The 144179-nt window shown below is 42.2% G+C and overlaps 8 protein-coding genes and 1 long non-coding RNA gene across 10 annotated transcripts; 5 read left to right on the forward strand and 4 right to left on the reverse strand.

Moving 5' to 3' along the window:
* Window positions 1-8619: 8619 nt before the first annotated feature.
* On the reverse strand, window positions 8620-16912 carry gpr135 (G protein-coupled receptor 135; the record flags this gene model as incomplete). The annotated part of the gene is made up of 2 exons (XM_083998219.1): window positions 8620-9961; window positions 16797-16912. 2 exons carry the CDS (start codon window positions 16910-16912, stop codon window positions 8620-8622), a joined length of 1458 nt encoding a protein of 485 aa, XP_083854345.1.
* A 3681-nt stretch (window positions 16913-20593) lies between these two features.
* Window positions 20594-28755, forward strand: jkamp (jnk1/mapk8 associated membrane protein). Its single transcript, XM_083998220.1, has 7 exons — window positions 20594-20709; window positions 21744-21823; window positions 23615-23769; window positions 25931-26137; window positions 27630-27811; window positions 27901-27977; window positions 28089-28755. The coding sequence occupies exons 1-7, from the start codon at window positions 20706-20708 to the stop codon at window positions 28305-28307; spliced, it is 924 nt and encodes a 307-aa protein (XP_083854346.1). The 5' UTR covers window positions 20594-20705; the 3' UTR covers window positions 28308-28755.
* Window positions 28756-29027: 272 nt separating this feature from the next.
* On the reverse strand, window positions 29028-36204 carry fam241a (family with sequence similarity 241 member A). The gene is made up of 2 exons (XM_083998221.1): window positions 35930-36204; window positions 29028-34389 (listed from the first exon to the last, which is right to left on the reverse strand). Exons 1-2 carry the CDS (start codon window positions 36086-36088, stop codon window positions 34096-34098), a joined length of 453 nt encoding a protein of 150 aa, XP_083854347.1. The 5' UTR covers window positions 36089-36204; the 3' UTR covers window positions 29028-34095.
* Window positions 36095-45864, forward strand: lrit3b (leucine-rich repeat, immunoglobulin-like and transmembrane domains 3b; the record flags this gene model as incomplete). Its single annotated transcript, XM_083997648.1, has 6 exons — window positions 36095-36294; window positions 39694-40068; window positions 43601-43686; window positions 44273-44566; window positions 44662-44721; window positions 45377-45864. Coding segments are annotated over 6 exons (1503 nt in total), but the record flags the coding sequence as incomplete, so codon positions are not given.
* A 5540-nt stretch (window positions 45865-51404) lies between these two features.
* enpep (glutamyl aminopeptidase) lies at window positions 51405-70883 on the forward strand. The gene is made up of 20 exons (XM_083998039.1): window positions 51405-52031; window positions 56440-56581; window positions 56667-56801; window positions 56905-57025; window positions 57725-57879; window positions 60152-60265; window positions 60345-60479; window positions 60574-60639; window positions 60730-60795; window positions 62121-62281; window positions 62831-62913; window positions 63028-63164; window positions 66691-66746; window positions 66827-66977; window positions 67563-67636; window positions 67772-67876; window positions 68171-68344; window positions 69376-69516; window positions 69840-69921; window positions 70533-70883. Exons 1-20 carry the CDS (start codon window positions 51406-51408, stop codon window positions 70677-70679), a joined length of 2871 nt encoding a protein of 956 aa, XP_083854165.1. The 5' UTR covers window position 51405; the 3' UTR covers window positions 70680-70883.
* Window positions 70884-71370: 487 nt separating this feature from the next.
* rrh (retinal pigment epithelium-derived rhodopsin homolog) lies at window positions 71371-84996 on the reverse strand (the record flags this gene model as incomplete). Its single annotated transcript, XM_083997880.1, has 7 exons — window positions 71371-71509; window positions 71609-71787; window positions 72326-72494; window positions 75437-75590; window positions 77181-77280; window positions 83152-83342; window positions 84888-84996. 7 exons carry the CDS (start codon window positions 84994-84996, stop codon window positions 71404-71406), a joined length of 1008 nt encoding a protein of 335 aa, XP_083854006.1. The 3' UTR covers window positions 71371-71403.
* A 1267-nt stretch (window positions 84997-86263) lies between these two features.
* On the forward strand, window positions 86264-88072 carry cox8a (cytochrome c oxidase subunit 8A). The gene is made up of 2 exons (XM_083997855.1): window positions 86264-86441; window positions 87740-88072. Exons 1-2 carry the CDS (start codon window positions 86325-86327, stop codon window positions 87833-87835), a joined length of 213 nt encoding a protein of 70 aa, XP_083853981.1. The 5' UTR covers window positions 86264-86324; the 3' UTR covers window positions 87836-88072.
* A 2546-nt stretch (window positions 88073-90618) lies between these two features.
* Window positions 90619-101816, forward strand: LOC311005605 (glucosamine-6-phosphate deaminase 2). Of its 2 annotated transcripts, none has more exons than XM_083998064.1 (7): window positions 90619-90791; window positions 96130-96265; window positions 96405-96506; window positions 97569-97751; window positions 97862-98046; window positions 100029-100203; window positions 100704-101816. In XM_083998064.1, exons 2-7 carry the CDS (start codon window positions 96142-96144, stop codon window positions 100760-100762), a joined length of 828 nt encoding a protein of 275 aa, XP_083854190.1. In that variant the 5' UTR covers window positions 90619-90791; window positions 96130-96141; the 3' UTR covers window positions 100763-101816. The 2 variants fall into 2 exon arrangements, with proteins under 2 accessions (XP_083854190.1, XP_083854189.1); XM_083998063.1 differs by having other exon boundaries at window positions 90620-90791; window positions 96111-96265.
* On the reverse strand, window positions 92334-95118 carry LOC311005356. Its single transcript, XR_014596341.1, has 3 exons — window positions 94069-95118; window positions 93510-93541; window positions 92334-92523 (listed from the first exon to the last, which is right to left on the reverse strand). It is a non-coding gene; the product is annotated as an uncharacterized lncRNA (long non-coding RNA).
* Window positions 101817-144179: the final 42363 nt, after the last annotated feature.

The following is a 144179-nucleotide window of genomic DNA, read 5'->3' on the forward strand; positions in this document are numbered from 1 at the left end:
GGTTATTGACTGATGCAGCACTACAGAGCACTGGCAACAACCATCTGACTTTTTAAATCCTCTTGTTGCATACAAAATTTGTAAACTGATAGTTTTTTTTATTTTATTTATCAATTACTTATTAATTTATACATATATCATGTTTAGATTTCCTACCTGGGATTCATCGGGGGTTTCAACTTGAAGGACACAGTCTGGAGAGTCATGAAGGCAACAATTTCAACACAAGTTGCAAGGCAGATGAACTGGAGGGGTGTCAATGATAAAATACCTCTACAGCGGCTGGTCTTGAAGGCCGTCATCATTGGTAAGAAAAATTTATTTATTTTATATTTCTGTCTGTATACTGTATTTCTTCTTGTTCTCATGCTGTATGTATGTGTTGTGGCTACTCTTGTGTTCAAAAAATGATGGTCAAAAACATCAGAGCAGTTGGTAAGGAGGAGGTCTACGACTCACTAAATAAAAAGCACTCACGGAGAGATAGTTTCAACAAAAAGGATTGAGATTTATTTACATAAACAAAAACGATCTCCGGGTTGACGTTGAGCAAATAAAATAAAATGTAATTTAGAGGTCAAAAAACTGTTTCACTCCTCACTCCTTCCACAGACAAAAGGAACACTCAAAGAACCAGCTGTCTTCCCTCCCTAATAACAGGAGGAGGATCACCTGACAAGGAGGAGGGCCCTGACTGTGGCTATAGAAAAACAATTATAAATAAGTGTATAGGACAGACTATATATAATTATTCTACCATAATCAATACAAAAGAATAATAGGGTCTAAATAGGCTCCAACAGTATGTGTGAGTTCATTATCTCCTTTTTTATGCCTTTCTTTTCCATCTATTCTCCTTGTCTCGCCTGTCTTCTCCCCCTCCATGCATGCAAGTGATTGACTGATTAAATTGAAAGTCATACATACAATTTATGAAATAATTTGCAGTGCATTACATAATATCAAAAGCTACAATAACACTAACACTCTTTCTAATGTTTTGCGTTCTGAAGGTGCTGTTCGACGAAACCCAGTGACTGCCTCAGTCTCAGATAAAGACATCGAAGTCATGATGGTTAAATGGCTTCATTTGGCTGGTGACAGAGATGGTGGAAGAAAACAGCGACAAAAAAATGCTGATGAAAAGAAAAGAGCTGAAGCTGACAGTTAAGCCAAATTAATGTCTTCTTCATGTCTTACAGTTATATGACATACTGTTCATGTATTTTTGTACTGTTCACATATCTTTACACCAAGTATAAACTGAACTGCATTTGATCAGCTGCATATTTTTGTAATGTTCTTGATGTTCGCGCAGCTGGCAGCGGTGATGTCGCCGCGTGAAGTTGCCACATTGTAATTTGAGCCGAGGCGAGTGAGCAAGGTGCTTTTTTTAAATTACCGTTACAGCGCCACCTGTCCATGTGCCTGTGTTTATGTGTGTGTGCGCTGATATGTTCTGTTTTTACCGTGGATCAGACATGCATGCTCTCTCTCTCTCTCTCTCTCTCTCTCTCTCTCTCTCTCTGTCTGTCTTGATGGGGGGGGAAAAAGCCAATCAAGCCAGTCAATTTGTGACTTGAACTTGATTCTGTAGAAAATGTTATTGTGACAACACTAGTTCTTATATTTTTACTGAGTAGCCTATAAACTGCACATGATGAATTGCACTTGATTGACAGCATATTTTTTTTACTGTTCTTAAATTTTTACACATTGAACTGCATTCGATCGGCTGCATATTTTTGTACTGTTCTTTTTTTTTTTTTACTGGGTAGCCTATAAACTGCAGATGCTGAACTGCATTTGATTGACAGCATATTTGCACTGTTCTTAATTTTTTACACACTGAACTGCACTTGATTGACAGCATATTTTGATACTGTTCATTTTTACACTGAAGTATGACTGCACTCACTACACTGCATTTGTTTGACAGCATATTTGTGTGCTGTTCTTATATTTTTACACCCTGAGCTGAATTTGATTGACAGCTAATTTTTGTATTGTTTTTATGAACCGCATTTGATTGACAGCATATTTTTCTGCTGTTCTTATATTTTTACACCCTCAGCTGCATTTGATTGACAGCATATTTTTATACTGAACTGCATTTGATTGTGAAATATAACTTTGAAGGAAAACTTGTGTGTTTCTTTTTCATTATGGATGGTTAAAGTGATCCATACAGGGCAACTTAGTATATTGCACTAGAATTATTATTATTATTTGGTGCCAGATTTGACCTCTGATAACCATTCATGTAGCCACACATGTATTCCATACCTGGCCCAGCTATAAGCCATATAATTATTTAGTTTACTCCCAGTAGAAATCTGGTATTGTTATGGTTTATTTAAGGCTAATATATCCTAGGGCCAGATGTGGCCCATCATTCACTTCCGAAAGTGGACCAGATGAAAGGTTTGGTGTATATTAGTTTAGGTTCTGGGTAAAATCTGGATTTTGGTCTGTCAGCCATATGTGGGCCACATAAGAGCCAGTAGGCTTTACCTGAACACAGCCATACAGGCAGGCCCTATGAGGCCCAGCTATAAGCCGTATGTAGTTGGTACAGTTCTGGTAGAGGTCTGGTTATGTTATGGTTAAGCATAGCTTTCATATAGGCTACTTGGGCCAGATATGGGCCGTCATTCACTTCCGTAAGTGGGCCAGATCTTTGCTGTTTATTTGGGCCACATCCAAGCCAAAGGATGCTATTGGGGTTTGGTGTCATTACAAGTCGTTCCGGCAAAATTAGATCCAGCCGTGAGCCGTGTATATCCGAATAATGCGAGAACACGGGGCACGAATGCAGCCTCTTAACACATTATCCGCCGCGAAACTCGTTCATTTCACCAATATTTTGTTATGATACACTAGTGCTATTACCCTCCCTGCCCGTGGTGGCATGTTAACAACCGTGGTCTCTAGGTTGACCTACTAACCTCTGAGCTGGATGATGTCATCTCCGACCGCTGCCCGGCGCGGCTTGTTGCTACCGCTAATGCTACGGTTTCTGCATGTTTCTGACTTGTCAGAACAAAATAAGCAGCTGGATGAAGTTCAGCTTCCACAGGCTTCCTCTCCGCAGCCTGGACTCACTGAAGCCCTGGCTAGTTGCGCTAAAAATGGAGCCAAATGCCGAAGCAGAATGGTCTAGGCCAATGCGCTCACCCCCCCCACCGGCTGAAAACCGCACTTGCAAGATCAGTCCTCCGTCTCGGTGTCCCAAATCTCATCAATGGATAGAACTATCGTGAGAAACTGCCTTACGGCAGTACGAGATAAGAACGCAGATGACGTCATGCATGTCATGAATCGTGATTGGTTTGAGTTTGGAAAATCGGTGGAAACCATGGAAACATGAAATGTTTAGAAGTCCGGCTTGTGGCTTACACGGAGCTAATGCTAACACGGACACACACACACCATGGATCTTTTATAAGATAATGTAATACATCATGACACACACACGCCTTCGCGTTTTGGAACCTTTATTCATGTGTGTGCATGTCTGTGTCTTTGTGTCTTTGTCTGTGTGTGGCCGTATTAGCGTTAGCGCTGTGTTAGCATTAGCTCCGTATTAGCGTTAGCGCCGTGTTAGCATTAGCTCCGTGTTAGCATTAGCTCCGTGTTAGCAGGGCTTAGCAAACACTGCTCTCTACCTTCAGCAGTAAACACAAGCACGTGTAGGGGGTGGAGGAGGTGGTGGCGCCGAGTTTTTTTTTTACGACAGTGACATGTGCCTCCCAGAACTGTGGGGGAGCTCCGGAGAGGGAAAAAAAGAGAAACCAACGAAGGAGCGAGCTATTTCCGGCCGACTTGCATAGTTCTGCTTTAAGGGTGCTTTCACACCGCTAGTTTGATTATTTGGTCCGCACCAGACAGTAAAATTGTTACAATGTAGCTACAGACTGCGGAGTGGTCTGCGTTCACACATGCAAACGGGAGCGTGCCTATGTTCCCACAGCCCTATGTTCCCACAGCCCTATGTTCCCACGGCCCTATGTTCCCACAGTTCTAAGGTTTTCCTCAAAATTAGGCCCTATGTTCCCTCTGGACTCTCTCTACCTATCTGGACTCTATCTATCTGGCCTGTCTAGCCTCTACCGGGTCTTTTTACTAAACTTAACCAACTCTTTTCTTCATTGCCTAAACCCAACCAATGGTGGGACCAAAGGGCTGTGGGAACATAGGGCCTAATTTTCAGTGACAACAAAAGTTAGAAATGTGGGAACATAGGGCTGTGGGAACATAGGGCTGTGGGAACATAGGAATGACCCCCATGCAAACGAACCAAAACTGGTCTGAACGACGTTTCGTCATCTTCCGGTAGAAATAAGCGCCAATTTGGACTTTCACAATGGAGAACACTGTAGAATACTGTACAAATAGCGCGATACAGCTCATAGATGTAGCCTACTGTTTATTAGCGGCCAAGCGCGACCTATCCATGCGCCTTGCTCTCGCTCTCTCTCTCTCCCTCCCTCCCTCCCTGTGTGGTTGTGTGTGTGAGTGTGTGTCTGTGTGCGCGGTGCGACCGCACGAGAGAGAGACGGCAGGTGGAGGGGCAGACTGGCAGAGATGATAGATGGTGAAACGCTGTTTCTTTTTTCCCGTGAGAGACTGTGGCGTGCCCAAACACACCACACCTTTCAATGAAAATACACTGGTAGACCTGAGTTGGTCCAGGTTTGCGTTCACACCAGAGGCTGGCATTTGGTGCGGAATGAAGCGGACCGAGACCACCCCTTTTTGGAGGTCTCGGTCCGCTTGATTTAGTGCGCACCCGAGTGCGATTGATGCTTTCACACCGACGAAAACGAACCGAACTAAGAGCTTTTGGTTCGAATGGACTGCTGTTGGTGTGAAAGCGCCCTAAGTCACAGACACTTGTGTGAGTATATGACCATGCAGTATATGACCATGCATGCAAATTATGCCCACTTTAATCTTCAAAACAGTTCTTAGGGAAATATTTGGCATCATCATCAGGCATTTGACATCATGGAGGATACCAGAATTTTACTTTACAGACCTCTCAAACATAGTGTGACAGCCAAGGGGGGAGTTGTGGGTTCTACAAGTGAAGACCACTTCCCTGTTCAAAAAGCTGCAGTTCTCTGGCTGCCTCTGGGGGCTGGGACCAGAAGTGAGCAATTCTCCATTGACCTCCATGTTAAAATAGCCGACTTTACAGCTTAAAAAAACACATTTACAGCCTGGTAGCCTACATTTTTTGTTTTTGGTCTCTACCAATAGTTTCCACCTCCGTGAACACTGTGGGGTGTTTTAGTATTGTTTAGGCTTCAAATTCTTATATAAATGGGGGCCTGGTTACGTTGAGTGACAGGTTCACAGAGAATTTACCGGCCGTTAATTGGTTGCTTCGAGTTCAGTGGGCGGGTTCTCGGCCAGCTAACCGTCGCACCTCTCCAAATATGGAAAGTACACTCCTACTAAAATCCAAGATGGCACAGTTCAAATGTCCATAGTAGGAGCACAAAACAGACTCCCCCAAACCAATGGGTGACGTCACGGGTGCTACGTCCATGCTTTTTATAGTCTATGGTGACACACTTAAATTCACAGTTCTAAGATTTAGAGAAGGATGGCTCGCACGGATGATTTCATTGGGAAAATACAAAAAATGACAGAGGTCCAAATATTGTTGTGTAACAGTTTGGATTTTTCACTGACTTAATACATACTAATAGTGTAAAAGAGACATACATGTAGTACAGACACAAGTATCTGATCTCGGTTGAGACTGCTCCACTGAACATAGAAATGCTGGAGACACATGTGATCAAATGGCTAGCCCAAAGCCAGGATACACGTTTGGTGAATGTGGTGTTGAAGGTGTAGAGACGGATGAGAGGACATAGACAGTGGCAGTAGCACAGTCCACATGCACTGCTACTGTATGAGAGACAGAGGAGGAGAAAAGCTTGGATGTCCTTATGTTATTGTACCAGACAGAGTAAAAATCTGAGCACAACAGACTTTTTCCTTCCAAACCAACAACCTTCATTGTTTCCTCATCTCCTCATTCAACTACAGCTCACTGATACATTAACATCTCTGCATTCAGCCTCCCAGTAACAGTGGCCAGTCAGAGCAGCTGTACACAGCAGCTGAGGCCACTCACTGTCTGAATGATCTAACATGCACCTTGCTGTTATTGTTATATTTCTGTTCACAGTAATCTGATGGAGAGATACTTTCAGGTAGACGAATATTGCAATCCGCAATAAAAAATAAATTTTATAATTAATCAAACCAAAATGCCCCAATAGGCAGCAACAGACAGTTAATGATCTTATATCTGATCATTTATACACACTTTTAAGATGAGTGAAAGTGTTGTGTTGTTGTTTCAATGCTGCCATGACATTACAGCATGTCACATACACTTCCTGAGAAGGGCTAGAGCACTGGAAAAGAGAGTAAGGACAGCATTGGTCCAATGGAAGCGCCTCCTGGTGGAGGAATATGGGTTTTGCAAAAGTGCCCAAGAAATGACAACTCTGCATTGTTGGTGAATGAGCAAGTGTGTTTTCAATAATTTAAGGACATTTATAGATCACCCACGTTAATAGCATCATTGAGGATCCTTTACAGATAAACATTAACACATAGGCCAGTAAAAAAAAAATATATATATATATATATAGTTGTCTACATTAATGTTTCAATCTACATTTTGTAATAAATAAATTATAAGTATAATTTGATATGACCAAGACATCTAAAAACAAAAACACGGCAGTTTTCATCAATTTACAAGCAAGTGGGCAACACACATATATTGGAGTGAATGGGTTTTCTGGGCGCTTTTGCAATACCCATATCCTGCCACTAGGGGCGCAAAACCCTTACCACGGGAGTCAATGGTGGTGTCGTTACTCTCTTTTCCAGTGCTCTAAGAAGGGCGGAGGCAAACACAGCTCATTTGCATTTAAAGGCACAGACACAGAAGCAGCCAGTTCTGAGCAGGATATAAAATGTAGCAACTTTTTTATTGTTGGCAAAAAAAACAACAACCCAACTGTCAGTGATAGGGAAATGCAATTACACAAACAGGTCACATTGAGGACAACTTCCCTTTTCTCCTGTTTTACACCTGAATTCTCATCCCAGGTCAAAAACAATGATGGCCATTTACTGTAGGAATAAATGGTAAATACTATAGTAGGTCCTGTTGGATAACTGTAGACCGATTTTCTGATCAGTTTTTTCCTGGCTTTGTAGCCACGCGCCTGCTCATATGTATGATGGGATAGAAACATGACCAGACCTGATTATTTAAAAAAAAATCTATTTATTAGAGTATGCCACTGATATGTCTCACTGTGCTCGTCATCATCATACTCACTAGTACATGGAGGTGACTGGATAATTAGCCAGTGTCTTTGAGAGTGTAACTCAAAACCTGAGATAAATTCAAGCTGATGAACAATCATAACTGCAATAAGAAAGAATTTTTATAATAAATAAACAAAAGAAAGCCCCAATAGGCAGCAACAGACAGACATGATGAAAATCTTCAAAGATAAACAATACACATTGTGAACATTATGACTTCACAGTTTCTCATTTTAAAGCTATGACAATCAATTCAACAAACCATTTCTACCTAGAGCCCTGCATTGTGCGCGCATCTCCAGCTCTGTACACAGAGTTGGCAGGTACTCAACAGTTGGATTTCTTTACATTATAAAGTAATTTCTGATTTACTTTTGACAGAAAACATCACTAAAACATCACCATCTCCACATTTAGCTGCTGAAATGGGTAAAAAAAAGAAAAAGAAAAATCATATTCTTTCTTGTCTGTCACATTTTCAGATTCCTCTAAGGCAGAGACCCCTATTGTGGAGTGTGTCAGTTTTATGAAATGTTGCTGGTATGATGTTACTATGACATCAAGGTCTTGTCTATGTCACACAAGGAAATTAGGCAGGACACTGACACTCCAGATCACATGATGCAAGAGCATACCAACTCTCAGTGGTTAACAATGGGCAGAAGTGTGTTAAAACCTTGGTAGCTACAATGGGGGGAATTCTCTTAGCTTTGGTGTGACAAAGCTATCAGAGGTTCTGAAGTTTCACTGGGAGACTCTAACTTAAGGTTGTTTTAGGCATTTCAACATATGCTTGAAAAATAATTTCTCCAGTGTGTTGCAGTCTTAATGTTATTCCATGTATCAACATGGAAAATTCATGAAGACCTCTGCAGTATCATAACACTCAATGTTCCTTCCAGAGGTCCTCCAGTTGGTCCTGTGGAACCTGGTGGTGTCTTCTAAATTCATGAGGGGATATTTTTTTTTAATGCTTGTTATACTAAAGCTGCTTAAACGCAAAGGAGTTTCATCATCATGACTTTTGTTTTTGCCAACTGTTCTGACATTCATTAGGATTATAAAAAAAAAACTCATCTAGTCTTCCTGAAACAAAATCTGGCTTTGTTCTGGCATAATAGTTGTTTTGGAGATGCTGTGATACTGAAACACTAATTATCTGGTGACAGCTGCCTGCAGGTGCTGAACTGTAAAACCAGAGCAGATGAAAACCATCCTAAATTGGTTGGGACTTGGTCCAGCAGCAGGTCACAGGCTGGTGTCAGCTGTCTTCATCTTCTGAGTGCTGATGGAGTTGGGTAGTGTTGCGGTGTCAGACTGGGCGTCCCTGCAGAAAAGCACAGCAGGGTTTTTGCAGGCCCACATCGCCACCTCTCCGCCTTTTCCAGGGCTGGAACTGGACAGTCGGCTGTTATTGTTCACCCCGACCCGGCTCACGTAGCGGTCCCGTATCCTGTCAGCTTGGCTGAGCCGGATCTCACGGTTCTGGGTTTGGCTGGAGAGGTACGAAGCAATATTTCTGGTACGATACCCCTCCTCTCTATTCCGCCCCAGTAACATGGATATGTTGGGGTTCCTTAGGGCATAGATCAGAGGGTTGATGGCCCCGTTGGCCCAGGCCAGCCAAATGGCTACTGTGTCCATTGCAGGGTTGAACGTGTAGTCTCCCATTGCTGTGACCAACCCCATTAAACAATATGGTCCCCAACAAAAGATGATGAAAACAATCATGATAAGAACTGTGGTTGCTGTTCTCATTTCACTGTAGAAACGCAGTAAATATGCGTAAGTGGTTACCGGCCGGACCCGGATCTCTGAGAGCCGCACCGTCTTACAGATGTTGTAGTGACAAAAACACATGAGGGAGAAGGGAAGTAAATAACACACCACAATGAGGCAGATGCTGTAAGCTGTCCCCATGCGTGATGTCCCAGAGTGGAACACATACATACAGTGGTAGAAACCTTGCTTATGGATTTCTGTGGGTGTTGGGACTAACAGGTACCAGGGTAAGGAAAAGATGACAGCAGTTAACCACACAGCTACCAACAACTGAGTTGCTTTCTGACGGCCAATTTTTGCCTGCGGCTGCCTGACTATGGCGTAGTACCTGTCAAAGGAGATCAGAGTCATGGTCAGGGTGGAGATGATGCCAAAGCAAGTATTGAAGAAGCCGTTGGCCACACAGAAGCGATCCCCGAACATCCAGATCCCGTCCTTACTGAAGAGCATGACGAAGGAGAAGGGCAGACACAGGACGGCTGTGAGGAAGTCAGACAGCGACAGGGACATGATGAAGGCGTTGGTCACAGTTCGAAGCTGCCGGTGTTTGATGATGACAATGACGACCGCCGAATTACCGAGGCTGGAGAGGAGGAAGATGGAGAGGAGCAGCAGGGCCTGAGCTGCCACCGTCAGGCCCTGGAGGACAGACTCACTCTCAGCAGCACTCAGCACCGACGGGGTCGAGGCCTGATGACTCTCGCTCAACTCGCTCCTTCTTTGGTCTGTCAACACCGATACGTTTCCTGTGGTGCCCAGTGTGGCCTCTGTGGTGGCGGTCACTAGACTGGTTACTATGGAAACAATCCTACAGACACAAAAAGAAAGCCACTGTAACTTCTGCTGTGCAGCTGGTGTCATAGTATGAAAGTTTGATTAATCACATTAACAAACATTTAGTCAAACACTTTCAAAGCAAGTGCCAATATAATTTTCCACTGACACAAACTTATTCAAAGGTCAACTGATCAAGGATTTGATGTCACTGATTCTGTCCCAAACTCTGTTGTTTTTACCTTTAAAATGAAAATGTAATCATATTTAAAACACACACACACAGGGGTTTGTTTCTCTCAAATGATGTTCATGATCATCTGTTGACCTGGCACATCACAACATTGATTACACAGCACAATTAACAGTTCAACAAGTGTGACCTGCAGATCTTCTTAAAGGGATATTTCAACATTTCGGCAAATTTGGCAATTGCCAAAATCCCTAGCAGGCATCATCAAATGGCGGACCTCGGTCCAGACCCGGACTGAGTGATGGTTCGATCCGGACCTGAGACCAATCTCTCATAAATTAAAGGGACAACAAGGAGTTTTGGAATACTACATTTACTGTACCATGAGCCTCCGCGCGCAATGTGAATATTCTTGGACCGGCGCAAGACAGACGTCTTGCCAAGAATGTTTTCATTCATCAAGAATTAAAGTCAGAGGTTGGTAGACGATCAGATACCGTCGTAGTTCCGGCCATAAACGGCGATTCGGTGGTGTTATTCTCATGACCCGCCGGGCAGCGTCCGCAAAACCGAAAGTAAGGAAACGCTGGTCGGCTCGCCCAGCATTTCCACCACCACTAATAATAACAAAATAACGATAGAGACAAAATATATTTATCTAAAATGGAGCCATTAACAAGTGTGGGTAACGTAGATTCATCCACATTAATTTGAGACTTTTTTTTATCGTCGCAGAATTTTTCGTTCTGCCGATGGAGAAACTCCTCGTTGTCCCTTTAACAAAATTTTCCTGGAGCATTTTTTTCAGACAGGACAGCGGGCTCAGCTATATGTTAATCCTGTCAATACGACAGCTTCACTCAATTAACCCCATCAGAGGGATTGTTTACCCTGCGCGGCCAGTGTGTCCGAGAGAGAAAGAGAAAAGAGACAGAGTGATGACAGAATGTCTTGCTCCAAAATAAGAAAAGTTGATGCTGATAACCAAACTTTTAAAGGTTTATGGCACTGACTCCAAGCCAAGATTCAAACTACTGGCAGGGCAGTCACGTGCCTGTTTCTCTCACTGAGGGTGTTTTCAGGGTTTTCTCTGACTAGTTAAGTCATTAAGGTGAGCCACTGGGCAGATTGTGGCTGCTGCCTTGGTTAAAGCATGTGTGTGTGCGTGGGGGCCGTTCAGATGTAGCGTCTCTTGCATGCACAAACCCATTACTTTCATGTGCGCTCACAACTGAAAGCAACGTGGCAGCGGTGCGTATTCGGTGCGACGTGCTTGTTTCCTGCTTCTCCTGCCAGTGTTGTTTCAGACACCGGTTCTCCCTCGGTCTGTATCTCTCCTACTGTTTCCCACGGAGCTCTGCCCCGTTTGAGAGGAGAAGAGAAACACACATTCCAGACTACTGACTTGTATCAACAGAACAGACATGTCCTGTGATTTTTAGCCTCCTTCCATATTTAGTAGAGGTGGCCAATGCCTGACAGTGCAGCTATCAAGATGCCTTTGACACCTTGGCCTCAAAAAAAAAAAAAAAAAAAAGTGCAAAAATAAACAGTGAAAACCTCTTATTTATTCTGACTTGTTCTCTTTAATTGAAATACAGGCCCTAAATTCATTTGCCTGGGGGCTACTTTTATTCATGGTAAAATAGCTAGTTGTTTACTATACAAGTGCACTATTTTAAATGTTGCCTGCGTTGAAAATTGACAATAGATATGAAAATGTACTTCGTTGATTTTGTTTAATTGACATAGGGGTAGGCTATAACAAGACACCATTTGGACTTTATAAGGTTCACACCTTTTACTTGGATGAAAGTTTAGTAACTGGACCAATGAATTTTAATTGAATATCCCTGCCCTAAAGTCTTAGGGGTAGGTTTGTTACTTTTAATTGTGGGTGCAAGTTGTTGGGAGATCTGCCGGGCAGAGCTGCGAGCTGTTCAGCTAACACTATGGGGGCATATGGTATGTCCTGCTTTCCCTCATCAAACTCATCAAATACACAATCCAACAACTCCAAAACACTCTCGTTGACAAGTTTGGACCTGAACATTCACCATGCTATGAAATAACAATGGAACGTTATGAGACGGAGTTGTTTTAGAGGTCAATACAAAGCCAGTGTTGTGGCGGAAAGAGACTCCTTGCCGAAAAATGACTGCACCTGACGGGAACGCACGTAACGTTCACTGATTGAAAAACAGCTTGCACCTACAATTAAAGGCAATGAACCTACTCCTAAGACTATCCCTGAAATATCCCTTTACGGTCTTAATATTCTTGTTCAGACAAACACACACTAACTGCATCACTTTGTTAACCTGCTGTAGCAGTCACCATGTGGTAGCAGATATACTCAATTGTCAAATGCATTGTCGAGTGAGGACCCTCTACAACTGTAGACAACACTACACATGTTCAGCCATACGATAGGCAGACATCTGTCTGTATCAGAGTACGGGAAGAAAGTGTCATAGGAATGACTGTCACTAAACTGCTGTGTGTCGTCTGTCATCCTGTGTCATCAAACCTGAAATTGGGGGAGTATTTGGATATTTGGGCCCTAATGAAGCATTCTGATGTTACAGAGCGACTGGAATATGTCAGAATTGAAAATGTTAATTGTTACCACTGATACCTGATCAGTCTGCTATATGAAATACCGTAGATGACCATTTAGTAGCCCGGGCGTTTAATATGCTAAATCGACTTGGACCCCATAAGAACCAGGCGCGTATTTGCAACAGGCTACAATTTATTTTTGCAATGAGCAGCACCAGACCATCATGCAAAGAACAAGGAGGTCACCATAGGACCACTGGAACAAAACGACTTTTTTCCCGACACATCTTTATTGACATCAGACAATAAATACAAAGACAGTTTGTCTGTGTTGCCGCAACACAGGGAGCTGATCAGAGCAGCCAATCAGATCAGTGTTATGAACGATGGGGGGGAGGGGGGGGTCGATCGCGGTAATTTCAACACTGTACATTAGCGCATTTATCTATTCGTCTTTGTCTAGCAGTCCAGCGCGACCTGTCCCGCTAGCGCACCTGTGTTTCTGTTTGTGTGTAGCAAGACTATGATAAACACTTAATCGCCCTGGGGCCCGTTGTTCGAAAGTAGAATAAAGATATCCAGGATAAGTGGAAAAGCCAGGTTGGACAAAGTCTCATAAGTCCATCCTGGCTTAATTGGTTGTTGGAACGCCGAGCCAGGCTGAGGAGGGGTGGCTTTGTCAAGCCAGGTGTAACTAATTCTCTCGTCAGTAGACCACAGAGATTGATCACAGATTCACTGATGTGAGGACAGGTGTGGCCACTTTCCTCCAATCAACAGCGGATCTTGACGTAAGGTGACACACCTCTTAGAGAGAGAAAAAAAAAAGCACTGCTGCTGTTGTAAAGCTCAGAGAGAGTGCAGCGGACAACTGCGGACTGATTGAATGTGGAAGTAGCCTAATCCAAAATTATAATCACAATTTAAGTTCCTTTCACAAATTAACAGCTGTGCACTTTGCCTTAATGATGAGCAGTGGAAGTTGATACATTGCACTCATCTTTTATCATCTAAAGTAAAGTTCTTACAGCACAAATAGAAGTGGCCAAAAGTGCAACAGGTGAAAATTTATTAAATATAAGAACATTATGCAGTCTGATGCTTCAATAAATTGCCGATAACAATGTTCAAATGAGGTGTATAAATTATTTGGAAGGTGCCTGCTCAAACAATTGTATTCTTGTTTTCTTCCCTCAACCAATATTTGGCCAATATACTGTATTTTGTAACATATTTTATAATAATAAAAATAAATCTATTGCTAATTTTGCTTTTTTTTTTTTTTTTACTAGTGGTCATAGAAAATATCATAGATGGGTCACAGATATCGAAAATAGTTTGTATTGTCTCAAGAACAGTGTGCACAATTCTGTGCTACAGATTTCACAAACCGTCAGACATCTTTATGCCCTGCATTTGAAGAAGCAGGCAGCGCTGGCAGATGCAATGATTCAGTGTGAGAAGCAAATGAATAGCCCTAATTATGAAAAAAAGAAAAGAAAAAAAACCTAATAAATATTGTAAATGTTTCATGTTATTTGATTATTGTAAATGTATTTAGTTTGTTTAGAAATCAGGCCAATATGTAGGGTACATAAGAACATGGAATAACTGTATAAAACATTGATTTCTGATCAGAGTGGCTGCTGACTTCACAGATAAAGACAACAGAATCAACTTAGCCTGGCTGTTAGCCTGGTCTGGAGCAGGCTAGCTGCAGAGAATAAATCACCATAGTAACTTGACCAGGATAAAGGTATCCAGCTTTCGAACAACCGAGTTGAGGCTAAATTCAGCCAGGATAACCAACATATCCCGGCTTAATCCCTTATCTAGGTTTCGAACAACAGGCCCCTGGCCTTTAATTGAACCGGTGTTTATTATGCCAAATGAGCTCGGACCCCGGCCGCTATTAGAGCATAGGCGCGTATCTGCACGCGGGCGATTATTTGGTCATCTACGGTATCAATTCTTCTGGCTCTCCAGGATGTGCACGGTTACCCGAGTACCCGGGTACCCGAGTAGACAATCTGCTATCCGGTTATGAATTTATTATCCGGTTAACCTAGGATTAAAAAAACGTCACGTTAGAGCGCAGTCTAGTGTCGGATCAAACTACATCATCATGCCATGGTTCGGCTTTTTGTCGTGTTGAACAGTTTCGGATCGTGATTTTCTGCTGTGTAAAAGCGTTTTGGATCGAGCCTCGGACTTTCAAACCTTTTACAATAATCTGTGGTGGTTCCCTTGGCGACCGCCGTCGGCAGGGAGACGACAGGTGTCATCAAGTCTGTTAGAAAATCTGCTTTCAGTTTACAAACATTCTGAAACCTTCCTAGTTATTTCCTGGAACGATGCGAGGCAGAGAGGACCGAAGGCCCCAACATGTAGTGTGGCCTAATAAATAAGCACCGCTAGTGAATTAAAAAGAAAAAAAAAGTTTTCTCCTCCGAGGCAGCTGCGGCATAAATGCGCTGCGCTCAGAGCGCATGCAGCGCATTTATTCCCCGGCATAAAGATGCACATCTGCCCCATATGTGCATCTTAATCTCCATCTCTACTCTTATTATCCACCTGATATTTAGTCTGACGTCGCTGTGTGTCAGTACTGCGGACTGTCTGACGGACAGAGAGCATTTATGCACCGGCTGCGCTCTGTCCATCAGACATGACGTCATTTTATTTTTTATTACAGTAATCGGTTACCCGGGTAACACCAGGTTAGGTTACTCGGTTAGAAAATGATTCGAAATGCCCATCCCTACTCTCCACATCGTTCCAGAGATGAGCTGGTTTTTGTACAGGCCACTGGAGCTAATGGGTATGTGGATGGTGCAGGGGTCATTGTGTAGGTGGGTCATTCTTCAACTACGGGCAAATTTGATCTTGAAATTTTTAGAAAATCAAACAGCCTATATTTTGAGAAATGCTTTACTTTATAATTATGTATAGAAACACATTCTGATAGCTGTTGTGATAAAATCATTTAGATAATATATGATTTTTGACATTTAAGTCTAACATTAAGTGGAAAGCATCATTTCCATCACACCACAAAAAAGTTGTTTTTCCAAACAAAATTATGAAAATAACCCATTTTTCAGAGCTTTTATTGAAATTTCAGCTGCATAATTTCCAAAACTACAAATTATTATTAGTGTGACTGTATATTTTTATGAATTTTATGTGAAAATGTGTGTTGTGATGGAAATGACAATGTGTGGTGGAAATGACTGCACGTGTTGGAAATTACATTTGACATACAAATTGCTGAGTCACCTCCAAAAAAAGTGATGGAAATGACTGTTGTGGAAATGACAATCTGTCACTTTTTTTTTTTTAAACCTCATGATATATTGGCATGATGGTCTCAGCTTTAAAGCTAGCAATAAATGTACACAAAATACACAATATTATTATTATTTATTTGTTTTTACATTATTTGTACATTCAAAGGAAATATGAGCTGTGTGGAAACGACGACCAATAAACATACTCTTTGTTTTGAAAACATTAAACCTTGATTTTCTCTACTTTCAGTTCCTTCCAGGGAGCCAACTCTGCTCTCCAGCCATGTGCTCTCCTAACAAAGCCTGTTAGAGTAATACAAGTATACTTAACCTTTAAAAAACATCCCTAAATTTACATTTTGTGGCGTGTGATGGAAATGACTGAGACCCCAAGGGACAGGTGTTATTTTTATCAAAAAGACATAAAACACTAATATATCTTACAACACATGATACATTTCATTAAAATAGGGATTTATGTACCACTTGTCTATAAAGTTACTATTAGATCACAATTTAATTCAACATTAAGAGGGATTTATATATATATATATATATTTATTTATATAGTAAAAACAATACATATAAAACTATGATTTATATAGTAAAATTAATAAGTGATCTATAATTTATTTTTTCAAAGTTCCTCTTGAGGTCATGTAAGGGTGCCAAAAATAAAAAACAAGAAATGTGTTTCAGTTTTTGTTATATCTGCCAGGGACACAAATTCTACGATAGTTGAAGAATGACCCAGGTACAGTAACTTAACCAGCTGCTGGTGCTACAGAGAAGACGTGTGAATGAATCAGGAGAGTGTGAATTACCTCGGCACAACAGGTGTGGCGGTGGCCAGCTGGTCGGTGAAGCTCGGCCCAGAGCTGTCACCTGTGGAGTTGCTGCCTGCACCGGCCCACAGAGCCGTTCTAACAGGTGACGCCATTGATGATGCACAAAAACAACACAACGGAACTCATCCCTTATCTCACAAGCATCCAGTGGGATTACAGCCGGTCAGTGTTCCTGGATGCAGACATGTCAGATGATAGATAACTCCTCCTCATCCATCTGAAGTTCTCTGTTTACACCATCTCCATATGCATCAACAGAGAGAATAAGAAGACAGAGTCAATGATGAACTGATTATGACGTATCATAAAACATTCATGTATTTTCACATGATGGATACCAGTGTCTTCTATCACTTTTGAAGACTGTCAGTAGAAAATGTAACATGTCCAGAAAAAAGCCTATGATATCCAATATTATCACAATTCTTTCTTTTAAATGATAAAATTGTGTTGTCTTTAATAATAATGTCATTGTTGGGAAACTGCTGACCTGCCAGTAATGAGTGATGAGTGATGAGTGACTGAGTGATGCCATCACTGGTACAGGTGCCCCTCAATTTGTCCAGACTGTGTGTGTACTACTGTCCTGTTATGTGTGTGTAGGCCTATTCACATTCACAAACACAGTGAGATGATCTAGTCTGTAGTCACTTGTTACTTTCATTTTTAATTTATTAATGAAAATATACATTTGTTGACATTTCGTATTGAGGCCTTCAGCCCTCCGAGTTATTATGACCTACCTTGGAGTTTTGTGTTATCGGTTGATCGTCTAATTTCCCACATCTAGGACAGGTAGGCTACCTATGCTCAGTGTTGTGGCCGCTCTCCGTCAGTGGACACAGACTTTTTTCACATTCACCTCAACACAAACGAGCTGTTTGGCCCCATCAGTCGTTTTCCTGACGCGGGTTTGCTCAGCCGAGCTCAGCTGGTCGATCGGGCTCCATTCACAGCAAATCTACGATTGACAACTCAGAGCTGCGCGTGCGTTGCTGGTTCGGGTTCTGGCCTTTCAGATCCTCAATATGGAGAAGAACAAAGTCAGTCCATGTCCTCCTCTGGATCAGTGCTGCTGGACTCATCAGACAGCGGTCCGCGCCCTGCTGCTCTCTGTCAGGAGAAAACACACTGGGCTCGTTCCTGCTTCTCTCTGTCTCCATTAATAAAGGCTCGCGCGCTGCTCCACAAATCCCAGGTGGAAGGCAGATTCTGCACGAGCTCCTCATTCCCTCGACATGCTTACAATGAAGACCCCCCACCCCCCAGCTATCCCTCTCTCTCCGAGACCACGCCTTTCATAAACGTGCGCACTGTGTCATCTGACGTTAAATACAGTTGCCATGGTAACAGGTGATGGTTCTTTTTTTTTCTTTTTTTTGCATCTGTAGAATGGTCTCATAAGGTGTCAGCAAATTTTAGCCTACTGTTAAAATTTGATAGGCAAGGCAATTTTATTTGTATAGCCCATTTTTACAGTTTGTCTCAAAGGGCTTTACATGGCATCATAACAACATCCTCTCCTTAGACCTTCACATCGACTGAGGAAAAACTCCATAGAAAACCCTTTTAACAGGGAAAAATTGGAGAAACCTCAGGGTGAGCAACAGAGGAGGGATCCCTCACCCAGGACGGACAGACGTGACATAGATGTTGTTACATAGGCTACATTAGCGTGACTGGACATAAGCACGAGTGCCATTTTTGTCAAAATTTGATAAAGAAGTAACAAAACTATCCTTAAATGATACATATTAGAACGCCATATTTATTTTCCAACTATTTTTATTCCCATCTGCAACGTCACGACAAGCCAGAAGAAACCATATTTACAGGAGAGAGATAAATACATTGGGACCACGGATGGAAACTAGCTTTCTAGCTAAATCTGGCATATTTACATCAAATAATTGTTTTTGTATGTTCATGAATATGTGGAGTCCCATTTCAAATAAACTAATAAATGAAAATGAATTTTAATAATGGACTCAGTGACATGTTAGCAGGAAAATCACTGTGCCTTCCACAATAGTCCTCAACTGAATACATCTCTTCTGACAGCTGGGATATGTCTGTGATAACTGTGATCCATCATGCTTTAACTAATGTGATGAATAACACAAGTATGGTTTTTCTACAGCCTGGAAAAAAGACGAGCGTGCACATAACGTATAAAACTGATTCATATTTGTTTTATTTGATTCCGTTAAAACACAAAGAAAAAGAAACCACATTAAGTTCATTAGCTATATCCATGGTCCATACAGCAGTTTACCTTGTAGTTTAACATAAATAGTGAATTTGTTTAAACTATGTTTTTCTCTTCAGTGACGCTGGTGGTTCAGAGACTTTTAGCTTTGTGATATTCTGCCTTGTCCTTTATCAGCAGCTGAGTAAAAGACAACATGGTATTTTATCCTGTAATAATGGACATTTCCATCTTTGTGAAAACTGAAAATGCATTAATATTTCAGTATACCCACTACAACAAAACTATTTAACTCTAATAAAGGTATGAACAGAGTAACCACCTAAAAAGCAGTATACCTACTACAACAAATTAGACCACACCACTGTGACAGAGTAACATCCATTGTCCTCTGGGGTCAAAATGACCCCAACTGGTTTGATTGCTAAAAAGCACAAAACAACATTATCACACAAATGTATGTTTCATCTTTTTATTCAACTTCAGACCAACCTACTAATTTCACACTTTTTTTTGTAATTCATACCTCATTTCTATGAAATAATACCTATTTTTTGAAATTTTTGAAATGTTTCTGAAAACAGAAAATCTGAATAATTTCAAATATAGTAAAAATCAAAGGAGAACTAATTGATGGATTAACAGACACTGGCATATGACAAACTTCCATCAGGATTTTTAACCCTTTCATTCTTTTTAATGGCTGCATATACTGTAGTAGCCTAACATCCATTGTCCTCTGGGGTCAAAATGACCACAACCAGGGGTGCAGGATTAGGGGGGGGGGGGGGGGGGGGGGGGGGGGGGGGCACAAAAGAGATTTTTTTTTTTTGCCCATATGCAACTCATACCATACCGCCATAAATCACAACTCTGCAGAGGCTCGGCATATCATTCAAAAAGGCTACTGCACAAGGAATCATTTATTATGCTTACCTTTCTTGTTTATTTGTCCTAAACAGCCAACAGCGTGTATCACTGCTGTTATATTAGTAAATTATAATTTAAAGGGTCTCGGACATGTAATGTCTACTCACGTTCTTATCTTTCGCCTCCCACCGACCCTCCCAGATCCCCAATTCTTCTCACCATCTTCCTTTTCTCCCAGTGTATGGAACTTTATGCATGATTAATTGATATGGATGAATATCAAAATATGAAGCCCTAAGATTGAGGGGGTCGTTTTTTTTAAAAGTCTGCTGATGTCATTAGCATCTGTGTAAGAAACTACCCATTCATTTGCATCATAGTGGAGGAGACCAGAGATGGGATGTGGAGTCAGAAATATTTTTGTCAAACATTAGGCTATTTGTTCCACCAATTCAATAATTTATTTTTAGATGTTAAGAACGTGAAGTCTGAAAATACATGTTAAATTTTGAATAGTTTGGGGTATTTTTATTATTATTTATTGGGGGGGGGGGGGGGGGGGGGCAATTCATGTTTTTCAGAACGCCTCCAGCCTGCTGTAGGGAAAACAACAAATCCCTGTCTGTACTGTAGGTGGCAGTGTTGCGATCTACGGTATTCACTCCGCCGGAAGTCCATCAGTAAAAGAGGCAGACTTCTGGTGTGTGTTACCTTATTTTCGGCCGAGATATCTTTGGTTTAGCTACTAAATGAAAAAACGGTAGCACAGAGGCGAGGAGGCTGTTTTTAATCACCCCGGCTGTGAAATGGGTAAGACCACCGTGGCTTCCACCTGGTGACATTTTGTTTTTCTGTGTCCGGCTTTACACTGTTTTGAAGACGTCACTCTGTTTCATAAACCGACCGCGACAGCCACTGTGAACTAACGTTAGCTGCTTCAGCACAACACCATAGATATGAGCACAACACCATAGATATGAGCACAACACCATAGATATGAGCACAACACTAGCTCTTCAGCGGCTCCTCAACATGTATTTTTCGACATGACATTCTATCAGACTGTTTGTTGCGCAGCTGGAAAGAAGCGACGACTACACGCTGTATCTCCACATTACTCCGCCCAGCGACACTTGACTGTAAAGTTAAAGTCAGCAGTGTTGGGCACGTTACATACGTTTTTATTTATTTTCTTCATTGTCATTCTATTATTATTGTTGTTTCTTGTATGTGCCATGTTCCGTATGTAAGCCACAACCCTAACCTCCTGTTTATCTGGAACTAACCAACTCACTCAGTATTCCTCCGTCGTGGAGCCTGCCTGTGCGGAGGAATACTGAATGAGTTGGTTAGTTCCAGATAACGTAAACGGATTTTTCCCGACTAACGTCAATTGATGGACTGAAAAAAACGTAGGCTACACTTTAACGGGTGTATTATTTTTGTGACGGGACTTCTTGAGTCAAGTAACAGCGCATTTTACTGTCAGTAGCCTAAAGGTAACGGCAACGGCGTTATAACGGGGGAAGGTAACTTTTTTGATTACTCGTTACTAAGAGTAACGCCGTTATTGCATCACTGTGAGTCCTAACTTACACTGAAGACGTCCATCATGTCTACAGTGATTCAATCATTTCCTTTTAGCTGTATCCATCTAAACAGGCAAATAAAACCTAAACTTGTCTGTGATCGACGAAAAAGGAAAAAACAAACAAGCAATTGAGTTGTTGTTGCTACCTGGAGCCTCCATAGTGTAGAAAGTGTGTGTGTGTGTGTGTGTGTTGTCACTCTGCTGTGTTCCACATGGGCCTTCTGCAGTCTAATTCATTTGTATGTCGTTACAGCCGTGGCCATGAGCTCAACATGCCCAGGCTTGTACTGTGGCAGGATGCTGGTCAACGGATCAGTGGAGGGAGAATGTGGTGTGAGTAGATGAGATGGGATGGTTGTTGTTGTTGTGTATCCAGCTGTATGTCCTGCACCAGACTGTGCAGTGGGTGTAGTGTCCTAACCCACTACCACTCCACAATGCTGTATCAGCTTCACTGACTGTGCTGTGATCATAAGCACCCTGACCACTTCCACACATCCCCTCTCAGGAAGTCAAACTAAATGTCAACGTGGTAAAGCTACATACTTAGGGTTGCCACCTTGAATTTGTGAAAAAAAGGGACATTCGACCAATTTTTTGTAGCTATACGCAAAATCCAATAATTAATTCAAAAGTAGTGTAAAGTGCCATAACATTTGTTGTTAAAATAAAATAATAATGAAATAAAACAAAACTAGTCAGTCCAGTCACTTTGCCACCTTTTGATTCAGGACATGTCATTAATTATCTGCATGGCCGTTGTATATGGGAGAAAGGTGATGATAATTCTAGGGGCCCAGCGCCCAGTAGGGCCCACAAAAAACCCCAGTAGTCTAATCTTTGTATGACTGAATTATTAATAAGACCCTGAGTAATACTCATAGTAATTCTGCATTAGCATCAATGTAGTCTAAGAAAAAAAGTGGAAAAGTCAGGGGCCCACTTTAGTATTCTTTCAGGGGCCCCAGAATTCCTAGCAACGGCCCTGATTATCTGACTAACTTGCATATTTCACTCAGAGGACCGGCGGATCAGCTGGTGTGCAGTGCAGCTGTATAGCCTACTGTATGATCCCTCTTCTCTCTCTCTCTCTCCATCGCGCTGTACGTCTTCACAAGACACAGGTCGACGTGTGTGGGGTGAGATGGAAATAAGAGCAGAGCGCCTTCTCTCTCATGTTGAGTTCCATAGACAGGTGCGTCAGTGCCAGTAGATCGCGCGTCAGACATTTGGTTTTCCTAATGGGAATGACTGGTTTAACGTGACTTTATCATTAAAAGTGAGAAAAAAAAGAGAGAGAGAGCTGTCAACCACTCCTAGACGCGTCAGGTCAGTCATAGCGCAGGGGGGAGGAGGGATATTATTCTGTGGTGAAAAATAGGTCTCATTCATGAATGCATGTTTACCGGGGTTTACCCGGTAAAAAGTGTCCGGCGACTCTGACCCCTACACCGCAGCAGCCAGAAAAAAAAACTGATGCGTCCGTGCAATAGCGTAGAACAGCAATGGATAGAATGTGTTCATAGGCGATACTGATCTCTCTGCTTTGGAGGAGTTTCATGGTGACATGCTATAAACCAAATGACATTTTTTATATTTTCCCCCAAAAACGGGACAAACTGTGTCCCGGGAGAGATTTCTTTTTCCCCGGGACAGCTGATGAAAAAAGAGAACAATTCTGGGAAAATCGTGACGGGTGGCAACACTATGTATACTGACATGTTAATCTATCTGGCCTGCCTTAAAGAGGGTTAGAACAGGACTCTCTGTCCCCTTTTACACTTAAAGTTACTTGGACCGGCAGCTTCTCATGTCTGATATAACTTGACATGAACTCACACATCATGTCAAGATGCTCAAACTCATCTCCAAACCAAATCTGCTGAATGAAAACGTTGAACAAGCCAGTGACGCTGGTAAATCAGATACATGGCAACATATTTCCTGTTTGTTTGTTTGTAAAGTATAGTTTATATCTGTATAGAAATGACAGTGGTTTGAAATTGTAGATCATTTGTGACACAATACAAACATCAAAATAATGCAGATTGAATTCTGGTCTCAGTCAGGAGAAGAGAATGTGAATGTTTTGCTGTGCTTGGTTGTGTGTGTGTGTCCTGCCAGGTGTGTCCTCGCGGAGAGCGGGCCAACCTGCAGAAGGTGTGTGAACGCTGCACCGAGTCCCCAGAGCTCTACGACTGGCTCTACCTGGGATTCATGGCCATGTTGCCGCTGGTGCTGCACTGGTTCTTCATCGAGTGGTATTCTGGAAAGAAGAGGTACGATGAGACACACACACACACACACACACACACACACACACACACACACACACACACACACACACACACACACACACACACACACAGTTTCTCTGCTCTCACTTCTCTCACTCTCACATGGTAACAGCCCAGTCATTTACATCAAGCTCATTTGAAAAGACAAATATTGCATAGTCATCTGCATGTGCACAGTGTTTTACCTGTCTGAAGGTAAAGATGTCAGAGTGTCTATTGGTAAAGTAGACACTAGTCTAGTGAATCTAACTATAAATATTTGAACTCGGGACAGCATTGCCGTTTGCCGTTGCCGGCGATGGTATTTTTTGCCGGCCTCCCCCAAGTTTTACCGTCGCTCTCTCGTCCACTAACATGGAGTCCGGCATGCCGTCTGCCGTTTACTGGACTCCATGTGAACGCAGCATTATCCGTGGCTTCAGGGGGTCTCGGTGTAGCAGTGCATGTCCATATAACGGTTGCAAATGGATACCAACTGTCTTCGTAACAAAAAGACACACCAAAAAACATCCAAATACCTCCATGCTGCTCGTATGTAATGTCTGTCTTGTATTGAAGCCCCGAAATGCAAAATTGTCCCGAAAAAAATTAAATAAGTCTATATTTCAAGCTTGTTTTGTAGCGGAAGCTTCTCTTCCTGGTCCGTCAAATTTGGACGAACTGGGAAGAGGAGCTTCGAGAAGCTTCCGCTGCAAACAAGCTTGAAAAATAGACTTATTTAATTTTTTCCGCATTTCGGAGCTTCAATACAAGACGGACATTACATACGAGCAGCATGGAGGTATCTGGATGTTTTTTGGTGTGTCTTTTTGTTACGAAGACAGTTGGTATCCATTTGCAACCGTTATATGGACATGCACTGCTACGCCGAGACCCCCTGTAACTCAGAGAAGCCACGGAGGACTCTGAAACTTCTCCCAGCCCTTAGTCCACATGAGGGGGAGTAGATAATGAGTGCAATTTCAATTTTGGGTGAACTATCCCTTTAAATTAGTATGAATGTTACTCAAGCCTTATTTGTAGCAGAAAACAGAAAATGAATTGATATCAGATCAACGGCCGAGGCAGCTACAACCACGTCCCTCAGATCTCCGTCAGTAACCTGACTTCTGTTGACAAGACTGTTTCTTAAAGTAGCTTCAAACTCTGTGTGTACAACGCACAAAAAACTGTATTTTGAAATTCTAATTCATAACATTTATTTGTATATTTAACAGTTTTGCTTAAAGGGACAATGAGGAGTTTTGGAAAGCGAGTGTTTTCATTCTACATTTACCATGAGCCTCCACGCACTGTGAAATTCTTGGACCGGTGCAAGATGGACGTCTTGCCAAGAATGTTTTCATTCATCAAGAATGAAAGTCAGAGGTTGGAAGACGATCAGATACCGTCGTAGTTCTGACCATAAACGGCGATTCGGCGGCGTTATTCTCATGACCTGCTGGGCAGCGTCTGCGAAACCCAAAGTAAAGAAACGCTGGTCGGCTCGCCCAGCATTTCCACCACTAATAATAATAACAAAATAACGATAGAGACAAAACGATATAGGCTATTTATCGAAAATGGAGCCATTAACAAGTGTGATAACGTAGATTCATCCACATTAACGTGAGACTTTTTTATAACCAAAAACAAACTCCTCGTTGTCCCTTTAATGTGGATTGCACATTTTCATTTGATAAACAAAACTCATCACATGTACAACACAAAATCACATTTAACCATATCATATTTGTGACTGTATCAGGGTATAAGTGTTGGGATGTTTGCTATGTGTTGCTGTGAACACAGTTACTGTGCAGAGGTTTTAGGCACTTCAGATGTTTAGATTCTTCTTCATAGTGCAGTACCATCAAAGAAACCTCTGATCAGTCCCACGTTTATTCTGCAGCAAGACAATGAGCCAAACGTTACAGCTGTTTTAAAGACAAATGATCATTTGATTGAAGTTTCTTCTGTTGACTGAACTTTGTGTGAAGTGAATCCATAAATAAAGACTCTTCAAGGCATTGTTTTTGAAAGCATCTTCACTTTACTTATAGTGCCTTAAACCTTTGCACAGTACTGTCTGTATGTGTTAGAATGACACTGATGAGTAACCAGAGTTGTGTCTCCTGGCTGATTGTGTGTGTTGTGTGTTCAGCTCCAGTGCTCTGCTGCAGCACATCACCGCCATGCTGGAGTGTAGTGTGTCTGTGGTGGTCACTCTGCTGGTCACGGAGCCAGTGGGCGTGCTCAACATCCGCTCCTGTGGAGTCCAGATGCTGTCGGACTGGTACACCATGCTGTACAACCCCAGCCCAGACTACATCAACACCATCCACTGCACCCAGGAGGCCGTCTACCCACTGTAAGAACGGATGCTGCAGACTAGAGAGCTCTTTGAAACAATAAACCAACTTTAGGGCCCTATGATTCCTGCAATCACCCAATCGTGGAATTGGCCAATTAAAATGGAATCTATTTTTAACGTGGAATATCGCACAACTTGACATCATTTGACTGAAATGCTGTTTTCGGGTGGAAGAGGAACTTATATCTGTGGAAATTTGCACAAAATAGTGTGTGCGACATGGCTTTCCCACAGCTCTGTCTGCGTCGACGAATAAAATAAGAATCTCGACACTAACCCCTCAACACAGAGCTGAGCAGTTCCCAGTGACCTCTGTGCGTCAGCTGAACTGTTTTGCAAATTCTGCAACATTCTGTTGACTGGAAGCTTAAAAATACACACAGTGACCACCTATTGTCCAAAAGCCATGAGAACAACAAGGAAATTATTGTTTAAACTAATATATTTATTTTACTGGAAACTGTTTAAAGCATAAGCATTCATATTTTGTTGGTACTTATATTGCAGTGTCATGTTGCAATATTTGTTCTTAAAGGGATAGTTCAACATTTTGGCAAATTGGCCCATTGCCATAATCTCCATAGTCTTAGCAGTAGGTTCGTTACCTTTAATTGTCGGTGTAAGATGTTTTTAGAACAGCAGAGCCGAGCCGCCAGCTGTGGAGGCTCATGGGATTTCTTGGTTTCCCTCATCAAACTCATCAAATACACAATCCAACAACTCCACAACGCTCTGGTGGACAAGTTGAGCTGCACATTCACCACACTATGAGATAATAACACAACGTTACCAGACAGAGTTGTTTCTGAGGGAAATTCATGCAAAACAGCTGATGCGTGTTCCCGTCGGTGGCAGTTTTTCAGCAGCAGTCTCTGTATTTACCTCGAAAACAACTCTGTCTGGTAACATCCCATTATTAACTCATAGCGTGTTGTTCACAACCTAACCGGTAACTGCTAACAATATCTTTGACCAAATACTGTCGTTTTTTAAAAAAGTCATATTTCACAGCAAAAAGTTAGACAGGAGGACTGGCAGGATGCGCCAGTTAGGCAGCGCGGTCCCATGAAGGCAGATCAGAGGACAACCTACTGGGACATAGATATGCTATGATCAGCTGTAACAATGGCGCTGTTAAAAAAAAAAAAAAAAAAAAAAGGATGTGGGTCGCTGTCCCTCTCTCTTCAGCCTGGTGTTTGGCTGCACTTTGTATAAAAACAGTTCAACGTGGGAAGATGTAGCCTAGCTGCTAATGCTGCTCAGCTGTAGCACCGTGTGTGTTTTATAACAAAAACAACTACGTGGATCATCCTCCGGTAGGTGCACCGGCCACCTATGTATTATACTGTCAACAACTCATTCTAAGCTGAGACAGTTTTCATTTGTAAAAAAATGTAGGTAAAAAATAAAACAGATTATATAGGGCCCTATAACCTAGTTGTTGTCATCATGTATGTTTGTGATGGCCTTCACTGTCCGTCCTCCTCAGGTACACCATCGTGCTGATTTACTATGCCTTCTGCCTGGTGCTGATGATGCTGCTGCGCCCTCTGCTGGTGAAGAAGATCGCTTGTGGTCTCGGCAAATCGGACCGCTTCAAGAGTATCTACGCCGCTCTCTACTTCTTCCCCATCCTCACCGTGCTGCAGGCGGTGGGCGGAGGACTGCTCTGTAAGTACTACAGCTGCTGCCTGTTTCACTTGAAGTCATAATGTGGAGGTTGACCTAGATGTGTGTGAGTGACAGTTTGTGTGTTTCAGACTATGCGTTTCCCTACATCATACTGGTCCTGTCTCTGGTCACACTGGCTGTTTACATGTCTGCCTCTGAGATCCAGGTAACTACCCTCACTTGCACCATCAGCATCAGCATCAGGATCAGGATCGTGGTGTGTCTGACTTCCTGGAAGCTGATCTTAACCCTCTTGTCTCCATGTGATCCTCCACAGTCTTTTAAGAACCTGGTTGCCAAGAAGAAGCGTCTGGTGGTCTTGTTCAGCCACTGGCTGCTCCATGCGTACGGCATCATCTCCATCTCCCGACTAGACAAGCTAGCCCAGGACCTGCCTCTGCTGGCCCTCGTGCCCGGCCCCGCCCTCTTCTACATCGCCACGGCAAAGTTCACCGAGCCCAGTCGCATCCTGTCTGAGGGCGGCAACGGACACTGAGCTGGTCTCATCAGGAACTCAACATGAATGAGATGGAACTGAAGCATCCTGAACCTTCAGACAGCAGTGTGTTCCCTGTCTGCTTTCTAGTGTGGTCAGACTCACTCAACCATTGAACATGAACGCTGGATATGATATTTAACATTAACTTTACACATCCAAGTAAACTGAACAATAACTGATACTGATAGCTCTATATTCTTCATCATGAATGTACTTGTGTCAGATGGTCTCGTTCTGAATGAAATGCTATTTTAACAGTTTAATGTCCTAACCCTCCCAGATGAGTAACGCCGGGTTCACGCCGGACGCCGAAGCGCCGCGAATAGCCGCGGAACAGAGACCGCTTCCCTTCAGCGGCCAAGTTAACAGGTTGTGTAGTTCAGACCAGACGCGACGCGCCGCAAAGCGCCGCAATTGCTCGCGCCGTGCAGTTATCGTTTCAGCGTCTGTTCTATTTTGTGCAATCACGTCAATCTTGGCAGGAAGTCACACATGAAACAACGAGAGAATCCGGTCAATTTTCAAAATAAAACACTTTTCAAAATAAAACACAGCGATTGACAAATGCGATCTTATTTATATTTGTCAGACTCTCAACAGAGAGCAAGAGAGATGAAAACACACACACACAGGATAGGGAGACACGGAGTGGGCTGGCTGCAGGGAGGGGGGAGGGGGGAGGGGGGTGGGGGGTCAAAACACACAAACAAACAGGGAAAGAGCGAGAGAGAGGAGGCAGAGACGAGTTGTTGTAAAGTGAAGGACGACGTGAAATGAATCTTGGAAGTGAAGTACAGGGAGTTGTGTGACCCACAGCACACGGTGTTATAATTATATGAGGTTATTTATTTATCCATAATGTAAAAAAAACAGCTCTGAATGTGAGTAAACAACAGCTGAGGAGCAGAGGCGCTTGCGACCGCTGCGGAGAAATCAGCGTCTGGTGTGAACTGGAGGGACGCGGCTCGCGCGCGATTTCCGCGGCCGCTCCGCTTCACGGCGCTTCCTCGTCCAGTGTGAACCTGGCGTAAGGCACCATCAACTGCAGCTCTGCTACTGTGTGAAATCCAGCCTGAGAACTGCTTTCATCACTGTTTACAACATTTCTACTCGGCAGCGAATAATGGCTCCTACCGAGAAAATCTCACATTATTATTATTTATATTATTAAGAAAATAATTATTCAGAATATCCATGATGACATTTGCCAAAACCAGACCATATATGTAACTTGATTTGAAGAGCCAAATGATTCATTGAGTGACACACTTTTATCATAGTTATCATCCTGCTTTTGGAAAGTTGAGTTTGAAGAGCCATCCTTGACTGTTTTTGTGAATGTTGTACATTTTCTCTTGTAAATCCGGTCAGTGAAGACAGGTGGTGGCTTGGCTCAGGTTGTGGGGTAGACACTCACTGGGCCTCATGTAAATCACGGTGACATCAGCATCATCTATCAGGACAGTCAGTCCGGTATGTGCTTCTCATATTTGAACGCGTATCTCAGATTCCAGCTGTCTAAACGTGAAGTCCCTGATTGTCAGATGAATGCGTGGGGAATGCAGGCTCTTTATCTAACTCAAGACTCTAGCGGGAAATGAACTTGCTTGAGTAGCACAAAACAAATTTGACATTTTTTTTCCAATTATTTTGTGATGTCACATTTTTATGTGGATACACAATAACATTTAAATGTTGTAAGACAGACTCCTATCATTAGACAGACTGTGAGTCACATAAAAAGTTTGATGTGTTATTGGGAAAAATCCACAAAGTTTGGGATAACAGGATGACACAAACCAAGGTTCCATGAGGGGAGCCCCGAGATAAATATAACACTGAAACAAATGAGCTGAGTTTACTAAGATGGGCTTCATTGAGGTGTACAGACATTTTAGAGAGAATCCAGAAGAATTGAGGAAGCTGCACAAAAGGTGTAGGTTTATTCTTTTTATTCAAATGATATATATAAAAAAAATCCCTGCAACATAACTGAGAACGGTGAAGGGGCAGAAAACGTCTGAATATTCAAATTCTTCATGTTGAGTTGAAGCTGCTGATGTACTGTGCATGTACATAACTGTAAATTGATGTAAATATGTGTAATCGTGTTAAGTAGCATTTGTGAGATACACACCTACATATATTACAAAGTGCAAAGTAACACAGTCAGTCTCACTTCCTGTGTGAAATCACATGAGTTGTAACACTACGCATGCTCTCTTGTCTGTTAGTGCGTGTGTTTGCTGAACAAGTCACATTATTTGGCGTCAGCTTTATGGGTCTCATCATTTAAACACACCAGCTAAACAAACACTGGGCTGGGGATGGGAGCTTGGTGAGCAAATCCAGCTCCATCCAACACAATATGAAGGTGACATAAACCACACCGGGAGCATGTTCAGAGATGCTGTTTTATTTGTAATGTGGATCACCCTGTGAGAGCCTCAACCGGCTGGTTCCACGGGTTTGATGTTGTACAGTCAAAGGAATTTGGTGCAGCTCACTCTGTAATCCTGCCTGTGGGAGAATACATGTATGTGCCTGTGTAAACAGAGTCTGCCCTTTGTGGGTGTGAATGCACAAATAAAGTACACCCATAAACACAATCGAGCTTGGACTTCCTTGCAAAGAGTACTGCAGGTCCATGGAAATACGATAAAACACCTTCTACATGTGACTTTGTATATTTCTTTCCCCCCCTCTTCCTTCTTTCATCACAAAGTCCTACAGTATGTCCAGTTGAAACAGTTTCACCAATTGCTCATAGTGCACATTTTTTTCTTACTTACTAACTGTGTTGACTACATTCTGGAGAAGGTATATGTCAGTAGACAGTTACACAGCATTTCCCCAAACTGTCAGTTTCACATACTGTAATGACTGTGGACTAACTGTGAATTCATCTCATCATCTCATCAGCACAAACTCCATTTATTTTCAAAATAACTGATTACACTTTCTCAAAAGAAAGACAAAAGTGCAGCATGGCAACAGTGACTGAGCAGTGAGGAGACTGTACAGTAATGATGTTTCCCCTGGAAAACTCTGTAATAAACTCTAAAATCATAGATGACAACAGTGTGCGACATAATTACATGTTAACAACAACAACAACAGAAGAGTTAAGTATGTTCAATTGCAAACACTACCTGAGACCTTTATGACTGAATCCCCCCATTACATTCTCCCCATCTACTAGATATGATTATTGTGTTGCTGTAAAATACTGATTGTACATATTTTGCAGTAAGTAAAGTGAAATCTTATTGTATCATTTCACTGGATGTCAGAATGGGATTAAAAGAAAGCAACCTTCATCTTTATGAAATGCTATTGTTGAAGACACTGTTTAAGTTTTTGATAACAAGCCATTAGGCAACATCATATCATGGAGTTCATAATGATAAACGAGTTACATCAGCAACCACAAAGCTGCCAGTCTCTGTAGAATAAATCAAATGGTGAACATCACTGACCAGCAATAACAGTCTGTAAATGGAGGAAGCCTGGAACAAAGCAAAGCACTCAGAAATGGTTAGGCTACAAGAGCACCCTGTGATATGACATTTAATTTACATTCTAGCTGTGTTCCAGTTCCGCCCTTACTCTGTCTGCCAAGTCCACATCTTTGGTCGTTTTTTTTTTTTTAGCAATCTTGACATGTAAATTTTGCATTCAAAAACTTCCGGTTCAGCTGTGAGGGTCTCGGATGCATACAGTCTTCCAGTTGATCCGTATTGAAAACTGACACTTGACACAGCTGTCAAATCTGTAGCATAATGAGGTTAAAGAGTTTGCTTTTGGTTATATATCTCTCTCTATATATATCTCTCTATCTGAGTCTCATATTAATGTGGATGAATCTACATTACACACTTGTTAATGGGTCCATTTTCGATAAATATAAAGTTTTGTCTTTATAGTTATTGTGATATTATTATTATTTAGTGGTAGTATTTAGTGGCATTTCCTAGTGGGTTTCCTGGACGCTGCCCAGCGGGTCATGGGAATAACGCCGCTGAATCGCTAGTTGGCATCGTTTATGGTCGGAACTACGACGGTATCTGATCGTATTTAAACCTCCAACTTTCATTCTTGATTAATGAAAACATTCTTGGCAAATGCTTTCGCTTTCGCCCGTTTTGCGCTGGTCCAAGAATTTCACCGTGCGCGCGGAGGCTCATGGGAAATGTAGTGTGAAAACACTTTGCTTTACGAAACTACTCGTAGTCCCTTAAGGCGGGTTTACACTGTACGATCGTGCAGTGTAAGCCCGGCTTTAGACTGGACACTGAAAATATACTGATATGGAAGGTGTCAGTTTTTGCTGTTAAGTCAATATATCAAGGAGTGCGCTGCTCCACAGTCTCAGGCAGAGTGGTCCCTCTAACCCTGTCACATGGGCTCCCAAATGAAAACCAAGATGTTCTGCTGCTGCGATGCAGTCAGTGATCCCAGCTCCGACAACTAACGACACCCGATGCTTCAATCCAAACAGATGTAGTGGTTACACAGGGAAATGTAATGCTAATTCCACTAAACTAGAACATGCTAACAGGTGTAAGTTAAATGTTACAAGGATTTAAAAGGAGACATATTCTGCCCCCTTTTCACAAATTACATGCTTTGGTCAAAATCCCCCAAGGATCAAACATCACAGCTCTTTTCATCCTCTCTAAACAGCCCTGTCCCTTTAAATGCTGCCCCACCCCTTCTATTGGTACCAGGTAGGGGTGGTGTTATGCAAATTTGAAAACTAGTTACATCATTGTCAGGCAACTGAGGGAACAGCTCGTAAAACCACATGGATTTCAACCTCGGGAGCCTGAAAATTTCAGATTTACAGCCTTCTGTGAATGTGAATGTATTTCAAATATATAGACAAAACCCTACGACACAATATCTGGTCTGACTGGCTGACATTGATATTGTGAGTTCCAGTTACTTAGATGAACAGACTATGTGTGAAGGTAACAAAGGTCAGTCTAACTTGAGATGTTGTCAGGCCACACCAAACCGGAAGACTGTATGTTGTTTGCATCCAGTGTAAAAGCTACACTTTCTCTCAAGAAATAGCATAAGAATACCTGAAGTAAACTGTCTCTGTTCAACTTTCAGCTAATTTTTCTATCTCCACGAGTGGGAGATAGTATTTCTGTTATACTTCACATCTCTGTCCATCCCCCTCAATATACAATTTCCACTTGTATCTATGAGCAATGCACTGATGTGCAATTACAGCTAATGACAATTTGATTTTTCCTTTTATCAGAATAAACAGTGCATCTCTACTTTACCACAAAGTAAACATTTTACAGTGAAAAGAGCACAACATATCCTGTACTGTCAGACACTGTTCCTAATGATTCATTATTGGAGTCATATTACTGCTGCACTTGTGCATTTTAACAGCCACACATGTTTGTGCAGTTCTGTTTCCTGAGCACAGCCACTTTCGGCCTTTACTCTGTAGCTTCTGACTCAAACAGAGACAAACCATTCTCCATCATATCTATCTGGGATTTTTTTTTTATCAACTGGTCAATACTATTTAAGTCATGTGAGCAGAGGCATCAGCAGCTAGACTTCTCTTTCCTGAGGCATACGCTTCAGACCAGACAATCCTAAAGAGTCCTCTCTGGACAAGCATTGACCTTCTGCACCAAAGTTCCTCTAAAGCACGATCCACTGCATATTTCAATTCAATCATCAATTACAATTAAATTAGTCCAGCATGTGCAAATATTAACCAAAGAAAACAGCAGGCTCGGCCAAACTCTCATTATTTCTGGATGTAGATGATGATGATGCACAGAGTTCCCACCAGTCCCAGGGCCTGAATCCCCAGAAACCAGAGCAGCAGCCAGAAGAAGACAATCACCACCGGCTCCACTATCTTGTCCCCAAAGTACATCTGACTGAAGCCCATCCTCCGGAGACACTTGTTCAGCATCCCAAACAGGGTCCCCATTCGCTCACAGTCGTCTAGCTGAGGCCGGGTGGTGGGGTCGTCCATGAGGTTCCATCTGGCAGTGGGGTCGCTGGGGAGTCCAACATGTGTCTGGCTGCCAACAGCCTGTGTGAAGACAAAGTTCGTGTTCAAGTATTAACATAGCTATTCCAATCCTCTTCACATTCCTTAGGTTTCAGAGAAGATCCGTAAAATAAACAACAGTATTGTATAATATGACTCTGTTTTTTTTTTTAAGATAAGGATAAGAAAGACATGACATATTAGTGCTGTAGTGGACCATTAAGAAAATCCATAAACTATTGTCCCTGCCTGTCTATTTACCATAAAGTTATAGTTATGGTACAGAAGACTCGCTAGTAAAGTCTAATATCTATTAGTAATGAAACAGTTCATTCATTTTAACCAGCTGAATCAGCTCAACAGAGTGAGGTGAAACAAAACGTTTTTCTGAGTTCAGAGCTCTACAGCTGTTACAGTAGTTTCAGTTGGAATATCAAATGACTCAGATTAGGATCAGTGTCAAAGAAAAGTCTGTTGTTTCCTTTATCTTTACTTCCTCACTGAACTGGAGAGATATTTGACAAACACACACATATTATATCTCCTAGGATAACTAGTGCAGTCACTCTAATATGTCCCTGCCAACAGGGAAACACATGTACTATGTGGGAACAGTATTCCCCCCAGGCTACACCAAGAGCAAAAAAGAAAATCTTAGACAACATGGAACTAAAGGCCGTCAATACCACTGCTTGGCTTTTCTACTGTGACTGAATCATTACAGACTGACTTTTTCCCCCAGGCAAGTCAGGGCAATTTTATTAGTATAGTCCATTTTTACCAACAGTTTGTATCAAAGGTTTTTACACAGCATCATAACAACATCCTCTGTCCTTAGACCCTCACATCCACTGAGGAAAAACTCCCAAGAAAAGCCAGGAGAAAGGAGGAGGGATCATGGAGTAGATGTTGTATACAGACAAGGAAACACTGGGAAGACATGGAAATGCAACCAGTAGCAGGTGTATACTGTAGACATGGCCACACCTCTGAAGTAGCAGTGAGCCAGTGCTTTTAATAGCAATAATGCTGAGGCCTGTCTGAACCAAAAGACAATTGTAAAACAGGTTACAGGAGCATTGCTGCTGATGAAGGTTAATGATCCTGTCTCAAAAAATAAAATGAAAATGAAAACAGGCCAGTTGTCAGTCTTGTTGGAGACCTTTGGCCTCTAACTGCTGAGGGCAGCAGTAAGTTAGGCTACGTCAGGTCCATCTTCCTTTAAACAAACTAAATCTAATAAACATACTAAACAAACTGACCTTCCCTCCCGTTGTATTTCTCTAACACTACTGCGTTCATGGTGAAACCATCCCTGTCACATGCTCTCTGTTGTGTAACAAGCATCTGATTTAAAGTGATTGAGTAGCTACAGTGCTAGTCTGGTTAACGCTGGACTGTATGACAGGAAACGGTCCAGCCCGAGAGGTGCCGAAGTTACAACTCTGTGTCAACCGTGCGGTCGAACTCAACAGTCAACAGCCCCGAGTTTGGCTCTGTGTCGGGGTTAGCATCAGACCCAGTGCGGCTACAACACGGCTACAGCAGCTAGCTTGTTGACGTGACGTTACTCGTGTTTTACCCGGTGTCGCTGGTGGTGGTGGTGCGGCGCGGTCTGCCTCGCGCCGTGGACCGGTTGAGGGTTGTATCTGCTTCCTCTCTGGTTCATTGACGGCAGCTCGTCACATTCACGTCCACGAAAAACACACCGGTCGTTCACAGGCGGTGTCACGGCTGACATTCTGCACACCAGCCCGCTGACAGCAACTTTCAGGAATCAAAACAAGCCAGTCGACTCGAGCGTGTGGTGGATGGATACGGCAGCACGGTGTCCGCCCTGAGACTTCGCGAGAGCTGGTCAACATCAGCAGTCCTGGATGTTAATGCATGGGGCGAACTGGCGCCCCTGCAGGCCAGGACAGATATTACAGCAACACAGCAAGTAAGGTAGCCTATCTCTGTGGTTCTCAGGGGTCCTTGAGATGGTTTAAGGGGGTCCCCAACTTTTTCTTGAAATTTTATCACTTTTTTCTAGACTTTTTTTAAGTTTACTCAACTCTCCTGTCCATTAAAGGCGAAAAAGACCCCCAAAATATACTTTAAAAAAAAAATGTTCACCACATTTTTTTTCTTCTAGAAATGTTTAAATGTTATTGTAGAAATTATACCAGTTTTTTGCAGATATTTCTCTAAAATACTTCCAAATTGGCCCTAATTTGAACGTACTGTACATTGACTAAAAAAATAACATTCTTCAGTCTCAGAACAAATATTTGTGTATCCTGGTGTTTGCTTCAAAATGTTGTCCAATGGGGGTCTGTGGTCTAATTTGTTTCAATTTAGGGGTCCTTGACGTAAAAAAAAGTTTGAGAACCACTGGCCTATCTGACTTGTATCTGTAGCTGAGACCTGCTGCCGTGTTTCGGGTGTGTGTGGGAGTTCATACTGGACACATGATTCAAGATCAGATGCTGTTTTGGGGTCAGATGTTAGTTTAGGTACTACCAGTGCACTAGCATAACAGTAACAAAGTAGCTACATTTAGGCTACTTTTATTGTACAGTAGCCTAGTATATGGGTGTATTTTTTTTATATCCATATACTGTAGCTATCTTAGGCTACTATTATACTTTTTGAAATAACCTACTAGCTACAAGACAAATGTTCATGTAGCTACTTTTGACTCCAGTAGATTTTTATGAGGTAGGCTAAGCTTACTTTGATGGTGCTAAGTTAATGAATTTACTTTTATTTAAAAAATTGTGATTGACCCTAGAGAAAAATATGGAGGCCCTGGGAGCTCACTGCACTGCAACTCAAGAAAACACATCTAAAGACACAGACCTATTCAGAAAACAACTTCAACAATTTGTTGCACATTTTTGTCTTTGCATGTTTAGCCTACTGTACATAAGTTGCAGTGCAGTGTGCAACTCCCGCCCCTGTCAGTCATGTGTGCAGCATTTTCGAACAGCTCAATTTGAACCTGCTATCAGTGTGTTAATTCTGCTATGTTAGATGAAACTAAGGGTGGCACTTCACCTGATTTGAAATCCGTGTTTGACATTTTAAAGAAAAAAAAGGTTTCAAGTGCTTATTGTGTTTACCACAACCAAACATCATCACTGCCTAAAAGACAGGAGGAAAAAAAACTAGGACATGGCTCCTCAAATTGTGGTTTTGTACATTTGCATCATGCAACAAGTTCTGTATTCTAAAAGTTCATAGCCTATAGATGAGATGTACAGTTATATAAATACCTGTTTTCTTTCATAAAGAAGCATTTGATGGAGCTAATTTATTCCCTCGTTGCATGTGTTCCCATATTCCATGTTTTAAACTGTTTTCTTGTCATGTCTGCCCGTTTAGAGTTTTTCCTCAGTGGATGTGAGTGTCTAAGGCAAGAGGATGTTGTTATGATGCTGTTTAAAGACTTTTGAGACAAAGTGTTTGTAAAAATGGGCTATAAATCGCCTTGCCTTGCCTTATTAAATTAGTTCTCTGAATAATAACAAAACATGTTGACATAAAAATACTTTGGGATTCTGAAGTATTTTCAAATCAATTATAGTTTAAACCTTCCTACTGTGATGTACTAGTCAGTCATCAAATTATGATTACTTGATAAAGTGCCTTTTGTATTGTGGTGCTGTAGTTGGCACAGTGGTGGAGGAAGTGTTTTTAATAGTAAATATTATAAACACACACTGTTACCTCAAGCACCACATTCCTAATCATAACACTAACTGCAACTTCCAGCACTACTAGGAAACAACAGTGTGTTGTACAAGATTAGGGTTAGCGTAAAATGGCCCTCCAGTTGTGATTCTGACAGTTAGGCATGGGATTACATGCCGCTTGTAAGCAGTGTAATCCCAGCTAATCTGGGATTCAGTTTCACTCAGTTCACTGTGGACACCACCTCAGACTGGAGAGCACCGGGCACATGGAGATACAAATGGCCTATCTGAGTGTGGGGTAGCTCTACTGAAGAATGTATCTGCTGGTCCTACTTTACATCTTGCAGTGGTCACTGTTGGCAGTCCACTGCTGTCCATCTTTGTGCACCTGCTCATATGGGAACAGTGGAACAGAAGAACTCAGGTTGAGTGAGACTGACTTAATTCTCATTTCTGTGTTTGTGTGTTTGAAGTGATTTGCCTCTCCATAAATATAACTAAAAGTAGTCTATTTATATCTTAAGAAGTATTTCATTATTGAATGAATCACTAATCAATGAATAATTTCCTTATTGCAGAAAAAGGTGAAATTATATGGATGTGTATCACATGCATATTAGATTACACTGTGAATAACTGATGTTCTATAATAATACTAATTACACCCCAAATATTTGTGTCCATGAAGAATTATGTAAACATAATATGATTTGATCAGTCATTTTTATTACTGATGTAAAAAAAAAAAAAAAAAAATCAGAATAATACAATAATACAATGATATAAAGATTAATTGTAAATGCCTTTCATGAATATTTTTCCTTAACCAATAAAACATAATTTAATCAGATTTTTTAAAAAGAAAACGTTTCATATTTTTATCTCTCCATCAAGATGATTAGAATTTTGAGCTTCAGTCTTTTGAGTTTCTGACCCATGAGACTGAAGGCTATTGTAACTATGACCAGGTCTAGCTGCTTTTCATGCTAACTTCACAGAGGAAAAGAAGTGATAGAAACACAGTTTGGTCCAAAAGTGCAAGGCTGGAAACACACTGAATGAGTGGACGTGAGCGTGGTAGCTGTGGAATATGTTTATTTTCATTGCAGCAAAACAACACACATGTAGCTGGTTTGTTTCCCTTTTGTTCCTTTGTTCCCTGCGTAATTCCACAGTGGTTCCACGAGGTGGGTGGGGGTGAGGGGCAGGACACAGCACTGGGATAGAGGAGGAGTTAGGCCTACTGCCGAATGCCATCCCATTACATCACATCACACTACTACACACAACGCTACATGAAGATTCACTAATTATTTATTTTTTAAATGTATTTTCTGGTCATTTAATAAATCACTTAGGATGATGCAACTGCTACCTTTGCACATGTTTAACCTTTTTATCTGATATTTCCACACTTCCTATATTTGGCGCTATTCATTTTGTTAGAATTGTCTATCTATCTATCTATCTATCTATCTATCTATCTATCTATCTGTCTATCTGTCTATCTATCTATCTATCTATCTATCTATCTATCTGTCTATCTGTCTATCTGTCTATCTATCTATCTATCTATCTATCTATCTATCTATCTATCTATCTATCTATAGAAGTTTAGCCATAACCCCAACGCCACACATCTCATGTGTCTTTTTCCCTTTAACAGGTCGGTGCAGTGCAGTGACTCTGGAATCTCAGTTGTTCCAATTAATGTCCCAGCTGACACGGTCAAACTGCGTCTGGAGAAGACCTTAATCTCCAGGGTACCCCGAGCAGCTTTCTATAACCTGTCGGAGTTGCGATTTTTATGGCTGGTCTACAATGTCATCACATCCATCCACCCCAGCAGCTTTGTCAACTTGAAGGCTCTGCGAGAGCTGCGTCTGGATGGGAACCTTCTGACATCCTTCCCCTGGGAGGGGCTGAGGGACATGCCACAGCTCCAAACTCTGGGTCTCCACAACAACCGTCTGTCCAGCCTTCCTGCTCATGCTGCTCTCTTCCTCTCTAACATTACTTACCTTGACCTGTCCAGCAACAGGTGGGTACACATGCTACAGAATTATTTAGGCAGCCTAAAGAATTGCCAGCACTATCGTTTAAGAAACATTTTCCTTTAAGGTTCAAGGTTTATTTATTGTCATTCTAAAAAATGCTCAAACTCAAGTCTCAGCACTGCTGGAGCTCCTTGAGAGCTTCCCTGGCATTAGCACATGGGGCTAAACAGTAAAGGGTCAAATCAACACTACTGTAAACTCCTGGGGCAAACAGCGTGGCAGTCATTTCAGCATTAGATGTTCAGTGGTTCAGAGCTGGCCACTTACCAGTGAACAGTTTGTGCACCAGCCTCTGGTGATGTGCACATAGTCTGCCTTCATGAGTTTTCCCTAGTTGCTCAGCTCTGAAGAAGAGTAGCCCATCGATCTGGTAAGCTGAGTCTGCCATGTTGTTATTTATCCATGTTTCCATCAGCATAAGTGCACAGCAATTTTTCATGTCCCTGTAACTGCTCATTTGGAATTGCGATCCGGTCTATCTTATTGTCCAATGGGCCAAGATGGAAAAGTAGGTATTTTGTTGGGCCTTAGCCAGGCCAACCCTCTTACCCCTCTTCTGTACAGACACTCTCTATTCTTAAACAGTACTCAGTAGCTACATTCAGGTTTCCTGTCTTACTCTACTTGTTTTCTTTCCTGTCCTGTTTTTTTCCTCCTCCGTTCTCCTTTTTCTTGGGTCATACAAGTTTTGACACAACTTCAAGGTTTGCCATCCAACTTTACAGCCACCTGAAGGCAGATTAGAGAAAGCGTTAGGAGTATGCAAAAGAGACTCACATGGATGCTGGTGGAGGAGAGATTGGCTTATAGTTTTATAATGTTCTTGAGAAAGACTTGTACCTCCACCTTTTTCTTTGTTTTTACAACTTCAACCGACAAATGTGAAACATAGTTATAGTACTAGACAGGCCTCAGGAAACAACTTCACCTTGCCTTTACCTAGAACCAGTGCACTCAAAAGGTCAGTTATGTATAGAGCTGTAGCTCACTGGAACAGTCTTCCCTCACACTTGATCACAACTACTGGAATGTCGAGTTTTAAAATTAAACTGTTTTAAATTTAAACTGCGTTTCGTCATAATTAGGGCCACGGGCCATCGCACCGGGCACTGGCCCCTGCATTGGTTAGAGTGGGAGAAAGCCCAGAAAAAATCCAGATTTTTTCTCTTTCCACACTCAGCCCAACCACAATTTACACTCTACACACATGAATTTTTCAAAACTGTGTAGACAAACTTGTTCTGTCTCTCACCATGTGCTCAAAATATCAGAGAGACTTACAGAATTTGAATTATCAGCCTCTGAGTGCGGCCACGTCTGTCTCTGCTCCTCATTGACTCCAATACAAAGATTTTCTGAGAGAAGCAGAACGGACCCATGTTTTAAAACTGCCAGCGTCTCCAAAATATTTACTGTAGAAACACCAAATCGTACCAAATTTTTCAGGAAGTCCTTACAGCACTGTTGATCTGTGTTTTGTTCTGATAGGAGTTACCGTTTTGTCACCGTAAGCCTTTTGCGAGACCAGTGCAGAGGCAGAAAATCACTCTTTTTCTCGACATTCCTGTCTGCCTCAGCCTGTGGGGCCTCTATCGTCATTGGCAACCACCTCAAGTTGCCGTGGTAATGTCTGATTCTCAGGCCAGAGCTCGTTAACTTCATAAACAATCCACCTGGCGCTCGTTTAAATGTTTGTAAACACATACACACAGCTAAATCAGACTGACACAGGATGCAGCTCATAACATGTGTCAAGTCGGTTGAACATGACAGGCACCTTCTTTAGAGAGGATGATTATTAATATACATTTATTCATTGTTTTTATTTTTGTTATTTCGTTTTTGTTTTTACTCTGACATGTTCAATAAAGAATCTGAATCTGAAGTCAGTCACACACACACACAAACACACACACACACACACACACACACTAGTGATGCGCGGGCCGGGTTTTTTTCCAACCCGCGGGTCCCGCATCTATGAAGTATTTTGACCCGCACCAGCCCGCCCCGCACCACCGCATCTATTTTCACAACCCGCCCCGACCCGCCCCGCTGCTATTAAACGTCAGACAGCGGCCTTTTTTTACTTTGAAAGGGCAGACAGAGGTGCTGTGTTGCCGGTAGCTTGTCAGTGTGGACTGTGGAGCTCATGAGGAGCGGGAGAGTCACAGTGCAGCGTGCAGCAGCCGCGGCGGCGGCCGCCTCTCGTCCTCCCCAGTCCCTGCTCTCTGTGAAACCAACCCTGCTCTGCTGATGCGCCCAGCCACCGTCTCATCCGGTTCCCTCACACCTCCGCCGGCTTTCCCGTCAACATCAGCGCGGCCCTGATAACACACTCTGGACTTCATCGTCAGTTTTTTTAATGACCCGCCCCGACCCGCACCGCAAATAACGTAAAGATTTCTTGACCCGCACCGCCCCGCCCCGCGGGCTGACCCGCGGGCTACGGGTCAGCCCGCGCATCACTAACACACACACACACACACACACACACACACACACACACACACACACACACACACACACACACACACACACACACACACACACACACACACACACACAGACTCTAGAACCAGCTCTTGAAACTGTTCTCAGATCAGATTGAGCCACATTTACAGTTAACAGGTTTCACACAGTTCTCAGGTCAGACTTTATTCCTCCTGTTGCTCTAGTACTTACTTCTTACTCCCTTTTGTACTTAATTGACTTCTCTCTCAAAGCTTTGTGCTTATTATGGGCTGCTTTAAAAAAACAAACTGTTTGTTTCAGGCACCTTAGTTCAACCACACACACCGACACACAGGTAACTTCATGTGATTACAGTTACAGACACACACACACATCAAAACACACAGGTAACGTACACATGCGTGCGTATGCGCGCACTCCTCTCCCACACACACACAAACACACACAGGTAACTTCATGTGATACAAGTTAGAGACACACACACACACACACACACACACACACACACACACACACACACACACACACACACACACACACACACACACACACACACACAGTGCTTATAGAAAGATGATCATGTGTCTGTCTGATCAGCTCTGTCTTGACTTTAAGATCGTGGGTTTGATTCCCATGTTGACAGAGATGGCAAAACCGGCCGTAGCTCCCGTGGCCCTCTCAAAATTTCCCAGAGGAAATGTTCTAGTATTATGTTGGAATAGCCTACTATTAAATTAGGAATTCATGTTCATCTCTATGAAGACTAATGGGGATCCAAAGGATACAATAAACAACAATATGTGCAATGAAAAACTTTGGAAACAGGAATGGAAACACAATAAATTGTCAGGGGAAAAGTGAGCAGATGACACAGGAGAAACACATGAGGACACAAGACAAAGCGAAGGAAACTAGACAAAGACAGGAAGTAAAGCAACCAATAGACATACAGGATACAGTAAAGCGCAGACCATAACACCTTGTTTCCTTTCTGTGCCTTTACTTTTCCTCTCCATCTTTCTTGTACCTCTCTCTCCTCAGGTTGACTGTCTTACCTGCCGAGCTACTGGACCTGTGGTTTCCTCTCCCAGGACAACAGGGAGGACAGACACAACGGTGGATTTTGGGTACAGCATGTTTGGAGCAACGCAGGCCAATAGAGCTTTGCTTTAATGTTTGCAGCATTAAACTACATACCACATAGATTCTCCTGAGACTGGGTTTCTGACAGGATAATGAGATGGTTTCAGGTAGTTAAAAAAGATGAACACAACTCAGGTTTCCTCACATGACATCATGCTTTACAATTCTCTTGGGAAACGTCTATTGTAGCATTCATTCAGTAGGGTTCCCAGGTTTGGTGACATTTTTGGAGACAGCTACAGCAGCAGTGGGAAAAATCTCAATATCTGTTTTCCCTACCCCTGTCTGTACTCACCAACATATTTTACCTCATACAAACCAGTCACATTATAACTGGGTGAGTGTAAAATATGAGCAAGAATTTTATAACTTTCTTCAGGGTCTGATATAGTCTGTGTAACTTCCCTAAATCCCCCCGAGGAGACAGATATCAGACAGCACTGTCAGCAGGTTTCATTTCAACAATGCAGAAATAATTGACTTTGCAAAACTGAAAACCTGTCCAACCAGTCTATGACACATATCAAACTGGCAATGATGCTAACAGGGCAAATTGTCCCGGCTACCCAGGTCTCCACGACAACCCTTGGTTGTGTGACTGCCAGATCTCCATGGTGATGTCCTTGTCCATGTCCCTGTGGAGTCCTGTGGTTCTCATGGACCAGATACTGATGTGTAGCAGGACCCTGGGCCAGTCGGGGACGCTGCTGACCCAGGCGGAGCTGTCCCGCTGCATGAGACCCTCGGTCCAGCCGGCAGCCACCAGAGTTGTCTCTCCGCTGGGCAGCAACGTCATCCTCCGCTGTGATGCCACTGGATACCCAACACCAACCCTGACTTGGATCAAGACCTCAGCCTATACTGGTAAGAAATTCTGGCTCCCTCTGCAATGATGAAGTGATGTCACTAACTAACACCGGAGCAACAGTGAAGTCATTTTTATGTCTGGGTGTGTGCAGGCTGTTGTCAGCAAAACATGGTGGAGAGCTCTGAACAGCTGCCCAGGAACTTGGAGAGTTGTAAGTGCTTCTTCTTTGTTGTGTCTACATGTGTTCAACCTGATGTTCACTAGTGTGTGTGTGTATAAAAAAAGTGTGCAGCATGAATAGGTGAGTATGATGACAGACCTTTGGATCCCATTATGTGTATATGATGGGCTTCTCTACTTAGTACTTTCTATCATCTCCCCTAAAAGTTGAAAATAATAAGTATGTGTACGAGTGCGAGTGTGTTTTTTTCTTTCTCCATGGATGTTTTTTTTTGTTGTTGTTTGTTTTTGTTTTGTTTTCTCTCTTTTTTCTTTAATAATTTGCCGATCGATATATAATTTATTTAAATTTTTTTGTTATAGCTGTTAGTGTTTTTTTTATTATTATAATATATATTTTTAGTTATTTACTTATTTTATTTTTATTTTATTTTTCATTTCCATTACTCTCTTGATACTTGTGTTATGTTATTATTACTGATCCGATGACTAGTAACATCATTTACTATTGTATTAATCAGTATGTACGCATGAGAGGGTATGCTTTGTTTTTTTGTGTTTTTTGTGTGTATGTGTATATATGATATGGATTAACTGAAGAAAGAAATTAAAAATAAACTTTAAAAAAAAAGAAGGAAATAATAAGTGTGCTGCAAGCTAAGCTTGTTTACCTTTTTCTGTCCCAGTTATGCAGGAGTCTCCTCGGACCGGGGTTCGCTGGTCAATAATCAGCTTGAATGGTTTGTCATACAAGGATGCAGGAGAATACAGGTGCCAGGCACGGAACATGGCAGGAATATCTGAAGCCCTGATCAGACTGAGGGTCGTGGGCATGACAAGACTATCCCGTCTCCCAAAGAAGAAGTCCCAAAAGACCCCACTCAAATCATTCCCAAAAAACAGGAAGCCGAATCAGAGTCCATCCACTATCCCTGCCTCCTCAACAAAAGAAAACCAGATACTCCAAAACATCACACCACCTTCCATTAACAACGGCCCGATTTCTCCTGGTCCTGTGTCCAGACTGTTCCCTGCAGATAAGTCCAAAGTGAACTACCTTACAAAAAAGAAGACTCGGATATCTGCAAAGCTCACCCCCGAGTCGCCAAACAACTCCACAACTGCTCCTCTGTCAGAAACACTAAGGATATATAATGAAGATCAAAAGCAGTGACATGCTCAACCTCAACCTGGCCATGAAAATAAAACATCTTGTGAATCTCAAGATTTAGTTTTCTGTTTTGTAAGATAATTCACAGGTTGTTGATGAGCTTTCCTGTCAGCAAAAATAAAGATTGTGATACACTAAAGTTAATGTCAGTGATATACCTTTAATTTTCAGCAAAGGTATAATATTACTAGCTTGTGAGTCAGATTGTGTCTGCATTTACTCTCACGCTCACTAAATAAAAATAAAAAAGCAGCATGCCATTCTATAAAAGCAGGTTTTAAAGCCCCAGTGTGTAAGGGGGGGGGGGCAAAGTAACAGTGGCAAACACATTTGCAAACTAACCATTAACTGATAATAATAACTTTGAGCGATTATTGGGTATTTTTTTAACACTAACGCAGACTTCCACTCCTGCCTTCAGTCATATTTTGCAGCAGTGAGTTAGACAGACAGGAGGACTTACAGTCTGTGCCTATGCAGCACAGTCCCCGTGACTATGTGACTGTGATTAGACTTCGGTAAATATTAGATTTTTGCTAATAAAAAGCCAAATAAGTTACACCCTGTACCTGATGGGATTCGCAACCTGGGTCAGCTGACCTGAGCCTCAGTGGGAGGTTGTTCCAGAGCCAAGGAGTCAGGACTATACAGGCTTGATCACATTTAGATTTTTACCTGGACTCTGGAATCGTGAGAAGGCCCAGACCTGAGGGGCCTGTTCAGATGGTAGGGTGAGAGATCCAGAACTCTGCTGCTCAGTTATATAGAGTCTTGTAAATTATGAAAGAGATTATGTCTCATTTAACAGCAGACAAACTGAGGCAGGGGTAACCACTTGTTTCCCCACCATTCCTTGGCTTCTAAATAGTGTATGTGTGAGGAGCCGGATCACAGTGTAACGGCCAGAACATTCAGACCTGCACGGCACAGAGGGGAGTGTGAGCTTACAGCTTAAGGAGTTGGATTGAAAATGCTCCATTTTCTTTGTTCACTGACGAGTGTTCATGTAATGGTATGTTCCACAAACAGCAACTAAGTAAAAATCTGTTCTGCTTGTTATAAGTAACAACTAGGATGACCACAAGGTGGTGCCGAAATATACATGAACTTACTGTGAGACTGTCGACTGAGCTTTATAACAAAGTACATCATTTCTGTCATGCAGACTTTTGGAAATTAATATTATTCAAAATGCACAGCCAAAATTTGATTTAGGGGAGACTGGGACAGTTGCAACAAGGGACGGTCACAACAAGTCTTTCTCCAATCAGAAACCTGCTAGAGTGATGACACTCACACTGGACCGTATGAGTTTTCGCTTTTACAGCGCACTGCTGTCATGCATGTGTGTGTGAACGCCAATAACGGAGAGAGAGCCCAATGCGGACATCAATGAGCAGAACGATGTCCGCTTTCGCGTAGGATATTCAAAGATGGCGATGCAACATGACAGCCTCCGGTGGGTGCACCGGCCACCTTTGTATTTGTAAACAACTCATTATGAGCTACGAGACGGCTTTAATTTGTGTGCGGTTGTGATTAGACTAAGGTAAATACGTATTTATGAAAGCAATATTTGATTTTTGCTAATAAAAAGCCAAATAAGCTACATTGATTGATTGATTCTTTTAATGACCACAAGCCAGGCTGGTGGAATTTGCTTCCAGTACAGCTTATTGGTACAGGTTCCAAACATATAACATAGACAAACATACAATTACAACTTATGTAGGGCCATGCTTGTTCCACAGTGTACAGAGTTCAAGATATTTATATACTTATTTATATACTGTCCCTGAAAGTTATAGAGTTTTACTGTAATAGCACCAGTAACATCTTCACAATGACTCAAGGCCAATTATATGTTCTATGCAAAACAAAACTCCAACTGTTCTTTGATATATATTACTACAGTACTATTGTAAAACAATGCATATTTTAGCAATACAATGCTTATTGAGACAAAAAGCAAAAGTTAATCAGTGAAATTTAATGTGTGTTTAATATGTTGCAACCGTCCCTGATCCGTGTTGCAACTGTCCCCAGGTTCTGGGTCAGTTGCGACGTCTGAATTCTTCCAATCAAACAGTCATTGTGATTGATGTGTCATATGTAGCCATCTTTAAATGATATGGCAAATTCATGCAAAACCACTGATGCGCGTTCCCGTCAGGGCCAGTTTTTCAGCTAGTAGTCTCTGCATTTGCCTCGAAAACAACTCCATCTCGTAACGTTCCCTTATTATCTCATAGCGTGGTGAATGTGCAGGTCACAACTTGTCCACCAGAGCGTTTTGGAGTTGTTGGATTGTGTATTTGATGAGTTTGATGAGGGAAACCAAGAAATCCAATTAGCCTCCATAGCGTAGCTCTGAGCAGCTCACGGCTCTGCTCCACTGTTCTAAAAACAGATTGCACTGACAATTAAAGATACCGTACCTACTCCTAAAACTATAGGGATTATGGCAATTGGCCAATTTGCCGAAATGTTGAACTATCCCTTTAAGGATCCTTTTTGAGGGTTCTTGTGGGTCCCGAGCAAAAACAAATAATAATGATGACCCTAACCCAATTTATTGATTATTAATTGTCATGAGTTTACTTCTTTTTTCTTTTTTTTTGTCGGTTTAGGTTCCCTGATGTAAGTTTGAGAACCACTGTCAATTGTTAAAGATGGATAGCCACTTACTCACAGGTTTCTAATTAGGAGTTTTGAAGCTCAGACTGAGCTACTACATCGCCTCCATCTCAAATGTGACTATTGTGTGTCTCTCATGCAGATACTTTGTGAGTTCAAGGTTAAGGAAGTCTTAATGTTTATGAGTCTTATCACCATGAAACCTGGGAAGACTATAAAGATACGTTATGAAGAAGAAACTCAGGGTCAGGCTGTTGTATAAGTGGCTCTGCTGCTGGGTAACATGGTCAGCTTAATTCAGCTTTTGACTTTATGATTGTGGGGATAAAAATAGAACACAACATGATGCTGCTGAGATCATTTTTTCCAAGTTATGAAATCCTTCCTCAGATGCTATTCATGTAAATAGCTCTGCGATTTTTCCCTGTTAAAAGGGTTTTCTATGGAGTTTTTCCTCAGTGGATGTGAGGGTCTAAGGGCAGAGGATGTTGTTATGATGCCATGTAAAGCCCTTAAAATTGCCTTGCCTTGCCTTTTTATTGGTTTATTGGGAATCTTAAAACCTGTGAACCCTGGCCTCCATGAATTGTATTGCTTTGCTGAAGTACTGCCCATCCAAAAAAAAGCCACACACTCTAACACCTTCTCCTTTTTTTCGCTTTAAAGCAGAAGTAAGCGGAATGTTTGTGTTAATATAAGTCTTAAATAGTTGTATCTTCCGACAGCAATCACTTCTATAGAGTGTTTGGTCTGAAACACGAGTCTGTCAGTCACTCTGCTCTGCTGTAAGCCGAGGAGAAAACTTTCCTTGTATCCTACAACCTTTATCCAATGAGGAGAGAGAACGGCATAAAGGGGCGGTCCTCTCTGTGTGTGCAGCCAAGGGATGCGCGTGAATGTGGTGACGTAGGGACGAGGACCAATAGATCTATGACGAGGGCGGGGACTGCTACCTCCATAGGCCGACAAGAAGCCAGCCAAAACCACCGGATCGCTTACTTCTGCTTTAAATATGGCACACATTCGCTGTGGCATTGTTTCGATAAGCTTCTGCAATCTCACAACAATCTTGATCACGATCATTCAAGATTTTTCCCCAACCACAATTCTTCCTTGAAAATGATAATTCCCCACTGTCTCTGCAGTTTTTAATATTGCATTGGAAAGTTCTCAATTTTCGTAGTCTCAGCAATTTCTTTAGATGTTTTATTTGCTTGATGAATGCCAATAATTTGACCCTTCTGAAACTGCCTAATATCTTTTCAAAAACCACGGGATGTGTCTTCCAACATGGCTGTTTAAGAAATGAGGCTGCATCAGTAAGGGTTAAATAATTTGTTGCCAGCTGAAACATAATCATGCAGTAATTATCCAATGGGAGGCTCTTACACAGTATCTATAAGCCTCGTTAAGTCCAGGTGGTGACGTTTTTTTTTGACGGGCATTGTATATCAAAAAGAAAAGAAAGTCAACTTAAAGCAGAAGTAAGTGATCCGGTGGTTTTGGCTAACTTCCTGTCAGCAGATGGAGTTAGCAGTCCCCGCCCTCGTCCCTACGTCACCACATTCACGCGCATCCCTTGGCTGCACACACAGAGAGGACCGCCCCTTTATGCCGTTCTCTCTCCTCATTGGATAAAGGTTGTAGGATACAAGGAAAGTTTTCTCCTGGGCTTACAGCAGAGCAGAGTGACTGACAGACCCGTGTTTCAGACCAAACACTCTATAGAAGTGATTGCTGTCGGAAGATAGAACTATTTAAGACTTATATTAACACAAACATTCTGCTTACTTCTGCTTTAATCCTGAAAGAAACACCAAACTGCAGCAGATGAAATGATCAGATCTGTGTGGAGCAGAAATGTTTATGCTTCTTTAAATAACATAACAGGGGAATATGCAATATGCATTTCTGGAGTTACTGTTGTGTTCTGTTGTTTAGTGTGATCATTTTCTGTCATTCCTTATCTAAGTGTCTTGCAGCATTTCAAGAATCAGTGGAATCTGTTATAGTTGTTGGTAAGCGCCCACATATGAAAATGACAATTGACAAATGTGTGCTTGCTTGTCTTCTAAACTGTATTTAAAGAAAAGAAAACATACGGTACCTCAAATATTTTCATTCGGACTTAGTTATTGGACAAACGTCCACCATTATCATCTTCCTCAGTCCCTGCTACCAGTGAAACAAGAACATTTCTCTGTACTGTTAGTGTGGTGAAGCATAATACAGCTGTTGTTTTGCTTATGTGCTCAGATGTCTCTGTTGCAACAACTTTGGCCAAAGAGCTATGCAATAGTAGCCAAAGTCATGCAGACGCCTCCCCCCTATGTGTCACTGTCAGCAGGGCATCCAGCTCACTATACTGAAACCACTCAGAAGGATTCAAACAAAGCACACAACTTGCATAAATGTATGTCTAAAATGACACACAGTGTTCACATGAACACACAGAGAACAAGATGAAACCGTTTTAGACAAAACATTTATTGAAATATATACTGCATATGCACATATTTCTTCTTTTTTTGAACAAATACTCTCAAATAATCTTTCTCTCTCTCTCTCTCACTCACTCACTCTCACTCACTCACTCTCTCTCTCTCACACACACACACACACACACACACACACACACACACACACACACACACACACACACACACACAAACACAGAGTTTAAAGCTGTTGATTTACAGACAGATTGTACATTGTAGATGTTTAACAGGAGGAGGCGTGTTATCACAATACAAAATCTTTGACATTCTCTGCACTGTCAGATTTCCTCTCCTCACTTCTCCTTCTCCCTCTTATCTCCACCCCACATTACCACAGCTCACACAGTGAATATAAATAGGACAGGACCTTGTGTTTCAGTCCAGCGAGAGTTTAGGCTCTGAAGTCACCATGGTGGACAGCTTGGACATGGACAAGCAGCAGAAGCGCTACTGCATCCGTGGTAAGCATGTAGCAATCATCTGTGTGACAGTGGCGGTGTGCTCTCTGGCGGTGGGCCTCGGGGTGGGCCTCTCCAAGTCAAACACTACTAATCCGTCCACCCAGCCCCCGACCGCGGAGCCTCCGGGGCCACCTGTGCCGAGCAGAGGGCCTTGCACGCCGTCCAATGACTCCAGTGGGGACTGGAGGAATTTCCGCCTGCCCAGCTATGTGAAGCCGGTCCACTATGACCTGCTCCTGGAGCCAGACCTGGTCCACGACACCTACACGGGCACTGTTGATATACACATAGATGTCAGCAAGCCCACTCGCCATCTGTGGCTCCACATCAGGGAGACGTTTGTCAGCGCCAAGCCCAGACTGATGCTGAACGGCCAGGGGGGGCAGAGGGAGATACCTGTCCAGAGCTGCTTTGAGTACAAAGCTCAGCAGTATGTGGTGGTGGAAGCTGCAGAGGAGCTGCCTGTCACTAAACCCGGGGAGCAGTATGTGCTCAGCCTGGACTTCCAGGGCTGGCTCAACGGCTCTGTTGTGGGCTTCTACAGAGTCATCTACAACGAAGAGGGGGTCACCAAGTAAGTAACAACAACACACATTTGCTCTTATTAACTGAGCAAAGGCAAAAGAGAGAAACAGTGGCACTCAGAGGACAGACAAGCCTTTCATCTGGGAATAATGTTACACATATCCAGAAACCTCAAAGTAAATGCTGCAGCTGAGCAGAAAAGGTCTGAGTCAGGCTGCTGCCACTCCTAATGAGTGTACTATGACTCAATTTTGAGGGAGTAATGATTATAGTGGAGTTTGTGAGGGATGGAAAAACATCTCCTGAATGACACAACCCAGTTATTTTAGTTCAGTTCAGACCAGTTGTTGTTACTGCTGGATGCTGTGCATGGTAGTACGTGATTCCAGTAACTGAGCTCCTCCATGAAAGTTTATGTCCGTTGCAATGAACCCTAACAGCGGACTCACATGTAGTTCAGGAGTTTCACCAGTAAAAGTTGGTCTCAGCAGCTCTGTGACATAGGAGAAGACTTTAATATAATATGGTGTTCTACATTTGTAATTATTCATATTCATTATGTGTTATGTATAGTCTTACATCTTTATTTGACATGTTTTGAGATCACAGATTTGTTTTGAGCACAGATGAGATGAGCACAGGTTTGTTGACTGAACTAATACTGACTGAGGATTAATGATTGTTAACAAAGGCAATCATTCTTAGAATTCAATTATAGTGTTGATGTTATGATGTCAGTAGACTGAAGACAACAGTAAGATATGTCAGAATCCACCTGTTGGTTCGATTAGAGATGTGGATGAAGAAAAGTGAGTAGGTGAAGTTTCCACAGTCCAGAAGAAACTTTAGAAGGATTTTCTGAAATTCTTATTTCCCCTCGTGTTATTACCAAGCTTTAAACAGAATCATAGTAAATTGCTTGATAAATACCTTAATAAACATTTCCCTCACTCAGCCTGACGCATGATAAAGTTTGTTTATCAAACTAAGTAGCTAGTGTTAGGGGAAGTTTGGAGTGTTCATATATCACTCTGCATGGAGAGTGGTTATCTTGAGGATCTGGCCATCAAAAGACATTTCAGTTGGAAAACCCGAAAGGAGTCGGTGATGGTGAAGCAGATCGGTGTGATGTGGGTGGTTCGATTCCTGGCCCCCCAGTCTGCATGTTGAAGTGTCTGAACCTGCACTTGCCCTGTGTGAATGTTTATGAATGATTAGCTCCCAAAAAGCCTGTCTGCGAACAGTGCTCTAAGTGACTATAAAGCGCTAGGCTATATAAGTGCAAGTCCATTTAGCCTACCATTTAAGAAATAAGCAATGGGGCGGTGCGTGGCGCAGTGGTTAAAGCGGCGGCCCCATGTAGAGGCTACAGTCCTCAACGCAGGCGTCCCCGGTTCGAATCCCGCGTCGGGCAGACCTTTCCTGCATGTCATTCCCCCTCTCTCTGCCTCCCCCTTTCCTGTCTATCTCACTGTGTGCTATCCAATAAAGGCAAAAAAGGCCAAAAAATATAATAAAAAAACCGTTTGCATTTTATTGTCCACTGACTTCAGTAAAGTCAGTGTTCATGTTCAACCCAAACAACACGGCTCTTTGACTAGCTATCGTAAAAGACCAAACAACATGACATGTGTAAATCATTAACCCTCAGTCGACGCATCAACATATTATTGATAAGGCCTGTTTAATGGAACACTGTCTTGTTCAATCTGTTGGGTGTGGTATTAAATGCTTCCAGGTAGTGTAATAATTTGATGTTTGTATGACTTCAAAGGAAAAAGAACCCAGACCCATTTATACTTGAAGGAAAATTAAGTGGGGTGAAACACAGACCAATTGGAATGCATGGAACACATTTTTGAAGTTTTTTTTGAAATAGCGCCACCTATTGTCAGAGATCTGGAATGTTACATATATGTCACATCGGGCGTTTTTGGTAACTTAAATTTTCACTTGAAAATAAATGGGCTTGACATTTTCTTTTGCTCTGTAACACAAATTTGACCTTTTATTTGCATTTCCATAACATATATCAAAATTACAAATTTGCTGGTTACTATTAACACCTTTTTAAGACAAGTTTCACAACAAAAAAGGGCAAACACTATAGAAATGCGAATATTGCCTCATATTGAAGCCTTTAACCAGTTACTGAAGCCTTAAAAGCTGTGCAACCACAATTTTCTTTCCAACTACAAATACCTTGGCATCTGGATGGACAGTTGTCTTAATTTTAAGCACCATATCACCACCCTCATTGCTAAACTAAGAACAATACTTGGCTTTCTATACAGAAATAAGCACCGTTTCCCTACTCACCACAGGAAAAAAATTGGAGACACTATTTTTTCTCTGTTTTAGAGTATGGAGATGACATCTATGGAAGAGCTGCTAGTTCCACTTTGATTCCACTGGATGCTGTTTACCACTCAGCCTTACATTTCATTTCCAATGCTTCATATAATACTCATCACAGCACTCTTTATCAAAATGTCGGCTGGTCATTTCTGACAGTAAGGGGAAAACAGCGTTGGTTTTTATCCATTTTTCACAGTTATGTCTCCTTATTTATCATCTCTGTTAACTATGAAATCACAAAACATTGGTACCCACTCACAGAACTGATTGTTGGGTCATATTCCATTCGTCAGAACTGAGCTGGGTAAAACGTCCTTCTCTCACAATGCACCACATGGGACCCTCTCTCCCATCAGTACAGCAGTCCAGAACCCTTGTCTCAAACCTGGTTCATTACTGTTTGACTGTGTTAACTTTTCTTATTTGTTTCCTAATATTTTCTTATGTAAACTCTCATTCTTCTTTGCTGTATTTGTTGTTCTGTATACAACATCTATTGCACGTCTGATGATCGTCAGTACATCCTGAACACTGTATCCTATTTTATTACAAAAAATACAGCAAAAAAGCATAATTACATTAATATGGGACCAGCATGGGATACTAAAATCTTGTTCATTTACTGAGAAGAGTGTCTCTGCTAAATCTGTGGTTCAATTTCCGGACTGATATATCATTTTATTAAATATTGATTGAATTTGACATTATTTTTATGTTAACATTTTTAAATTATGTTTTAAATTGAACAACATAGAGTATATTAATTCAAAATACCTGAATCACCTAATTTAATTGAGTAGTTCTTTCCCATTTTTCTCATTGTGACATAGGCGTCACATGGTATTTTTCCTGACTTTTTTAAGGCTAAGGCCCGATGTGACGTATATGTCACAGCAATATTTTCTTAAGTTGTTTTATATGAGTTTCTTCAAAAAATGAGGTCAGAACAGGTTAAATACAACAAGGGACATGTTATAAAAGGATTTGCATTGTGAAATGGGTGGTGGCTTATTTTATTGACAGAAAGCAAGCTTTTTAAAAGTAGCTGCCTCTGTGAAATGTGCCAACTCTGCTGGCCACCATCTTGGAAATGTTGTCATGGATAGAGAGATTCACAGAGAGTCATGTGACTGCACCAGGATGTTGAGTAGATGTCACTTAGGGACTTCATGAGTTAAAAGTTCAACATCAATATGTGTAAGGGGCTTTCCAGGACACTTGAAGGCGGTGTGACACCCGTGTCACCGTGGGTCCTTATGGGTTAATAAACATTTCCCTCACTCAGCCTGACGCATGATAAAGTTTGTTTATCAAACTAAGTAGCTAGTGTTAGGGGAAGTTTGGAGTGTTCATATATCACTCTGCATGGAGAGTGGTTATCTTGAGGATCTGGCCATCAAAAGACATTTCAGTTGGAAAACCCGAAAGGAGTCGGTGATGGTGAAGCAGATCGGTGTGATGTGGGTGGTTCGATTCCTGGCCCCCCAGTCTGCATGTTGAAGTGTCTGAACCTGCACTTGCCCTGTGTGAATGTTTATGAATGATTAGCTCCCAAAAAGCCTGTCTGCGAACAGTGCTCTAAGTGACTATAAAGCGCTAGGCTATATAAGTGCAAGTCCATTTACCATTTAAGAAATAAGCAATGGGGCGGTGCGTGGCGCAGTGGTTAAAGCGGCCGCCCCATGTAGAGGCTACAGTCCTCAACGCAGGCGTCCCCGGTTCGAATCCCGCGTCGGGCAGACCTTTCCTGCATGTCATTCCCCCTCTCTCTGCCTCCCCCTTTCCTGTCTATCTCACTGTGTGCTATCCAATAAAGGCAAAAAAGGCCAAAAAATATAATAAAAAAACCGTTTGCATTTTATTGTCCACTGACTTCAGTAAAGTCAGTGTTCATGTTCAACCCAAACAACACGGCTCTTTGACTAGCTATCGTAAAAGACCAAACAACATGACATGTGTAAATCATTAACCCTCAGTCGACGCATCAACATATTATTGATAAGGCCTGTTTAATGGAACACTGTCTTGTTCAATCTGTTGGGTGTGGTATTAAATGCTTCCAGGTAGTGTAATAATTTGATGTTTGTATGACTTCAAAGGAAAATTGCTGCAACTGATCATGAGCCAACAGATGCCCGTAAGTCATTCCCCTGCTTCGATGAGCCAAACAAGAAAGCCACCTTCAGTGTCTCAATCATTCATGATGATACCTACAGCGCTCTCTCCAACATGCCGGTCAAGGTAGGACTCAAGTCAGCTGAAATAAAGTCAGTGAACACGGTGTGTCAGCCACAGCACTTACATGAACCCCCTCCCTCCCGTGCAGGGCTCCCCTCAAGAGCTGCGCAGCAAGAAAGTGAAGACCTCCTTTGAGAAGTCAGTCCCAATGAGCACCTATCTGGTGTGTTTTGCTGTGCACCAGTTTAAGTACATAGAAAGAACATCTGCTAAAGGAATTCCTGTGAGTTCATCATCACAACGCTTGAATGAAACTAATAGGTGTACACACACACACCCATCCCAAAACTAACGCTCACACATTTCATCCTCCTCTGCTGTTTCAGCTGAGGATCTATGCTCAGCCTACTCAGCTGAAAACAGCCACATATGCAGCGAACACCACCAAGGTCATCTTTGATTTCTTTGAAGAATACTTCAACATGTCGTACTCCATCTCCAAACTGGGTATGTTTAGATCCACTGCTTCATGTCACGTCTCATCACTACTGACCTGTCCTGTGTTAGTATGACAATGTCTGAGTTTCTCCTACTGTGCTTCACTTTGCTGCTTCAGTGTCACACATTGTTCATGTCCCGGTGCTTACCGAACAATCCCTGCTAGCAACCATGTAGCTGCTGTTTTATTCTGGACTTTTCTGCAAATGTGGATGTCAGACAGTGCACGATTGCCCATCTGTGCTGATATAATAATACACACAACGGAGATTTTGTGATTCTAATGATGAAGCAACAGCATAGGTGAAAGAACCCAACTGTTGTATTCTTGTAAAGGCTTTATTAATGTAAATTAATAAAAGTCTTTATTAATGTAACTCACTTACTCACAGCCCAAAACATTAATGTAACCAAACTGAGTGAGGACATCTATGTATGTCTATGTCTAAATCTATGTAAGGCAACAGCCAATTAGTCTTTCACACAACTGATATTTTTCAGCCTTATTGTCAAATTGTAATGCTATAACAGTGTCCTACAAACAACTTTTAATCAAACAAGGAATTTTCTTCAAATGAAGAAAGGCCTCTCCAACTCTGATGGTTATACTGCTGGTGTTTGTAAAGCTGCTATCTCCATGTGAGATAATGCAGTGATGCCATAAAACACAATGACATGGTCTTTTGTCTTCTTCTATTCTTGATCCAGATAAGATAGCCATTCCTGACTTTGGGACTGGTGCCATGGAGAACTGGGGCTTGATCACCTACAGGGAAACTAATCTGCTTTATGATGAGAACCAGTCGTCCTCCTACAACAAGCAGCGAGTGGCCAGTGTTATTGCCCACGAGTTGGTTCACCAGGTACCACTCTTTGGTTACTTATTATTCCTTCTCTGTGTTTTATTTGTGTGATGGAGGCTGAGCCACTTAGGCACGTGTCAGAGCTTTGAAGTAAAGTCCAAGATATTACTGGTCAGAGTGGAGGAAACATGTAGGAATTCCAAAAGTCTCCACACTGGTTTATCACAGTTGTCTTCATATGAGAAAATAACCATGAAAGGAGTTTTTGAAGATTTTTTTTTAAATTTCTTATATTAGGAACAATTTATACATTTTCTAATTTATAATATTTTTTAGAATTACATCTTATCAATATAACTGTACTGTATCTACATGATCAACATACATGTCTTCTCAGCCCATCAGGAGAGGTGGCCAGGTTGGGAAGCACTTAAACACATTTCAACTCAAAAACACACATGCAAATAAACCAAATCTCCTTCTTTTTTTTTTCTTTTTTTTAAATATTTTTTGGCATTTTTGCCTTTATTTGATAGCACATAGTGAGAGAGACAGGAAAGGGGGAGGCAGAGAGAGGGGGAATGACATGCAGGAAAGGTCTGCCTGACGCGGGATTCGAACCGGGGACGCCTGCAGTGAGGACTGTAGCCTCTACATGAGGACTGTAGCCTCTACATGAGGACTGTAGCCTCTACATGGGGCGGCCGCCTTAACCACTGCACCACGCACCGCCCCCGAAGACGTCTCCATCAGTGTAACAACTCACGTGCAGCCAATAACCAAAAATGCCAGTGTTTCCCAGGGACACTAAAAATTGATGAACCTGGTTGACCCTGTACTTGAAACTTAGTTTATGGCTCCTGGGAGTACACACTGTACACACTGTACACACTGTTGACAGACTGATCAAGATACAGTCTGTATTTGTGCACCAAACCCAACCAAAAATGCAAGCAGAGAATATTTATAAAAGAATGTTATACAATACAAAAAGTTTTGAACTGTAGAACAACCTAGTACAGCATGTGGCAACATAATAAGCACATACTTATATTAACAGTGAAGAATACTTTTTGTCCATCGTCACATTAAAAATGAACTACTACTGGTTCCTCACTGCTGTAACCTTTTTCTTTTTAGTAGCCTATATTTTGGGGCTTTTTATGCCTTTATTAGATAGTATAGTTGAGAGAGACAGGAAATGGGGAGGCAGAGGGGGAATGACATGCAGTAAAGGGCCGCCCCATGTGGCATTCCAACAGGGTCGACTGCAGCAATGACTCTAACCCACTGTACTCAGTGCACCGTCACTGCTGTAACTTTGAACAGTTCATAAATCTTTATTGACTACCTCATGGTATCTTATCTGTCATCATAGCAAATAGCTGATATGATGGAAAGAATGTTCCCATCATTCATCATAAAAAACCGCACCAAAAAAACCCACAAAAAGATTCATCATTTACTGCTGTGAACTCTCATCTGTGTGAAATAAAGATAAAGGTATTGGACAGGTGAGGACAGTGAGCTATGACATGTGGCAGTGTGTTCCCAACAGAGACAGAAAACAATCTACCTCTGACTGGGTTTCTGTGTCTATGTAAAGGTAGACCACCAAAGTACCAGACCTTCAGAGACCTATATGCCAGAGCCAAATGTATCAGCAGTAGACACGGGTTGGGTCCATGAGTTCAGATTCTGACCCTTCATCTATCCACCCAGAGCCATCAAACCAGATTTGATCTGTCTAGCGTCAGTGAGTCAGTGTCCGCTGCAGCCTGGTTAGACATGTTTCATGTTACAAAGCTTTCCTGCTCAGCACAGTTGTGAAGAATGGTTATCTGAGTGACTGTTGCCTCGGTCAGCTCCAACCAACCAGCCTGTCTACCCTCCTCTAAACTATCTCGTCTATGCTGCTCACGAGAGCCCTTGTAGACTAGCAGGAAGGGCCCTACCCCTACCCGAGTAGAACAAAACACAACAATGTTTTTTTGTTTTGTTTTTAATATTCAGCCTCTCTCATTCATGAAATAGATTTTTGTGAACTTTTATTTTAAGGCAAAAAGGATGAAATCAATGAATATATTTGTTGTTGCTCCATTCTGAGGGGAAAAAAGGAGTGAGTCCGGTGGGGATCAGACAGGCATCAGGCATCTTACACCACATGTTTCCTCATTAATTAAGACCTCACCAGAATCTGCAGACTGGCTTTGACTGATTGAATAAGTGCATGAATGAGCATGTGTACCCTGTGAAACCAGATACAGCAAATTAAATATAAATCTTCCTTTGCTTTGAACCTTGAAATCTGAAGTCTGCTGTTTTTCTCTAGTGGTTTGGGAACATAGTGACAATGGACTGGTGGGATGACCTCTGGCTAAATGAGGGCTTTGCCAGTTTCTTTGAGTATGTTGGTGTGGAGGAAGCTGAACCTTTGTGGGGCATGGTGAGTTCTCCTCTAACTTTCATTCACACTGACAATAGACGGGTTGTGTTGAGGTCTGTTCTGTAACTGTTGTCTGCAGCGAGATATCATGATCATCAGTGACGTGCTTCCTGTCATGGTGGATGACGCTCTTCTCTCCTCTCACCCGATCATTGTGAACGTGTCGACCCCAGCAGAGATCACTTCTGTGTTTGATGCCATCTCATACAGCAAGGTACAACTGCCAGAGAACCTCAGCGTGAGCTCTATTATTGACATTTCCAATGAGACACAGTCAAACAATCGAGGAAATGATCGTCTCTTTCCAGGGAGCGTCCATTCTGCGGATGCTGGAGGATTTGATGGGTAAAGATCTGTTCAGGGATGGCTGTCGTGTAAGTCAGACACTGCTGACCCATATCACCGATTCATGTACATTAATGCCTGTTTTTGTTGGTTTGTAATTGCTTTGCTTCATTCACCAGAAATATCTGAAAGACTACCATTTCAAGAATGCCAAAACAGCCAACTTCTGGGCTTCACTTGCCAGTGTGAGTTTGAGTTTCTTCCTCAATTAACTATCAGTTTTATTCTTAGTTTCACTGCAGTGGGAGCTCAGAAAATGAAGATCATTGTGAATGTTAAAGGGACATTGTGTAACTTCTCCTGTTCTCTATTCACGAAAATCGATTATTTCGTTCAAAAGTACGTTTTTCATTAACCAGTAATCCCCCCCATCAACAAAGTGAAGTGTTCCTTTCAGCTCTGAATGAGCCGTTCATATCATTCATATCTCCATGGAGCGGGTAAGCTCGGTGCTGCTGCCATGTGGTGTCTCCATGTTTTTACCTTCAGTGGCAGCGTGACGGTAGGAAACCACGGAAACTCAGCGGAGACACCGGAGCTGTCGGCTCAGGTCCAGGTGGCGTCTGTGACAAGTCACCGTGGTAACGCAGTGAGGAGGAATGGAGCGTTACACTGATGCTGCATTCACCTGCAGTCGGGCAGACGGCCGTCGCTAACAAACCAGATGTCATTTTAGTCACAGAAGTCCAGAGAAAGACGGTAAAACAATACCACATCGCCATGACAACATATTGTCAGGTGTATTGTTTTGCCTCGTGCTGACGGACCACTTGTTTACATAGAGGCTTGTTTATGCCGTTACGTGCAGCAGCTGTCGTCCGTCTGCCGTCTGCCCAATTTCACATGAATGCAGCATGAAAAATACGACTGAGTTGCTTGCCATCTACAACCACAACGCTAGATGGGAGTAATTCCTACATGTACATGTACACACATTATCATAAGGCTTTATAACAATTAGCATAACATATCATAGAGCATTTTATAATGGCTTATAAGGTCAATTATTATAATAGAGTTATAATGCTCTATAATGTGTTATGCTTATTGTTATAAAGCCTTTTATAATTTATGAGTGTTTATAATGAAAGTTATACATGTTTATAAGCCAATTTACAACACATTATAACTATATTTATAATGCATTATCAATGTGGGCATTGTCAGCGAGTTACTAACAGTTATAACGTATTATAATACCTGACCTTATAAGTCATGATACAATTCTTTATAGTGTGTTATGATTATTGTTATAAAGCATTATGATCATTTATGAGTGTTTATAACTATAGTTATACAGTGCTATAACTGCATTATACCTCATTATAAGTATGGTTATAATGCGTTACAGAGATAGGCGTCAAGTAAAGTGTTACCAAACAACCTTTACTGGCTTCATGCCCAGAGACAGAGGAGCTGCTCCTGAACGCCTGACTCCAGCTCTGTGGACAAACTGAGCATCTTGCACTCACACAGAAAGAAACAAAAAACAAAATCCCTCTGTTCACAGGTGAGTGGGCTGCCAGTTGCTGAGGTGATGGACACATGGACCAACCAGATGGGTTACCCTGTGGTGCACCTATCTGTCACAGAGACAAATGCCAAACTGAGCCAGGAACGTTTCCTTCTGGATCCTAAAGCTGATGCCAGTCAGCCTCCCTCACCTCTAAGGTAATGAATTCATACAAATACAGCACACACACACACACACACACACATCATTTTCATGTAGGTTCATGTTTGAAGTTTTCAAAATAAAGATAGATTCATTTATTTGCAGATGTTTGCTAATCTTCATGACTGCCTAAAAAAGAAATATGCAAACAAACAACAACTGTGTTTCAGTTGTGTTTTTTCTACAGGCTCTATTGCAGAGGTTACAAGCTTTTTATTCTATTGGTTCTACAATGCTTCAGAAAGGGCCTTGGTAGTCATTCGATTCTGTAATGACAGTGGACTAACTGGAGTCATATTTGTCTTGTATTGGGGAGGACTAAGATCACAGACAATCAGAGCACATACAGAAGGGCCGTGACAATGTGAAATAAATAGAGCTTTCAAGACCGGCGGCTGGTGAACACTGTCAGATTTAACAGCTCAAGTGCCAATGACATCTGATGACTGCAGCGTTGATCAGGCAAATGAACATGTTTTTGGCCCTGGTTTAAGAAGATTGTGATGTGAATGTGACGGTTTTCTTTATCTTTGTTTATATTACAGGTACAAGTGGACGATCCCAGTGAAATGGCACTCTGTGAAAAGTGACAAGAATATGCTCAGCATGTTCGACAAGAGCAGCACAGGTACTCTGATCAATAATCAACGTGATCAATCTTTTCATAATGACACAATCAGATGACAAGGTAAGGTCCATGATCCAGTTCAAATGTCTCTTTCCATACACTGTTGATTTTCAGACCACGCCATCGATGACTACTCTCCGTCTGCCGATGGTCTGCTGAAGATCAACAATGATCACATCGGATTCTACAGAGTCAACCACGATGGCGCCATGTGGAACGCCATCCGTGACCAGCTTCAGAATAACCACACGGTAAAGCTGAGATCGGAGCACTGTCTGCTGTCAGATCGTTTTTACAGTCTTACACACACAGAGCTTTTCAGAATAAAGTTCAGATTAAAGTCATTTGTGATAAAAAAAAAAAAAAAAATACAAATGTTATTGTAGGAGATGTATCATCCAAACTAAACATCATGTACAGAACTTTGACTGACCTTATTTATTGTATTCCTAGGAATTCTTTCTTCTTCCACCAAACTTTGCACAGATTCACTCAATTCCAAGGACATGTCCCCTCCCTCCTAGGAGGGGCACAATAAACGTTTAAATCTAAAAACTTTAAAAATTCCCACCAAACCAACGGTAGATGCTACAGTTTATAAACTTCACCACAATGTAGCCTCAATACTGCTGAAACTTTTGTCCACTTAAACTCATCACAAATTATGAAGTCCATCACTCTGTTTTTTTCAATAACTGTAAAACTTTTAAAATGTATCTCCTCCCACAATTTCTGCTCAATTGTCACCAAACTTGCTACAGAGCATCTCCAGACTGTCCTCCACAAAACTTGTTTCTCGTATTTTTGATTAATCAAAAATTGAGCCTACAGTGCATGAAAACGTTTGACTGTAAACACTACTGTAAACATATACCATCCAATTCTTGATAAATACATTTTCAAACTTCCTGAAAAAAATTGGTACAAATAAAAATAATAATAAAGGAACCTCACAAATTATAACTCACTTAATACAGTGTCTTCACTATATAAAATAATCACAGCTAAAAGTGAACCTCACCTCCTAATACCTGCACAAACGAGTAAAAGTTTTTCTTATATTTTCAAGGCAAGGCAAGGCAAGGCAATTTTATTTGTATAGCCCATTTTTACAGTTTGTCTCAAAGGGCTTTACATGGCATCATAACAACATCCTCTGTCCTTAGACCCTCACATCCACTAAGGAAACACTCCCGACTTCTTGGTTTTATGGTTTAATTTTTATTGCACTTACGTACATACGTATCTTTATCATTGTTCTGCATATCCACTGTTGAAATAAAAATGAACTGCAGCATGGAACAAGGAATTATTCACTGAGCAGCAGTGTACCTAATATCTGGTAACACTTCATTTTAAGGGGTCCTTGTTCCTGTGTATCTACCTAATTAATTACAGTGTAATTACCTATGTAACCGTATGTAATAGCATGTACTTACATTGTAAATACATAGTGTATTTTGGTGTACTTACAGGTCCTTGTTACACTTGTAATAAGAAATGCCAAAGTGGCCTCTCTCTTTGCACAAGCATTTCTTATTACAAGTGTAACAAGGACCTGTAAGTACACCAAAATACACTATGTAATTACAATGTAAATACATGTTATTACATACGGTTACATAGGCAATTACACTGTAATTAATTAGGTAGATACACAGGAACAAGGACCCCTTAAAATAAAGTGTTACCTAATATCTTAATACTAAAATTAGTGATAAATAAACTTAAGAACAGATTTGTTATTTTCATATTTCCCTTACACTTTCGTGAAGACATTTTGTCTGTAATATGATTTACTTTTCATTTCACTTTCAAACATGCATCTTACAGTAACAGTCCAGCCAGCTAGGCCAGGGCCGTTGTATAGGGAGAAAGGTGATGATAACTCTAGGGGCCCAGCGCCCAGTGGGGCCCACAGAAAACCCCAGTAGTCTAATCTTTGTATGACTGAATTATTCTACATATGACCCTTACTGATACTCATAGTAATGCTGCATTAGCATCAAAACAAAGTAAAAAAAAAAAAAGATAATACATACGTAGTCTAAAGGTGCGTTTTCATGGACACAAATATTCGGAATAAAGGGCTGATCCGAATAGAAATGTGTCATGTAAACACGTCAATTGGAAGATTCTGATCGGATTCGGCTCGATCTGAAAGAAATTCTGTTCGGATCGAGAGGGGTGGTTTATGCCGATCGTTATTCTGAACGACGTCCATGTAAACACTTATTCCGATCGTTACGTCCTTTCCCAGTAGCACGACACGGCTGTACACAGTTCTACTCGGTTCTTATTTATTTAGCCTATTCATTTTTGCTTTTACACACTCTAGTGTGACGTCCGACAGGAATCAAACCCGCTAAGTTTAAAAACACCCTGGCAGCAGCGCACACGGATCTACTGAGACTTGTTATTCTGTCACCTGAGTTAACGAGGTGGACGAGTGAGTTTGGAGCTGATGAGAGGAGAGAGTAGTAGGCTACCGACCCGATATTGCTGTGTATCTCGCTTTCAGAGTAATCCTGCTTCTTTCCCCGCTCTCTGTCCGTTGTCTTCACCGTCTTCCACTGACGTAACTCCCCAAATTTCCAGAGCGCACATGGATAATTAATATGCACGTGCTGTTTTGCATTGACCATATGGTTGTGTTTGGGCGTATAGAGGGCGGGACATGGCGTGTTCACATCCGCACTTTTCATGGGTCCGGTGAGATTTATCAATGGCAGGAACAGTAGTACACGTTTCTGAGTCTGCTTAATAACGATGTACAATAGGTGTACAGCAACAGCTCTTAAAATCTGGTGCAGGTCCATTTTGAGAACTGAATGGGATAAATTGAGCCACTTCCGCGTTTATTGGTTTGTTTACAGTACATGAAGTACAACTCTTCTTCTGCTGTTGTTTTAGGGAAAAAGACAGCTCTGCATGTCAAAATGCTGTTGTTCTGAATGAAGCTTGGTGCATGTGTACGCACGTCATGATCGGATTATTTGATTTTGCGCCCATGTAAACAGTGGATTCTGATTTTCCGATCCCTCAAATTTTTAATCTGATTCAGAAATTTTGCGCATGTAAACACAGTTTAAGAAAGAAGGGGAAAAGTCAGGGGGCAGGGCCCACCCAGAATTCCTAGCAACAGCCCTGAGTTAGGCTTTTAATAAGGGCTATGAGCCTGTGTTTCCTGAGCCAGTGATGGGATGCCCGGTGTGCCTTTGTTTTGTTGTTGACTGGTACGTTGTGGCCAACAGCAAGATGAATCTGATGTGTGTTATGTCTCATAGTGCTGCGTCATCTTTGCTGACTCATATTTATTTATCATGTTGAAATGATTACACCCCTTAAAATCAAGGGGCTTCTTGACCCCTTCCCATGGGTCTCTGGCACCCCCCTGTGGAGGTTGGGCCCCCTGTTCAGGTGGTATAGACAATGGATGGATAGATGATATAACAATATTACACCTCACTCCATACCATTGTAACTGAGACATTAAAATGTATTCTCTACAACTTATAAAAAAGCAGTGACCCTTTAACTGCAGATGACATTATGATTTGCTTTAGTTGCTAACTTCATAGCACTGGAAGTGAAAACACGAAGTACAAAAAGACATCCGACTTTAGTTCTTGGACTAAGTCTTCAAGAACATTATTGTTACTGTGTCTTTTAGATATATCTTTACAACTTCAACAGGGTCTCATCACAAATCAAGTCTCCATGAGTGAAGTCACTGTCATGGTCTTGTTCATTTTATGTTTGAATCTTCTCAAACAGGAGTTTGATGCCGCTGACCGTACAAGCTACATAGATGACGTCTTTGCACTTGCAAGGTATGATTTCCCTCAACTCAAACTTTCAGGTCTGCAGTCACATAGACAAGACTTAAACTGTGCCTTGTCTTTCTGGTCAGGGCGGACATCATTGATTATGGTAATGCCTTTAATCTCACTATGTACTTGAAGAATGAGACTGACTACATCGTCTGGGACCGCCTGGCCTCATCTATTGCCTATGTCCGTAACATGCTGTCAGGCGATGCTTCAATATACCCAAAGTTCCAGGTGAGTGGGGTGATGATCTTTCTAGGTGTGCAAATATGTATTGGTGTCTAAAATTCACAGCAAAACCTAGCAGATGTTCATAATTTTTTTTTTTTTATGTAAACATTAAATATAGAGTTAAAAGCAGGAGCACAGGAGAATAAAAAAAGTATAGAAAAGAAAATAGATAAAGTTTAACGTTCTTAAGAAGAGCTCAGCTATAAAAGAGAAATGTTTTTACCCTGGATTTAAAAGTTGGGGCTGATCTCAGTTCTGCTGGAAGTTTGTTCCAGTTGTGTGCAGCATAACAGCTAAATGCTGCTTCACCATGTCAACAAAAAAATAAAACAACATAATTACATTATGAAAAGAATGCTGTAAAATTCTGAAATAATCTTCCGTTTCTGTCCACGCCTAGTCCAATATAGTGCAACACAGGTGTGTGTATATATTCAAACATTTTACCTGTAAACCCATATAGTGTGTATTATTTTGTAATAGTCCAGTAGAAACATCACTTGTTGTTGTAGTTAGTCAGTTACTGTAGGTCTATGTGTAGTTATCCCTGTGTTGATTGACAACCGTATTCTTTCTTTAATCCTGTAGAAACTCTTCCGTGATCATGTTAAAGCTATCTCAACACGACTTGGATGGAAGGATGTTGGAACGCAGACGGAGCGGTATGCCAGAAACCATCACACACCTCCGGGCTTCCCCTAGACTCTTCACAATCAGTTCATTGCGGTTGAATATCATACTATTCCATGCACACCTGTATCAGCTGACATAACATGGTTGTTGGATGTGTCTGGCAGGTTACTGAGGGAGACTGTGCTCGGTCTGGCCTGTCAGATGGGAGATGAAGAGGCTCTGAATGAGGCTTCGCGTATCTTTGACCAATGGATAGCTGGAAGTCTTAGGTAACTTTACTCTGCTGTTTCATTCCTCACAAACACACAAGACAGTATTCTACAGTTATAGACCAACAGCTGATATACAGTATATATCATATTTGTATCATTTATCATTTTTATCAGAGCTGTGCATAACCGTAAAATTAAGATATATTTTATGGAAGCACTGCTGTGAGATTCATTCTGACCTGGTATTTACCAATGTTGCTTTAAAAACACAACCACACCTTTCAACTCCACTGTGAGGACTTTCCTCTCGGGTAACCCAACATTAAAGTCTCCTGACCCTCTGATCTGCAGCGACGTGGCAGTGAATCTCAGGCTGCTGGTGTATCGGTATGGCATGAAGAACTCGGGCACCGAGGACAAGTGGAACACCATGTTCCAGAAATACAAAGACTCGTCTCTGGCTCAGGAGAAGGACAAGCTGCTATACGGCCTGGCTTCTGTGGAGGATGTCAAACTTCTCACCAGGTATGTACAACATCTCATCTTGATGTTGATCTGATGTAGGGGACCTGGGACCAGAGATGAGCCAACCCATGTCACATGGTTTTACCTGCCGTCAGTGTCAGAGATTTTTTAACCTTCCTCTTCTCAGCTTTCTGTTACCATCTCTTGTGGGTCGGTTTTGACCCGAGTCTTAAATCAGCTGGCACACTAAAAACAATTATTTATCATCCCATTTGTTTCTCATCTCTTGGTTGCGTTGTTGGCCTCCTTATCCATGAAAAGGTTGGTTTTACACTTATGATTTCAGTTTTAACTCTCATAATTGTTCTTATCATTATAACCGGGTCAAAACCAACCCTAAAAACACAAATTCTTTACCAATTTAATTTATTTTGTTTAAATAGAGGTTCCTGACAAAGTCAAAAAGCCTTGATTCAATAAACAAATGTATGTGGTACTTTTATGCATTAAAAACCTAAAAACAGGTCAGTGGCGACTCTAACACAAGAGGAAGGTTAAATCATCTGTACTAAATCATCCAGAAATCCTTAAAGGTGATTCAATAACTAATTTAACAGAAAATAACTTGCTGAGACTGTTAACTAACCTCCAGCTCTGTTAGCTGACCTCTGAGAATGTCAGTTCAATAAATGAGTTGTCAGGGTAGAGCAGGCACTGGGCAGAAACAGCAGCTTTTATTTCTACAGTCATGATGGACAAGATAAGAGGCAGTTAGGCTACCCATGTACATACACCAAGGAACGGGCGTAATCGAGCAGGTTATCGACAGAGGACTGGTGACAAAGGCCGGTCCAGACTGGGTAATGACAAAACTGGGATCAGGGCTGCAGTCCACATCACCATTAATCACTTCTTCTCGGTCTCAATTGAAAATGGAATGAGATGAATGACACACGTGAAGGAGGATTCATAAGTACTTACTCAGCTTACACTGAACCCATTTAAACAAATGTTTTACTGGGATAACTTAGACTTACAAAACTAAAATTCATACCTTGATTAAAAGAGAGAAATTTTGATCTGCCCCACAGGCTCCTTGAGGCCACCAAGGATGAGAGTGTGGTGAGGAGTCAGGACCTTTTCACCATAGTGCGCTACGTGTCCTACAACCGTCTAGGACAGAGTATGGCATGGGACTGGACCACTCTGAACTGGGACTATCTGGTCAAAAGGTCAGTGCCGCTGACAGAGACAGCCCTCTGATGCTTTGTGATGCACTGCTCTTTTATGGGAGTGGCCAGCGGGACAGAATGGAAAATAGAAGTACTGGCCGGAAAGTGGCTTGTGACATCCAGGGTGTGTTTGGTGGCAAACTACAGTGCCATGTGACTTTATTGTATCAATGATGAGGAGGAGGAGGAGGATTAAAGCTGTTCAGGAGATGAAAGATAAGAAGGTGAAAATGCTTTAGATGTTTATCTTTAGTCAGACATGTTTCTGTTTATCTGTGTTTATCCAGTGGTCGTTACTCGTTACAAATGTTCTCTGTTAACAGGTACACCATCAACGACAGGAACCTTGGTCGTTTGCTTACTCAAATCTCCACCACCTACAACACAGAGCTTCAACTGTGGAAGGTCAGCTTTGTTCCTTGGTTGTGCTGCATGTGCTTTGCTTTGTTGTGTGTGTCTCCTTTGTTGAACTTAATTGTTGTTACTGTACTTACAATATTACTCACTCAGTCTATCCTTATGCAGATACAGACATAGATCATTTTTCATTAGAGAACTTTTCTTCTCTCACATGTAGTAAATAATACAGATAGTGTTTTCGAAGGAAAATAAATATCTGGTCCAGTTTTGGAACCTCCTACACTTTTATAAGAAAAAAATCACAGTTTGGCCTATATTTGGATAGAATTGTTGTATGTGTGTGTGTGTATATATATATATATTTGACTCATTGAGAACTAAATTCACTCCAATTGAACTGAATAGATTGTGGGCGGACCAGTGCAGATCTCCCATCCTGCTGGGTTGCATTCATTACAACCTGGGGTTAAAGACGATTTAAATGATAATAATAACTACTACCACAACCTTCAGTGCAAACTTCAACACTGTTCTAATTGGCAGAATGGCTCGATACACTCACTACTACACACGCCTGACACTGTTTGAGTCACAGTTGGTAGTGGTTGTTTGGGTCGCGGTCTCTGGTGACATGTGTCTTTCTCCCTGGCTTGTAGATGGAGCATTTCTTTGGTCTGACTCCAGATGCAGGAGCCGGGGCGATGCCTCGACAGCAGGCTCTGGAGACAGTGCGGAACAACATCGCATGGATCAGGAGCAATGGGGATGAGATTGCAGGCTGGCTGGAGGCCAATGTGGCCTAAGACAACAGCAATGGCTGGAAACAGGCACACTGTAACTGACTTCACAGTTCCCTCCACTTTACCTGAGGTCTCAGTCTGTACAGTAGCCTACATACAGGGGGAGTTCAGGCTGCAATCAGATTTACTTTGAGGCAGGGAGCAACAGTAAAAACAAACATCCACTTCCTCGGTAGTATGATAAACGAGTCCATGTCCAATTTCAGTCCAGTCTGAAGAACCTGTCATGTAGTAATTTACTACTGTCCCCAATAATACAGTAAGCCCCTTCAGTCGCCCCACTGTTCCCTTATATCTAGATAAGAAGTTGTTATTGATCACTGAAGATCTCTCATGTCTACTTTTACTAACAATCATTTGTGATCTTAAAGCATATTTTACTTTTTGTAAAACTTTATCTTTTTTTTTTTTTTTTTTTTAAAGAAAGAAACGTCATTTTTTTTCACAGACAAGTTTGTGTATGTATGATACTCTGTTGAACTGAATAAAAATTAATGGGTTTTTAATGCACAGGATCTTACATTTCACACTCTACAAAGGGATAGAGAGAGGGGGGAGGAAGAGAGAGAGAGAGAGCAGGTAGGATTTACACAGTAAACACTGATGCACAGCCAGATTATTAAACATATTACAACTATAACATATTACTTCATCAGACCAAGCATCTGTACGTGGTTTTAATGCCAGGGTCTACTGTATTCATACAATGCAATGTCTTCATTTCATTTCACTGGGTCAGAGGTTGCTGGGAGGTTGTCATGGGAACCTGGGTGTTGATGGTGATTCTCTGCCTTGTTTGACATCGGATCATCCCTACTATGGCTCTTCTGAACCTGGAGGAAAAGGTCATTGATGATCATAATAAGACAAACACATCTGTCTATCACAATGTGATGTAAATGTAAAAGAACAAACAAACAAAAAACACTCACTTCTTGTTGGCTATGACATAAATGCAGGGGTTGTAAAAAGTGGAAGACTTAGCAAAGAGAGGAGCAATGATAGCCATTGGAGCAGGTATGGTCATGGGGTCACCAAATGAGGCCCAGAGACACACCAGGGAGTAAGGAGACCAGGCCACCAGGAACATAACAATCATCACAATGGACATCTGATGGCCACAGACACAGAGTTGGGATTCATTAGGAGAGAGACAGTTCACATAATTGTGATGGTAAACATTGTTACCAAGGGTCATAAAAAGGAACAAACAGACAGAAGACAGAGGAAGAAGGATGAGCACAAAAATGTACAACACAGTATAGCAATAGTACCTTTACTGTAGTAGTAGTAGTAGTAAACCTTTATTTAACCAGACAAGAATTGCTAAGAATACATTCTTATTAGGGCAATGGCCTGGACTGACTGAATGTGAGATCTACACCATCAGTGTAGTGACATACACCTGTATGCAAAACAAACTGAATACAGAGTCATGTGACTGATTGCCATAAAATGTGACTAGAATGCCAGCGCATTGTGTTTGGGTGCATTAAGACTTGATATTACATCTCTGCCATAGTTGAAGTGAACTCACTAATTAATGGACTTTTAAGCGAATAATAGACTGGGTACCTATTTCTATCCACTGACACAATGGCTTCCACCACTACCTCAGGGACAACAGCAGAGAGAGGCTCAGTTCTCACCTTGGTAACATCCATCTGATCGGACCAGTCGATGTTGACACTGTCCAGGCAGTTTCCAGCTTTGTACCTCCTCACAGTGGCTGAGACGTTGTAGTAGCAGTAAAACATGGTGGACAGAGGTAGCACAAAGTTCACAGCAATCACTGCCATAGTGTAAGAGATGAAGGAGCTGCAGAGAAAAAGGTCACAAAGTTGTATGTTGATCAAATCTCATATTGGGCCTGGTTAATGTGCTAGTTTGTGTGTAAACATTGTAAATAAAGTTTCAGTCTGAATAATCTAGACTTAATTTACATTTTATATTTTTTTAATGATTACAGACAGCTTAAATTATTTTTAAAAAGTTTAAACCAGGTTGGCCCCATAAACACAGTCAGTGGGTCATGTTGGCCGTGCTCAGTGTACAGGTTCAGGTCAGGCCGGCTCAGATTCTTTGGTCTGATCTAAGCTCTACCCAAAGCTGGGATGTTTACCACAGATGGGTACAATTTAGTTAGTTAAGTCAGTTGATACCTTGTAGAAAGTTTATTTTCAATGACCGACTGCTTCATGTCTCAACTGGTTATGATGTCGGACGGTATCTTAGTGTTTATGGAGGGTGTGGCAGAAATAATCGTTGCGAACTGTGAATTATTTTCTCTGCAGTCTGGTATATGTTGTTTGACATTATCCTGGGCTGACATCTGTCTAAATAATTATTTCATTTCTGTCAGTAGGGGAACATGATATTTTACTAATAGAGGTGGTATCATTTAAATGTTGTGTTGTGTTGTAGACAACATCCCTTTACTATCCATCCATCCATACATTGTCTACCGCTTTATCCGGAGTCGGGTCGCGGGGGCAGCAGTCGGAGCAGGGATCCCCAGACTTCCCTCTCCCCAGACACTTCCTCCAGCTCTTCCGGGGGGACCCCAAGGCGTTCCCAGGCCAGCCGAGTGACATAGTCACTCCAGCGTGTCCTGGGTCTTCCTCTGGGCCTCCTCCCGGTGGGACATGCCCGGAACACCTCCCGAGGGAGGCGTCCAGGGGGCATCCGATACAGATGCCCGAGCCACCTCAGCTGGCTCCTCTCGATGTGGAGGAGCAGCGGCTCTACTCCAAGCTCCACCCGGGTGACAGAGCTCCTCACCCTATCTCTAAGGGAGCGTCCTGCCACCCTGCAGAGGAAGCTCATTTCGGCCGCTTGTATCTGGGATCCCGTTCTTTCGGTCATGACCCAGAGTTCATGACCATAGGTGAGGGTGGGAACGCAGATTGACCGGTAAATTGAGAGCTTTGCCTTTCGGCTCAGCTCCTTCTTCACCACGACGGACCGATACAACGACCGCATTACTGCGGCCGCTGCGCCGATCCGCCTGTCAATCTCGCGCTCCATCCTTCCCTAACTCGTGAACAAGACCCCAAGATACTTAAACTCCTCCACCTGAGGAACCAGGAACTCTCCCCCGACCTGAAGGGTGCAAACCACCTTTCTACGGTCGAGAACCATGGCCTCAGACTTAGAGGTGCTGATTTTCATCCCAGCTGCTTCACACTCGGCTGCAAACCGCCCCAGTGCATGCTGAAGGTCCTGGCTCGAGGGAGCCAACAACACAACATCATCTGCAAAAAGCAGAGATTCATCAAGTGGCTCCCGGCCCTTGGCTGCACCTAGAAATTCTGTCCATAAAAACAATGAACAGAACCGGTGACAAAGGGCAGCCCTGACGGAGTCCAACACGCACCGGGAACAGGTCTGACTTATTGCCGGCCATGCGAACCAAGCTCCTGTTCCGGTTGTACAGGGACCGTACAGCCCTCAGCAGAGGGCCTCCGACCCCATACTCCCAGAGCACCTCCCACAGGATGCCATGTGGGACACGGTTGAAAGCCTTCTCCAAGTCCACAAAACACATGTGGACTGGTTGGGCAAACTCCCATGCGCCCTCGAGCACCCTGCGGAGGGTGTAGAGCTGGTCCAGTGTTCCACGGCCAGGACGAAAACCGCATTGTTCCTCCTGAATCCGAGGTTCGACTATCAGCCGAATTCTCCTCTCCAGTACCCTGGAATAGACTTTCCCCGGGAGGCTGAGGAGTGTGATCCCCCGATAGTTGGAACACACCCTCCGGTCCCCCTTTTTGAAGAGAGGGACCACCACCCCGGTCTGCCAGTCCAGAGGCACTGTCCCCGACTGCCACGCGATGCTGCAGAGGCGTGTCAGCCACGACAGCCCCACAACATCCAGAGACTTGAGGTACTCAGGGCGGATCTCATCCACCCCCGGTGCCTTGCCACTGAGGAGCTTCCGGACTACCTCAGTGACTTCAGCTTGGGTGATGAATGAATCAACCTCTGAGTCCTCAGCCTCTGCTTCCTCTACGGAAGGCATGTCAGTGAGATTGAGGAGATCCTCCTTCCTTCCACCGCCCGACAATATCCCCAGTCAAGGTCAACAGCTCCCCGCCTCCACTGTAAACAGTGTTGGCGGAGCACTGTTTCCCCCACCTGAGGCGTTGGGTGGTTTGCCAGAATTTCCTCGAGGCCGACCGGTAGTCCTCCTCCATGGCCTCCCCGAACTTTTCGAAGTTTTTGCTTCCGTGACCGCCCGGGCTGCCGTCCGCTTGGTCTGCCAGTACCCGTCGGCTGCTTCGGGAGTTCCCCGAGCTAGCCAGGCTCGGTAGGACTCCTTCCTCAGCTTGACGGCATCCCTTACTTCCGGTGTCCACCACCGGGTTCAGGGATTGCCGCCGCGACAGGCACCGGAGACCTTGCGGCCACAGCCAACCCCAATCCCTTTACTACTCTGGTGAAAATCATTAGTTTCTTACAGTTATCAAATGACAGAACTGGGCCAACTGAATAACTTCAAAAAGCTGGCCATTAAAAGGCCTTTGTTTTTAGGTTTACTGTGACAGGACTATTACTTTAACTGAAACATTCTCAGGGCCTGTGATGAGAACGTCTGTTTTAGCTGTTAGTCATGCAATATGGAGAGTTGACTGAGGTATTTTGTATTGAGTTAAAATATAATTGTGTATTGTCTGCATTTAAGATGACATTTCAAGGGACAGAGACAGAACATATACACTGAGAAAAGAGTAGGACAAAGAATTGCGCTGAATGCTCACGCATCATTCTGTCTCCAGTTGATGGTACATGTAGCTCCAGTGGGGTCCGGGGCGTAACTAGCCCAACCCACTATGGGCATGGAGGACCAGAACACAGCATTCAGCCACGCTGCCAGGATCAGGAGGTTGTATGACTGCACTGTCATTTTCTGTCCTGGAGAGACACATCAGACACAAACAGGACATTGTGCCAGTGTGCTGATATTGGTTTCATACATACTTAAATGTAACATAATTCAGTTGAAATTGTAGTTTGTGGTATGGCAACTTGAAAGTGCAGCAAAAAAGGTCGGTAAGCAACAACGTCAACTCGGTGAGCTGTTCAACACCACAGTTGTCAGGAAGGCCAGACAGATAACTGAGGATGTTACACATCCCAAAAACTCAGAGTTGAACTGCTTCCATCCGGCCCAAGATTCAGATTTCCCAGGATGAGCCGGGACATTTTTAAGAATTCCTTCCACAGGCCATACAAACTCTGAATATGTTATGATTGTTTGACTGCACCTGGCAACCCCCATAGAGGGCTGTTGTGTCTGCTGCTATGCCTGTTTTGCACAACATTTCAGTTTGTTTCTTGTTTCTATGTTTTTGCTTTTCTATGTGTATGCTGTGGAGTGCTTTGATTTGTCCTATGCTTTGTTGTCTTGGAGAGACTGAAGACAAAGTTCCACTACGGTGGACAATAAAGTCTTTCTACCCATCTATCTATCTATCTATCTATCTATCTATCTATCTATCTATCTATCTATCTATCTATCTATCTATCTATCTATCTATCTATCTATCTATCTAAAATATCTAATTGTTTTCTTTGTGACCGATGGGATTGAATGGGTTACAGTAACACTGGGGCGGGGGCTATGTAACACATACACATGGTTGGAATAAAAAAGACTTTAGCTACAATTAAAAAACAACAACAAATAAATTTTTGCAATAATTTCTTCCTTAATAACATTTTTGTTTCAGAGTGGTGTAGCTGACTCTGCATGAAGTGCTCTTGAACTGTACTGTATCTTACACAATCACTATGAAACATAATCCAATAAATACTTTGGATGTATTCCTGCTTCATAATATTTCATGGCTTCACATATCAGCCAATCTAAACCTCTGAATTTGCAAAACAACATCTGCAGCTCTACTGCAATAGAAATGAATGAAAGACAGAAAGAAGAGGTCTCTGATGTGATTTTGCAAGACTGTGTTACTGAGACAGAGACAGGTCCTGAATGAAAAGTCCTGAAAGTAATTTTCCTCTGATCTCTGACATTAATACCTCATTTTAATGTCAGAATGTTCTTAAGATCTGTGGCCTGTAAGAAAATGATCTGCTGTAACCTGAATCTACCTCCGGGTACAAATAAAGTTACCTTACCTTACCTTACCTTACCTTACTTACTGTAATATTTATGGAGTGAAAGCTTAGATCACATTTACTCATCCAATGGGAGTGAACAGATTCAGACCATTAGTTTAAACGTGCCTTCTCCTTTCTCTGCTGTTTCTGGTTACATTTTCATCACTGTGTCCACCCAGTTCATGTCAGTGAAGATGTAACAGAAACACCTCTCTGTTATGGCAACAACACATACTGCAGTCACCAGAATGATTCTGAATGACCCAGTCCAACAAAACCTAAACAACTTTAATGAAGGTAGCAGTTACTTCAGGAATGTCATGTTAGTTAGTTTGTTTGAGTGTGCACTAATCGGATGCATAGGGAAGAGTAAATAAATACCTATGTCTGGTCTACAGATGGTGAGGTAGCGGTCGATGGCCACCACAGTCAACAGGCCGATGCTGGCCATGCCAAAGAAGATGTTGAGAGCTGCATAGATCTGGAAAAACAAAGCAAAGATATTCAAACCTTCTCTTTTTCAAGCACATTTGATCATGATTTCTGATGTTTCTGTGACTTTTATGACAACTACCTGTGTATTCGTGGCACAAAAACACACTAACCAAAAATAAGTCTGCACATGCAGACTCTGCTCCTAGGGGTACATTTTGATAATAGATCACCACATGCATGACGTATGTAGTTGCTGGCCGCATGCCATATTTGTTACATTTTTCCACTACCATGTGAAATATGTTCTATAGTTGATAGAATGCTGAGGTTTTGTCACCACTTGCCAGAGGTTGGTGTCTTTACTGATATTAATTTCCTCCCTTGATATTGCACAACATAATGACGGTGTTCACCTGATGTTTCTTATGATATTCAAGGTGTGTCAGAATATTTTCACATATTGCAGGTGTTTGGAAAAAAAAGTAGTATTAATATCAATGTTATGTCTGTATGTAAAATAATTATTTCTATATATGCCTTTGTATATCCCTTCCATTGGCTCCCCTCAGGGATGTGTTCTGTCCCCTCTTTTATTTATTTTATATACTAATTCATGTTCTAGCATCTTTCAAAATAGATTTTTTATGAAGTATGCGGATGATACTGCCTTGGTCAGTCTTTTATATGATGAGGAAAAGGAGCATGGCCCAGTACTTTAATACTTTGTTAACTGGTGCGAAAAGTCAAACCTCCTCCTCAATCCATCTACAACCAAGGAAATGTGTGTTGATTTTAGAAAAGAGGAAGCCCCCAACACAGTAACCTTAATTAATGGAAAGCCAATACAACAAGTCTGTGAGTTTAAATATTTAGGGATTGTGCTTGACAGCAAGCTTAAGTGGGACAAGTGGACAGATCAAATCTGCACCAAGTCTCAACAAAGAATGTTCCACTTAAAGAAACTCCTGTCCTTTAATGTTGAAAGGAGAATGCTTCAAATGTTCTATTGCTCCTTCATTGAAAGCATTCTTTCTTTTTGTATTACCTGCTGGTTTGGCAATGCCACAGAGGCACAGAAAAAGAGGGTTAGAGAAATTATAATCATATCTAGTAAATTGCTGCGCATTACTTTGCCATGTATGGAAGGCATCTACAGAGATAGGATAGAGAAAAAGGCAAGGAATATTATAGGTGACCAAAGGCACCCCCTTGCCCACTCATTTAACCCTCTTCCATCCGGGCGACGATATCGCCCCCCTCTGTTTACTAAAAACAGAGCTAAATTTTCTTTTGTGCCCCAGGCCATTAAATCCCTTAATAATAATCGATAGTCACTGTTAGTGTTGGTCAGCTCATAGCCTGCTCAGCTGGTCTGACCAGGTTAAAGGGATAGTTCACCCTAGAATGATATTTCGCTCATTATCTACTCACCCTCATGTTGACTAAGGGCTGGAAGAATTATCAGAGTCCACCGTCCCTTCTCTGAGTTACAGGGGGTCTTGGCGTAGCAGTGCATTTCAATGCAACGGTTGCAAAGGGACACCAGAGCTCTTCGTAAAAAAAACACACACAAAAAAACATCCAAATACCTCCATGATGCTCGTATGTAATGTCCGTCTTGTGCTGAAGCCCCAAATTGCGTAATTGTCCCGAAAAAAAATTAAATAAGTCTATATTTTAAGCTTGTTTGTAGCGGAAGCTTCTCGTCTTCTTCTTCTTCTCCTATTCCTGGTCCGTCCAAATATCGCGTGATTCGCGCCGGCGTCATTGCGGTTAATGCGAATCACGCGATATTTGGACGGACCAGGAATAGGAGAAGAAGAAGAAGACGAGAAGCTTCCGCTACAAACAAGCTTAAAATATAGACTTATTTAATTTTTTTTCGGGACAATTACGCAATTTGGGGCTTCAGCACAAGACGGACATTACATACGAGCATCATGGAGGTATTTGGATGTTTTTTTGTGTGTGTTTTTTTTACGAAGAGCTCTGGTGTCCCTTTGCAACCGTTGCATTGAAATTCACTGCTACGCCAAGACCCCCTGTAACTCAGAGAAGGGACGGTGGACTCTGATAATTCTTCCAGCCCTTAGTCAACATGAGGGTGAGTAGATAATGAGCGAAATATCATTCTAGGGTGAACTATCCCTTTAAGGCTGCGATAAACATAAAGCTGACTCACTGATGATGAGTGTTAATGATGCGTGTTAATCTGTGTGAAAGTTGTACTGTGCTGTTTTTATCTGTGTTGTTGTTGTTTTTTAGATGAAATGTCAAGAGTGTGATCTGCTGCAACTCAATTTCCCTACGGGGACAAATAAATTACTACTACTACTACTACTGTAAAGATATAGCCTATGTGTGTACATCAGAAACTTGTTGATTGCATCATTTTCTTCTCTTTTTATTCTACTGAAAATTGCAGCGCTGTTGCATTAAAATAGATGTAATGGAGGTGCAGTGAGCTCAACTGATATCGAAATAAGTTAATTTATAGCTAATCGAGTATTCTCGTAATTCTGTGGTATCTCTCCAATCACAACTGCATCGATCCATCAACAGCTGGCAGCCCCCTACCCCCCTGCCCCTCCCTCCCTCCCTGATCACTCCCCCCCTCCTCCAGCTGGTCTCCCCCCTCCCTCCATCAGCCCACCTCCCCAGCCCCCCCAATCACCACCTCTCACCGGACTGTCCCGTCCATCCCTAAGGTCCACTCTCACCGCACCAGCCCCTCAACCCATCCCACCTGACACAGTAAATCTATCTATCTATCTATCTATCTATCTATCTATCTATCTATCTATCTATCTATCTATCTATCTATCTATCTATCTATCTATCTATCTTCCAGTATACCAAAATGAATTGAGACCAGCAAGTTGATAGCGAGATTGAATAGGCACTTTCAGCAACCTGCTAGTCCACTGTATGCCTGTGGTTAGCAGTAAAATATATGTGATTTTTAGTGAATGGATAATATTGCTATTTGTCCTTTTTTGTTTTTACAATGCATTCCCTTTTCTCACTTGCACAACAGTTCATTCCTAGGACCATACCTCATTCACTGCATCCCCATGGATAAAGCTAAAACCAACAGGAGATGTTCATTAATATTTGGCTGAAACTTGATTTCACAACTGAGAAAAACATGTGAGAGCCAACAAAATGTCTGCAGTGGACCCATTTTCCCCATTTTACAGTCCCCTCTCTCTCTCTTATCGCCAAATTCATAAATTGATTTCCTTAAGACTGTGCATAATATGGAAATGCAATCACTGGCCTAATGGATTGTGTGGCACTGGGTTATAGCTCTCCTTCTCATTGTAGATTAATATCACATGGGTCAATATCAGGGTGCAACAACAAGGACTGAGGAAAAAACACATAATCTGCTGAAATATTCACGTGCAGAGCAACAGCTGAAGTGAATGTGCATCAGCCTGCTCACAGGTTTAGTCTCAGGGCAGCTCACCATAAGTCATGTTAGTATTTGTAAGGGCTTTAGAGACCATGAGGGAATTTTATCCAATATCACTTATGGCTGGGCCTTGTGAATAACTGGACTATTTATATACACAGTTGGGAGGGATATGTGGATTGAATAAAATACCTCAGCACACATTATAGAAATGGTAGGCACAGGAGGGGGCCAAATCATACACTACTGGACAACGTTTTTAGAAAGTTTTAGCAATCTCAGAAAGTTAAAAAACTATTTCATTGGAACTGTGGACAGCACAATGTTTTGCCGACTAGTATGTCAGGGCCAGTGACGGACTGGCTATAGGGCAACATGGTGTGACAGTTGACGGGTCCTGTCACTAAACCTCCAGTTGATCATGAGCCCTGGCTACTTGGCCAAGGGGATGTCCCTTTGGGTGACTGGCAAGCGCGCATGACTATTACCCGGGCCGGGAGGTGTGGGTTTAGTCCCCGCCTGGGCCCTCTTCACCTTGCCACAATGGGCAAATGTCACCACAGCTGCGTAATGATGCGACCAAGGCAGCCGCGTGAAGATGTAGCTACAGAAAAAAAAAATTATAGCTGCTGCGCAGCAATGGGTCGGGTCCGGGCTATTTTTGGCAAATAGGCAATTCTGAGCAACAAACAGTAGAATAGGGAGACGAGACAGTTGACATTATAATGTTCATTTTGCACTAGTTGAGGCTCAATCCCGCAACTTCTGGTACCAAAGACCATCATCTATCGCTCTGAACATCAGCAAGTGGCAATTCAACGGTGGCTTCATAAATTGAGTAAGCCATTCACTGTCTGAAAATACACATATTGACAGCATGGAGATGTTGGTAATTTAAAAAATAATTGATTTGCTCCATAAGTGAGTAACTGATGTTTAAATATGCCATTTTTGCATTGACTCCAATTGTTCACATGAGAGGAAAATTCAAAATGCTGTGAAAAATTCAGTTTTTGAGATAAAATTCTGAAATTTGCCAAACATCATCTAAAATGATTCCAAAATGTTTTTTTCATGAATGTTGAAATTTTTTTAGCAAGAATTTACAGGTATATGTTTTCAGTAGCATTTACATTTTGATGCACTGTAGGCTCAATTTTTGATTTTGGTGTCAATTGAAGAAAAATTATGGGAGGAGACGAAAGTTTTCTTATAACATTTTTCCCTGTTAAAGGGTTTTCCTGGGAGTTTTTCCTCAGTGAGGGTCTAAGGACAGAGGATGTTGTTATGATGCTGTGTAAAGCCCTTTGAGACAAACTGTTGGTAAAAATGGGCTATACAAATAAAATTGCCTTGCCTTGCTATTAAATACTTACACAGCTAACAGTCATATTTAACATGATGAAAATTCTTTAAAAAATGAGTGTGTTCGTGAACGTTTGTTTGGCGTTGCCTAGGAAATCTGTGTCAAATCTCGCCAGTTGTTGAGCCAGAGACAGGTCTTAAACTAATTTCATTTTCTCCTGATGTGTTTTTTCATGAAAATTGCCATTTTCATGAAAAAAATTGTCCAATATTGAATCAAGTTACTATGGGGTGAAAGAATCGACCATAATCTGTGTTCATGCTCACTTCTCTCATTGAGTCAAAAGACCTGCTGCTAGTCTCCTAAGGGGGCGGGGCCGTGGAGAAGCCCACGTGACATGTACAGGAAGCTGACTCGTCATGGGCCAACTCTTTGATACAGCTCCTTTAATCACAGGGGACAAGGATATCTGGTGCATATAAGGTATAATATGTATTTGACAATGCCCTTATTTCTACTTTTAGTATTAATTATATCCTGCTTTCTTTTAGCTTCTTGCTCCTGTGTTTTCCTCATTGGGGGCCCCCCACACTGGGAGCTGAGTCTGGACTGCCTAGGGGTGTTGCCCTGGGGCCTCCTGGCCGGTTGATGGGGTGGGGGTAGGGGGGTAGGGGGTTACTGCATGGTGGCTTATGGTGTGGACTTCTACTTCTGTCCTGGTCAGGCATGTGATACTATGGGGGCAGCTCCCTAGTAATGCTCTCCTCACCTGGATCAGTTAAAACAAATTTGGAAGTCCATCCATGTATTTTACCACTGTCTGTACCAATGATCTGAGCAGGGTCACAGGTGGGCTGGAGCAAATCCCAAAAGACAGGACGGGGGAAATGTACATCCTAGATTATGAAAGAAAGCTGACATACAGAGATAAATAACACACACATTCATGTCTACCCAGAACTCTCTCTCTGAAAGGTGACAGTGGAAACCTGAAAAGGGTAATAGGTTAATGTAGATGCAACACAAATGTATTTACTGATGGAGCCTTCCAACATTCATTTCAAAATTATATTTTCTGTCATAAACATGACATTTCAATGTAGATGTGATTCAGTCTATCGATGATAATTTGTCTAAAGGGGCAGATGCAGTAGATGTTGTACTGTATGTAAGTAAACACAAAGTCCACCCACCTGACAACCAGTGTAACCAAATTTCCAGCTGCCATGAATATCAGAGGCGGCCGACATGGGATAGCCGATACCAGCCACTCCGATGTCAGTGAAAGCCAGGTTGATTATGATAAAGTTGGTCGCAGTGCGAAGCTCCTTGAACTTCACAAACATGAGCAGCACCACAATGTTGCTTGCTAAACTGATGACACCTGGGAAGAGGAGAGAAGATGACAGGAAATGTGTGGGACTATAGAGCTGTATTTTTACTGAACATATGTCGATGTCAGGTTATTACCCCAGACAACAGAGATCTCAGATTCACTGGGATACACATTGCCTCCACCAGAACAAGGTCAGAATTTGGAGGCCTCTTTACAGTGAAAGGAATATCTGATAAGGATAAGACTCCTTTATTATTATTATTATGTTTACCTTTATTTAACCAGGAAATCCCACTGAGGTCTGAGATCTCTTTTATAAGAGAGACCTGGCTAAGGTCACAGCCATGTAAAATCAGTCATACAAGGTATAACATAAACAATAAAACAAAACTCAGATACACACACAGTTCATACGAGAAAAACAATGACACTCTTCCCTCACTGCATTCTGTATAATACACTTGAAGTCACTCGTAGGTACAAATGATTTTAAGTTAAGAACGTTTTGTAAATGATTCCAACACCATGGTGCATGGTAGGAGAATGATATTTTGCCAAGGTCTGTCCTGGCCCAAGGTAGCCTACATCCAAAAGCAACCACTTATGGCACATCCAGGCAGACTAATGTACAACTAGTCAGAGTAAAGATAGTTGTGTTTTGACTATACTTACTTCATCCTACTTTATGTTTAAGGAAGCTGTTTGTCTCATCTCTGGGTAATAATTTACATGGTTCTATTAGTTAAAAAGAAAAGACTCAATATCAAACAGAAAATATTACATCTTGCACTCGGTGAATCACACGTCGATCATACCAACAGAAACATACTGTATTCATGTGAATGTTTGCCTGTTAACCATGAGCCTAGACAGGAGCTGAACATGTTTTAATATGAGCAAGGCTCAGTAAACCACCATGATACAGTGCCAAGATCTGGATAAATTACATAACACTATCGGAACAGATTTCTAAGGATAATAAGACTAATTTCTTTCTTTCACCATTAAAAGCCTGCAAAGTCTGAGTTCACCCAGCCCATGCATCTCGCTCCCCATATGTGATTTTTATTTCACCGTTTTCACCTCAAAGTCCTTAGAAACAGACGTGCACAAACAACACTAAACTATCACTGGACTGACACTAAAGATAACCAACACGAACCATACAGTTTTATAAGCAAATAAAAAGACTCTGTATCTAAAACACCTAAATCGTTTTTACTTTATAGACAAAGCTACAGTCTTTCCCAGATAATCACAGATAGGACATAGGAAGTGACGGCTTATTCTTTCTCATCACCTGATCTGTAGGTGCAGTTGTATGTAAAATCACTTAAAATCATTTATGTGTTCATTATTCATTGTTGCTCTTCTTTACATAATTTGCATATCCAATATGTCAAAATTTCCTGAAACTTCTGTCAAATGACTTCAATCAATAAAGACTCTTCTGAACCCCCACTGAGCCCTATGTCACACTTTCTGACTGTGAAAGGCTCTGCAGAAATATAAAGCAGTGAAATCATAAACACAACATCCATCACAACAACATCTATCCAGTCATCATGCCACTGGCTGTTCTCTGGTTGTTACCTGCAGTAATCAGATAGGCAGCCACTATGTTGTGCTCCAGCTGGGTAAAGGCACTTTGTCCCCCGTAAGGTAAAACATCTGAGATATTAACTCCAGAGTCCAACCCCATGTTCTAGCTCTTGAAATTGACAGCTGTCCCGAAAAACAACAACAACAAAACAAAAAACTGTTTCGGGAGGGAAATTACACACAGCGATAATAAAAAAAAGTGCAGAGGTATGAGAGTCAGTATTGTAAACTGCTGCCTTGGTCTAAGAAGAGTAGGAACCTGTGGTGAGCCAGAGGGGAAAATGTGGAGGGACGGGGTGAGGGGGATTATTACATACCACTGTTCCCCAGTCCCCAGTGAGCTGGACTCTCTGTGTGTTAATGAGCAGCAGGGCTACCCAAGACAGGATTACCACTCACGTGGCATTGGCTGGAAGGCCAGCTCTGACCAATAAGCTTTGACACTACAAAACTGAAGTTATTGCCTCAATGGAGACTATTTACCTCACAGAGGGTCCACGCTGTGGGCAACACCAACACTGATGGTGATACGTTTGGAAATACACATCATGTGATATGAGCTACAGTGTGAGGGTAGTGGATCCACTGCTACTGCTATACGCTGCTACTTTGGGGTTTAAGAGACCCATCAGGAAAGTGATGCTGGCCAGCTCTCCTTCTAGCAGCATGGCATGGTGAGAGACATCCTTTCTCTGGCATGGCCCAGGACTGTATTACAGCCCTGTTCAAATTATTAACACACACACAAAGTTTGTATTCCGTTATTCCTTTAGCCTGTAGGACTACACCCTGGAGAAGACAAAGAGACGGGTGAGTATTTCATACACTTCACATTAACGTATAGCTCAATAGCCTATAGGCTATAGCCTACTATAGCATATGCGCATAGCACAATGTTATAGAGGCTACACATCATTTCATATTGAGTTGCTTTAGTCCAGTGGTCCATCAATTAAAAACGCATGGCTGTAGATGTGACTATGTCCCTCTCTTCCAGGTGGAGCAGAGTGGCCACGCCACCACAGACACAAGAAAATTATTGTATAAAAATGACCATATGGTTAAAACATAATACAAAAGGTAGGCTACATTGTGCAAATTAAATAAAGTGTCAATACTTCAACTAAAATGCAAGTGCATTGATAAATTCATTGTTAAAGTGCATAAATCCCATTATGTCATATTCACAAAGGACCAGACCGATTTACAGGTAACGAGGTGGCTGTGGTGGATTCCAGTGTCGGATGAGCGGTGAGTTTGAACGTCTGATCTAACTGAGTAGGATTACATAGTCCTCCCGGACAGCAGGCGGCGCTAGTAGTCTTTGATGAGGTAAAGCGGTGACATGACCTCTGCGATGACTCACTTCCTGCTAACGCCATCCCTGATCTCAGTCTAGAAGACATCTCTTCATCGTAACAGACAAACATGTCGGGGTTCCTGAGGACCATCGCCAGCCGTGCTGCTCCCGCCCTGCGGCAACAGACCGTCGCTCAGAGAGCAAGTCTCTACAGCAGACCAGCCAAGGATAAGCTCGGCGCTGTCGTAAGTCTGCTCCGATCCCTCCGCCGACTTGGCTCAATGCTAGCTGACGGATGAAGCTAGGAGTTTGTCCTTGGCTGACGAGGTCAAAGCCGGTATTTGTGAAGTCAGCTGGCAGTCTAAAAGCCCATGTGCTTAGTTAAAAGGTGCAGTGACTAACCAGTCTAATGTTCTGAATTTAAAGTTACACATGGGGCAGAGTGTGTTTATTTCTCCTTTCAGTGCTCTAGTAACGTTAGCTAGGCTCATGTTAGCAGAGACGTTAGCCGGTCCGACTCCGCGCTGTGTCCATGGAACTAATCGTGACAAACATGATTAACGACACTGGCCTGGCCGCGGTAACGTTAACGCTTCGGTGCTAGTAGGACTGGACGTGTTTTACATTAGGTGGACTAACATTAATCCACCTGACCCCTGGCAGCACAATGCTTAATAGCATGTAACGTTAACGTTAGCTCCGTAATGACACCTTGAAGTACCGAATCCGATCCTTCACCATCAATCCACTCAGTATAACTTTGGCCTAAATGTGATGTGTAGTGAGCATGGTAGAGTTCCTCCTAAACACCACACGGTAAATAAAACATGTGTTCCTTCATTTCCCCAGAATATCTGACTGGTCCTATTTAGTGATTAGTGTTCACCTCTGTGTGTGAAACCCATGTAACCCATGTTTGGCTTTGATAATGTTGTTCAGTGGTGTGACACTGGTTCATTTGTTGTGATGATTGAAGTTTTAAATTGCAGAATACAAAGACACAGATAACAGTGGAGGCTAGACCAAATTATTGGCATTTGGTACATTTATAACAGTTTACAACAATTAATCAAAGAGGTTCTGTAGATGTCTTGGTTTGTTTACTAATCTGGAAAATATCACAATGAATTCTATCTGCACATGGAAAAGTTAGATTTCAATTTAAAAGTGTCTACTACTATCATAATGTTGTTATATGAACATAAACTGTAATGTGGCACCAAATAGCAGTTTAGGCTACAGTAAAACAGACTTAGATTTTTACCATGTGTATTTCTGGTAAATCCAAGTCAGTTTAACACACATAATTTTAGTAGGTTATGTCTGAGGTTGAGTTAATTTATACGTTGACCAGTGAAAAAGCTAAAGAGAATTGCAGTCACAGCTCAGTGAATTTCATGTTCCTGAGTGTTACTCCTGAAAAGCCTGATGTAAGTAGATTTCCAGGCTGTGTTGGTATCAGCAGATGAGCTGAAATCGCTGTGGCACTGAAGCTCCTGATTGGCTGTCGGCTGACAGAATGTCCTCTCTCACTGTTCTTCAGGAAACTTCCGTTGGAATGGGGATGTTCGCCCTGGCCATCCTGGGTCCATCTGGCTGGATCCTGGCCCACATGGAGGATTACAAGAAGAAAGAGTGAACTGGACTTTTTAACAGTTTGACCTGGTGTGTCCAACCTCCTGTCTCTCACCAAATGGGACCTTAACCATTATGTTCCCCCATAGAGAGGAATCAAGACATGTCTTACCCTCTGACTGCTCCACTCCACAGCTCAGACACAAACCAACTACCTTCAAAACAATGACTCTGATGCATTGAATACTGAATACATCTTTCCTCTTAAGCAGTATGTTACAATATTAAATTTTAAACACAATTGTGTTGGCTGTGATGTGTGTTTGTCCCCTGCAGATTAGGCTCAGAAAAGAGCAGAGTAATGGGCAAAGGTCAACTAATAACTAACCATTCAATCTCAGTCTTTTACAGTGGTGACAATTGCTGTGTCTCAATTCGAATACTTCCATACTTTAACTAAGTATTTTGAGTACCGGTATGTAAGTGCGTCTCAATTCACAAGTATGTAAAAATGCACAGTTTCATAGTTGAGTGTAGAAATGGGCCAGGCCCTCTGTCTTCCTTCAAGGTTACCCTATAGCCTCCACAAAGGTCTTCAAAATGTTACTGTTAAAATGTAGCTATACTTTCACCCTGTATGTTCTTCAAGTTATGTCCCTCTGTATGAACAACTGTGATACGGTATGTGTTGTAACACATCATAAATGTGTTGCTCCTCTCACCTCTAAGGCTAACAGGTGATAGTTATATCACCTTTGAACTTAAAGGGATAGTTCACCCAAAATTCAAATTTCACTCATTATCTACTCACCGTCATGTGGACTAAGGGCTGGGAGAAGTTTCAGAGTCCTCCGTGCCTTCTCTGAGTTACAGCGGGGCTCCGTGCAGCACTGCATGTCCATATGACGGTTGAGAACGGAGCTCACTTTTCTTCGTCCAAAAAGACACACCAAAAAACATCCAAATACCTCCGTCTGTAATGTCCCTCTTGTATTGAAGCCCCAACATGAGAAATTGTTATGAAAAAAATTAAATAAGTCTATATTTTAAGCTTGTTTGTAGTGGAAGCTCCCAGTGTTGCGCTGCCGGAATCTCGCGCGATTTGCGGAGCCGTGAACTGGGTGTCAATGCAAATCGCACGAGATTTGGACGGACCAGGAAGAGCAGTGCTGGGAGGCATGTTGAGGCTTCAATACAAGAGGGATATTACAGACGAGCACTATAGAGGTATTTGGATGTTTTTTGGTGTGTCTTTTTGGACGAAGAACAGTGAGATCTGTTCGCTACCGTCATTTGGACATGCAGTGCTGCACGGAGCCCCGCTGTAACTCAGAGAAGGCACGGAGGACTCTGAAACTTCTCCAAGCCCTTAGTCCACATGAGGGTGAGTAGATAATGAGTGAAATTTGAATTTTGGGTGAACTATCCCTTTAAGTTAAAAGGTGATATAACTATCACCTATATATGTTAGCCTTAGAGGTTTAGTTTAGTTTATTTATTTATTTCATTCATTTATCAAGCATAAAAACAAAAAATAAAATAAACAAGGTGAGAGGAGCAACACATGTATGATGTGTTACAACACCGTATCACAGTTCATACAGAGGGACATAACTTGAAGAACATACATTAACACAAACTATTCATCAGTATAAGATTCATGTTACTTCCACAGGTGCTGAGGACAGAGCAGAGACTGCAGTGTGAATTTTCTCCTCCACTGTCCTCTCGCTGAATTTTACAACATAAGGAGGCAGCTGACTCACGGTATTGTCACATGTCATGTAGCGGAAACAGGGTTAGTTGAGCCACTTCTTGTATTCAGGATTACTATATTGAGGTAATTATAGTTTTTTCTGCTAATGATTCAGGATGTTGTGCATCCCTACAAACAAACAGAATGAGTGTAAACATAACTGTTGATAACATAGCATGTCCAAAAAAGTGGTCTTGTGGCACAACTTACCCTGTGTATGGGGTAAGTTGATCCTCCTTCCCTTCCATCCATCTCCCCCTTTCCTCACTATTCCACCTGTCCAGGTTGCAGGGGAACACAAACTGCTGGGACTTCCTGCTGAGCCACCAACTCACTGAGCTTTGGGGAGTTTTGCAATCACATGGCATCTTGTGACGAACCCCTCATCTTTCTCTTTTAAAGAAAACTTGGTTTACCATGAACAGCTCTGCCTCTTCTCAGGAACTTACTAACTGTACTCATAAACATCCAGAATCATGATTTGATATTTGGACATATAGCTACAGACAAAATTCACTCATTAAGTGTATTGGGCAGATGGCTCAACTTACCCCAGAGCTACCATATTGACTTAATCAGTCCCCACAGCTAAAATGATGCACTATTATGCATGGTTTACTACCTCATGTTGTAGCTTATAGATACCACAACGGATGTAAAACACATTTTGAATTATCTGTTTTGGTCTAAACACAATTCTCATGAAACTTATGATCGACTGAATTCACTTTTGAGAGTGAAAAATGTTTTTTTGGACATAAATGTTAAACCACATACTCATGTGGTTCTTATGGTTCTTACCATATGGTTGTGGTTCATGGATCTATTTAATATAATACATCCATGTTGTGGTTCTTACCTTCACAGACTCCATGAAATGATGCGATGCCTTCCTCCTAAATATTTCGTCACATGCTCAATTTTTCTTACGGTTTCCTAGCAACAAGGGGTGGCTCAACTCTACTATTTCTCCCTGTTAAAAAGGGCTTTAGTGGAGGTGGGTAAGGGCAGCAGAGGATCTTGTTATTATGATGCTGTAAAAGTTCATTTGAGACATTTGACCGCTTCCAGCACCCGTACTTTGAGTGCACTGACTTGACGAAGCTCACGGTGAAACCAAAAGTGTCTTTGTGAAACCAGAGCTTCGACATTGTGTGACCAGAGCATAGACTGGACCAGAGCCAGGCTACGACATTCTGTCATGTGACAGAACAGACGTCTGACAACGTGACTCCTCCTCAGACACACGGACCTTCACCACCAGGTAAAACACGTCGTCGTTAAACTGTTGATAGTTAATGAGTAACTGTGTTTAGTAGGCTACGTGTCGCCATTAACGCGCCGTCAACACAACTAGGAAACATCCGCTCCTGTTGAAGTTGGCTCGCTTGCTAACATTAGCACCGCCTCTGCAAACTCCATAGAGAAAGCTGGCTTCATAATGCCATCTGTTTTATACTATCTATACCTCCCAGCCTACTCCCCTTTGAGACAAACCTATAGGATACTTTTAAATAATGCACATTACAAAAAAAAAAAGCAATAAGAAAAGTCAATCACACTGGATATCTTTAGCATACACTACAGGGGCACACACTCTGAAATTCACCGATCTGGTTAAACACAAGACTGCACAAATCATGTAAAAAGCAAGATATAACCTACTTCCAGCTGAGGTACAAAAAGGCAGGGTGGGTATGATGTGAGACATTTTAAGATAATTAGTCTAATGTCAGAACAACTCTGAAAAGTGTGTGTATGTCAGTCTGTGGGGTGCAATTGTGGACTGGTCCAGAGAAGGAGCTCAAAAATAGCAAAAACACAAAACTGTTTAAAAAAAAAAAAAAAAAAGCCTACAAACACATGTTTCTAAAAAAATATGAGAATGAGAAAAAGTAGGTTGGAATATTTTGTTTACATAGGGTTAAAGGGATAGTTCACCCAAAATTCAAATTTCACTCATTATCTACTCACCCTCATGTCAACTACCCAGCAAACATTTTGACGTCTATTTCACGTCTAATTAACGTCGGTCAGGCAGGTTGATTCGACGTCGATCTGAGGTGCTCAAATGAAAGTTTTTCTGACGTCGGTGTTATGACCGACGTCATTTCGACGGCTAATAGACGGCATCATTTTACGTTGTTTCAACGTCGTTTAGACGACTTATCAACGTCTCACAGAGCAGGCTACTTCATGACGTCTATCTCACGTCTAATTAACGTCGATCTAACAGGTTGATTCTACGTCTATTTGAGGTGCTTAAATGAAAGTTTTCCTGACGTCGGTGCCATGACCGACGTCATTTCGACGGCTATTAGACGGCATAATTTTTACATCAACATTTCAACTTTTGTCGTTTCGAATTGCAATATAGCTTACATTTCAACCTTTTTTTCTACACATGTAATGTATTGCATTTCAAAAGGTGTCTATAACTGGCATTATCATATCTAGAAATTCTATGAAAAGCACAGATCTTGTGCTGCATATCCTATGTGTAATTCTCAATGCTCTAATCTACACATACTTGAACAAACTTCTCAATTTTAGCAAAAATAAAAATCTCAAGCTGCATTGACTTCAAAAAGTCAAAGACATCAAATCACAAAAGCATTTTTGGAAAAGTGAACCTGACGGAAACTTTGATAGCAAATAAACCTGAAGGTTTAAAATATCCTTGTGATGTTCACCTAGGCTATACTGTAAAATACAAGTGGTGCATGGACTAATAGGTAGAATAATAAAAGGAAAGCATTCAGGACAAGATCTATTCAACTGGTTGTATTGAAAACATATAAACAAGTAAAACAAATATATTTATTAGAGAACAATTTTTTTTTTGTAAAGTCAGGTCATAGCCAAGGAGGCTTAACAGTCAGCGACGAGGATCTGCTCCTTCCCCCCGCTTCTGGCTGGCGCATGCTTTAGATGATTCATCATTGCATTCTCTATTTCCACATCTGTGGCCTTAATGCTCCATCTTTTCACAGCAGCTGGAGAGAGGACACAAGAAAAAAAAAATTATAGAGCACCTATTCAGATGTAAAATGCACTTTATAAATTACAGTAAGACTTTGTCCTGGGATTTGAAAGAGTAATGACATAACCACTTCTTAGACCCACACAGTAGCCTGAATCTTCTGATGGTTCCTTATAAAGCCTATAGGCATTAGTTACAAGTCATTGATTTAACCAGCATTAGGACTCTGGAGCTAAGGGACACATGGAGCAGGTTTGAGGATGGAATCCTTAAGAGTTCCTCTTTAACCATCCTGTTGTCCACCTGGGTCAAGGAAGGAAGTACAAAGGGAAAATGTAGATCATTCATGATGATCCCTGTTGTGCCCAGTAGGGGTCGCGCCGCCTGTGTGTATTTGTGGATGTTTGGGTTCAGTTGTTTATGCCTGCTAGGCTAAAAGTAAGTCTGCCACTCCATGCTCTCGGCGCTACAATAAAAATACACTCTTTGGAGATGATGTATGATCACTGAACTCACACACATACATGCGGAAGCATCTACAGGAAAGAAGGAATGACGAAGGGAAAGAAGGATGAAAGATAAAAGGGAAAGATGGGAGGAAAGAAGGGAAGGAAGGAAGGGAGAGAGGGAGGGAAGAAAAATGGAGGGTCAATTGGATCAATAGAGGAGGAAGAAGAAGGAAGGAAATAGGGAAGGAAGGAAGGGGAAAAGATTGTGGAAAGAAGGAAGGATGGAGGAAGTGGACAGATTGGTTCAATTTGACCCAGAAGGCCGACAGGAGAGTTAAGACCAAACCCAGATAAGTTTTTATTTAGAGCTGCACATTAAAAGTTCATAGACCTTTTCAAACTGCTGTACTGTCTTTGGGAACTGAATTTGCTTTGCAGGATCAATCTCGAATTAAATAAAATAAACAAAAATGGGTTTGTTTGCATTAATCGCTGTAACACCAATGACCAATCATTCAAGCCCCCATCACCCTTAGTGTGTGTATCTTACCTGGTATGCGTCTCTTTATCACAGCAATACACCTGTAAAGTGAGATATTGAAAAGATAGTTATCAATACAGGCCTATGGGAGAGACAGAGACACAAAAATATAGTCCTGTTTCAGGTAGAGATAGCTAAATATGACATCATCAAGCTCAGTAACGTTAGTGTGTCATGATCTTAAAATGTTTGTCATACTGTTAGGTCATAGCCATGCATGTTGCTTATGATAAAAAAAATAATGCAGTGATACAGTTTTCACAGCAGCAAACTTTTCTTTTTCTAAGAGGTTACTCTGTTTCCTTGGTATGAATTTGAATTTAAAATGTACATTTTGTGAACATTTACTCGGTTTAACATCGATGCTACACTCGATGTATCAGGGTAGGCCTTGCTATTTCGCCTGCTAGCTTACTGTTAGCCGCCGCTCGGTTACGAATAACATGCAGATATCTGTAACATTACACGATGCAGCAACAAAATCAGAACTTTAACATGTAACTCATGAACGTATAATGTCTTACCAAGCACATTTTCATTTTAAATTACACTATTTTTCGAAGCTCACCTTTCACACGCGTCTGTGTCTTCTCCTCGCCGACTCAAAACTTCTTCAGCCGCCGCACCGCCGCTGAAACCAGGTGCGTTCACTACGCGAGGAAAATAGTTCCTTGATGGATGCTAGAATAACAAACATTTAAGCCCACCCCGCCAATACACTTGATGGTACTACATTGTTTTCTCCCATTCACAAACATATTTCCATCATTTTGAATAGTTTTTAACAACGTAAACCGATGCCGTCTAAACGCCGTTGAAATGACGTCGTCATCCGCCGGTCATCTCACCCCTCAGATAGACGTCATATCAACCCGCCTGCCCAACGTTAATCAGAGGTGGAATCTACGTCCTGACACGACTGGACGTTGACTGGATGTCTTCATCTCCACACAGCACTAGACAGCAGTAGATAGAGGAAATCATTCTTGGCAGTGTTTTTTTAGTTAAATATGTGTTATGTGAGATCGTATCCCCCCTAATGTTATCATGTCGAAAAAAAGTCTAAATAAAGTCACGTCGTGACGCAACGTCTGATGGATGTCGTCATCTGGACGCGGATTGAGAAAATGTTTGCTGGCAGTATTTAACCAATTAATCCGATCTAAAATGACTCATTATGTATGTCATATTTACTCAGATGTTATTTTATCATGTTGAAAAACTGTCGAATTAAGGTCACGACGTGACGCGACGTAGATTGGACGTCTCCATCTCGACCCAGGTCGAGGAAATGTTTGCTGGGTAAGAGCTGTGAGAATTTTCAGAGTCCTCCGTTCCTTCTCTGAGTTACGGGGGGTCCGCGCAGCAGTATTTGTCCATATGGTTGTCAATGGATACCAACTTTCTTCGTCCAAAAAGACACACCAAAAAACATCCAAATACCTCCATACTGCTCATCTGTAATGTCCCTCTTGTATTGAAGCCCCGACATGAGAAATTGTTCCGAAAAAAATTAAATAAGTCTATATTTTAAGCTTGTTTGTAGCGGAAGCTCCCAGTTTCTCAGTTCACTGCTCTTCCTGTGTCAGTGTACTGACAATTTCTCATGTCGGGGCTTCAATACAAGAGGGACATTACAGACGAGCACTATGGAGGTATTTGGATGTTTTTTGGTGTGTCTTTTTGGACGAAGAAAGTTGGTATCCATTGACAACCATTATATGGACAAATACTGCTGCGCGGACCCCCCCGTAACTCAGAGAAGCCACGGAGGACTCTGAAAATTCTCACAGCTCTTAGTCGACATGAGGGGGAGTAGATAATGAGTGAAATTTGGATTTTGGGTGAACTATCCCTTTAAGCCTGCCACACACATAAAGATTATATAAATCTCAACTGATTTTTTATCTGTGAGAGACCCCACACATGAAGATAAAAAATCTGTGATTGAACAGTTTTGATCGTATTGTGTGTGCTGCGATATTCCAAACACAGCTCACCACACACATTAAGATCAGAATCTTGACCCTCCGGTCAGAAAACTCAGAAAGAGATCCGTATTGTTGTAGCTACTCTTTCGGGTCTATTTCCGGAATGGACAATGAGAGCAACGTAATTTTTTTAAAGGCTTTACAACGATCCCATCGGTGTGTCTGTTGCTCCGGACGCCGAGCAGTCAAGCGGCTGTCCAATAGGGACCCGTGCGCTGTCACATGACGGGCTGTGAGCGGCGGTCACATGATCGTTTAAACATGGTTGCTCTATTGCCGGCTTTGCTATCGGCTATCAGGAAATCTCCCGTGTATGCGTGAATGTCTGTGTGAACCTCATGTTAGGTGATTATAAAACTGAGAGTGAGTCTTTGTTTGCTTGTATTTGGTTTCTTTTGTTTTACTCTGAATATGGAATGATGGAGTAGTGAATATGGGCTGGGAACTGAAAAGCTCGGCTTCCTCCGGCTCCTTTTCAAGCATTCTTTGTTTACTGATTTAAACATTGGACTTGTTCTGTGGGACACTATAACGTGTTACTTATTTTATATGTCTTTTCTCTTCTCTTTTAATATGTTCGAAATAAAGAATAATGGAATCAAATTGTTGGTGTTTTGAGGTTGTTCTGTTGTCAGTAGAGAGCCAACACAATGAGGTTGGTTATCCTGGACGACTATGACCTGGCCAGCGAGTGGGCAGCCAAATACATCCGGAACAGAATCATTCAGTTCAGGCCTTCATCTGAGAGATACTTCACTCTGGGCTTACCCACAGGTGAGCACCACTCACACACACACACACACACACACACACACACACACACACACACACACACACACACACACACACACACACACACACACACACAGAGATCTTTCAGTGTTGAGGTGTTAACATGACTTATTTCTTTCAGGCAGCACTCCTTACGGCTGTTACAAGAGGCTTATAGAATACTACAGAAATGGAGACATTTCATTCAAATATGTGAAAACCTTCAATATGGATGAGTATGTTGGTGAGTAATCAAGGCGGCCCGCCACAAATAAATGAATGTATGGGAAACACTGATACTTCTTGCACTCAAATATATGAAAGTCATCGCCAAGACAGTTATTGTCACAAAGGTTACAAAACCTCTGATTCTATGTAGGCCTTTACACCTTCCAATGACTTTTGGTGTTCTGGTATTCACTCAAAAATTGCAGATGGCCTGTCTATACTATGAATTTGGACACAATAGGTAGGCTACTAATTAAAGCTCTTGTTTAACCCCTTTGAGACAAACTGTTTGTAAAAACGGGCTATACAAATACAATTGCCTTGCCTTGCCTATAAATGTCACATGACGTCATGCTACCAAGTTCAATTTTCCATATTTGCGAGAACTGATCTTTCAGTCTGTGCACAACAGTTAGCTTCGGCCAGTCAGTGTTATGTCATTTTTTTTTTTTTTTTTTTTTTTGCTTAAAAATGTTTTATTGGCAACCAGAAACTCAGAAATAATAAATCACAATCAAATTAGTCATAATTACCAATACATTTTTCAATTTTTATAAATTCAAAAGTGTTAATACATTTTTGAGAGTGCCATGGGTACGACAAAGCGCAGTTATCCAATATCTGCTTAACCTGCAGAATCCATGGTGACACAAATACACCTGAGTTATACAGGTTAAATCGACAGTTGTACATTATTTTATTCAATTTACTTTCTTTACCTTCTACCAGTCTCACCCAATAACCAATAATTCTTTTTTTTAAACTGCAACACAAAGTTGGTACCTCCCCAGCTCTCCATAGACCATATTATTACAAGTTGTTGTTTTACCTTTACCTCTTACCTCTTTGTACCGTTTTAGGAGGGAAAAAAAGGCAATAGCAGAACCAGTAATACTTATTGTAATGTCTATAAATTCCTACACACTTCTAGTAGTAAACTACACAAATACAGACTATAATAGGATTTTAGAAATGTAAAATAAAAGAATAATTTGTCCAGAGGAGAAAGAATATTCTCTCTGTCTGGATTCATGGCTCTGCAGCTCTCGGGTAAATCAGGTGTCCTCTTGTTGTGCAGGTCTACCACGTGCTCATCCAGAAAGCTACCACTCCTACATGTGGAACAATTTCTTCAAGCACATTGACATCGATCCAGCCAACGCTCACATCCTGGATGGAAACGCAGACAACCTGGAGGCAGAGTGTCAGGTCTTTGAACAGAAGATCGCAGAGGCCGGAGGGATCCAGTTGTTTGTTGGAGGTCAGACACATGATTTCTGTTCTGCTCTGCTGTACCATTTCATGGGTTGAACTGAACTGTATGGTGTAGATGTAGGGCCACTCCATCTCTTGTCTGTCTGCTTGCTGTAGGTATTGGTCCTGATGGTCACATTGCGTTCAATGAACCAGGTTCCAGTCTGGTTTCCAGGACCAGAGTGAAAACCCTGGCCAAGGACACCATTGTGGCCAACGCTCGTTTCTTTGGTAACGACCTCTCCAAGGTTCCCACCATGGCTCTCACTGTTGGTGTAGGAACCGTTATGGACTCCAAGGAGGTTAGACTCAAAAGCAGTTTATTTATTGGCTACCAAGTTGTGATTGTTTTAAAGGGATAGTTCAGCTTTTTTGAAGTGGGGTTGTATGAGCTACAAATTCCCATCACGCTGCACCGAGACACAGGCAATACACTGTGATGATTAATCCGCGTATTTTCATTGCCTATGAGAAGTCCCATCTCAAAATAATACACCAATTCAAGAGTACCATCTAAAGTAAAAATAGGCCTTTCTACTGCATCTAGTGTATTTAATGGGAATTTGTAGCTCATACAACCCCACTTCAAAAAAACTGAACTATACCTTTAAGATTCTTCACAATATTTACCATTGGTCCCAGTGTTGGGATGCTGTGTAAAACATAAATTGAAACAGAATAATGATTTGTAAGACATGTAGAGTAAAACTCTATGTTTAATAAGAAATGACCCCAAGACTTAAATCAAATAAGCACCATTGTTTTGTGAATATTATGATAATAATATTTTTTACATTAAATGCCAGCCACACATTTCAAAAAGATGGGACAGTGCAAAAAAGACTGGGAAAGTAGTGTAATGCTAAAATAAAACATGTGGTGTAATGTCTCAATGAATGAGGTTACTTGGTAACAGAGCAGGTTAAGTCTAAGCTCCCCACTTTCTGAAAGAGTACTCTGGCAAATACTCCTGCAGCTGAAGCATAATGTTAGTTTGTTTTTGTCTTGAAGGGAAATATGAAAAAATTGGGGGATTTCATTGTTTCGACAAAAAGAAGGGGACTCGCCACACCGTATGCTCCCAAAGTTTACAATAATTTATTAGAGGACTACATAAAAAAGAGACTAGGACAACGTTTCGAGCAGTTGTGCTCTTCGTCAGGTCAGTTAGGGCATTTGCTTTCAGGTGTTCTTTAAGTAGATTCACAGTATCACAGGAAGTCAGTAACACCGGTGGGTGACAATTAGTGACAACAAGGTCATGAGAAATCCACAGCAAAAAGAAGATCTATAAATATCAATTGGCATGGCATATACTGTATCAAAGACACAGGTCGACCATTTTAGATGAGTGAGAAAAAATATACGGTACAAAAAATTATAAATATGAGGACAGCAAGAGTAACTCATTTTACCCCCCCCCCCAAAAAAAAAACACACATATTCCCTAAGAAATAAGGAAAATGGTATATACAAAACAAAAGTTAAGCAAAATACACATTACAGCATTAGTTCGACCAATGAGTAATACATCTATGATGATATCTCAACTGAAGTTAATAAAATAATATATTGTAGACTTTGGGAGCATACAGTGTGGTGAGTCCCCTTCTTTTTGTCACTTACCTCCCTGGACTCAGCACCTGGCTACACTTTGGATGTGTGTGAGCCTTTTTCTTTGTTAAAGCAGAAGTAAGCGGAATATTTGTGTTAATATAAGTCTTAAATAGTTATATCTTCCGACAGCAATCACTTACATAGAGTGTTTGGTCTGAAACACGGGTCTGTCAGTCACTCTGCTCTGCTGTAAGCCCAGGAGAAAACTTTTATTTTATTTCCTTGTATCCTACAACCTTTATCCAATGAGGAGAGAGAACAGCATGAAGGGCTGTGTGTGCAGCCAAGGGATGTGCGTGAATGTACGTAACGTAGGGACGAGGACCAATAGATCCATGACGAGGGCGGGGACTGCTAACTCCATCGGCTGACAAGAAGTCAGAAAAACGACCGGATCGCTTACTTCTGCTTTAATCGGGGTTTCATTGTTTACCACTCATAATGCCATTAAAAAGATTCTGAGGAAATATCTGAACATGAGGAAGAAAGCTGAAAAACAGGTACCAGGCTAGCCATGGTCTGTAGGCCATCAGATGGACACCTGGTTCTGTAGTGAGCTCAGGAATACATACCATCACTGATGCTGGCTGTTTAAATGTGTGCTGCTGATTACAAGCTGGACGGTCCCCTCGGTTCAAAACATAAATGTAGAGTGTCTTCTGACCAGGTGATGATTCTGATCACCGGAGCCCACAAAGCCTTTGCTCTCTATAAAGCCATAGAGGAGGGAGTGAACCACATGTGGACCGTGTCGGCCTTCCAGCAGCACCCACGCACCATCTTTGTCTGTGATGAGGATGCCACGCTGGAGCTTCGAGTCAAAACTGTCAAATACTTCAAAGGTACCATCATCATATATACATACACTGATCATGGCCACAAAGTAACAGGCCCTAAACACAAGCTCAATAGAGGCTGGTGTCTACCGCATCAGACAGGACCGCACCGGACAATGTGACGGGCAGGTTTTCAATTTACTGGACAATTCACTTTATGCACAGCTTCACTACTTCCTGAAATAAGCCAGCTCGTTTAATTCCTGTCTTACATTATTGGACCAACTGATTAATCCAGGTGTGCCTGAGTAGTCACAGTGGTCAGACACACCTGATTAATCAGTTGGTCCAATAATGTAAAACAGGAAATAAATGAGCTGGCTTATTTCAGGAAGTAGTGGAACTGTGCATAAAGTGAATTGTTTTCTACTGAATATGTGGGTGTTTTTTTTTACACCAGTCAATACCTGTCAATGTAACTACAAGTCTCTTCTGTCTCAAGCTGTCAACCAATTTCTACTGCTCTTCTGTTCTCCTTTTTCTGCATCTATTTTTTTCCATTTTAGGCTTAATGCATGTTCATAACAAGCTGGTGGACCCAGTGCTGAGCATAAAGGACCAGTGACACAGAACTGAAGACGTCTGGCTGCCATCTGCGCTTCCTGGATCCATCAGGACTGGACAGCATTTTTACTCTGCTACTGTCGTGTACCCGTGGAACATCAGAGCCTGTGGTTGGGGGGGATCCCCTCCTCCCTTTGTATAAGTCACAGATTAATGAGAGGAAATAACTGGGTGTTTTAGAGGAACTTCTCCTGCGTGTCTTTGTTTAGCAGTTTGGATTTAATGGGACCTTACTCCTCTTCATCTGTGCTCGGTGTCACAACTTTGAGGTTGGATTTAAACACACAGCCTTCATTTGGTTGTGGAAAATGTGAAAGAACATATCTGCTGTCTGTGAACAAATCAGTGCAGGGCTTAATTTTTCTTTCCTTAATGCTGGCATTGTTTATTCCCGAATGATTCAGATTAAAGGACTTTGGTCACCTATAATGACAGTTTCTTTTGTATGGAGGTTCAGGAATGTGAACTGTTAGCAGCTCCTGGCTTCACCTCCACTTTACACTCCTTTACTGCTGCATGCTAAATCAAAAGTATTGAGCCATCACTGTATTTTATCTCAAGTTTCCTAAGAACAATGTAGAAAGCACTGAGAAACCGAGTTCAGATTAGTGAATTCATCAATGCTGTAATAAGACCGATGATAATTGGTTGCGTCTTCTGCCTGCAGGATGTTCACGGTGCACCCCACCACTATTTTACAGCCTCCCGCAAATATTTTGTGATTTACTTCCATGTCTTGTTTGAGTTCAACATTCCTTCCACAGTCACTCATCCTGTCTTCCTGTTTCTATCTCTTTACTTTCTAATGACAATAAAAACTTTGCTAAGAATCCTTTTCTGACCGTCATCATATGAGACAAACGTATCACAGTTTCAGACACCTATCTTTATATGTGGGGGTGCACTGACCTTTTTTTTCCACAAGGGGGCAGTCATACCCAAGATTTGAAAATCATGACAATGTGATGTGAAAACTGGCCTAGTGCTGTACCTTTGTCAGCTAGTCTTAATTTACAACAGGGCCTCAGCAATAATGGTACAGGAAGTACAAAGGACAGGTTGAAGGTGTTACATGTTAACATGTTTTATAAAGGTTTTTCTGTCACCCATAACCTGTGTGTGGCTGTGGTTCATTTCTGTGCCATGACCCATTTATGTGGGGTCATGTGCTAATGTAAATTATGGGTTTTATTGTGTTGAGTGATATATCTGTTTGGATTTTAATTTTTTTCAGTAATTCTATTTGCAGTGATCAAAAGTAATTACTTTAATGAGCTTAATTAAGTACATTAACTCTTAACTCCAAGGTCACAGGTTTGAATCTTGCCTGAACAAATGTAACTACTTGAACATACTTTAGGCAACAGACTCCATTCAACATGTAAAATGTCCCTAAGACGTACTCCTGCTTCAGACATGTCTGTTGCATGTCATATCCCTACTAGCTCTTTTTAGCCACTCTTTCACTAAAATTAGCGGGTCGGCGTGGGTTTTTTAAACGCGGCACCGCTTACAATCGACATTGGGCCAAAGACGGTTTAGAACCAAGACCCCCATGACGAGTCAGCTTCTTGTATAGGCTGTCATGTCACGTGGGTTTCTGCACAGCCACTCCCTTTTAGGAGACTAGCGGCAGCCTTGAGTGTATTGCCTCCAATGACTGTTAGATAAGACATCTATCTATCGTCTATCTATCATTCTATCTGTTCTATCTATTTCAGTTCTGTGTTTTGATTTTCTCCTTTGTCTCCCTCAGTTTTTTTCCCGCCCCTGCTCGCCTTTTATACTGTTCATAAGCCTCATGATTCATAGTCACGTACTCCAGAGCAGTACAGCGTTAGTAACGTAACGTAAGTACAGTGCATAGGCTACTTGACTATTGTGATGAAAGCTATATAGGTACAATAGAAATTCAAGCTGTTGTACATTTAGGAAAAGAAAAAATGTAGGTAACACTTTACAATAAGGGTCCCTTAATTAACGTTAGTACATTATTAAGCATTAATATATAAACTAATGTGTTAACTAACGCTGAGTAATGCATACATAATGATAACTAATTACATTATTCAATTTTTAATTTATTAACCGCCGTCTTCTCTTCCATTGTAATTATTATTGTTATTATTACTTGTACTCTGTGATATGTCTGTCTGTTTTTTTTAATGTGAGGACTGCGGATGGAAATTAGCTCTGAGCTAAATCCGGCACACCTACAGGATGCCATGGCGTTGACTGTTCATGAATGTGCACTGTCCTCGAACAAATAAACAATAAATGAATGAAATGAACTAACTTTGAGTAGTAAACATTAATTAACTGCTTTAATTAATGTGTTTCCTAACCCTAAGTAATACATAATGATTGTTAATATATCTTTAAACAGTTAATTAATGTTTAATAATGTACTAACTAACGTTAATTAAGGGACCCTTATTGTAAAGTGTTACCCTCTGCTCTGCTGTCCAATACACACAGGAAGCTTCACTTTTCATTCAAATAAACGAATGCTACTGCCACAATTGTTAGATTTCATCAATGAGACCAACATTTATCTCCTAAAAATAATTTAACCAGCCGGTGGTAAACCTCTAAAAACCTGCGGGTAAGTTAATTACCGAAAAAACCTGCGGGTAAGTTAATTACCGATCGTTTTCTCCCCCGCAATAACGACGTAGTGCTGGCCGGCCGAGCAGCTCTGCAGACCGGCTGCTGTCTGTGATGTCGCGGTCACTGCGGAGCTTCACTTATCCGAAAAACATCGGAGCAAACTTCTAAAAAGCCGTCATTTGGATAAACTGGCCGTATATTTGGGATCTAAACAGTTACTTTCTCGCATGAAAAAATATTAACATTTAAAACTTAATAAAGTTACATAATTACAGCGCTGGAGTGGGAAATAAAACAGCTTTTCACCTGTTTTACACCTGCCGCTGCCGGTTGCCGCGAAATGCATTCTGGGAAACTCGTATACTGCATACTGCGGTGTGAACAGCGTCGGTCGGCTGAAGTAGCAGACTGAATCCCACATTCAGTATGCAGTACAGTACAGTACATACTGACGCAGTATGTAGTAGGCAGTACGGTAGTATGCGGTTTCGAATCTATCTACTTTGAATGTTCTCCCTGCTCCCTTCCAACCAATGGAAGAAATGTTGTGATGCTATTGTCAAATTGTGAAATTGCCTTGGTTGGAATAAATAAAAAGAAAGAAAGAAAGAATACAGAGGTCACCAAAATGAGGAACCTGTGGCCTGTCCCGGGACATGCCGGGACAGGTCGAGGTGAGAGGGCCACAGGGTCAGGTGATTGCGAAATTTAGAGAAATAGAGAAGTGCGCGTTGACCAAATATGGGCACGGACCGGTGCAGAGTGGTGGAGAAATTATTCCATGACACAAAGTAAGGGTGTTGGCGGTCCAAACATATAAAAAGGTTATTGGGTCGAAATAAAGATAGTGTGCGTCGGGACTGGGTGCGAGAGCGACCTATTCAGACCCTACTCCTGCGAAGACTCCGATGACTGGTGCATCTATAGAACATCGCCATCGAACAAGAAGACTGCGCATAGCAATTTGATCTCGGTTGATCTCCACACTCTCTGCTGGTCCGCTCCCAGGGGCTTAGGCCCCCGATCATCATCCCCAGCAGAAGGGGTTCAGGAAATTCGAAGCCGGCCGAAACCTGCGTTCTTATATTCTAGAAATTCGAATCAGGCAACTATCCATCAGAGGTAGGGTTGATTAATAGGGTCAGAATTTGATTTTAATTATTTTCTTTGATTTTCATTTTTATGCTCTGATGCTGCTTTGTCCCTGCTAAATTCCTGCAAATAAATTTACAACCTAAAAGACAAGAGAACTGTTATCCTCATCTTTTGTGTCAGAGGTTTTAATTCAATTATCACTATATTGCTGTTCATGATCATAAGAAGTTAAGCCATAGTGTGCACAACATCTTTAAGACTCTTAGAGGTTAATCTAGTATTGTGTCCACTTTAAAAGATAAACAGGTCCCTAGGGTTGTTTTTCCAAACCATTAAATTAAACCTAGCCAATAACAAGTGCAAGGATCAAAGAGGAAAGCTGCCGGGTTACTACTTCTGGGTGGGGGGGCTGCTCTATCAGAACTAGTGGCTTTGGGAAGCGGGACAGACGTCAGGACGAAGGCAGTTAGAAGCTAGGCGAGTTTCCTCATCACCAGCTTAAACATTCTTTAGAAATTCTACTCTGGTCCATGACCATTAGAACTTAAGAAATTACCCTTTAATTAGAGAGCTGGTCTAGTATAGGCTTTTCTTTACAGGAGCCTAATACCGGGGATCTAACACCCTAGTCTGCATGGATCTGATGATATAATACATCCATGGTCTACGTGGATTGATGCGTGATGGCTGCGTGATTTAATTTGCATATGTTTGATATTAAAGTAATCCAAAAGTAACTAACAGTAATCTGTTACATTACTTCAATTTTGTGATACTTAGAGTAAGTTACTAATTACATTTTTTAAGTATTTTTTTTTTGGCTTTTTGCCTTTTTATTGATAGCACACAGTAGAGATAGACAGGAAAGGGGGAGGCAGAGAGACGGGGAATGACAATGAAAGGTCTGCCCGACGCGGGATTCGAACCGGGGCCGCCTGCGGTGAGGACTGTAGCCTCTACATGGGGCGGCCGCTCTACCCACTGCGCCACACACCGCCCCCTAATTACATTTTTTAACAGGTAACTTAAAGTAACCCTCCCAACCCTGGGTATATAGCATGGATGTATGGTTTTTAGCCCGCCAGTAGCGATCGGGGCCGTTCAGGAAGGTTTCAGTCGGTTGGTCAGCCGGCCAGTCTGATCTTCAGGACTGGAGAAACACCATGTCGTGCCACAGTCGCCCGCCACGGAGTGTGATGGTCTGTCTCTTGGCCATGATGAACCTCCGCCGCAACAAAGACCCCCACTCCGTGGCGGCAGGCGGTTGGCGGTGGCCACCGTGTTTCTTGAGACATTAGACAGCATTAGGTCTCAGCCTCTCTGACCTCTGCGATTCTGGTGCGCCACAGGTCAGCGATACCGGGACACCAAGTCTGTCGGTCCTCTGCTCTTCCTGATCGGCTCTGGCTGCAAACACCCCGCGAGTGAAAGCGGAGCGCTCCAACCGAGTCTCTCCACTCCTCTCACCTACAGGTTTTTTGGCCAGTGGGAAAGGGGTATTTGCGATTTCTTCTGCTAATTCAGCATGGCTCCAGCAATGAATTCACACGCATTTTGTTCAGTAAACGCTCTTTCTAGTTGAAACAACATCATGAGCTCTGGTGATTATCTAATGGTTGTAACGATCAGAGCAGGAGGACCCACAAAGCAGAGGCACAGACAAACGAGTGGCAAAATGGGAGGTCAGTTTATTTCAGGGTCAAAACCAGTAGATCAGTCAATTCACAGGCAGAGGTATCACAATCACTAGGCTAAACTCGTAGTCAAACAAAACTGGGTCGAAAGTCTAGGAATCACGAGGAGAAAAGGCTGGAAACGCTCACTGAAACGGACGAGACAATCTGGCACAGAGGGGTGGGAGAGCACAGCTTAAGAACACAAGGGCTGGGGAGACAATGACACACAGGTGAGAGACATCAAGGAAACTCAACAGGGAGAGGGGGATGACAGACAGCTCACCAAAATAAAACAGGAAATAAACAAGAAACAAGACAGGACAGAACCTAACACTAAACAACCCTAAAGGGTCCTGACAATGGTCGCTTTCAGCCATCATTAACATATGTATTTTCATTCTTTCCAAAGGATCTGAGGCAGGCAGATCACATCACATCCAAGGTTTTGAAATAGAATGGATTTATTAGCTGGTAGGCTGCTGTGCATCTCTAGCTCATCAGCATTGAAGATCATTGGCCTGTCACGGAAAATGAGCCTCCAATAGCACTAATTGTTAATGAGTTACAGTTACTGATGGTGTGAGCTTGCACAGTGTCCCTCACAGCTGGAAGCAGCTCACCCACCACCTCCAGAAACGTCACATGGATTTTTGTTCTATTTAAAGACTTTGTAATCCAGCAGCATAGTGAAGGGTAGTGGATGTGACGCAGTGGGCTCACCTCACTCCCCATCATCCCCTCTGCTGGAGACAAGCCTCACTTACGTAACTGTACATAAGTCACCAATTAATACAGAGTTTTGAAGAGACCTTTGTAAAGATTTTTCTGGTTAACCAACACTGGCAAAATAAAATCTTTTCACTGTGTCACCATACTTAATTGGCAAAATAAAGTAATAATGGTAGAAACAACCAACAACAAAGTAGTTTGCAAATGATTTTTGATCATAATTACATTACACTCAGATGAAAGTGATGATAACAGAAAATGTCTGTCTTAGTAATAACAAGAGCTATGGTAATATTTCAGTGTTAGGTGTGATGTGTGCTAACAGTTTTGAAAAAGTGTTTAAAGTATTGACAAATGGGTCATAACGATTGTAAAAAAACAAACAAAAAACAAAAAAACTGTAATACACTAATAGAATTCACCCAATCTTCCAAGACACTGACACATCATTGTCTTCCAAGATTAGTCTGTCACAGCACAGTGTCATAAAAAACACTGACAACTGATGGAATAACACAAACTGAATCACTTTCCTTGTGTCAGATCTACTGTTTTACAATCAACAGATTATTGTATTTATCATAAATTGACTTTTGTGCTGTAGTTTCCTTTGAACCAACAAGATCAGTGAGGTAGGATGGGGCCTGGTTCTGGAGGGCTTTGAAGGTGAGGAGAAGGGCTTTGAACTGAATGTGATAAGGAATTGGGAGCGAATGGAGGTTCTGAAGGTAATATAAATTCCAAATTAATTTATTAATTGTTCAACATTTGTTAAAACCTAGCACCAGGCTGTGTTTCGCTGTGAAAGCCATTCTTAGTAGGTACAGTTTGGGACTCAGAAAGCAGACATGTTGAAGCTCCTTCAAAAGCATCTGAGGTGAGTGACACTCCATCCACAGGAGAGCAGGAGTACTGATGGGCAGGCTGGTTGGTGTAGGCAGGGCCACCCCTGGTCAAATTGGGGCCCTAAGCAAAATTTTATTTGGAGGCCCTCCCCTGGCCGATGTCAATAGTTACACAATGCTATATGCCATTTAATTTGACAACATTTATTACTGTGGTAGTATGGGATTTGGGCCATGCTCTGCCTTAATGGGCTCTTTGCACAACTCCAATACTTCCTGAACTCAGTGCTGCTCCTTCATTTCCTGTCTTACATTATTGGACAACCTGATTAATCCAGGTGTGTCTGACCATTGTACTACCCAGACACACCTGGATTAATCAGGTCGTCCAATCATGTAAGACAGGAAACAAAGGAGCAGCATTAAGTCCAGGAAGTAGTGGAGCTGTGCAAAGAGCCCATTGGTGCCTCAGCTGACTTACGCTGGGTGCCCCGCCTTTCCTGCACACCTGGCTGCCTCACCTAATCGCCTCGCAGCTGGGTCGCTCCGCTTGGGTATGTCGCTGCACGGCTCGTTGGCGTTTCTCTTGAATTTCAGAAATCCTCCTTAAAATTGGCTTTTGTCCCTCATACAGTTCTGTGCCTGGATCTTTCCTCTCCCTTGTGAGTTGGGGCGTTGAGTGTTCCTCCCGTTAACGGGTCCCGTGTGCTGCGCCGGAGGAAGAGGTAATCAGCTGTGCTGCCGAGCGCTTCTCTTCCTCGCCTTTGTGATGTTCATTCAACACCTGACGGTATGTGTTGCTCAGGTCCACACACAATGGTCACAGTCACGTCGTTCACACTGATCACTCTGATACGAACTCTCGTGTCGGGACGCGTGTTTGGGGCGGAGTCCCTTATGGCGGCCCGTTGTGTTACATAGGCAGGTATATGTGTGTGGGTGTGTGTGTGGGTGCGCGGCTGCGCACGTGTGTGTGAGTTAGTAGAGAGGAAAAAGGAGAGAGAGAGAAAAGAGGGAGAACGGCGGCTAAAAGGGCGATCGGTTATACTAGTCAGGGCTGGACCCAATCTGTATCCAATACCACAGGGAGAATAAAAGAGCTGACGCTCTGATATCTTCACTGGTCTTCTGACGCGGATACGGAGAATTGCGTTCAGCACGTGACTAAGACCTAGTTAATATAACTAGTAAACATCAATCAACCACTCTAGTTAATACAACTAGTAAACATACAGCAAAATCACAATCAACATAACAGGACGCGGAGGTCCTAATAAAATCACGCTTAATTCTAGTCGCTGCCCAGACAAAAGCTCTCTTACTGAAGCGCAGTGGCGTGCACAGACTTTTTGAAGGGCAGGGGCGAAAAGGAAAAAAAGGGGCACCTAATAGCGCGTCCTCGCCACTGAAGAGGGCACTTTAGCACGCGTTTTGGCTTCCCTGAAGGCACTTTAACACGTGTTTTAGCTCCCAAGAGGCCACTTTAGCACATGTTTTGGCTCCTAGATGTGGCTCCTAGATGTGGCCAAAATTTTGGCCCTTTTTAACATCGATTTGGCCTGTTTTAATATCGATACCTTAAGACTAAAAAAACGTCGATTTGGCTTGTTTTAACACGTGTTTTGGCCCCCAAGAGGGCACTTTAGCACACGTTTTGGCTCCTAGAGAGCACTTTAGCACGCATTTTGGCTTCCAAGGGGGCACTTTAACACGTGTTTTGGCTCCCAAGAGGGCACTTTAGCACACGGTTTGGTTCCTAGATGTGGCTCCTAGAGGGCACTTTCAGGGCTGCCAAGTTTCAGAAAATGACAAGACTGAGACTGTAGCGACATGGTGCGTTTGGCCGGCGACCACAGGTCGGCGGTGAAAAAAATTTGGCCTTTTTAAACGTTGATTTGGCCTGTTTTATAATATCAATACCTTAAGACTAAAAAACATCGATGTGGCCTGTTTTAACACGTGTTTTGGCTCCCAAGAGGGCACTTTAGCACACGTTTTGGCTTCCAAGGGGACTTTAACATGTGTTTTGGCTTCCAAGAGGGCACTTTAACATGTGTTTTGGCTCCTAGAGGGCACTTTAGCACACGTTTTGGCTAACCATGAGGGCACTTTAGCACACGTTTTGGCTCCTAGAGGGCACTTAAGCACGCGTTTCAGCTCCTAGAGGGCACTTTAGCACGCATTGTGGCTCCTAGAGGGCTCTTTAGCACACGTTTTGGCTCCTAGAGGGCACTTTAGCACACGTTTTGGCTAACCATGAGGGCACTTTAGCACACGTTTTGGCTCCTAGAGGGCACTTAAGCACGCGTTTTGGCTCCCAAGAGGGCACTTAAGCACGCTTTTCAGCTCCTAGAGGGCACTTTAGCACGCATTGTGGCTCCTATAGGGCTCTTTAGCACACGTTTTGGCCCCCATGAGGGCACTTGAGCACACGTTTTAGCTCCTAGAGGGCACTTTAACACACGTTTTGCCCCCCATGAGGACACTTTAGCACGTGTTTTGGCTTCCAAGAGGGCACTTTAACGCGCGTTTTGGCTCCCAGGGGGCACTTTAGCACGCGTTTTTCAACAATTGGGCCACGAGGGGGGGCGACCGCCCCCCCTGCCCCCCCCCTGTGCACGCCACTGCTGAAGCGTGCTTCCCAGTGCTGATGAGGTCCGTCGACCTGATGGCCTGGGGCGGCTGTAGCGTCCCACAGCGGGATAAAACTGGTCGTCCTCTGGAAGGGTGGCAGAAAGGAGGGCCAGCTGAGTTAACTCTGATGACGACGGGTCTTTGGCGGAGTCCGACGTTGTCTCGTGGGGAGAGGGAGCGGCAATTGCGCGGCGGTCTCCACAGGATCCAGGTGTTTCAGATGAAACTTGAGGCAGTTTACTTGTCCAGCAAGCTCAGAACTGCGGCCTAGGTATTGAGTCCAAACGTTTGGTGCGCCCCCTTTAGTAACTTGGTTGCGTGAAGCCGGAGCTCCTTGCAGCACTTGGTTACCTGGGAAAAAGCCTGGAGCTGCGCGTCGCCGCAGCATTTAAACCTTCGGTGACGTCACGGGGATCCCTGGGGTTTTCCCCAGGTACTGACCAATGGGAGGCCAGAGTTTGAACGTCTGGGTGGAATCACACCTAGGTGTGATTTAACGGGCGTTGTCTGCTGGCGCGCATTCCTTGTCCCCAGCTGGTTTTATGGCCCTTTGTTTGAGAACATGTGGGTGAGGTCCCATTCCCAACACAGTGAAGCAGTTACTGCTTCGGACGTCATATGTCACGTGATTTTTTCCGCACCGAAACAAGCTTTGAAACAGTGGTTCGATGTTACTGGTTTGAAGCACGTATCGAAGCTTCAGTGTCGGACTGCCATCACTAGTGCACAGTGTTTTCACTTTAAAGTTGAGTTAACTGTTATTTCTTTTGATACTTTTTGTAAATATCTTTTTTGTTTATTTCACTGTGCATTTTTGGTGGCACTTTAAAAAAAAAAAATCTCTATTTTTGATAATTGAAACCTGCTTCATGAGTCTGCCTCCTACAATCCTTCACTCAGGCCAGCCCTACCACACAAAGTGAAATGATTTTATTATCAGTAGGCTATCTAGACTGATCAATTTTCTAATCAGTGTTCTTCTATCCAGGACCAACCATAACAAAATAACTGGAAACACAATAGTTTTAAGGAATTATATCACATCTCACTACAGAGACTGATTAATAATATAGTGAACTATTTATCTGCTGAAATTCTATTGAAGGACACATTCCACTTTCAGTCAGAGCAACAACAGCCTGTAAAGCGATACAAACTCGATTTTGATCACGGTAGGCTAAAGGTTCCCTTGGCAACGTGATACAGTGAGCGCTACTGTAGCATCATCATCGGTCGGTAGCATCATTAAATATTATTGCAGCTTATGTAGTCCCTCAGCTGAGCTTCTGACACATGATGCTAGTTTCAAATAAGATTATCAATGGCAGTAAAAGACACTTTTTTAGTCGATTTCAAACTGAAACTCTGAACAGAATTGGGCCCGGATCAGGTCTGCAGAATAAGTTAGCGAGAGGATCTAGCCAGGTTAAACGAGACACCTTCGTGCCACGCAGAACTCTGGCTTTATGCTCAACATACACCTCAGTACTGAGCTCTACTTGAAAAGTGTCCTCCTGATGTGTGTGCAGGGCTGCAGCTCCAACATGCGTTTACGACCACACATTGCACAACAGAACGCCGTGTAGTAAACGATAGTATGATTGGCTACAAAGTTTGTAAGTCGGGTGGTACGGCAGCTACCCGTTGTAATAAAGTATTAAACACAAGCCTAATTAGCCTAAATAACTGTGGGGCATATCAAGAAGACAAGAACAGAACGAGAAAAGACACTCACCTTGGGCATCACGACATCACAACACCTAGGCTTCTACTGGCGCTCGATTTGCTCACCCAGCTGTCCAGGAGTGCATTAGTATTTCGTGTGCATGTTATACCTATTTCGTGGCCACAAATTACTATTTTGTGGGAACTAATTAATATTTCGTGGGAACTAAATAATATTTTGTGGCCACAAATTAGTATTTTGTGGGAACAAATTAGTATTTTGTGGGAACTAATTACTATTTCGTGGGAACTAATTAATATTCCGTGGCCACAAATTAGTATTTTGTGGCCACAAATTATAATTTTTTTTATTGCATGTCCTATCACGGGCTCCGTACAGTACAGAAGTAATTTTTTTTTTTTTTTTTTTAAAGTATATTTTTGGGCGTTTTTGCCTTTATTTGATAGCATAGTGAGATAGACAGGAAAGGGGGAGGCAGAGAGAGGGGGAATGACATGCAGGAAATGTCTGCCCGACGCGGGATTCGAACCGGGGACGCCTGCGTTGAGGACTGTAGCCTCTACATGGGGCGGCCACCTTAAGCACTGCGCCACGCACCGCCCCAGTACAGAAGTAATTTAAGGTTCTGCATTAAATCCATTTGGGTTAAAAGTGTTTATTGATATTTGAATGTATTTGAATATATTTGTGGTACAGTGTTTTTCTAAAACTAAACAAAGTATATACTTATCACCTATCATTTTCCTTTAAAAAAAAAGACGGATAATTCATTTATTGTGTCTCCTGTGAAAAAAGGGACAAAACAGTGCTTACTTTTAAAAGAGAGGGACCCGTGTGCAGGGACAAGGGCGCCGCCATAGCTCAGCTCATCCATACTGGAAGTCCCAACCGTTAGTTGCTTTTCTTTGTTTATATTATTTATATGTTATTCTAAGAACCCCCTCTCTCTCTGGCCTGTCTAGCCTCTACCTGGTCTTTTTACTAAACTTAACCAACTCCTTTCTTCATTGCCTGAACCCAACCAAAGCACCCACCAAAGACATTTCTTTTTTCTCTCTCTCTCCTGGTCTGCTGTCAGCAGGAGCGGCGCGGCTGGGCAACTGGTAGGCTAGTTGTTAGCCGTTGGCCGTTAGCAGCGTTGTTTAATAACTCAATAACTTAAAGCAGAAGTCAGCGATCCGGTGGTTTTGGCTAACTTCTTGTCAGCTGATGGAGTTAGCAGTCCCCGCCCTCGTCCCTACGTCACCACATTCACGCACATCCCTTGGCTGCACACACAGAGAGGACTGTCCCTTTATGCCGTTCTCTCTCCTCAATGGATAAAGGTTGTAGGATACAAGGAAAGTTTTCTCCTCGGCTTACGGCAGAGCAGAGTGACTGACAGACCCGTGTTTCAGACCAAACACTCTATAGAAGTGATTGCTGTCGGAAGATAGAACTATTTAAGACTTATATTAACACAAACATTCTGCTTACTTCTGCTTTAATTTTTAAAGGCCAAGTCTAATTCAGTTAAATGTGCCATGATGATAGACGTAAGAGAGAATGGACAGAGTGGTCTAAGTTCAGAGAGGCCATTTTGACTTGGTTAACCACTATTTACAACTGTGAGGAGGAAAGCTTCATAGTGAACAACCAAAATTTTGTGGATGGACTACAACAGCAGAACACCACGTCAGGTTCCACTTCAGAGCAGAGTCATTACAATTGTTAGAGGTGTCCACTGTCATGTGGTTACTGAGGAGAATTCCTTCCAATAGAAGGTTTTATTCAAAGAAATACATCAGTCCCACTCCTCCCATGATGCACTGTGATATCTCTCCTATAGGTTATTTATGACGTTAAAACCAGTGCCTCACCTTTCATTACATCAAGAGTGACAGGACAGAACAGCACATTGTGTTCTATAAATAATGAACCCATATGCCTTGTTGCATTAATAAGTCATACACCAACTGCCTGTGAGAGTGGGGCAGCAGGGATTGATGCCATTTGTGCAGCTGCTATATTATAACTGTACATTCAACTATTATTTAAGCTAAAATGAAGTTTAAGAGCATCTCTGCAGCATCCATGTATAATGTCAGTAATATGTCCCCATTCCTGATGCTAAAACTCCTGCAAAGTGTCTAGTATGTAAAAGCCTACAATTAGACAATGGTAGGCATCACCATCACCTGACTGGAATAGTAGAAAGAGCTACCACCGTGCACAGAACTAAATTGGCCAGACGGACACAAGACAAACACCAAGGAAACCCAGAGGCTGAGCAGGAGGGCGACGCCGCTTAAGGGTCCCCCCCGGAGGACGGACCTCCAGCTGGACACAGGATACAGGAGCTGGGCCCTCAACCGGCTAACCTGCCTCTCAGATTTAGAGACTGATAGAAACAATGGGCCTCATTCACCAATATCTTCTTAAGAATCTTTTGAGATTCTTTCTTAAGTTGTTCTTAAGAGGTTCCTTAAAGCCCCAGTATGTAGGAATTACCCCCATCTAGCGGTGCGGTTGCATATCGGAACGTATTCTTGATGTTGCATTCAGGTGAAATCGGGCAGAAGTCAGACAGACAACAGACGCTGCATGTAACAGGTTAAACAAGCGTCTATGTAAACAAGTGGTCCGCCAGCACGAAGCAAAACAATACAGGCGTGACAATATGTTGTCATGGTGATGTCGTATTGTTTACCTGACCCACGTTTTACCGGCTTTCTCTCGTCGAGTAAAATAACATCCGGTTGGTTTGCCGACGGCCGTCTGCCTGACTGCACCTGAATGCAACATCAGTGCCTCCGTCCTTCCTCACACTACACAGTGGTGACAGTTTTAACAGGCCGAGCCCACAGCTCCGCTGAGTTTCCGTGGTTACCTACGGTCACGCTGCCACTCAACGTAAAAAATGGCGATGCAACATGGCCGCCTCGGTTCGGTGCGTCGCCCACTTATGTATTTGTAACGACTTGTAACAACTCAAGCTTTCATTTGTATGCGGGTGTGATTCGACTTCAGTGAAATACGTATTTATGAAAGCAATATTTGATTTTTGCTAATAAAAAGCCAAATAAGTTACATACTGGGGCTTATAGAAAACCCTACGTCAGATTCCTCAACGCGTTCGTGTTTTTTTTGCAATTGTTCGCAGCTGTGTTCCTACATCGATGAATGCCACCTCCTCATAAGTTGAGAGCGCATGCCAGGTGAGTCTAATAAACATGGGATTAGCATAGGTAACCGCCCCATTAATGTCTGTAAAAGGGCATGAGACTGTAGGGCCGTGTGCACACAGAACCCACAGGCATGAGCAGAGAAGTGAGAAAGAAAGTTGAAACGCTCAAATGACAATCTGGGAGGGAGCACCATACTCCAAATGTAAAACGAACTTTAGAAGTAAAGTGGAGCTACTGCATCAGAAATGAAACAAAGAAACAAACAAAAAGCTTATATTTAGTTTATGTTTTTATTAGGGTTGTCAAACGATAAAAAAATTTTAATCGCGATTACTCTCAAAATTTCATGAGTTAATGGCATCTTTTTATTTTTTGCTTGAAATAACAGCAATATGAATGGAAAGCATATAAGAAACATCCAGATCTGGATGTTTCTTATGCTTTCCATTCATGGTATTTAAAAATCAGCTGTCAGAGAGAGAGCAGCCTCCTTTGCTGAGAAACTGGTGCATTAATCACTAGGCTGGACTACTGTGACTCTCTTTTCAGGTCTCCGAAAAACTCTCTTAAGAGTCTCCAGCTGGTCCAGAACGCTGCAGCAAGGGGACTGACCATAGACTATAAAGCATGGACGTAGCACCCGTGACGTCACCCATTGGTTTGGGGGAGTCTGTTTTGTGTTCCTACTACAGGCATTTGAACTGCGCCATCTTGGATTTTAGTGGGAGTCTACTTTCCATATTTGGAGGGAATGCAGTACGGGTCAGCCGGCCGAGAACCCGCCCACTGAATTTGAAGCAACCAGCTAACTGCTGGTAACTGTTATGGGTGTTAGTATAGAACCACCTATTGGTTGTTCAGTGGTACTGCACTTTATGGAAAGCCACACAGTTTCCCAGCCTGCTTTGCGCTGTGTTATGATGCTTGTATGCAAGGGGGTAGATCTGACTACACGCAGGCGTAGCTCACAGTCGGCCATATGAGGACGGGCAACTTGCTCTGACTCTGGCTGCAGTTACAGTGCAGTAGATGGTGATCCAGTCATCTGCACTAAAAAAAACGATTCATAACTCTGTGAAAAATAAATCAGTATGTAGCTATTACTTTAACTATTTGCATAATGTCACTATAATGTTACTTTTACAAAAAAAAAATACATTATTAAAATTATCCGTGATTCTAAGTATGCTGCATCATAACTGCATAAACGTTCATAAAAATCAAACCGTTTTGAAATCGGACAAAAACTGAGCAAGTTCTGGTCATTATAGCAGAACATGCACCAGAGGCTTAATGCTCTGAGGGAGAGTTGCCCGTCCCAAGATGGCCGCCGTACTGGCTACGCTTTGTCATTGGGAAACAGCTGCGGGTGAGTCATCTAGTTCTTATATATATCTATGCTTGTATGTCTCTTACCATTGGTACTAAAGTAGCAGTGAAGCTAAGGACTCTGTCTTTTCTTTATTACACCATTACACCAAACAGTAACTGTCTGTGAACCTGTCACTCAACGTAACCACGTCCTGATTTATGTAAGAATTTGAAGCCTAAACAATACTAAAACGGTTGTGATACAAAAAAATTAATATACATAATATGTGTGGGTGTGTGTGTGTCTGTGCGTGGGACGGGTAGGCTAGGGGATGGGGGGTGAGAGACAGTGAGTGTGTTGCTGTGTGTAAAGAGGAATGTGCAATAATGTGTCATAAGCCATTTCTGCTGTAGCAAATGGTCAATCTACTGTATATGTCCACGTAAGGCAATAATTCTTTGTGTTGTAATTTCTGGGCATCTGTGGGGGGCATGCATGGAGCTTTTTTTTTTTTTTTTTTCTTTTTTTTTAACCTTTATTTAACCAGGCGAAATCAATTAAGAACATGTTCTTATTTACAATGATGGCCTGACAAGAGGCATAAGCTTCTTGATGGGGGGTGGGGAGAGGGGGCTGTGAGGGAGAAAAGATAGGTTAAAAGACAATAGCAAATATACACAACAATACAAACATTCAGCAGAAACAGGGCATAAAAGTTAATAAGAAGGATATTCAAGCATAGAAGACAAGATTATTACAAGCATAAAAGAGAGTAAAAGTCTGTTACAGATAATAGAGGATTCATTAGAGAGCAGTGTGTCACAGAAAGTGGCCTAGGCCAACGGCGGTAGGTATGGGCGTTCAACAAGCAGAAACTGAAAAGGGTTAGATAGTTGGGTAGTTAAATAGTAGGGAAGCAGCTGCAAGAATCTGTAAAAAGGTGTGAGATGGCGTCTTTGAAGGCCGGGATGGAGATGAAGTTATCCAGTTTAAGGTGTTTTTGTAATGCATTCCAGTCAGAGACAGCAGCTGACTGGAAAGATGCAAGGCCAGATGTAGATCTGGTTTTAGGAGTTGTTAACAGAATGAGATGGGAGGACCGAGTGTTGTATGTGACAGGAAGTCGGTGCAGCAAGCAAGACAGGTAGGGGGGTGTACGTTGAAGAAGGGTCTTGTAAATGAGAGTGAGCCAGTGGATCTGACGGAGGGTGTGAAGTGATGGCCAGTTTACCAGGGAGTAAAGACTACAGTGGTGGGTATTGTAAGGGGCGTTAGTGGAAAAACGGATAGCAGAATGATAGAGTGTGTCCAGTTTAGCAAGAGTGCCTTTACAAGCAGTGCGATAGATGGTGTCACCGAAATCGAGTGTAGGGAGAATTGTCAATTTAATGAGAGTCTGTTTAGCAGAGGAAGTGAAGGCGAGACGATGTCTATAAAGGAAACCGAGTTTAGCCCGGACCTTAGCCTGTAGTTGAGAAATGTGGTGTGAGAAGCATAGCGTAGAGTCTAACCAGATGCCGAGGTATTTGTAGGCAGAGACATGGTCCAGGATAGCTCCCTCGCAGGTAGAGATGATTAGTGGAGACGGAGAGGGAGTGCCCTTCCGGTGAAACCACATGGCTTTTGTTTTGGATGTGTTGAGTGAGAGTTTTAATAATGATAGAGCCTGCTGTACCTGGAGAAAGCTATCCTGGAGTGTGGCTTGGACAGAGGAGAGAGATGGACCATAGGCATAAAGGATTGTGTCGTCAGCATAAAGATGAATGAGTGAGTTACCAGCAGCCTGGGAAATATTGTTGATGTAAATGGAAAATAGTGAAGGGCCAAGTATAGAGCCTTGAGGGACACCTTTAGTAACTGGGAGGGGGTGAGAAAGTGAGTTGCCAAACCTTACACGTTGCACCCGATGGGCATAGACGGATTACCGCATGGGCAAAGTGGGCGTGTGCCCAGGGCCCCAGACCCAATAGGGGCCCTTGGCCTTCAGAGTTTTTTTTTTTTTTTTTTTGTACAATTTAAAAAAAAAATATTGGAATGAATGTGGTTTTGAAAATGTAGTATGATTATAAAATCAATTGAATGCTTTAGAAATGATAAATCAGTAATGTGTGATGACACAATGACGTACGTACGCTGAGGTCAAATGTACAGTGCGTTTTTGGAATGGAGACTCGGGCGCTCAGTGGATCAGCTGTTAGCTACTAGACGAAAACAAAGGAAAGAAAAGGCTGAAACGGCTGAAACTGCGCTATGTAAGTGGCCGTAGAGGACAGACTGATCTGAGAGTTGGACTACCTTATCAAAGACTTTTCCAGGAAAAAGCCGGTGGTTTTGGTGAGTAGTTTCTATAGGCTGTAGCCGATATCCAAGTACTCCAGTAGGCTACTCGGCATCTGAGTGCAGTCTGACCCCGACTCATAGGCGCCGATTCCGTGGATGCTCCGGTGCTCAAGCACCCACTGACCAGGTTGAGCACCCCGGGGGGCACGCCACCAGATGCGCATTTCTCCGTGCCGGTCGGCAAGCGCCTTGGTCCTGTGTGTGTGTGTGTGTGTGTGTGTGTGTGTGTGTGTGTGTGTGTGTGTGGCTCTGTAAAGATGAATAAATAGAAACCGCTGGAGAGCGCGAGCCTGGCACAGAGGTGCGCGCTCTGGCGCATCTGGCACAATCTGTTAACGGCGCAGGAAGGAAACTGGCTCCGCTCCGCGGCTATTTCACGTCCGACGTCGATGGTAAACTCACGTTTTTATTGATATTGTAGCGTCCGATCCGACGTAACTACAACATAACACAAATTTATCTGCTCTCACTTCTTCATCTGCTCCTCCTCACTCACTCACCTACACACAGACACAGGACTCTGTCTTCCTCACACTCACCCCGGCCCCTCATCCAACCTGCCCGTACTGTACCATACACATTGACAGTCAGTCAGAAATCACAGAACTTAAACATCATAACAAGAACGTTACTGCGGGGTCGCTACAATATTTACAGTTTTTCAGTTGTGCAATAGGCTCTTATTAATAATCCAATCCATTGCTACGTGGCATGATGCGCACCAGTGTTTGTAGAGCCCGGTTCAGGGGTGCACAACCCCCCCACCCCCCGCGCGCACCACGGGCAAAAACATATATAGCTATTGTCCTGTACATGGCAGGTGCCAAACAAAAAAGACCTAAAATGACAGTGATTTTGTTTTGTTGTGTGTTGCCCGGTGTTATTATGTGCGTAATGGGAAGAGCGCCTTTGCGCGCGCACTGTTTGCTTGTGTAGGCAGGGGCCCGTGGCGAGTTTGTGTCCAGGGCCCGTGGTCATGATAATCCGTCTATGCCGATGGGAGAGATAGTGAGAGAACCAGGCCAGTGAGTGATCTGAGATCCCGATACTGCTCAACCTGCTGATAAGAATAGAGTGGTCAACAGAGTCAAAGGCTTTGGCAAGGTCAATGAAAATGGCAGCACAGTATTGTTTGTAGTCTAGGGCAGAGGTGATGTCGTTTAACACTTTTAAAGTAGCTGTTGTACACCCATACCCGGCTCGAAAACCAGACTGTACATCGGATAAAATACCAGAGACGGCAAGGAAGTCTGTGAGCTGTTTGTTCACAAGCTTCTCAAATACCTTAGACAAACATGGCAGAATAGAGATAGGTCTGTAGCTATTTGGGTCGGACTGCTCACCACCCTTGAACAGAGGGAGGACAATAGCTTCTTTCCAGTCTGAGGGTATTTCAGCCGTGTCGAGAGAAAGGTTAAAGATTGCAGTTATGGGTGCAGCAATAATGGGAGCCGCGGTTTTAATAAAAAATGCAGGAAGATCATCGCACCCAGCTGATTTATGAGGGTCTAGCGCAGATAACTCCTTTAGAACCTCAAACTCAGCAAGTGGACGAAGAGAGAAACTGTGTGGGGAGGGAGTTCGAGAGGAACTGTGGGCCGTCGATGGCGGTATAGTAGAGCATTTGGACTGAGTATGCGCAGAGACAGAGACAGAGCCAGACTTTGTGAAATGGCTGTTGAAAGTGTCTGCCATAGCTGTCTTGTCCGAAATAACAAGATTGTTTGTTTTGAGCAAAACGGGCAGGGATGAAGGTTTGTTCTGGAGTTTTCTTACAGTTTTCCAGAAGGCGCTGGGATCAGAGCTACACTGAGCAAATTGTGCCTTGAAATAACCAGATTTAGCCTGTCGTACAGCTTGTGTGGCCTTATTGCGAAGCTGCCGGAATCTAAGATAGTCAGAAGGGGACTTTGTTTTGAGCAGGTGTTGTTATAGTCTGATTGTTTATTTTGTATATTTGTGGCGCCTGGAGTCTCTGGTCCGTCCAAAATGAATTTCTCCCAAGGGAGACAATAATGACTCATCTTATCTTATCTTGTTTTCTTGTCTGTAACAACATCTATTGCACGTCTGTCCGTCCTGGGTGAGGGATCCCTCCTCTGTTGCTCACCCTGAGGTTTCTGTGTCCCTGTTAAAAGGGTTTTCTAGGGAGTTTTTCCTCAGTGGATGTGAGGGTCTAAGGACAGTTATGTTATGTTATGATGCCATGTAAAACCCTTTGAGACAAACGGGCTATACTACAAATAAAATTGCATTGCCTTGCCTTTAAGTGTACGGCTGTCGATGTTGTCTGGGCCGACTGCTTTCCAAATGTTTATTCTCCTCAGGGTCTTGACCACGTCTGCAGATGAAATAATGTGTGGTGGTGATGAACTCTGACTTGTACCTTCTCTTCCAATAGGCTCGGTGTTGTGGGCCTGGAAGCGGGCATAGAATTCATTGAACTCATCTGGTGAGAAGTTGCTGTCAGTGATGGTCCCTCTGTTTCTGTCTCTGTAGCCTGATGATGTTTTCAAGTCCATGCCACATGTGCTGAGTATCAGTGGAGGTGTAAATGCCCTTCCAGTTTCTGCCTGTATTGTTTTTGGGGGTTAATGTTGAGTAAGTGTGTCCTCTGTGTAAGAGTCGAACTGCAGCTGAAACGTGATGGGACTGTGAGTGGAAGAAGCTTTTGTCAGACGATGGGAGATATGGGACATTTCTTCTTCATGCTTTAAAATAGGAAAAGCATCTGCAGAGCACTTCCACAGACATATATGTGTCATACATTTTTTATAAGGCTTTTGACTAAAAGAAAAGCTCTATACTTTTTTGTCTGAGCAGCATGGATCTGAGATTGCTTTATGGTTTATTTAAGATGACTTTCCTCAGGAAAATCTGAGGAGGAAAATCTATTTTCATCTGCATGTGTCAGAAAACACAATTACAGGAACTCAGACATTTGGAAGAGTACATTTACTGACATTGAGAGCAAAATTGTTTGAAGTTCTTCAGTTGTAATAATCTTCTCTATGGAAGCCCATTTCATAGATCACAGCAGTGGCGTGCGGTCATTACAAGCAAGGCAAGCAGTGCTTGCCTAGTAAAAGAAAGAAAAAAAAAAACTTCCGAAGTTTAAGCGATATCTCTCCTTATACCTGATTTAAACTGCCGTATGTCTCATATGGGATCAATATTGCTGCTTGTAGTGCTGCCCCCTGTTGACCGCGGTGTTAGGGTGACCATTTCCATGACACCAAAAAGGAGGACATTATGCGGCATATCAATAAATTACTACGGTGTACATAGGACTCTGGTATACTCTTATTTATAGTATAATTTTGAGTGGTTTAAAGATGATGTTTGTGTAGCTTGTAACGCCGCATTATGTAATAATGACGCATTATGTAATAATGTAATAAATCTTCACGTCATTATGTAATAACGCCGCATTTTGTAATAATCTGCCGCATTTTGTAATAAAAATCTTGAACGCAATATGTAATAAACTTTGCCGCATTTTGTAATAAGTTGTTACATTTTGCATCACTTATTACATATTGCGGGTGTTACACTTTTTTATGAAAAAAATGTAATAATTTGGTGCATTATGTAATAAACCACCAAAATGGATGTCTTAATTAGAAAAAAACATTAACAATAATACACGCTGCTCCTCCTCCCCGCTGAGCAGAGCGGTCTCCTCCGACAGCGGGTCCCACGGGGATGGTAACCGCTCCGCGTCTCTCCCTCCCCCCTTGCCCACCGACAATAATACGCCCGGGTCATGTTCGTCTGTGGAGGGATGACATGGACCACGGTCCGACTGGAGCTCCAGGCCGGGTCCAGCTCTGCTCCAGCAGCGGCAGGGGCGGCTGGGATCACCGCCCCCGGAGCCGCAGCTGGGGCGAGCTGGGGGGGATCGAGCTGTGGGATTTCATCGGGCTGATGATGCTGGAAGTGATTTTGCCTCTGATTTTCACCAGATTTTAATATTCATACTCATTATTAATAATACTGCACAACTGAAAGGTGAGTTTGAGGGGAGCGTACCTATGTTCCCCGGGTTCTATGTTCCCCCTTTTGTTTTAAAAAAGGTCCTATGTTCCCCGTTTTTTCCAAAAAAGCTCCTATGTTCCCCGGTTTGTATGGAACCGGGGAACATAGGACCCTTTATTTAATAAGAAGGTCCTATGTTCCCCGCTGTTGCCGGGGAACATAGGACTTTCTTTTTAAATAAGGGTCCTATGTTCCCCGCTGTTGCTGGTTGACACACACGCACGTTTTAAGACATGCGTACAGATGTGATACAGTCAGTGGAAGCTTAATAAATAAACACAAAGTCTCCCCCCCGTGTGCAGGTGTGTGTGTGTGTGTGTGTGTTGGCGCGTGGTGAGGGCGAGTGAGGGAGAGAGACGCCGAGGTGACCACGCCAATCCTCTCCCTCGTCCCGCTTGGCTGCAGACGGACCCGGCCGTGCTGCGTCCAGACGGGCCTTTACAGGGTAACAACACACCATAAATAATCCACTATGATGCTTTGGAATCGCCCCCACACCAGCCGTCCAAACGCCGACTGCCACGGTCCCATTAATGCACCTGTGCGCATTACGCACACAACTTACGGCAAAAAAAACAAAACATTCATTCATTCATTCATTACAGGTCCGCACATCCCCGTGCGCAAACGCCAAGGATAATTGATCATGAAAAAAACCTGGGGAGCAAAGCTGCAAATCAACGAGCCCATAGCTCCAACAGACTATAGGCAAAACCCAGTGGATCACTACAAGTTGTTGCAACTTTGGGGAATTTCCTCCGGATAAAAAAGGCTTACAAACAGGGACCAGGACAGCTTTATAATATGCACAAAGATCCAAAGGAAACGAAAGGTAAAGAAAAAACAAACAAACAAACAAAAAAAGCAACAGCACGAAGTAGTTAAAATGTGTGTTTTACGCATGCCTCTGTGCGTCTGCCTGTTCAGCTCCACCTACACGTAAAATGACATTTGGCTCAGCCAAGATGTCCGTTGTCTATGCTCACAACCATTACAACAAACGAAATTATTCCAAGCAAATCATTTGGTGATTTGAAAGCCTAACAAATTGACATTTTCATTCTTTAAGATGAAGAAACTTTGTCTTGAGCAAAACTTCTTTCCTGCCACTTCTTTCTGTCATTTTACTGCACGTTTGTTACCAGTTTCCATCATATTTGTATCACAATAAATCCTGAGAAAATGTTTATTATAGCAGCAAAAGGAAATGTGCAATAGTAAATCATATGCATTAGGTTCTCAAATCAGCTGTTAATCTGCAGGGAGGGCAGGAGTCATAAACTGAAAAACAAATGTGTAGACGAACAGGAGAGCTGGTAGGAAGAAAGAAAAGAAAGAGTCAGAGCGCAGCGCATCCTGTGGATAAAGATGCATCCGCCGCGATCTCCGTCTCTCTCTCTCTCTCTCAGTGACGCGCTGTCATTCATTTCAGCACCGAGACAGCGGACAGCGTGACTTGGTCACAGTTCAGCACTAGACAAAAGATATCAGTAGTTCACTCTGTGGCAAATACATCCATGGCACTGTCCATAAGGCAGAAAGAGAACTCAACACTGTCTTCTCCACAAGTAGAAAAATATAATAATAAAATAATAATATAACGCATTTTATAATGGGCTGGGTTGAGGGTGAGGAAGACAGAGTCCTGTCTGTCTGTGTGTGCCTGTAGGTGTGTGAGTGGGGAGGAGCAGAAGAAGTGAGAGCTGTCAGATAAAGTTTGTGTTATGCTGTTGTATAGTTACGTTGGGTCGGACGCTACAATATCAATAAAAACATGTGCTTAACATAAGACGTCGGACGCGAAATAGCCGCGGAGCGGAGCCAGTTTCCTTTAACAGATGCGCCAGAGCGCGCACCTCTGTGCCAGGCTCGTGCTATGCAGCGATTTGTTTATTCATCTTAACAGAGCGCGAGCGAGATTTAACACACACATTCACACAGGCGACACACACATACGGGCTACACATGATACACATACCCACACACACACACATCTGAGGGGCCGAGGCGCCTGCCGAGCGGCACGGAGAAAAGCGCATCTGGTGGCGTGCCCCTCAGGGAGCACCCAGGTTGAGCACCCTGGGTGCTGGTCAGTGGGATAGATAGATAGATAGTTAGATTTGACCGTCCTACTAGAAATTAATTCATATGATTCATGCATGCTGGTATGCTTAAAGTCAATGTTATTCTGATGGTCCTAATGTCTTTTTTTTCTAATTAAGACATCCATTTTGGTGGTTTATTACATAATGCACCAAATTATTACATTTTTTTCATAAAAAAGTGTAACACCCGCAATATGTAATAAGTGATGCAAAATGTAACAACTTATTACAAAATGCGGCAAAGTTTATTACATATTGCGTTCAAGATTTTTATTACAAAATGCGGCAGATTATTACAAAATGCGGCGTTATTACATAATGACGTGAAGATTTATTACATTATTACATAATGCGTCATTATTACATAATGCGGCGTTACATAGCTGAATAGGAAAAATATTAATGAAAAGTCAAGTATTTGTTAACAGTATTTGTATTTAATAATAATAATAATAATAAGACTTTATTAAGGACACAATCAGAGGTCCATAGGGACTAAAAATACATAAAAAACAAACAATAAAAACATGGCAACAGTTAATGTAAAACAAACATCGATCACAAACATAGCCATCAATATCAACCAGATACGGTCCCAGAGGGACAGACATCAGCCCTCACATACAGACTAGAGCGCCAGTGGCTCCACAGTCTTGAGGAGAACCTTAATGAGCTCTTCTCACCATCACACAGAAACAAAATTATATCATTTCTAGAGGCTAATAGCCTGCACATAAATTTATACATAAGATTGCGTATTACAGCAGAGCAGTTTGGCACTCCAACATTAACAAACATCTCACTGGCACTGCACCACCGAGGAAGCTTTAAAAGCATCCTCATGCCATCGTTGTAGGCCACATTTAGTCTCTGCATGTTTTTTTTTACTGTAAACGCTCCACAAGTGTGCAGTATACAGGGGAGTACAGTATGCTCTAAATAACGCTACCTTGACATTACTAGTGCACATACTGAACTTCCGTGCAAGCATGTTGGCCTGCAAGTAAAGCCTCCGACACTGTCTGTTTATGTCTCTATCATCAGACATATCGTTTACAATATGATGACCAAGATATTTCACTTCATTACATTCTTTAAGAACTGAACCAGATAAAAAGAATTCAGGGAAAACTAATTTCCTATCACCTTTACCTCTGACAAAATAATATTTATTCAATACATTGTGGTGTTCAAAAAGTGACCACTGAGATGAATCTTTTAAAGTGCAGAGTGCCACAAAGCATAACATGTGTGGACTTAAATGTAAAAAACAATTAACAGGTAACATACATAATTCAAAAAAAAAAGCTTTTTAATAAAGCCTAAATAACCTTTTAGGTTATTTAGGCTTTATTAAAAAGCTTTTTTTTGAGATTGTAAATAAAATAAAAATAAAAATACATTCAACTACTCAAAAAGTATAGCATTTCTAAAGTGCTTCAGTCTTTTGGGGACTTGTCTTCAGTGTCTGTGTGTGTGCAGCAGACCTGTCTTTAAGCAAACTCCACATTCACCCTCTGTAGCAGCTCAGGATCAACAGCCCCTCTGTCATCATGGCTTCCAAGCCCCCACTGCACCTGGGCCTTTTTATATCCTGCAGAGACTGGTACAAATAACAACATAGCAACAATATAGTTATCAATCTTCCAAAATCTGTATTGTTTTCAACCCAATAAATATAAATATTTCATGTAGCCCATCAGTGAAATCATAAGATTAGTGTACTCACCAAAATAGTTGATTGTCTATCTGAAATACTTCTGTTCTTTCTTGGCTGCATCCAAGAGTTTTTTGTTTAGGGTGAACTTCTTGTACATATCTGTGCAGGGATGGGTGAAATTGACACACACTTGCAGCTCAGCCTTGACACTGTCCACATCCAGACGATTCCTCTCGTTTCTCCATGCAGTTGTCATCATTGAAAAGACACGTTCTGTGTGTGCATTGCTGCATGGGATGGAGAAAATGTCCTGAGATTCACAAGTGGTACATCTGCTTTGGAAAACAGTTTCAAATATCGTTCCTCACTGTGGCAACCTTCCATTTCTGGTGAACTGAAGGAACCTTCCACCATGGCATATTCCTCATGCAGTCCATCCATATCAATGTCCAGATTGCAGGCCTGGACAGCAGCACTGTAGTCTTCAAATGGCACAGCAGTTGTGAGGCCAAGCTTGGCTACTTTGCTATGAAAGCTTGTGTCAGAGAAGTCATATCTTTCACTGATTTATTTCTTTGCTCTTTCATAAAAAAAGCAGACTGGCAAGGGGGCAGCTGCTTCAGTTTGGTGTTGACAGCAAACCCAAAGAACCTGTCCTTCATCCTTCTTTCCAGCTTTTGTTTTAGTTCAGTCATTACCTTAAACACCGATGTAATGCTGAAGGATTTTGCCTCAAGTGCTTCGATCGTGTCGGAGAACACCTTAAGAACATGGCTGAGAAACAGAAAATATGTCTCTGACACCTCATTTCTTTCCTCTCCAAAACATCTTCACACAATTCTGGCACATCCCCCCTCACCCTCACTCTGGAAGTAGCTGGTCAGGGCCTTCCAATATTTCAGGATTCTGTCAATGGATGGCAGCAGGGACAACCACCTGGTGACAACATGCCGCAGCAGGTTGCATTCCTCCACCTCCACAAACTCACAGAATTCCTTCAATTGTGCTGTTCTGCTTGCTGATGTGCTGAAATGGCTGTAAATCTTCAGCACAGCATTTTCCACATCAACATCAAGGCTGCTTGCTGCATATCTGGTTGTGTAATGCAGAATATGGGCCAAACAGTTTGCAGGGAGCACATCTTTTTGGCTCAGTTTCAGCTTCTGATACACACTGTTATGTTTGCCATAATCGACACTGGCATCGTCTGCTGCATATGCAGACATGTTTTTCACCTCTAAGCCAGACATCTCAAGTTTTGCCAGCAGCTGGTTTGTTATGGCTTCTGACGTTTCGTTGCTGTCACTATAAAAATCCAACAGGACATGTTGGATGCCTTCATCAAAGTGAAAATACCTTACCACAATGGGAAAACACTTGGTTGTTCCTTTATTTGAGGCGTTGGTTGCCACGGAAAAGGGTAGGTTGTTTTCTTTTATGTAGTCGGTATGTTCCTGTACCGAATAGGGAGCGATGACGTTCTCGCACAATGCCTTGGCTTTTGTTCGGCCACAGGTCATCCCTTTAGCTGTGGGCGAGTCACTGAAAATCTCCCGGTCCACTTTCATGCCGCAGTCTGAACTTCTGTAGGACTGGTGATGCTTTACAGCATAGTACACCTTGCACAGCTCCGCAGCGGTTATCTTGTCATCCAGGAGCGACGAAACTTCTAGTCTTCTCAAGAAATGCTTGCCTGCCATTATAAAACCTCTTCTTCACATATTGAATTGCTCACTTGCTACAGGTCGTTGTCCTGACCAGTTCAAATGGGCCAGAGTCATCCCAGTACACAAATCTGATGAAAAGTGTAAGTACTCAAATTATAGAAGAATATCCATTTAGCCTTGTCTGGCCAAAGTACTTGAAATAATTGTGTACAATAGACTAACAGAGCATTTAAAGCAGGGGTCTCCAACACGTCGCTCACGAGCTACCGGTCGCTCGCGGCGCCTTTCCCAGTAGCTCGCGAGGATTAATAGCAACATTTGAAAACTTGATTGGTCACTCGGCAAACCTGCAACTATATCCAGGATTGTCCCTGCCTATGGCGCCGCCTTGGTTGAAGCGTGTGCACGCATAGGGCCGTACAGGTGTATGTGCGTCATGTGTGCTCACAAAGCGACGCGGGCGGCACACAGAGGAAAGATCTCAACTTTTTGGGAGGCAGCGAGCGCACCGCATGTCATGTGATAAGAACCCCCCCGCCGCCGCCGCTCACTCTCCCCTTCACACACGCACACAGCAGGCAGGTCTACACACCCTCCTCCTCATCACTACGCGAGTTAGTTGTAGACTAGTGCATAACAATATTGTCGATAGGCTACGCATTAATGTTGGCTGTCTTATTATTAGCCATTAACGTTATCAGGCAGGGAGACCAAACGTCCTCTTTTGCCCGCGGACATGTCCACTTTTCACATCCTGTCCGGGGCGTCCGTTTTTTTTTTTAATGAAATCATGAATATGTCTGGTGTTCATTGTTTTTCACGGGATCGCGCATCGCGGATCCTCTGACGGATTAAATTACCAGATGCGGTCCGACGCACGGGGGCTGAAGCCCGGACCGGCGTGTTTACTCTCTGTACCGGCCCGTTGAGAACTGACATGTAGGAGCCCAAACCGATCCATGGTCATGTAGGAGCTCAGAGGAACAGACAAGCAGCCCCCTGCTTCAGAGCACAGTAGAGAGGCAGGTGTGTGTGTGTGTGTGTGTGTGTGTGTGTGTGTGTGAGAGAGAACCTACAACCCCCCCTCCCTTGAGCAGATAAGAAAGTAAAGAAGCAGGTGAGAGAGAGGGATTTCTCTCTCTCTTTTTTTTTTTTTTTTATCCCTGTGGTATCGAATATGGTATAGAGTATCGAATATTTTCCTGAGTGTAGGTATCGAGTTGTCAATTATTATTGTCCCTCCTCTGGGTTGTCACAATACTAAAATTTTATAGAGGCTTAAAACATAGGCTACTATTTTCATGTGGGAAACACAGTTTTGTTTGACGAACGTAAAGAATTAATGTTACAAAACATGAGTAGCTCTAGGCCATTTTCATTTTGTAAAAGTAGCTCTCAGAGGAAAAAAGGTTGGAGACCCCTGATTTAAATGAATCCAATCTCCTCTATTCTCATCAATATGGATTTAGAGAAAAACACTCTACTGCGATGGCTCTGGTTAAACTAATTGATAGATTTTCAACGGCATTGGATAATAATGAATTTACTATTGGGGTTTTTATAGACCTGTCCAAAGCCTTCGATACCGTTGATGATAGTCTTCTGGTTAAAAAATTGCAGATGTATGGTATCGGGGAAATTGAGCTTCAATGGTTCTGTGACTATCTGAACAACCGTAAACAGTTTGTTTCTTGGAATGGTTTTGATTCTTGCTATAGGAAGTTAACATGTGGTTTGCCGCAAGGATCTATTCTCGGTCCTTTGCTTTTTATTATTTATGTAAATGATTTATATCTGGTTTCAAAAAGCATGTTTTTTGTCAATTTTGCTGATGATACGAATATGTTTATGTCGAATCGAAGTTATGAAGACCTAATTACTCAAACAAATGCTGAACTTACAAAAGTTAATCTTTGGTTCCAAAAAAATAAATGATCTCTAAATATTAAAAAAACTTCATACATGTTAGTCGTACCAAAAAATAAGAAAAAGATTCCTTATGATAAAGATGTCTATATATTCAATCATTCTCTTGTTAGAGTGCAACATGCCAAGTTTTTGGGTATTTATATTGATGAAAAATTAAATTGGAAAAAACATCATTCATCTGTCACAAAGTTGCGAAGAACATTAGTGTCATCAGCAGGATAAGACATGTTTTACCCAGAAAAATCCTTATATCACTTTCTTATACTTTAATATATCCTTTTCTCACTTATTGCAATCTTGTATGGGCAAGCACTTACAAAACAAACCTCAAACACCTTGTTACTTTACAGAAACGATTTGTTAGAATGGTTACATACTCTGAGCCACTTGCAGGTTTAGGTCTGTAACACCGCATTATGTAATAATGCCGCATTATGTAATAATGTAATACATTTTCACGTCATTATGTAATAACGCCGCATTTTGTAATAATCTGCCACATTTTGTAATAAAAATCTTGAACGCAATATGTAATAAACGTCGCCGCATTTTGTAATAAGTTGTTACATTTTGCATCACTTATTACATATTGCGGGTGTTGCACTTTTTTATGAAGAAAATGTAATAATTTGGTGCATTATGTAATAAACCACCAAAATGGATGTCTTAATTAGAAAAAACATTAACAATAATAATTCGGCGACGGCTCTTGTCACCAGAGTCTCCCGGGTCACGCTGCTCCTCCGCCCCGCTGAGCAGAGCGGTCTCCTCCGACAGCGGGTCCCACACGGATGGTAACCGCTCCGCGCCCCCCCCCCCCCCCCCCCCCCCCCCCCCTTGCCCACCGACAATAATACGCCCGGGTCATGTTCGTCTGTGGAGGGATGACATGGACCACGGTCCGACTGGAGCTCCAGGCCGGGTCCAGCTCTGCTCCAGCAGCGGCAGGGGTGGCTGGGATCACCGCCCCCGGAGCCGCAGCTGGGGCGAGCTGGGGGGGGTCGAGCTGCTACTGATACGTGAGGGAGAGGGCTGGAGGATTTGACGCTTTTTTCAAAACTCCGATCTAAAATATCAGATTTTACCACTTTCCCTTGGTCGATTGAGGTCCAGTAAAAAGTATGATGGTCTTTTAACTCTCCTCTAGCCATGTGTGTATTATGATGTCATGTTTTTACACAGAGAGTCACGTGACCATGCCTTTTAGCTGACATGTCACAAAAAACTGTATTGTACATGGCCATATAAAATGAAAAAAAAATGCTCCAGCAAACTATAAGTAAACAAATCAATGTTGGCCCTGTTCAAAGGCAGACATATGACTGTTCTCATAATAGTTAGAGGAAATTATTATTATTATTTTTTTTTTTAATTGCAGTTTTTCAACATTTGGTAACAATGGGACTCATCGCTCATTATTAATAATAATGCACAACTGAAAGGTGAGTGTGAGGGTCCTGTGTGCGTGTGAGTGAGTGAGTGAGGTGGAGCAGAGGAAGAAGTGAGAGCTGTCTGATAAAGTTTGTGTTATGTTGTTGTATAGTTACGTTGGGTCGGACGCTACAATATCAATAAAAACGTGTGCTTAACATCGACGTCGGACGCGAAATAGCCGCGGAGCGGAGCCAGTTTCCTTTCGGCGCCGTTAACCGATTGTGCCAGAGCGCGCACCTCTGTGCCAGGCTCGCGCTCTGCAGCGATTTGTTTATTCATCTTAACAGAGCGCGAGCGAGATTAACACACACACATTCACACAGGCTACACACACATACAGGCTACACATGATACACATACCCACACACACACACACACATATCTGAGGGGAAGAGGCGCTTGCCGATCGGCACGGAGAAATGCGCATCTGGTGGCGTGCCCCCCAGGGTGCTCAACCTGGTCAGTGGGTGCTAGAGCACTGGAGCACCCACGGAATCGGCGCCTATGTATAGGCTATGTTTGATGCCCTGCCCTGAAAGCGGTAGCCTATTATAATGAATACACTTATATTTGATTTAGATTTGACCGTCCTACTGGTTTTAGAAATTAATTCAAATTTATGATTCATGCATGCTGGTATGCTTAAAGTCAGTGTTGTTCTGATGGTCCTAATGTTCGTTTTTTTCTAATTAAGACATCCATTTTGGTGGTTTATTACATAATGCACCAAATAATAATAAGTGATGCAAAATGTAACAACTTATTACAAAATGCGGCAAAGTTTATTACATATTGCGTTCGAGATTTTTATTACAAAATGTGGCAGATTATTACAAAATGCGGCGTTATTACACAATGACGTGAAGATTTATTACATTATTACATAATGCGGCATTATTACATAATGCGGCGTTACAAGGTCCACTGTTTCAAAAACGTAATTTCTTGAATGTTTATGATATCAATGTGTATCAGATCTGTTTATTTGTGTTTCAGCATAGAATTAATATTTTACCTCGTAGTTTCTCTCATATATTTATGTCCAACAACCAAGTCCATAGCTACCAGACACGAAACTCTTCCAACCTCCATACTGCCCTCTTTAGAACTGCTCTTGGGCAATTTTCAATTCGTTATCAAGGTCCACGTCTCTGGAATCAGCTACCTGACTATCTGAAAAAAATTATTAATTTAACATCATTTAAAAAGGCTCTCAAAAAGTACCTCATCAGTCAAACCATGTACCATCAAACATAAGACAATTATTGTCATGTTTTTCTTTTGTCTCTCTCTCTCTCTCTCTCTCTCTCTCTCTCTCTCTCTCTCTCTCTCTCTCTCTCGCTCTCACTTCTTATTCTTTCCTTATGATCTTATTCATTATTTTTGTTTTGTATTATTCATTTATGTATGTATTTTTATTTTCCTTATTTCCTTATATTTACTGTTTAATCTCTTACTTTTTAACTTATTTTTCATTATTGTTCAATTATTTTAATAATGTTAATGCCACTATTCCGACAATTAGAAGTCAATGTCGAAATAGCGGCATGTCGGAATAGCAGCATGTAACCCCCAAAATGTTTGTTGGCTCCCTCTCTCCCTCTCCTCCTGGTGCCTGTACCACGCCACGCTGACGGGGTATGTAAATGTTCGTTTCTGCCCGCCATCAGCATAGCCATTCAGTCCTTAATTTTACTGCACTCACTTTACAGATAGGCCGAAGTCTCGGCACCGAGCCGGCACAAGCCACGCCGCTCTGCATTCAGGACCGCTGCTGCTTTGTGGGGCTTCAATGTTGCCATGTGGAGCCTTAAAGTACCTGTGCTGTTGCTCTTACTGATGAAGATTTAGATAATTGTTTGATTTAAAGGGGACCTATTATGCTCCTTTTTGCAAAAACTAAAATAGTTCCTGGGTGTCTTAAAGACATGTCTGTGACGTGCTTCGGTCAAAATACCCCAAAGATCAAACATCACAGCACTCTGTTCATCCTCTCAAAAACAGGGCTGTGCAAAACGGTCTGTTTCAGTGGCCCCTCCCTTTAAATGCAAATGAACCACTCCCTCAGCATTGCGTTACCATGACGATGTCTACTACTAGTACCTATAGCAGCGGTACTCAATAGGCGGCCCGCGGGCCGCATCCGGCCCGCCGAACCTTCCAATCAGACCCACGACTGAGTTCTACTAGTTTACATATTACTGTCTACTGTATTTCACGGGCTCCGTGCGCCTGTAAGTCAAAGCGCTGGGACATGGAAACACGAGCGGAGCGTTTGTGTGTGTCTGTGAGGCGCTGCACTGGGATACAGAAACGCTGACCAACCCAAATCACCATGCGTGCTGGACTGCAGGGTTTTCCCTGCCTGTCTGCAGAGACCGTGGGTGATTTTGACCGCCGTCTTGGTTCAACTGTGTGTGCATCATGCATGGGGGGCCGTTCAGATGAAGCGTCTTTTGCGCGCGCTCAAACCCATTCAATGTAGCCGCGCGTCATGCACGCTCACGACTCAAAAGCCGTAGCCGCGCGCATTTGATGAGACGCACTTGTTTTTCCGTGCACGTCTGCGGCGCACAGCTGCACGACCTGCTTCTCCCCCGCTGTTGTGTCCCGGTTCCCTCGGCCTGTGTCTCTACTGTTTCCCACTGAGCTCTGCCTCGTTTGAAAGGTGAAGGAAGCCCGTGTGTGGAAAGACGTCGCCTCCGAGATGTAGAATGTGTGTTATAGAAGAGAAACACACATTTCAGGACCAATGACTTGTATCCTCAGAACAGAGTCAGACATGTCCTGTGATGGTCAGGTCATATTTAAGTTGAAAATCACAGGGCATGTCTGAGGATACAAGTCAGCAGTGTAAAGCTCCAGCATGATATGTAAATGGTGATATGATCATGTCAAGATTTTTCATTTTATATCATACAAAACACCATGAAGTGTATAAATAAAAATGATGTGCTTACAAGTAAAATAAAAATATTTAAATTATTAGACGAAAAAGGTGAATTTAATTTATTTGAATGTGCGGCCACCAAGGTGTCTGTTAAGAAAAATGCTGGCCCTTTGACAAATGTATTTGAGTACCCCTGACCTATAGCCTACTGATTTGGCCAAAATGCAGCATGCAAACAAAAGCTAAATCTGCAGTAGGCAAATTGCCAGTATCTCCAGTATGCATCTGACCGGTCTACATTGTGTAATGAAATGTGCCCATGACCTAGTGTCACCCTAACCAAAGATGGTATAGAGTTGTCTTTGCCATGTAGGCTACTGTAACCATGTAACATGTAATATAACTTAATAAAATATATTAAAAATATATGCAGACTGGTCAGTTCATTGTAAAACAGTTATTTATTGATGTAAATGTGGTGATTTGTGCACATAGACTACAGAGCTCCGCAGCACTGCACCTCCTCTCCTCCTCCTTCTCACAGCTTCACTTTTCATTCAAACTGATTCAACTGCCACAATTGTAAGATTTCATCAATGAGACCAACATTTATCTCCTAAAAAGAATAACCACACGGTGGTAAACGTCTAAAAAAACATGCGGGTATGTTTATTAGCGATGGTTTTCTCTACCGCAATGAGCACGGACGCCTGCCCGGCCAAGGAGGCCTGCAGACGGACGTCTGCCCGGCCAAGGAGGCCTGCAGACGGGCTCTGCCTGTGTGAGGAGCCGCTGCAGCTCCGGAGCTCCGGTGCTCCGGCGGTCAAGCGTTACGTCGGTCCGGCGAACAACGTCGCCCCGGCGGTACGTCGCTGCTCACACAGGTACAGCTTCACTTACATGAAATGTCGGCGTAAACTCCTAAATAAAACTTAGTAAAGTGATGCTACAGCGCTACAACATGCAGGGAAAAAGCAGGAAGTAGACCGCTCCGCTCTCCGCTGTGACACCAGCCACAACAGAGCAGCATGGGAGGAGGCGGGGCCGGCTGGAGCAGAGACCAGAGCGGCATCTTTATGCAAATGAGAGTGACTGAGGCATCCTGGGTAATTTAGGGGCAGCGCCCGGCATCCCTCCATTGAAAAGTTCAGCCTAACTGGCTTGACAAACTAACTAACAAAAAAGTTGTCTATTAACAGGCTATTTACAGACAACACTTAGCCAAAACCTCCCCGGTGATTCCACCAAATACGTGTAGATGTCTGGGTAAGAAATTTCTGGCCACTGTGTGGGGTCATTGATCATTGTGGGAGGCTAAATGAGCATACCGGTAGATTAATTAATTGTAATTTTTCAAGATAGCGTGAACGGTGGGTTTCAAAGAGGGTGTCAAAATAATTATGAGACATAGTGCTAGGGTTTACCTCCAAATGCATTAACCTCATGATATGACACTTCCACGGCCTCTAGAACCATTATCAAACATTTTAAACATATATAAAAGTCTGAAAAGCTGGAAAAGCATAATAGGTCCCCTTTAAAGCTGCCCTGTGCTGCTCAGGCCTACAACTCTTCTTTTTTTTTTTTTAAGTTTAGATTGACATGATTTGTTTCTCCTTTTTTTCATAATCCAGAGTTAAAGTGTTTCTTTTTTTTGTTTGATTCTCATCATTTTGTCCTCATCATTTAGATAAATTGATTTGTTTATGATTTTGGATTCAACTCTGGGTTTATGGCAAGATTTTGATTTATTTGTTTTGATTGTTTAATTGTTAGTGTTTTCTTTTGGTTTCCTATTCACCCTCCTAGTTTATTTGGGTCCATGGTCCGACCTCCCATTAGTCCGACTTCCCATTAGTCCGACTTCCCATTAGTTCGACCTCCCATTGGTTCGAACTCCCATTGGTCCGACAATCGGAGTAATGAGAGTTCGAACTAATGGGAGGTTCTCATTAGTTCGAACTGGACTAGTTATTAGTCCAACTCTCCATTCCTACCGTTCACCATGCATTTATATAATTATTCATATAGGCTCCACCTGTCAATAAGACACACGTGGAAGAAGAGGTGCAGTTTATTGTGTTTCACCAACGAGGAGCTGTCATTACGCACGACTTTTACGCACTGCTGCGCGCTCATTAATGTCCATAATTAAACCTTGACACTCATATCAAATCAAACTTACATTACAGACAGGTATACAGACAGGTGGATTGGGTTCTCTCTCTCTCTTTCCCACTCCGAACAGACAGACGGAGGCAATCAGAAAGGAAACGGAGGCTGCGCATTGATCCTTTTTTCCTTTCTGGGATCAAACGGATCATGTGCAAAACAAGCACTTCATATTAATGACATAAACACTCATTATGCTTCCAGCCTGTCTAGCGTCTACCTGGTGTTTTTACTAAACTTAACCAACTCCTTTCTTCATTGCCTGAACCTAACCAAAGCCAAATTTACTTCTTTTTCTCTCTCAGTCTGCTGTCAGCAGGAGCGGCGGCTGCAGCAGCCTCGCGCCCGTGAAGTGAGCTCAAGCCGGCAGGTTCAGCCACGCTCGAGCGGAGGGGGGGAGAGAAAAAAAAGTGTATTTCTTTTACTCTGTACTCTGGGAGGGGGGGCTCTGATTATCAATTTACACATCTTGATCAGCATTTATGATGGTTGTGCGCGATCTGACATGATCTGGCTCCTTTCTGGGCCGCGTGTGTGTGATGTGTGTTTCTGAGAGCTCTCTCTCTTTCAGTAGTTCTCGTTATTTTGCTCTCTCTCACAGTGAGAGAGAGAGAGAGAGAGAGAGAGAGAAAGCTGCATGCTCGTGTCAATGGAAGAGCTTGTCAGAAAGTAGCGATGACAGTTCGAACGGGACCACCCATTGGTTCGACCTCCTATTGGTCCGACTTGTGGTTGATTTTGTCGGAGTAACGAGAGGTCGAACCAATGGGAGGTCGAACCAATGGGCAGTTCCCGTTTAATTTTCTTTCATTCTTTTGGTTTATGTGCTCCAACCTGAGCTAGCTTGAGCTACACTACTGGCAGCATTTCTTTTAGTGTACGTGCATCAAACAGGAGGGGAATAGTGAGTGGGGTTTTTCTTCGTTTAATAATTTTGGGGGTTATTTTGATTTTCTAATTAAGATTATTTGTTCACGTTCAGTTTAAATATTATTTTGATATGTTATAATTGAGTATTTTGTCAAAAATATTGTTTGGTTTTGTTAGTATATTTGTGTGCTGACCTTCTCTCTTTTTTGGTTGCTTAGTCTCAGTTAGTGGGTCAGCCACAAAAGTTTTCTTTAACTTTGTCCAAATATCGCGTGATTTGCGCCGGCGTCAGTGCGGTTACTGCGAATCACGCGAGATTTGGACGGACCAGGAAGAGGAGCTTCGAGAAGCTTCCGCTACAAACAAGCTTAAAATATAGACTTATTTAATTTTTTTCGGGACAATTACGCAATTTGGGGCTTCAGCACAAGACGGACATTACATACGAGCATCATGGAGGTATTTGGATGTTTTTTTGTGTGTGTTTTTTTACGAAGAGCTCCGGTGTCCCTTTGCAACCGTTGCATTGAAATTCACTGCTACGCCGAGACCCCCTGTAACTAAGAGAAGGGACGGTGGACTCTGATAATTCTTCCAGCCCTTAGTCAACATGAGGGTGAGTAGATAATGAGCGAAATATCATTCTAGGGTGAACTATCCCTTTAAGTAAAAGGAAACCTAATTTTAGGGTAAATTCCCATGTTTTAATATTTGTGAAATAAACTTTGTACATTTTTTTTCTGATTGGAAATGCGTCTCTTGCCTCTCAGTAAAACAAACTTATGTTGTCCTTGGTTTAGAATATTTAGTTTATTGCTTTACTCACACATTTACTTTTCTTTATTTTTGTTTCTTTTTCTTTTCCCCGGGTTAAACCCTTGGGTGGCGTTGTTGGTTTTGGTTATTCTTTTGATTTGAGTTAAACCATCAAAATTACTCCCTCGCTCGCCACACTTATATTTAGCAAGGCAAATCTGCCATTCATTCTGCTTAATCAGGAGTAAGTTTCGAGTCTGAGCCTATTTTCTCCTCTTTATATTGATACCAAAATCTCAATTTTGAAATTTGTGTCACCGTGACTCATTTTGCTGGATCAGGTCACATATCAACAATTCAGAATGGTTTGGTCTTTTTGGTCCATGTGATCTTCAGAGTCCATGCCTCCATGCTCTGGAGGATACAGCCCCTCAGTTATGACACAGCTACCATGGACTGACCAGTCCCTTGTCAAGTTCCTCAGCAGGAAGAAACCCACACACATGTATAATCTGTGCTGAAAGCACCTGGGCCACTCATGCGAGGCCAGATCACCGAGGCATGAGAGCAATGAGTCAGTCATGCAGTGCAGCCTGTAGGCTCCAGTGCATCCTTCAAGAGAAGGATGAGACTTTGTTCTGGTGTGCATCAGGGAAAAGATTGTGTCTTGATTATGTGCTGCTCAGCTCATCAGACATTAACTGAAAATCTAAAATGGGTTGTACACAAACCTAATAGAATGTTCCTGCATCTCTCACTTTTCTGTCTGAATGAAGGCATAAAAACAGTTAGGTGCTCATGCCAGGAACACACTGGATGTGTGGTGGTGCATGACGTCTTGGTTTTCATGTTGGTAACCATGTGAATAGATTAGACACTGCCTGCATGATGTCTCACACATCACAACTGCATCATGTGGTCTAGAGATTCAGCATCTGACCTATTTTTGATGTGTGACACATAGCTCCCAGCAAGAACAGGCCGAGATCTGAGATTCCCGTAGCAGAGAGCATGAATGAGTTTTGAACATCTCCTGTGAAGTGGTTGTAGCTGTAACCACAGATACCTAACTACGTTATCGCTGTGTGCAATTTAGGACTAATTAATGTACCCTGTTTGGCCCACCAGCTTAACCTGGCCATGCGAAAGGGACTCGAGGGGAAAGCTGTTGACATGGCCCTTTCCAGACTAAAGGAAAAACATGACATATGTTCATGTGCATCTGGGCAACAAGTAGCAGTGGCAGCCATCATTTTTGAGAAGAAGATGTCTCATTTGGAATTCACCACCTCCGAGTGTTGACATCTCAAAAAGTGTGATATACAATATAGGGCTAAATTTATTATTATTTTCAGAGTGGATGCTTCTTTATAAAGTGACCTTTCTGGACCATTGGTACTCTTACTTAGTCCACCTCTCCTCTGAGCAGAGGAATCACATCAGTGATAGCTTATCACATGAGATGATGGACAATGAGACAGACAGTGACTACACAAAAGAGAGAAAAGGCAGCTCCTGCCTTGACTGCACATGGGGAACTTATTTGGGGACTTATACAAATCAAATGAAACTGGCAGAAATGTTGGCATTCAGGAGATGCAAGCCTACATTAAGTAGATAAATCCTCTTTCTGCAGACAGCAACCCCACACTTTGGTGGAGACATAGGTACCCAAAACTCTCCAAGCTGGCTCGCAAATATCTGTGTGCATGCCAGGAATATCTGTGCAGGCAATATTGTAAACAATAAAGGAGCCACACTAGATCCCCGTCATGTTGATAAACTTGGTTTCCTGCAAACAATATCAGAAGTGATTCAGGTGGTTGGCTTGACTGTGGTTCGGTTTAAAGCAGAAGTAAGCGATCCGGTGGTTTTGTCTAACTTCCTGTCAGCAGATGGAGTTAGCAGTCCCCACCCTCGTCCCTACGTCACCACATTCCCGCGCATCCCTTGGCTGCACACACAGAGAGGACCGCCCCTTTATGCCGTTCTCTCTCCTCATTGGATAAAGGTTGTAGGATACAAGAAATTTTTTTTCCTGGGCTTACAGCAGAGCAGAGTGACTGACAGACCCGTGTTTCAGACCAAACACTCATATATAACACACACACATATAGAAGTGATTGCTGGTGGAAGATAGAACTATTTAAGACTTATATTAACACAAACATTCCACTTACTTCTGCTTTAACCTTGCTACAAAGCTGTCAAGGCTCCTCCCGTTATCTTTGATAAATGTTTTGTTCAGGGAGGGGTTTTTTCAGCTATTGTATGTTCTTCCTCTATGTTGTTAATGTTATGTTCTAATAACATGGTCATACTGTGATACATGGGGTTTACTGTATATTGCTAAATAGTGGTTAAGGTGCCTTTAAGAGACTGTGTGATTATTATGGGATGCTACATTACATGTGGAGCGCGCGCAAAGTAACCAAGGAAGTGTTGATCTACACTTGAGACGTAAAAGGCAGTGTATGTTCTGAAGTAAAACGTGTGTGTGTGTCAGTCTTTCACACACAACAGTTAATACTGTGCCACTTTGAGACTAATGTGACATGATGAATGAAAAGTGCAGAACATTTTTTGTTTGTTTGTTGTATTGAGAGCAGGGCAGAACTGACAGACATGCAGGCAATAAGTAAATACAAATGTTAAAAAATACTCATGCATAAGCATTTGGTTGCTTGGAGAACGTTTGACAGGATTTAAGTTCATAAATAAGCTAAATGAACGAAATTCATTACTGTTTTGTGATGTATTGGGGAGCGGCTGAAGTTTGTGAATGTGTGCGTTTGGATTTATTCTATTAATGATGCACATACCCCAGGAATTATCACACTGCTGTTCCCTTTGTGAGAATACATAAATAGAAAGTATGTGTCAGTGATTCTGTTCCCGTATTTGTTGTTCAAACTGTTCATTTTCTGTTCAGTCAGGGGAGTTTAGTCTGACCTGAACACAGTGTGATTCTACCCTGCTCCTTTTTCCTGACATTATCAGTTCTCAGTGTCTGAGTGTTTCCCGCAGCAGCATCAAATAGTATAACATCATATTTTTCCAGGCACTGCTTTATTTTCTCACAGTGTGTCAAGTTAGTATTCACAATACAACATGAGCAACATTTACAGAGAATGACATTGCACACAGATGACAGATGTAATTTTATGGCTTGGGCTTAATGCAATACATAGCATCATCATCATTAACAACAACCTCCCTGTCTCGTTCATGAAATGTTTGAGGTTGATGCTGAAAAATATAGAATTTGGTTTCCACTGTGAATCCGCTTACAAGGTTATTCAACATGATTGCAACATGATCTCTGATGAACTGAACAAGCATGAACACATTTAAAATAATATTTTCAGTTACACTTTACACAGACTGAAAAACAATATAAACCTACATTATTTTAAACACAAGTAATGAAAACAATCATCTTGAAGCCAAGACAGTGGAGTTTGAAGCCAGGGAACTGAGGGCACTAAAGAAACTACTGGCCCAGGAGCCATCAGGTCTAAACTAATGCATGGCTCCGTGAAATCGTGCACCATTCTTGAAATCATACTCTGCCCAGTTTTCAGAGCTGCATTAGCTGTGTATATTAATTGCAAAGTAGCTATGAAAAACACTGTTCACATTTAGTATGCTTTAAATATCCTGTTATATTAAGCATATTCAGTTTGGAATTTGGATACATTTTCTAAGTATGAACGGATGCACTCAGTAAACAGAGGAGCAGATGATTAAACACCATATTAAAAAGCACTGCCGTGATGAGAATCAGGCTAGTATCTTGCAACCCATGTATCTACATAATTTCCTTTTGGTAAAGTATCAACAGGTTTTACCTGGCCTGCTATAAATGCTACATTAGGAGAACCTTGTCATTTACACATGTTCCTGAATCTGAATTTGGTTTTTAACCAGTAATTACAAGAAGAATGTGCCTGGAGGTAGCAGAACCAAATAAGGAGTTCACTACTGCAGAGGTGAGGAGAGTAATCTCTGTGTGATCTACAGAGATGCAGGATACAGTAGCAATGATGGAGCACTCACTGTTTTCTTTAATGTAAAAATATTCAAACTGGCCTACTGTAAAGTCTCAGTTTAAAAAGCTGGTGTTTTACACTGATGCAAACAAATAAAGGCATCAATAACAAAAACTAAGTAACCAAAAAGGATAAATTCATATTCCACAGTAAGAAACTTACTCACAGTGAAATGAAGTTATTTTCACTTTTCTGGTTTCCTTTCTGCCATTCAATTCATGTTTTACTTTATTTCCCTATATTTTGTGTCATTTTCTGTCCAAGTTGCAATCAAAGTTTCTATGAACAGAAATATTTTTCAACAGGCAGACACAGCTGATGTTACCTACTAGCAAGCTGGTATACATGTATTAGCTCTCTAACAAAGCTTACTGAACTCAAACTGATGTTTCCAATAGACAGATATTACAAGTATTGTTAACTCAGAGTAAAAGCAGAGAGCAGAAGAGAGGTCGATCCTGGCTTTATGTTGAACTCATCAAGAAAACTGGTTTAGAATAGACTGAAACAAGACTGAATCCATTTTGTGTTTGTGACCTAGAGGATTTACTCTTTAGACTCACCGGGGATAAAATGTGAAAGATGTTTCAGAAAAAGCACCCGACTCTGCCTGGTCTGATCTGTGATGTTATAGAAACTGGTTTACTACATTTGCGAGGTAAATAAAGGAATGAACTGAACAGAAACATGACACATGACACAAGACAAGCCATGTTCAGCTGTGTTAGCTTTAGTGCTCCTCAGTCAGGTGTCGTGTCGTGCTGGTGCTCTATGGACATGTTATAAATGATCATCCACTGTTTCATCATCAACACCATTGAAAGATTAAAGTGATTAATCAAACTGTAATTCTCTTGTTGAGAACAGAGAACGTAAATTAGAACGTTATCACAGAGAGTGAATGCAGAAATGTTCATGTTTGCATAGATTAATGTGGCTTTCAATGCTTTCTCTGTTATTTACTTGCATGATTGAAAACTACAGACCTATCAGACATTGTTGATCACTGACATGTGGATTTATTTATTTATAAGTGCCTCCTCAATTTCTTTAAACTTGGCAGATTGATGGCATCTTGGTAACAGAGAAACACTGTTTGAAGGGTCAAGACTGTTTGATATCTAAACCTTCAAGAAGCTCTTGCTAGTTTATTGCTGATTAACAGGCAGGTGTTTTAGACCAGTTAGACTAATTAAATGAAAAGGTTAGCAACTTCAATCTGATAAATAAAGACAAACATTATGTTCTGTAATTATGGAGAAATTAAAAGAAACCTGAACTGTTTAACCCTCTGGCTTGGATCAAAATCACTATCCTGTTCATAGCCATTAAACTGAGTCTGGACATTTTTAGAATGTGTATGTTATTTACTACTTTTACTGCATAAAAGATTAAACTAACACCAGTATAAAATATCCATTCATTTTTCATTTTTTTAATCCCTCAAATGCTGTTTGTTTGCACAGTGCATTTGTTGGTAAACAACATCAAAATGTTCTATATTCTCAGTGCTACAGGTTTTTCTTGTATTACTAAAATTACACCTATGTCTTAATTGTATCATCATTTGCTCCATTGGAGTGCAGTAAGCCATCATACACCCCTACTGGAAACTAAGAATATACATGACATTACATGCTCTGTCTGCCAAAAATGGAACAATGACATGTTTTGGTGTTGTGTTTCAATGAAAGACATTTTACCAAAATTGTATGATACTGTAAATAACAAGGAATTAAAAAATGTAGTT

This window comes from Trachurus trachurus (assembly GCF_905171665.1).
Source record: "Trachurus trachurus genome assembly, chromosome: 22".
NCBI lineage: Eukaryota > Metazoa > Chordata > Actinopteri > Carangiformes > Carangidae > Trachurus > Trachurus trachurus.

Excerpts from the sequence above, each read along its gene's own strand:
- jkamp (XM_083998220.1), top strand. Across the intron at positions 21,824-23,614 it reads CAGTGGAGGGAGAATGTGGT|GTGTGTCCTCGCGGAGAGCG; the intron begins GTGAGTAGATGA and ends GTGTCCTGCCAG. Across the intron at positions 26,138-27,629 it reads CAGGAGGCCGTCTACCCACT|GTACACCATCGTGCTGATTT; the intron begins GTAAGAACGGAT and ends CGTCCTCCTCAG.
- fam241a (XM_083998221.1), bottom strand. The coding sequence starts at position 36,088 with ATGTCAGCCGTGACACCGCCTGTGAACGACCGGTGTGTTTTTCGTGGA. Across the intron at positions 34,390-35,929 it reads ACCACCACCAGCGACACCGG|GCTGTTGGCAGCCAGACACA; the intron begins GTAAAACACGAG and ends GTCTTCACACAG.
- enpep (XM_083998039.1), top strand. The coding sequence starts at position 51,406 with ATGGTGGACAGCTTGGACATGGACAAGCAGCAGAAGCGCTACTGCATC. Across the intron at positions 60,796-62,120 it reads TCTGGGCTTCACTTGCCAGT|GTGAGTGGGCTGCCAGTTGC; the intron begins GTGAGTTTGAGT and ends CTCTGTTCACAG. Across the intron at positions 67,637-67,771 it reads GTTGGAACGCAGACGGAGCG|GTTACTGAGGGAGACTGTGC; the intron begins GTATGCCAGAAA and ends TGTGTCTGGCAG.
- LOC311005605 (XM_083998064.1), top strand. The coding sequence starts at position 96,142 with ATGAGGTTGGTTATCCTGGACGACTATGACCTGGCCAGCGAGTGGGCA. Across the intron at positions 96,507-97,568 it reads CAATATGGATGAGTATGTTG|GTCTACCACGTGCTCATCCA; the intron begins GTGAGTAATCAA and ends CTTGTTGTGCAG. Across the intron at positions 98,047-100,028 it reads CCGTTATGGACTCCAAGGAG|GTGATGATTCTGATCACCGG; the intron begins GTTAGACTCAAA and ends TCTTCTGACCAG.
- cox8a (XM_083997855.1), top strand. The coding sequence starts at position 86,325 with ATGTCGGGGTTCCTGAGGACCATCGCCAGCCGTGCTGCTCCCGCCCTG. Across the intron at positions 86,442-87,739 it reads AGGATAAGCTCGGCGCTGTC|GAAACTTCCGTTGGAATGGG; the intron begins GTAAGTCTGCTC and ends ACTGTTCTTCAG.